General features: G+C 37.5%; 3 protein-coding genes and 1 long non-coding RNA gene across 15 annotated transcripts in view; 1 reads left to right on the top strand and 3 right to left on the bottom strand.

The window, feature by feature from the left end:
- Nucleotides 1-22,799: 22,799 nt before the first annotated feature.
- Nucleotides 22,800-28,911, bottom strand: LOC129724917 (uncharacterized). Of its 3 annotated transcripts, XR_008727982.1 has the most exons (4): nt 28,628-28,911; nt 25,090-26,437; nt 24,445-24,664; nt 22,800-24,060 (listed from the first exon to the last, which is right to left on the bottom strand). XR_008727982.1 is itself a non-coding variant. In XM_055680196.1 (3 exons), exons 1-3 carry the CDS (start codon nt 28,690-28,692, stop codon nt 23,866-23,868), a joined length of 480 nt encoding a protein of 159 aa, XP_055536171.1. In that variant the 5' UTR covers nt 28,693-28,891; the 3' UTR covers nt 22,800-23,865. The 3 variants fall into 3 exon arrangements, 1 of the variants encoding a protein (XP_055536171.1); XR_008727981.1 differs by lacking the exon at nt 28,628-28,911 and having other exon boundaries at nt 25,090-27,425; XM_055680196.1 differs by lacking the exon at nt 25,090-26,437 and having other exon boundaries at nt 28,628-28,891.
- Nucleotides 28,912-34,676: 5,765 nt separating this feature from the next.
- On the bottom strand, nt 34,677-102,567 carry LOC129721721 (fasciclin-3-like). Of its 10 annotated transcripts, XM_055674617.1 has the most exons (11): nt 102,510-102,567; nt 101,386-101,496; nt 58,004-58,118; nt 50,530-50,738; nt 50,329-50,454; nt 50,078-50,272; nt 49,835-50,013; nt 49,517-49,778; nt 40,773-40,818; nt 36,590-36,809; nt 34,677-36,205 (listed from the first exon to the last, which is right to left on the bottom strand). In XM_055674617.1, exons 1-11 carry the CDS (start codon nt 102,550-102,552, stop codon nt 36,011-36,013), a joined length of 1,701 nt encoding a protein of 566 aa, XP_055530592.1. In that variant the 5' UTR covers nt 102,553-102,567; the 3' UTR covers nt 34,677-36,010. The 10 variants fall into 10 exon arrangements, with proteins under 10 accessions (XP_055530592.1, XP_055530591.1, XP_055530597.1 ...); XM_055674616.1 differs by lacking the exons at nt 34,677-36,205; nt 36,590-36,809 and adding an exon at nt 37,612-38,582; XM_055674622.1 differs by lacking the exons at nt 34,677-36,205; nt 36,590-36,809; nt 102,510-102,567 and adding exons at nt 37,612-38,582; nt 102,170-102,371.
- Nucleotides 102,568-119,348: 16,781 nt separating this feature from the next.
- Nucleotides 119,349-144,179, bottom strand: part of LOC129723525 (fasciclin-3-like) — a 29,871-nt gene continuing 5,040 nt past the window's right edge. Inside the window, exons 2-6 of the mRNA XM_055677802.1 lie at nt 138,318-138,424; nt 121,151-121,271; nt 120,552-121,096; nt 120,298-120,467; nt 119,349-120,241 (exon numbers count right to left, since the gene is read on the bottom strand). Of these exons, the coding sequence (XP_055533777.1) occupies nt 120,023-120,241; nt 120,298-120,467; nt 120,552-121,096; nt 121,151-121,271; nt 138,318-138,387 (1,125 nt within the window). The 5' untranslated portion in view covers nt 138,388-138,424 and the 3' untranslated portion in view covers nt 119,349-120,022. The remainder of the gene's footprint in view (nt 120,242-120,297; nt 120,468-120,551; nt 121,097-121,150; nt 121,272-138,317; nt 138,425-144,179) is intronic.
- The window catches only part of LOC129723526 (uncharacterized), a 12,600-nt gene continuing 7,045 nt past the window's right edge, over nt 138,625-144,179 (top strand). Inside the window, exon 1 of the long non-coding RNA XR_008727771.1 lies at nt 138,625-138,850. This is a non-coding gene — a long non-coding RNA (uncharacterized LOC129723526). The remainder of the gene's footprint in view (nt 138,851-144,179) is intronic.

Raw genomic sequence — 144,179 nt, 5'->3', positions numbered from 1 at the left:
GAAGAGCTCAGAGCAAGCGATAGCATTGGCCTGTGCCAGATCCCTGACCACGACACGGAGCTTGTTAGGTCGGACCTTGGAAATTTCGGTCACGGCTTTGTACCCCTTCGTCAGGTCTTTTGAAATTTGCAGTATGTTTAATCGCTTTGAATTCACTCCTGCCTTTGGACGAAAATAAACAGTATAGCTGCCCTGTTGAGATCCGTCCGGGTAAAGCCTGGGGCGAGGGGGGACTGGAGAATGAACAGGGGAGGGGGTAACAGAAGGGTCAGGGTCAGGGGGGTTCGGGGATGGTGGCACGGGAGGCGAGGGATCTATATCCATCGCGTTAAATGTAGCGCACTAGCGAACTAGCGCCCACAAGAACACGTACCTCTTTACTTCTTCCTTCCAGCAGTGGTTGTCCGATCGTTCGAAGCTGCACCCAAAGCAGCCAGCAGCACCAGTACAGCAGCACCAATACAGCCACCAGCAGTGAGCCGGGTGTAAGATCACTCAGCACAGCGACACGGACTCGACTGTCAACTGATGGCCTTGAATAATACACTCTTTTGTTTGGCTATTCGTACACACGGACCGGATTGTAATAGAACGACCACTTTGCACGTCCGTTTAGCATTGGGCGATACGACGGAGAGTATCGATACTTCAGTATCGATACCCGAAGATCCAAAACTATCGAGATACTCAAAATATCGGTCAAAAAGTATCGATACCAGAAGTATCGATACTATAGCTGAGATCATTTTTTGAATTTTTGATAAATACATTTACTCAGGGAGGTTGTTTTGCTTTCGTCTCGATTAGACGCAAATTGTTTATCTCCGTTTGAGTTCGCAAAATAACAATACACGAGTTATCGTACGGGTGTTTTTTTGTCGATTAGTTCTCGTGCTGCGCAATAACAATAGACTGTTATATATCGGCAGAAACATCTGCACACTGGTAGGGGCAGGCTACCCCGCCAGTGATTCGATACGCAGCTGATATATCAGCAAGAATAATTCTCCCGCACCGCTGTTACCCCGCTAGCAGCACGGACCATCATACGATCGAGCGAGTGGAAGTCAACTACAAGTGGCATCTACAAGGTCGCGTGTAGGACACGGCCACTGTGTCTCAACACGAAGCTGGATCGTCATTGTTTGTTCTGCGGAGACGCTCGATTAATCCTACTATCAGCCGTGAGGTCGTGACTTAGACGTTCGGTGAAGTATTACCTTTAGAATTTTTACTATTATTATCAATATTATTACTATGTTATAATATTATTATTAATATTATTATTGATATTATTATTGTTATTATTAATACTATTACTATAATTATTATTATTATTATTATTATTATTACTATTGTTATTAGTATTAGTATTACTGTCTTTTTTTTTTATTTGATCCATTGTAGATTGAAAAATTGTTTTTAAAATTTAACATCAACTACTTGAACCCCCCCCCCATATTCGAATATTTATCGTTTGTGTGCGGTAGAGCGTAACGCTCCCGCAAAATGGACGACATGCAGGTGCAACTTTTCCTGGAGGTGGAAACAAACGGGGAAGAAATTGAAATTTCTCCCATCAGCACACCCCTACCTTCCCCTGTGCCCTCCCCTTTGCCAAGTCCTGTACCAAGAGTACCGGAAGTACGGGTAAAAGCTTACCCAGATGCCGCTGGCGGTCCCTACGTTGTTTTTTTCCGGCCCATAAAGAAGCCATTGAATATTATCCAAATTGGCAAAGACCTGGCAAAACATTTTTCGGCCGTAACCGAGATTACGAAGGTGAGGCCGAACAAACTGCGAGTTGTCGTGAGTAGCTTGAAGCAAGCAAACGAAATTGCTGGCTACGAGCTCTTCACGAGAGAGTATCGCGTGTACATCCCTGCCAAGGATGTAGAAATCGACGGTGTGGTTACCGAGGGGAATCTCACTGTCGATGACATTTTGCGTCATGGAGTTGGCTGCTTTAAAAACCCCTTGATGCAAAGTGTAAAGATACTGGATTGCAAGCAATTGCATTCAGTATCCATCGAAGAAGGGAAGAAGAAATTCCTCCCTTCGGATTCCTTCCGAGTAACATTCGCCGGATCCGCGCTGCCGAACTACGTCCGCTTGGACAGGGTTCGTCTACCTGTACGCCTGTTCGTACCGCGGGTCATGCATTGCCAAAACTGTAAGCAGTTAGGTCACACAGCCACCTACTGCTGCAACAAGGCACGCTGTAGCAAGTGCGGAGGCAATCATGCTGAGAACGCTTGCAGTGGGGATACTGAAAAGTGTCTTTATTGCGAGGGAACTCGGCATGACCTTCCGGCATGTCCCGCGTACAAACAGCGCGAGGAAAAAATTAAGCGTTCCCTTAAGGAACGATCAAAGCGCTCTTTTGCAGAAATGCTTAAGAGGGCTGAGCCACCCTCGACAGGAAACATCTTTTCCTTTTTGCCAACCGATGAGGGTACATCTGACGATCCCGTCGAAGGGTGTTCCTATGCCTTGCCAGAGGGATCTAGGAAGAGGAGAATGCTCAACTCTCCTAATCTTTCTCGTAAAGGTCGTAAGATAACCCCTAGCGGAATGACCAATAAGACAACACAAAAAGGAAGCGGTGAAGAAAAACCGAAGCAAGTACCCCCCGGTTTTAATTTCAAATCAAACCAGGAGTACCCACCGCTTCCTGGGGCACCAAAAACCCCTCGGGCACCCATTTCTCGATCAGAAGACATAAAAGAAACAGGGTTCATAAAATTCTCTGATATTGTGGACTGGATATTTAAAACATTCAACATACCAGATCCCCTTCAAAACATTCTTCTTGCCCTTCTCCCAACAGTGAAAACCTTTTTGAAGCAACTCACAGCAACTTGGCCCCTCATTTCAGCTATCGTATCTTTCGATGACTAATTCGTTGAAAGAGGTTAGGAATTTTGTCACTGTGTTACAGTGGAACTGCAGAAGTATCATCCCCAAATTTGATTTATTTTCACATTTGATAAACACATACAATTGTGATGCGTTCGCGCTTTGTGAAACTTTTCTCAATTCAAATGACCAACTTAATTTCCACGATTTTAACATCATTCGTCGAGATCGAGACTCACACGGTGGAGGGGTACTTTTAGGGATCAAAAAGTGCTATTCTTTTTTCAGAATTGACCTCCCCTCGATCTCGAATATTGAAGTTGTTGCCATTCAAACGAATATGAATGGAAAAGACCTTTGCCTTGTTTCGTTATATATTCCCCCATCCGCGCGGATTGAACAGAAGCAACTCCTTGATATAGCAGAATTGCTTCCCGCACCTTTTTTGATTTTGGGAGATTTTAACTCTCACTGTTCGCTATGGGGGTCGCTGTACGACGACAACCGATCTTCTTTAATCTGTAACTTGATCGACGACTTCAATATGACAGTTTTGAATACTGGGGAAGCGACACGCGTACCTAATCCTCCGGCACGTGAAAGCGTGCTTGACCTATCCCTCTGCTCGACATCACTAGCGTTAGATTGCCAGTGGAAAGTAATCAACGATCCCCACGGTAGTGATCATCTTCCAATCGTTATATCAATTGCTAATGGTTCAACTCCCCCGAACCCAATCAATATTTCCTACGACCTTACACGTAATATTGATTGGAAGCGTTATGAGTCTATTATAGCGGAATCTATCGAGACTCACGAGGAACTTCCTCCGGAGGAAGAATACGCGTTCTTAGCTGGCTTGATAATCGACGCCGCGACGCAAGCTCAGACGAAACCGATACCCGGGGTAACGATTAGACAACGCCCTCCCAACAAATGGTGGGACAAAGAGTGCTCTGAGCTGTACGCGCGAAGGTCCGCGGCGTATAAGGACTACCGGGAGTACGGCACTGTCAACCTACTACGAAAGTACGAGGCACTGGGCAGGCAGATGAAGAGCTTAGTAAAGGCGAAAAAACGCGGGTACTGGCGGCGGTTCGTAAACGCGTTGTCGAGGGAAACAGCGATGAGCACTCTTTGGGATACCGCCAGGCGCATGCGGAACCGTGACGTTTCGAATGAGAGTGAGGAGTATTCAGATCGCTGGATACTCGATTTTGCCAAAAAGGTCTGTCCGGACTCTGTACCGGAACAGAAAACCTTTCGCGACGCGTTTATAGTAACTACGGAAGAGCCTCCATTTTCGATGTTGGAATTTTCAATGGCTCTCCTGTCGTGCAACAATAAGGCTCCAGGGTTAGATAGAATAAAATTCAACCTGTTGAAGAATCTACCCGACTCTGCAAAAAGACGCTTGTTGGACTTGTTCAACAAGTTTCTTGAGCTAAATATTGTTCCGCATGACTGGAGGGAGGTAAAAGTCATTGCTATTCGGAAACCCGGGAAACCTGCCTCTGATCACAATTCATATAGGCCGATTGCAATGCTCTCTTGCCTCCGGAAATTAATGGAGAAAATGATCCTCTTACGGTTAGACAAATGGGTCGAAACAAACGGTTTACTTTCAGATACTCAATTTGGCTTTCGCCGGGGCAAAGGGACGAACGATTGCCTAGCGTTGCTTTCTACTGAAATTCAACTCGCATTTGCTCGAAAAGAGCAAATGGCTTCTGCGTTCTTGGATATTAAGGGGGCTTTTGACTCTGTCTCTGTAGAAGTTTTAAGCGCGAAACTTCATTCGCAGGGACTTTCACTAAATTTGAATAACTTTTTGCTCAATCTGTTGTCAGAAAAGCATATGTATTTCTCACATGGCGATTCGACAACTTCCCGAATTAGTTACATGGGCCTTCCCCAGGGCTCATGTTTAAGTCCTCTCTTATATAATTTTTACGTCAATGACATCGATGAATGTCTTGCAAATTCATGCACGCTAAGGCAACTTGCAGACGATAGCGTTGTATCCATTACTGGTAGCGAGGCTAGCGATCTGCAAGGACCATTGCAAGATACCTTAGACAATTTGTCTGAATGGGCTCTTAAGCTGGGTATCGAATTCTCTCCGGAGAAAACTGAGTTGGTCGTTTTTTCTAGGAAGCATAACCCAGCTCAGCTGCAGCTCCTACTAACGGGTAAAACGATCTCTCAGGTTTTAGTCGCTAAATATCTCGGGGTCTGGTTCGACTCTAAATGCACCTGGGCTTGTCATATTAGGTATCTGACACGAAAATGCCAACAGAGGATTAATTTTCTTCGTACGATTACCGGAACCTGGTGGGGAGCCCACCCAGGAGACCTTCTAAGGCTTTACCAAACAACGATATTGTCAGTTCTTGAGTACGGCTGTTTCTGCTTCCGCTCCGCCGCGAACACGCACATTATAAAATTAGAGAGAATACAATATCGTTGTTAGCGTATTGCCTTGGGTTGCATGCAGTCGACCCATACGATGAGTCTTGAAGTGTTAGCGGGTATTCTTCCGTTGAAACATCGTTTTTGGAATCTCTCTTACCGGTTGCTAATTCGATGCACAGTTAGGAACCCATTAGTAATTGAAAATTTCGAGAGGTTGGTCGACCTTCAATTTCAATCCAGATTTATGACTTTATATTTTGACTATATGGCTCAAGATATTAATCCTTCTTCATACGATTCCTCCAATGTCGCACTTTTAGATACTTCTAATAATGCTATATTTTTCGACACCACCATGAAACAAGACATTTCTGGTATCCCGGATCAATTGCGACCCCAAGAGATCCCTAAGATTTTTTCGAATAAGTTCAAACATGTTAGTTATGATAAAAGGTTTTACACTGACGGATCTAATCTAGATGAGTCCACTGGCTTCGGTGTTTTCCACGAAAATTTTACCGCCTCCTACAAACTCGATGCTCCTGCTTCCGTGTACGTCGCAGAACTTGCTGCTATTCAGTACTCTCTTGGAATCATCGAAACCCTACCCACAGACCACTACTTCATCTTCACAGACAGTCTCAGTGCCATTGAGGCTCTGCGATCGATGAAGCCTGTGAAGCACACCCCGTATTTCCTGGGGAAAATACGGTGGTTTTTAAGTGCTTTAACAGATAAAAATTACCGGGTTACCTTAGCGTGGGTCCCTTCTCATTGCTCGATTCCGGGTAACGAAAAGGCTGACTCTTTAGCTAAGGTGGGTGCTATTGATGGCGATATTTATGAAAGACCAATTGCTTATGATGAATTTTATAGCATTTTGCGTCAGAGAACACTCAACAGTTGGCAATCATCATGGAACTCAGATGAACTGGGACGGTGGCTACATTCCATTTTTCCTAAGGTATCGACGAAAGCATGGTTCAAGGGGTTGGATGTAGGTCGGGACTTCATTCGCGTGATGTCTAGACTTATGTCCAATCACTACACGTTAAACACGCATCTCTTTCGTATAGGGCTTGTAGACAGTAATCACTGCGTTTGTGGCGATGGCTACCATGACATCGAGCATGTTGTTTGGTCGTGTACCGAATACTGTGGTGTTAGGTCCGAGCTTATAGATTCCCTTCGGGCCCGAGGAAAACAACCGAACGTACCCGTTAGAGACATTCTGGGAAGCGGTGATCTCCAGTACATGACACAGTTATACTGCTTTCTGAAAAACGCTGACATTAAAATTTAAAATTTTCTTTGTCTATTTGTCAGATTAAGGATACAAATATGCTATGCTGAAGACACGGAAACGAAGAGCCCGCAACTATGCTTACACAAATATTTTGAACCCACAACAAACACAACAAGCAGCAAAAAAATTTTTTCATTCTGTGTTGGACCTTTTGACTACTTGATTTTGTTGGGGAAAGACGCCACCTTGAAGAGCTATTTGTTAAAGATTTCTCAGATTTTTTCTATATCAAAAACAAACAGTAGCTAAATTATTTTTTTTCAAATTGTTTATTCAGAGTGTCAGTTGAATTTATTTTACGGACCATGAGGAAATTTCTTATACATTACATTGACCCCAGCTCGAAAGTTTTAAAGTCCCAGGATCGAAGTTTTTCGAAAAAAAAATTGTTTTGAAATAACAGATCTCAACGTTTCATGCATTTTGCATAATGCATCTAGACAGTTTCATGTGCATTTTTTTCATTGGTCACTCTGAGGCTCTTCTTCCCAAAGTCCGCTTGAAGTTTTGCCTGAGGACATTTTTCTAGAAGACAAAAACTCTATGCTCCAACTCTTGAATTTATCCCACGCATTTCATTGGCATCCTGATACAGAAGCACTGCAAGCTCGAGAGAAGGTTGACAGAGAAAGATGCAGAAGGAAGCAAAAAAGCGCGAGAAGGCAAAGATTGTCAACGATTTGGAGATAAAGAGGGCGAAAATTGTGCAGCAGATCACCATGAAGGTACTTGCTAAAGTCGACAAACAGCTAAACACGATGAAGGAGGAATGTTTTTCATAGTTTTGTAACACTATTTTTGCAAGGCACAAATAAGCATGTGAAAATTGATTTTTTTCTCATATGTTTTAAAAATAAAACACCGGGAAATTTCACTAAATATCTTCGAGAAAACCGGGAAAAAACCGGGAAATTGAAAATTGATATTGAGTGGCCACCCTGAATTTACTAAAAACCAGTATTCGATTCAGTGGTTCGCGAAAATACAGCAAAACTATTTGCTGAACAGAAAACAGTAAATGAATGGTTGCTGGAATCCAGCAAAAGAATTGATATGTCAAAAAATTACGTCAAGCTGTCATTAGTAAAACGCGCCAAATCGCTGTGCAGCTGGTACGGGATCATCGCTAAGCTCCTGATAGCGAATATGGGACCATAGCTAAGTCCTTGTTGGGCTAGATGAACTTAAAAGTTGAAATGATAATCATACATCTCTAGTTCAACAGTAATTTGCCTATGATCCGATGGGCGGATGGAATCTGGTGCCTGACGGAAACATGGTTCCCTTGAATTAACTGGTTAACCAGCAAATTGATTTATGCTTTGCTGAATGAACAGCAAATTGTCATAGCTGACAACCAGCAAGTTGTATTTTGTTTTACCGAACATGCAGCAAACGACCTGTCACTTTTATGCAATTGAGCATTACTGAATAATTAGCAAATTTCATTTTGCTGAACAGATTGCTGGAAGCACAGCACACCAAAAATCAGCAAAATTTTGGTGGTTTCCAGCAATGAAAATTTGATGTGCTGACTTTTTGTTGTTTTTCTGGTATCTATCCGCATTCTCTAGAGCAGCATAAATCAAATGACTTCACAAACAAATACATACAGATAATGCAGAAATTCTGAGCTTTGGCAAACAAATGAATTAAACAACTTATATCTTCAAGATTTGTATTCACTGGCCCAATGGGCTGTGAAGCTCCCGTCTTATTTGTATAAATTATTGACACACTTCCATATTAATTGATGAGGAAGTTTATGACATGAAAAAGTTAGATATGTCAGCGAAAATAAGATAGTGAAGTCTACCGCTGAATTTTTCTAACTAATAAATATTGCAATTTTTTTTCCACTTGTACTCTAACTTGTGTCGACGGAAAGCATGAGTTAGTTTCCGCTTGCAAATATTCGATCTGAACAGTGTAACCAGAAAACTTATATTTGTTTTTAAAATACAGTCAAATTTCGCTCGTTGGGCTACGTTTTAGTTGGGCTTCCGCTCGTTGGGTTATAGCCCAACTAAATCGAAGCCAAACATCATTTCTGATAACGTTGAATTTCGTTTGAGGGGTTTGTGGATGCATTTTAACGCAGAAAGTAGAATTAATTGAAATAAAAACAAATGAAGCTGAGTATAAATGTAAACAAACAATATTTTAATCAATTGTCAGAGAAACAATATGAGTTTTGTGCCTTAATAATGCAACGTAGAGCTATGCCTATTTTTTAAAGGATTTGAGAACACGTTATTATTGAGCACTCCTTTTTGGCTTTAAATGTGTGGCTTATTTAAAACAAATTTCGAATTTGGCCCTATGCTGCGTTTGGCTCAGATTTTGACAGTTCGTTTGGCTCACAACATTCTCTCTATCTATTTCTCCATCTAAAGCCTGTAGTACACTCTTTGTCTAATGGTCAAATTTTTGACCTTCTGACATAATGGTCAAATTTGTTTGACATCATGGTTGTTGTTTGCCCGTGTTTGCCTCATGTTAAAATTGGAGAGTGACAAATAATTATCTTCGACCAAATTTTTATCTGTCAAAAAGTGCCAAAAATTTGACGCTTGGTCAAAGAGTGTAATACAGGCTTAAGTTTTGCTAGTGCAAATAGACTTGTGCGATACTTATACTGACAGTGGCAGCTTTTCAGTGGTTCCAGCTCGTATCAACTAGCTGGCATCTCCATCCGATTTGCTTTGCTTTATCGCAGCCAACATCGCAGCGGTTCTACGATGTGTGGGCTCCACTGACGCTGACAGACAGCATAACATAGCGTATCAAAAGTGGCGGTGATCTCGTGTACACATTGAGATGTCCGTATGCATAAAAGAATATCGATACAAATATCCCGGTTTTCAGTATCGATACGGTCGAGTATCGGACGCTTGTGTATCGATCCAAAAAATCGAAATATCGTCTCAAAAGTATCGATATTTCCGATACCGATACAATATCGCCCATTGCTACGTCCGTTTCTGTCGAGTGTTCGACGCGGAATGTACAACGAAAGTCTATTATCTTAAAGATTACATGACTTATTTGAACATAACTAGTGTTATACGAACGAGTCATCTCTCAAATTTACAAATAACAAACTTCATAATAATTTGATATGTGGCTCAAAAGTTATCCCGAGCAGGAGAGCATAACAAAACCATGACTCATCAATAACATATTTAGCTATGAGAACTCATCGTGTTATTCGAAAGCTATTCACGTTTCATACATGGATATAAAAACATTATAAAATTTTGATATCATATCTCGATATGCCTTTATTAAGATATTTGAGTTGCTTTTAAAATATCTCATTAAAGGAGGTTTTAAGTGAAAATTGTTCGTTATTGATTATTTATAATATATTCAGTTGTGCATTTAGTGTTCAATAACTTGAAAATATATCAGCCCGTCATTTTTGTGATTTTTAATGCAAATTATTGGTTTCTTATTGAAATATCAAGATTTGCTTTTCATATAGTCTTGAAGGAACAATATTTTGGTATTATTTTTTGTTATTTTACCAACTATGTAAACCATATTAAGATCAAAATGAGGTGTATTTCCAATATCTGGTTGTGATATTATAATGATATTTTCTCCTGCTCGGGATGGAAAGAAAAGAAATTTAAAGACTATTGAAAACTATACCTGCTTTGATCGATATATGTGGCCTCAACATAAATTAAATGTGGTATCGTACTATTTTAACGTTCCAAATTCATTGATTCCTTGCGATGTGTTTAAAGTCTGCAAATACACGACGAATCGGCCATAAGATATCAAAGTCAAATAACAAATCGTTTGAAATGATTGGTTTTGACGAAATGACAACATCCTCGACTATTGGCTTATGTACATCGCCTTAATTCTGAATATATTCATATTGGGTGGTATTCGATCATTTTCAGCAGGTTTACTGGCATCAATCTGACACCGGAAATACCCATTTTGGGAGGTATTTAGTTACAGTTGAAGCCGTCTATTACGACAACTTATATAGCGACATATCTCTCTATAGCGACTTTCTCAATGGTCCCTTCTGCTTCATATTAAGAAAAATTATTCGTTTTATTGCGACATTTCTCTATAACGACGGTCCCTTGCGATGTCGCTATACAGCGATTCGACTGTATTTTGGTTGTTTCCAGAAACTTAAAGTGGTCGTCTTCAAATTCAAAATGGTGTCCAGGGTCAATGTTTGGTTTCTTTGCATCATCTTGATTACGGAAATATCCATATTGAGTATTTTTCGGTCATTTTCGACTGTTTCCTAGAAGTTACTATTTAGCCATTCAAAACGGTGCCTGAGGTCAATTGTTAGCTCATTGCATCATTCTGGTTCCAGAGATACTTATATTATATGGTATTCGGTTATTTTAGGCTGTATTTCACGAACAGTAAATCGCCATCTTGGATTTCAAAATGGTATTTAAGATAATTTCTGGCCTCTGAGCGTCATTCTGGTTGAAGAAACACCCATATTGGGTGTTATTCGATCATTTTCGGTTGTTTCCCAGGAACCGGAAGTCGCCAACCTAGAATCTAAAATGGGGTCTGCGGTCGATTTCAGTTGCTGTGTATCATTCTGGATCCGGAGATACTCATTGTAGACGGAAATCGGTCATATTTGGCTGTTTTCCAGAAACCAGAAGTTGCCATCCTACAATTCATAATGGTGTCTGAGGTCAATTGTTAGCTTCTTGCAACATTCTGGCTCCGGAGATACTCATATTGGGTGGTATTTGGTCACTTTCTATCATCTGGGCGTAATTATGATTCCGAAAACATTCATATTGAATGGTATTTGGTCATTTCCGGCTGTTTGCCAGACACCGGAAGTCACCATCTTAAAATTCAAGATTGTGTCTGTGATCAATTTTCAGCTTCTGTGCTTCTTTCTGGTTCCGGAGATACTCATATTTATTGGGAATCGTCCATTTCAGGCTGTTTTCCAGAAGCCGGAAGTATCATTGCGATTCCGGAAATACCCATATTGGTTGGTATTTGGTCGTTTGCCGTTGTTTTTCCGAAACCGGAAGTCACCATTTTGAATTCCATAATGTCATTTGTAGACAATTTCTGGATTTTGAACGTCATACTGATTAAAGAAACACTCATATTGGGTGGTATTTGGTCATTTTCAGCTGTTTTTCAGAAATCGGAAGTCGCCATCTTAGAACTCAAAATGGTATCTGTGGTCGATTTTAGGTCCTGTGTATCATTCTTGATCCAGATATTATTATATTGAGTGGAAATCTGTCATTTTTGGCTGTTTTCCAGAAATCGGAAGTTGCCATCTTACAATCCAAAATGTTGCCTGAGGTTTATTATGGAACATATTTGTTTCCACTAAAACATTTACCTGCCCAATATGGTTCCATTTAGTTGATTAGTTCGCGATATGTGCAGAAATTTGTGCTAAAACATGTGCTTACAGAAGAATGAGGGGCGTCGAACCATTATGGACATATGTGTTACCTCTTAAAACATTCAAATACCAAATTTGTTTGTAATTTTTGGATAGGTTCTTGAGCTGTGCGAAATTTGTGTTTCATTTGTATGAGACCCTTTTCTTATAGAAGAGGGAGGGGTATCGAACAATTATGGATATATTTGTTACCCCTAAAAACATTCACATGCCAAATTTGATACCATTTACTCGGTTAGTTCTCGAGATGTGCAGAAATTTGTGTTTCATTTGTATGGCTCCCCTCCCTTCCAAAAGAAGAAGGAGTGTCAAAACATTATGGACAAATTTTCTACCACTAAAAACATTTACCTGCCAAATTTGGTTCCATTTAGTTGATTAGTTCTCGAGATGTACAGAAATTTATGTTTCATTTGTATGGAACCCCTTCCTTCCAGAAGAGGGAGGGGTCTCAAACTATCATAGGAACCTTTATCGGCACCAAAACCCCCACATACAAATTTTCACGTCGATCGGTTCGGTAGTTGTCGAGCCTATATGGATCAGACAGAAAGACAGACAGACCGGACTGCATTTTTATATGTAAAGATTACAACATCAATATTTTAGAACCTAAAGAGTGAATATACATTTATTGGATTGAAGCGTTCAGGTAAATCTATTTTTACAAATAAAAGTTTGAATGAGAAAGGCTGGGTCTGACCGCTAGGTTTTTCAAACAAACATAAGTATAATTTTTCAGATTTAAAAAATATACTATTTCAAGCATTTCCCAATAAAAAGCACGAAATCCATAAAATGTCGAATGTTACAATTATGCTATTACAGGCAGTGTAGAGAAGCTGGCTTTTTATGAGAAAACACCTACTTATAACAGAAATGTTGTTAATAAGGAAGAGGAGGAAGATAAGGAGGCTTGTGAAAATCAAATAAGATCTAGCCAACAACAACAACAACAACCACAACACCATCGGTAGTATCCAATATTGCCATTCAATGGAACGTTAATGGGTACGTACACAATCTGGCCGATATAGAACTACTGGTACTGCGGCAACAACAGCCACCGGCTGTACTGGCTCTGCAAGAGGTTCATCGTGCCGATCCAAAAGAAATGAACCGGACACTAACTTGGCCCCTCATTTCAGCTATCGTATCTTTCGATGACTAATACGTTGAAAGAGGTTAGGAATTTTGTCACTGTGTTACAGTGGAACTGCAGAAGTATCATCCCCAAATTTGATTTATTTTCACATTTGATAAACACATACAATTGTGATGCGTTCGCGCTTTGTGAAACTTTTCTCAATTCAAATGACCAACTTAATTTCCACGATTTTAACATCATTCGTCGAGATCGAGACTCACACGGTGGAGGGGTACTTTTAGGGATCAGAAAGTGCTATTCTTTTTTCAGAATCGACCTCCCCTCGATCTCGAATATTGAAGTTGTTGCCATTCAAACGAATATGAATGGAAAAGACCTTTGCCTTGTTTCGTTATATATTCCCCCATCCGCGCGGATTGAACAGAAGCAACTCCTTGATATAGCAGAATTGCTTCCCGCACCTTTTTTGATTTTGGGAGATTTTAACTCTCACTGTTCGCTATGGGGGTCGCTGTACGACGACAACCGATCTTTTTTAATTTGTAACTTGATCGACGACTTCAATATGACACTTTTGAATACTGGGAAGCGACACGTGTACCTAATCCTCCAGCACGTGAAAGCGTGCTTGACCTATCCCTCTGCTCGACATCACTTGCGTTAGATTGCCAGTGGAAAGTAATCAACGATCCCCACGGTAGTGATCATCTTCCAATCGTTATATCAATTGCTAATGGTTCAACTCCCCCGAACCCAATCAATATTTCCTACGACCTCACACGTAATATTGATTGGAAGCGTTATGAGTCTATTACAGCGGAATCTATCGAGACTCACGAGGAACTTCCTCCGGAGGAAGAATACGCGTTCTTAGCTGGCTTGATAATCGACGCCGCGACTCAAGCTCAGACGAAACCGATACCCGGGGTAACGATTAAACAGCGCCCTCCCAACAAATGGTGGGACAAAAAGTGCTCTGGGCTGTACGCGCGAAGGTCCGCGGCGTATAAGGACTACTGGGAGTACGGCACTGTCAACCTACTACGAAAGTACGAGGCACTGGGCAGGCAGATGAAGAGCTTAGTAAAGGCGAAAAAACGCGGGTACTGGCGGCGGTTCGTGAACGCGTTGTCGAGGGAAACAGCGATGAGCACTCTTTGGGATACCGCCAGGCGCATGCGGAACCGTGACGTTTCGAATGAGAGTGAGGAGTATTCAGATCGCTGGATACTCGATTTTGCCAAAAAGGTCTGTCCGGATTCTGTACCGGAACAGAAAACCTTTCGCGACGCGTTTATAGTAACTACGGAAGAGCCTCCATTTTCGATGTTGGAATTTTCAATGGCTCTCCTGTCGTGCAACAATAAGGCTCCAGGGTTAGATAGAATAAAATTCAACCTGTTGAAGAATCTACCCGACTCTGCAAAAAGACGCTTATTGGACTTGTTCAACAAGTTTCTTGAGCTAAATATTGTTCCGCATGACTGTAGGGAGGTAAAAGTCATTGCTATTCGGAAACCCGGGAAACCTGCCTCTGATCACAATTCATATAGGCCGATTGCGATGCTTTCTTGCCTCCGGAAATTAATGGAGAAAATGATCCTCTTACGGTTAGACAAATGGGTCGAAACAAACGGTTTACTTTCAGATACTCAATTTGGCTTTCGCCGGGGCAAAGGGACGAACGATTGCCTAGCGTTGCTTTCTACTGAAATTCAACTCGCATTTTCTCGAAAAGAGCAAATGGCTTCTGCGTTCTTGGATATTAAGGGGGCTTTTGACTTTTTGTAGAAGTTTTAAGCGCGAAACTTCATTCGCAGGGACTTTCACTAAATCTGAATAACTTTTTGCTCAATTTGTTGTCAGAAAAGCATATGTATTTCTCACATGGCGATTCGACAACTTCCCGAATTAGTTACATAGGCCTTCCCCAGGGCTTATGTTTAAGTCCTCTCTTATATAATTTTTGCGTCAATGACATCGATGAATGTCTTGCAAATTCATGCACGCTAAGGCAACTTGCAGACGATAGCGTTGTATCCATTACTGGTAGCGAGGCTAGCGATCTGCAAGGACCATTGCAAGATACCTTAGACAATTTGTCTGAATGGGCTCATAAGCTGGGTATCGAATTCTCTCCGGAGAAAACTGAGTTGGTCGTTTTTTCTAGGAAGCATAACCCAGCTCAGCTGCAGCTCCTACTAACGGGTAAAACGATCTCTCAGGTTTTAGTCGCTAAATATCTCGGGGTCTGGTTCGACTCTAAATGCACCTGGGCTTGTCATATTAGGTATCTGACACGAAAATGCCAACAGAGGATTAATTTTCTTCGTACGATTACCGGAACCTGGTGGGGAGCCCACCCAGGAGACCTTCTAAGGCTTTACCAAACAACGATATTGTCAGTTCTTGAGTACGGCTGTTTCTGCTTTCGCTCCGCCGCGAACACGCACATTATAAAATTAGAGAGAATACAATATCGTTGTTTGCGTATTGCCTTGGGTTGCATGCAGTCGACCCATACGATGAGTCTTGAAGTGTTAGCGGGTATTCTTCCGTTGAAACATCGTTTTTGGAATCTCTCTTACCGGTTGCTAATTCGATGCACAGTTATGAACCCATTAGTAATTGAAAATTTCGAGAGGTTGGTCGACCTTCAATCTCAATCCAGATTTATGACTTTATAATTTGACTATATGACTCAAGATATTAATCCTTCTTCATACGATTCCTCCAATGTCGCACTTTTAGATACTTTAAACATGTTAAACATGTTAGTTATTATAAAAGGTTTTACACTGACGGATCTAATCTAGATGAGTCCACTGGCTTCGGTGTTTTCCACGAAAATTTTACCGCCTCCTACAAACTCGATGCTCCTGCTTCCGTGTACGTCGCAGAACTTGCTGCTATTCAGTACTCTCTTGGAATCATCGAAACCCTACCCACAGACCACTACTTCATCTTCACAGATAGTCTCAGTGCCATTGAGGCTCTGCGATCGATGAAGCCTGTGAAGCAAACCCCGTATTTCCTGGGGAAAATACGGCGGTTTTTAAGTGCTTTAACAGATAAAAATTACCGGGTTACCTTAGCGTGGGTCCCTTCTCATTGCTCGATTCCGGGTAATGAAAAGGCTGACTCTTTTGCTAAGGTGGGTGCTATTGATGGCGATATTTATGAAAGACCAATTGCTTATGATGAATTTTATAGCATTTTGCGTCAGAGAACACTCAACAGTTGGCAATCATCATGGAACTCAGATGAACTGGGACGGTGGCTACATTCCATTTTTCCTAAGGTATCGACGAAAGCATGGTTCAAGGGGTTGGATGTAGGTCGGGACTTCATTCGCGTGATGTCCAGACTTAGGTCCAATCACTACACGTTAAACACGCATCTCTTTCGTATAGGGCTTGTAGACAGTAATCACTGCGTTTGTGGCGATGGCTACCATGACATCGAGCATGTTGTTTGGTCGTGTACCGAATACTGTGGTGTTAGGTCCGAGCTTATAGATTCCCTTCGGGCCCGAGGAAAACAACCGAACGTACCCGTTAGAGACATTCTGGGAAGCGGTGATCTCCAGTACATGACACAGCTATACTGCTTTCTGAAAAACGCTGACATTAAAATTTAAAATTTTCTTTGTCTATTTGTCAGATTAAGGATACAAATATGCTATGCTGGAGACACGGAAACGAAGAGCCCGCATCTATGCTTACACAAATATTTTGAACCCACAACAAACAAGAATACAATTGCTCTAACAGTTGAAAACAAAGTTCCAAAATAGTTATAAGTGAAAATTGTATCTCCCCTCCTCTCACCTTAAATCCCCACTAGCTCGTAGTCGGCCGCGAGAATAAAGAAAAGGCCTCCCTCTTTTCCCTGCTAACGTAGAATTAATACGAATTGTACTTGGCTCAGTAAAACAGAAAATGTATCGTGCCGTGTCAAATGAACTAATTTAAACCTACCAAAACCGGACACTAGAAGGACAGTACCGGTGGCTAACAAGAGTACTACCACCACAATCACCAGTACCATCATCATCATCAGTACCATCATCAGTACCAACATCAGTACCAACATCATCGGTACAGCAACCGTCTTCTCCTCCTCCTCCTCGTCGTCGTTGTCGTCGTCATCATCATCATCCGCATTGTCGTCGTCATAGTATGCATTGTCGTTGTTTTCTAAACACCCCCCTTTACCATGATGTTGCACTGGGGATACACGAGACCATTCCATACACGCAGGTTAAAATCAGCATGGACCTACCATTGGTAGCGGAAATCATTCATCTTCCTATCCCGATAACGGTTGCAAGCATATATCTACCGTGTGGTCCCATTCCCGGTCTGGCATAAAAATGTCTACATGCCATCGAACAATTAACACAAATACGCATTGATGTAGGAGTTGGAATGGTGGCTGACATGGAGGAGCTGGTGGAGGGACGAAGACAAAGAAACCAACAACGGGAACGAAGACAAAGAAACCAACAACGGGAACGAAGACAAAGAAACCAACAACAGGAACGAAGACAACGACAACAACGACATCTACTACCGGTATTAATTATGAGCGATATGAACGGACACCATCCAGCGTGGGGCAGCCCACTAGCTAACAGCCGGGGAAATATGATCATGAACGTGTTGGAGGCAAACGGACTAGCTGTACTGGATGATGGTTCGCCAACCTTCACCCGTGGCAATAGTAGGACGGCAATCGATGTTACCATTGCAAGTGCACAACAATCGATGAAGACCCCGCTGGGAGTGACCATAGTCCGATCCATATACGAAATGGTTACGCAAACAACAACAACAACCATAGACGACAACAGAGACCCCGCTGGCTATACGAGCAAGCCGATTGGGATCAGTATAGGGAAGATTTCACGACCGCTCTCAAAAGAATAGCTGCAGACGACAATGCGGATGCGATGCGTGGCTCTATTGATGTTACAACATTCACAAATATGATCATTGAAGCAGCAACAAAATCTATTCCTCGGACTAGCTCCCAGCCGGGACGAAGAGCCCTCCGGTGGTGGTCACCTGTAGTGAAGGCAGCGGTAAAAGTACGACGAAAAGCGCCCATCAAAGAATACCGGCCGAAATGACAGTACTGAAGGGAGCTGCCAAGGAACGTTACCAGCTTGCTCGCCAACAATGTCGACGGGTCATTCGAAAAGTAAAACAAAAAACCTGGCTCGACATGATGGAAGATAAACACCCGGAACAAACTGCACAACAACTGTGGCAAAAAATCAACACCATCAATGGTCGGCGAAGAGCTACTGGGTATGCCGTGCAAATACCATCACCAACAGCATCATCATCAACAACATCTTCACCAACAGCAGTAGTAGACGAAAACGTATTAACGGTAGAGGATGGCGCTATGGTGGTAGAGGAAGAAGAAGAACAATGGGAAGGAAGAAGAATGCTGTCGCCGGTGGTGATAGATGAAACGGAACCGGAACTGGAAGTAGAACCGATGTTGGAGGGAATGCAAAATGGATGGTTGGTAGCGGAGGATGTTTATACCAACAGCAGAGGGACGTATCAGAGGTAGAGGTAGAGATGGAGGTCGATGGGAAAATGATGGTAGAGGTAATGCCGGAAGTAGAAAACGAAGAGGAAGAAAAACGATGGCCATATAAAAATGAACCGGGACGAAACCAACAACAACAACAGCAACACTTTACTCGAAACCCACAAACGTTAGCTACTAACGTATTGGCAGCACACTTTGCTAAACAAACCTCATTTGACGCGTATCCAGCCGAATTTCGGCGTCGAGTAGGAATTGAACGGGACACGCTAGAAAAAAATGATACCACCACCATCTGTTGCTATTGCTGCTGCTGTAGATACTGCTTCTGCTTCCACTACTGCTGCTGTTGATGATATACCATTACAACAACAATACAACAAACCATTCACGATGGAAGAGCTGCACTGGGCATTACACCAATCAACTGGACACGCAGCCGGACCGGACGTAATTGGATACCCTTTACTGGCAAACTTGCCACTCGCAGGAAAGGTACAGCTGCTTCGAATATTGAATAATCTGTGAAGCACCGATTCCATACCGGCTGCGTGGAAAGAAACACTAATCATCCCGATACCGAAAAACAACACCACCACCATCGGTTACAATAACAACTACCGACCGATCGCGCTTACATCGTGCATGGCTAAAACGTTGGAACGGCTCGCTAATCGTCGACTCGTCAACCATCTACAGCAGATGGGAGTGCTAAAAACTCGACAGCATGCCTTCCTGCCGAGACGTGGTACGGCTAGGTACTTTGCCACCCTTGGGCAGATACTGGGAGATCTAAGGCAGCGGGGCATGTACGTCGAACTGGCGGCACTCTACATAGAAAAGGCATACGACAGGGCTTGGAGCCCGAAGGCACTGCAACGGCTAAGCGAATGGGGCATCGGGGGCCACATGTGGCACCTAGCAGGGAATCTACTCAGTGGACGAAGCTTCCGGGTAGCAATAGGCAACAACTACTCCAAACCATTCCCCCAGGAAACCGGCATACCGCAGGGATTGGTCCTGCCAGTTACACTGTTCCTGATTTTGATAAACGACATCACCAGCGACAGTAGTAAACTGCCGATCAGACGACATCTTGCTTATAGTCCCGGGACGAAGTCAGGCCAATTTACGCCGCAAACTGCAGGCAGCCATTCGGGCCATCGTATGGTGGGCCACGGGATGTGGCTTTACTATCTCGCCCAGTAAAAGCAGCATAACGAACGTATGCGACCATCGACACAACGTACTAACAACTGCGGTTACCTCAGGGGAAGCCAGAACAAGAACAAATCGGTATGCGGTAACGCTTGGACCGTTGTCATCATCATCATCGTCGTCGTCGTCGTCGTCGTCGTCGTCATCATCATTGCCGTCATCATCATTGCCATCGTCATCATCATTGCCATCGTCATCATCATTGCCATCGTCATCATTGCCATCATCGTCCGGACCGTCAGCAACAACAACAACAACAACAACAACAACAATCACAATACCATCGTCGTCACCACCACTGTCATCTTCTGCAACTATATCTGCAGCATCATCGTTATCGTTAGCGATACCATTAAGAAAAATACTCACAGTACTGGGTGTTACCATCGATCGGAGGCTAACATTCGAACCCCACTTCGGACAAGTTAAGGCCAAGTGTGCCACTCGACTGCGAGCGCTCAACGTACTGACAGGGAAGAGAAAAACCAACCAGCGTAAGCTGCTAGAACGTGTTGCCCAGGCCACCATCGATTGCCAGCTATTTTATGGTATTGAGCTGATTACCAGCTGCGCTGCACTGCCGAACATGATCAGGAGCCTCGGACCGATATACAACGAAGCTAGAAGGTTGATAGCAGGACTGCTACCGACCACACCGGCACACTCGGTACATGCGGAAGCTGGGGGCAAATCGTTACCGTTCGAGTATACTGTGACCGTAGCGGTAGCAAAACACACCTTCCGACATCTAGAATCCACTACCGGGCAGCAGACGGACGACATACACATTGTCCGGGAAACAAACCGTCAGCGGATGGCCACCACAAACCACAGGCTCCCCCCCCAGTCCACACAAATGACATGTTGGTGACCTTTAAGAGAAGATTCTATTTCGTATGATGAATATGTTCTGTAAATGGTCAGGAATGCTGAAAAAGCGTCGAAAAGGCGGGGCTTAGAGCCTTATACAAACTTTTGGCAATTGTCACAAAGTGGTTTGTTAGAAATATTCTACATTTAAATATTTTCAACTTGGTGATATTTATAGGAGAAACCAGAAACGTTTCTATTTTTCTAAATTGTCACCGCGAGTGGTGTTTTTATGAATAAATTCATCAATATTTTCCGTGACAAAGTTCCAAAATAAAATAATTTATTCGTGACTCCCGAACATTGCACTTGTATTTTTTTATTTCACCGATGGAATAATCAACTGTGTAGGTACATATAAACAATAACATAAAACAAGTTGAAATTGCGATAAGCGCCAAGAGCTATTTTCACATGCAATCCCATTTTCGTTGTGAAAGTGAATCGCCTACCCCTTAAAATTTTCATGCGCCCACAGAAAAATAATGTTTTAGAAAGCATTTGTAAAATTTTGAATATATTAGGAACACGAAAAATAAATTTGTTGCTCTTTTTGCGCAAATGTCTGTTCATATGTGAGTCTTGCTATAATCTAGTTACAAAATATATGGACATTTTAGATGAAAACGTTTAAATCATATTATGGATCAATTTTATAATATACATTTTTACCGATTTTAGCAATCATCGTCTCCATTTTAGTGAGCCATTGAACTCTAGGTGTTCGTAACCAATTATTCTTGGTGACTTCCGTAAAAAATCATGCATTCTTCTTGATTACGATTATAGATCCTATCTGCATTCGTCAAAAAATCAATTCATTCTAGGTCTCTTGTGAAAAAATAGTAATCGAACGTTAGTTTAAGAAAATAGATATGTGACTTTATTAAAATGAAGTGATCCTTCCCTTGTTACTGGATTGAAAAGGGATGATTACTGAATTTTGAAAAAGATCGCATATGGTGACCGATGAAGCTCGATGTTTACTTTTACTGATATTTGTTTAAACCAAAAAAGACGACTACCAAAATCACTGTGACAATGTTAATAACTTATAATTTCTTTAAAAGGCCGCATATTCTTTTAAACAAAACTTCTGACATATATTTTCTTATGAGAGTTACAGTGACTAATTAAGGAAACTATTGCTATGAAAAGTCACCATGAATTTACCAGAGAAATTTACCCGTACCTCTTAATGACTTAGTGACTATTCTAAGACAAAATGCCACTCATACTTTAAATTATCACCGTGACTACTCTGTGGGGAGAATACTTTTGTTTCTAAAAAAAACAAATTTCGTCTGTGACTCTTCAGAGAAAAATAAATATATTGTAGTTCAATTATCACAGAGACAAAAAAAAAATGAAATTTTGTTTTTAAATCATTGCTTTCGTGTCTTTCGTGAGAAAATTTGCACAACATTTTTCCAGAAAAAGTAATAGTAACTCGATTACAAAAACTGTTTCCATATTATTTTAAAAACATTCAGGTGGCAATTGTAACAAAAAAGCACTTTTTCATTTGTGATTATCGTGCGGATAACTGAAAAAGGAGAAATTTTCACCTCATAGAGGCGAACCAGCATATGAACTCAGCTGAAAGCCTCTCCCAAAAAGACATTCATTCTTTCAGGGTTAATGCAACATTTTCATGTAATAAAATTTATCCTATGGTTCTCACGTTAGCCCAAATCCCTCAATTCACAGGAGAATGGTTAGTGCTTAAAAATCGTTTCAAATAAAACCATTGTTCCAAAAAGACTTTTTATTCGATATTTTTTTCTTATTTGGTGACCTAAGCTTAAATCGTACAAATATATTAAGTTTCGCATACGTTTTTTGTAAATACTTTCATAAAATGGACGGATATACTCTACTGGTTTCTTTCACGTTTCAACTATATTTATTCAAACTTTGAAGCAAAAAATACACTATTTAATAGAATTACTAAAATCCTGAAAAGCATATGGTTTACGCAATTGGTGTTGTTTTTCAGTGTAAGTAGTCTCGATGAATTGTTTATTATTCAATCCACGTTTTTAAAATTTATCACTATGTGATATATCATGTCTGTAATAATGAATCAGACTTTTTATTATTAGATATTAAACCGAGAATATTCGTACCCGCTTTTCAGCAAAGTGTGTCTGTTCCTAACAGGGTATGTTTAAAAACGCCGCTTGACATGTGATTTTTTTGTATTTTAAGTTTTTTAAAGAGTTTGAGCAAAAGTAGTCATTAATATTATAAGCATAAAATGTATTTGTTAGGAATATTTAAATACCATAAATAGTGACCTGTGAAATCTAGTGTTTTTTGCAGCTAGCTGGCATCTCTATCTTATTTACTTTGTTTCATCGCAGCTAACATCGCTGCGGATCCGCGATTTTCGGGCCCCATTGACAGATGCTATGTTATGCGTATGAAAAGTGGCGGTGATATGCTTTCTCGTTTACACACACGCTGAGATGTTAGTCCTCGAAACATGGCGGGATGCCAGCTAGCTGGTTTTTTTTACACTGGTGCGTTTCAGGCTTCAATTTTAACTAGTTTATGTTTTTTTTTTGTCGTAGACCCTAAGATGCAGACACAAACATAGAACGGTTCAATATTACGTCTAAAAACTGTAAAAGGTAGCAAACAATCAGGCAATGATAAAAAACTGGGTAAGGAGAGTGTTTGTTCTATGTTTAACATAGAGAGGTCAGAGCCGTAGCTACTCTGTTTTGCGTGGTGGGGCACAGAAATTTCACTGAAGTTTTATTGTTAAATAAGTAATTTAAAAGAAATACATTCGGCCTAAATATACAAAATCTAATCTAGAATATGTGAATAGTTGAAGTATTTGCTTTTTTATATGAATTAGAAAAAAAATCGCTAGGGGCAATACAAACGCGTGGGGGGGGCTAAGCCCCCTCTAGCCCATTAGGTAGCTACGGGCCTGAGAGAGGTGTTTCATGATAATGGAAAATCATCTGTCGTCTCTTAGAAAACAATCTGGCTCTGTGTGATCAGGAGGAGTCTATTTCTCTTTAACCTCTACACTTGGTTTTCTTTTGGGCCTGCATACGTTACTGATTTTTATTCACTAGACTGTTCAGCTGTCGATGCTCCAGTAAGCGTTTTCGTTTTTTTCGCATTTACATTTTCAAGGCCAGCATCCGCCTTTTGGACGTAGAGGATTTCTGCGTATTCAGTCGCTTCTGGCTTGGCATGGAAATTGTACTCTGCCGGCTTGAGTTCCAATTCAGCATAAACAAGTGTTGGCACGTCGGCCTATGGTTGAGGGTGTCAACAAATGAGAGTAAAAATGTATTAATGTAATATTGACCAAGTTATATAGTTTATAATTTATCATCGTCATCGTTTTACAATTAACAAGTTTATTTTGTGATGTAGGTATGTTATAAATGAAAAGTTATTGCATTGAAGAAAAATTTGGATTATTTCGAACTAGTTATTATTTATTTTTATTAATATTTCTAACACTCTAAGGATAGTTCTGATTTGTGCAGAATAAGAAATCCTGATTGAAAAAATTGGATTTTATTTAGATGGACAGTAAAATATATGAGTAACTTTTATTCATTTTGTCTTTCAAATGCATAGAATATAGAAAAATACTGTATAGTAAAATAAAAAAAGCTATACTAAACAAACCTTGGAAGTAGTTGACTCATGAAGTTTTGCCTCGTTTCCAGGATTGCTCCTTTGTTGTTCCACAGAATGAGCTGGCTCAGCTAAAGTTGGAGTGGGGGTGGTTAGGTCTTTATCGACCAATTGATCGTCTTTTGATGTAGTGCGCTTCTTCCTGAATAAAACTTTCAAACGTTGAGTCTTGGTGATTGGCTGCTTCAGATCGGTACTTTCGGTATCGCTTCTATTGTTGAAGATAATTATAGGCAAAAATAGTTGGAGTTAAAAAGCTGTTGTCAATAGTTTATCAAGCTTATATTCTGTGTAAATCCATGAGTAAGGCCTACTTTTAGGTTTACTTTCTCTCTGAATAATTCCTAAGATATTTAAACATTTTTAATGCTACTATTATCGTAATAAGCTTGGCAAACCCAGTGCCTTTCAGGAAATAAAGGAAAAAATGCTACTATTTTCGTAATACGCTCGGCAATATTATAAGCTTTCGATTCGTGGCAATAAATGGTTGAAAACTCTTATTAAGACGCTGTATTCAACGAAACAGAGTGAGAGAGATGCTACTATTTGCAAAATAGGCTAAGCCAGAAATCATTGAAAACTCCTATAACGACGCTGTATTCAACGAAACAGAGTGAGAGAGCAGTTACTTACAGTTACAGTTACAGTAGGTACTGTTACTTGGGGTCTTTTAAAAAGTTATGCAAGAACTACTTCCAGAGAACACTTTATTAGCGATTAGCGTGAATGGCCAGTCATCGCATATTTTAATTTGGTTCAAAACCACAATTGTCACAGCTTACTGCGAAGGCTACGTCAGACGAAAAGAATATCATTTTTCTAGGCTGCTTGTCGTAGTAAAAAAAGCAGTTACTTAGTGAGGTTCTTTTTTTTCAACTATGCTATGCTATTCGGATATGATTCTTAATAAGTCTCTTTATAGTAGGACTAACCATGAAATAAAACAGTATTCGTAGTCATGAGTCAGTTACTCGGCATTTCGTTTTGAAATGATTGAAGTTTACTGCAGGTTTGTTTTGTAAAATCATTTATTCACCCTAACGAGGCCATTAACTTCTCTAGATACGTGTAATAATCCAGTAACTATTATTGAATTGCACTGATTTACAAAAGTACAAGGAAACAAGCTTCGAAAATGTCGCAAACGAACATTTTACAACTAATTCTAATAAATGCGTAAATTGTAATTGTAAGTCCGCAGCCTTGGTATCTTATTTTACTGCGATGCAATTGTAGAATCTCTCAGCTTTGGTATTTTATATTCCGTCGTGTTAAAACATCGTTTTGACTCTGACGAATTCGTTGTGTTGTTTAGACAACTATCAGCTAACTTCTCATACAGTTGTACTTTATTATCAGCATGAGGAAACTCAATATTAGCAATGGTGCAAACCAGAATTCTTCTATAACATCTCATGTACTTGGCAGATGAAAAAAAAAATTAAATAATGTTTTCCTCGTCTGTGAAATCTAGTCCTAAATGGACTTTTAAAAATTGTCTCCATCAACTTTTCTAGTAGCTATTTCGAATCAACCATTGATTTAGAAAATTTCTGTTTCTCTTTTCCGCCTGATATTTGCTCCTGCTACAAGTAGGTTTGCCTGTCGTTCTAATAGGTCTCGCTGTTGTAATGGAATCCAGCGGTTTCTATTGCTTGGTGGTAGTCCAATTTGATCCGGATCACCACCACCGGACTCAGTGGAATAAATACTGCTACCATCATAGATGCTACTATGGATTGATATTTGTGGATCCCGCTCGAAAGTAGACTGCAGTAGATCCGGATTGCGAAAGTTTTTCGGACGCAGCATCACAGGTATCGTAGTATTTTTGTTTTTACAATCACTATCGCTGTAGATACCCGACTCGGGTGAAAATGAAGCTGGAGATGTATTTACAAAGATAAGCGTTGCTGAAGGTGTGTCGACAGTGGTAGTTGATAGTAATTGTTCTCCAGCACCGCTGTTGTCGGTTCGATCACTGTTGTTAGTTTAGAAATATTTAAAGATTATTTTCAACATTTTTCGTAGAAACCGGAAGACACCGGCAAAGTGATCAATGATTGAAAAACATTTAATTCTAGACATATAAGACAAACAAGTTTCAATTAGATATATGTACGGGGAATTGTCGTTTTTAGCGTATAACAAAACCTGAAAGCTATTTTTCGCTATCTGAACGTGACTTTTTGTTAATACAAGACGCAGAATTTGCCTGTCTTGTTACACCAGTATCGTTCTTTGAAACCAACTGGAAGTGGTTTTAAATATACAATCATGTTGAGTTTTGAGATTAATTGAGCCGTTTGGGAACAGAGAGGTCTATGTGCCATTGGGAAAATTTTTCAGAAGAAGCAATTTTCGAAAAATAAATTCTACACAGTACCAAAAAATGAAATTTACAACTAATACAAATGAAAGCACATAACGGTTTCTAGCACATAAAGTGAAAAACATATACAATTTCACACCGTTAATGATGCAAAATACAGAGTCGTTTTAAGCCATGTAAATTTGTACGTTAATTGATATAAACTTAAAGCTTCGAATATAAATATGCATGCAAATTCACAATATATTCATTTACATTGCATGTGAATATAATGCCAGACGGAATATTACATGGTTTCCAATGCTCCATTTATGTGCATTTAAAGTAATGTAAATTTTTTTTACTGTGTATTCAACGGATTCATTCAATCAAAATGTTCTTATATAAAGATTATGAAGTGGTTTAACATGAGAGTACATAAAAGTCACAGTTTTTCTGCGAAATAAGTTATTTTTTCAGATATGTTTCACTGGAATCCTTGAATCGTTTCGGAACAGAGTGATCTATGTACACAAGATTAGTAAAAGACAAAGAAAATGGCGGTAACTCGTATAAAATGGCTCACATTGTTGAAAGACATAGCATGTCAGATGTAACATATCTCGTGTACCACATTTACATGTACAACAACATGTTACATATTACATAATATTTCACATGTTACATTGTTCGTGTTACATTATGTGTAACATGTTACAAATCACGTGTGACATGTTACAGGACAAATGACAACAAGCAATTTTCAACCAACAAGAAGTAAAATACCGATGTGGAGAACGCAATGTTTGTATCTACTAGCTGGTTCTATTCAGGTTTCGCTAATGTGAATCTAGAAACAAAATGTTTTAAAAATAGACCACCATTAAAGATGGCCTAATGGAAAAGGCACCGAGGAAAAACAAACGGAAGTTTTTTTTAAATTCTTTCATGAGGGGGTTGTTAGTAATTTAAGTATTTATGATAAATATTAGTAAATAATGAGTATGTGTGTCCAATCACAAATGGTGACTTCTCAACACTGTTAGAAAAATTGTAATTTTAATTGTTAGGATTTGTTTGCTTTCGCAATTAGGACTTATCATTCGTAGGGATTTAAACCTACTTGTCAATAAAGGAAAGTAAACTAACAATTAATTTAATTGCTAACTTATTGGCTATAATGAGAGCTTATCGTAGCAATTGAGGATTTCAACGATTTTTGTCGAAAATTGTAAGTAATTTTATTTGGCATAGCTTCTAATGTTTCAACACCAGTAAGTCTGTGTAATTCGAGTGTACCAAACCAAGAAAGACGCTTCAAAATCATTTTCAGAATTTTATTATAAATCTTTTGAAGCGTTTTTTTCTTTGTTGAACTACAACTTGACCAGATCGGTACAGCATAAAGCATTGCTGGTCGAAAAATCAAAAGTTTATTCTTTAAACAAAGTATGGATTTTCTATTAATGAGAGGATATAAACATCTCGTATACACTTTGCTTGTATACTTTCAATGTGCTCTTTGAACAAACGGAAGATAAGATATCGTGTTACTAGTTCGTGTTTTACAGAAAGCACGGCACAGACCCAGAATCTCATTTGAAATTCTTTAACCAGGTTTATCCTTTTTTAACATAGACAAAGCGCAGCAGGTTAGGGGGATGGGAAAGATATACAAACAGTAAACGTTGGTGCGAATTTTTGATCTTTGCATCTTAACCGTTGATCCAATCTTTACACAAACTTTGGCAGAAATTTCCAAAACAAGCAGATATTTCATTTACTGTATCATATTATGTTTTCATTATGGTTTAATGGTGTGAAATTGTGAAGAAAAAAATGAATGTAAATATTACTTACGTTTCTCCTATTCTTGCGTTACTCGCAGATGTAGATATGGATTTTCCTTGAATAAAAAAAAACATCTGTTTAGATTGATATATAAGCGGGTGATGATGTGTATCTAATTTTTGTTGAACTTTTTCATCATATCTTGAAATCGTTGTATTTTGTAGTAGCACACATTCGAATCAACTATCAAATAACTTAATATTATAAAAAAGGGAAAAACTACCGGTCGATTTCAATTTAAAGTAGAGTTATTATTCTGTTAAGGGAATGTGAGGAACATTCAACAGAATTATAATAAAAGATTAAAAAAAAAACAAATTTTTAATAAATCGAACGAGTTTATTGTTGTCGTGCACGAATAAAAATAATTGGAGACTTAAGATTGTTTATTCATGTTTTTTGCTAAATTTATTTAAAAAAACATATTTACACTTCATTTGTGTATAGAAATATTTATGCTGATATAAAAATACATTTTGTTAAAAAAACTGCTTCTTCGCTAAAATGTGTTTTTTTTCTCCTAATAACTAATTTATTACTGGAACTTAATTTTCATCTGGACGGTCTAGCCTAAGAAATAATACTTTGAGTGCGTTGAAATAGTTTTAACATTGTTTTGTGGCTGATTTGATATATGTCACTTATGCTATTTGAATTCGCATCATGAAACCCGGGTCGCTTTTCAATAGAGCTTGTTATTTTTGTTTTTTTTTTTATCAAGAGGTTATATACGTTTGCGATAGTCAAAAATCACAAAACCCATTACTGATATGTAAAGTACGTAGGTTGTACCTAAAAAAAATAGATAATATAGTGTATTCACGAGCTAGCAGATGGTCCTTGAGTTGTCGTGTACACCACAAACGATATATATGTAAATGGTTTGCGGTTTGGGTTAAGGAATATTTCAGAAAAAATTGATATACCTACTAAATTTCATTTTATGATGTACGGTTTATGGGTCGTTATTTTGAAGCAGGTGATGATTGAGTGAATAAGGAACATTTATTTAATTTTGTTTTTTAATCATGGTTATAGGTCTGTTGTTACTATTTTTTTTACGTTTATTTTCACGATGTTCTGAGATTATAGCTCAAATTCATTATGCGAATTTACCTAAGTTCAAATAAATACTAAAATGTTGTTTTCATACAATGGAATGCAGCATCAGGAATGAAATGAAAACAATGTTCTAGAAATCACAAAACACGGAAATTTGATGGAAAGCGTTCGTATATAATACCTCTGACTGTATTCTAATTATTTTCGTATTTATATATATATATATATATATATATATATATATATATATATATATATATATATATATATATATATATATATATATATATATATATATATATATATATATATATATATATATATATATATATATATATATATATATATATATATATATATATATATATATATTCACCGTAACGGCCTAGTTTTTAAAAGTGTAAAAGTGTTTGTAGTAGATATTCTTAGCTTTCTATCGTATATGGACACTTTGTGCATATGATTTGTTATTTTCGCGTTACTATAGCTAACTTTTTTGATACTTACATTATTGTTGAGGATAGCGATAAAAAACTACTACGTGGGGAATGAAGGTTATCTATTGTTTATCTTACAGCAAATACAAAATTAATAAATAACAATAATTCCAGCAAACCGCTACAAATTATAACAAAACGAGAAAATACTTGTATTCACTTGTTATTCGATGATATTAAGGTAAAATTGTGTTGAAGCCATCACTTCGAATTTTCAAAAGCACGAGACTCGGAAATAGTTAGTGTATTCCCTGTTAAAACGCTATTTTGTGTTTGCTGTGGTGGCTTCACCACAGCAAACATGAAATAGCATGTTCACGGGTGACGCAATTACTATTACCGGATCTTGTCCCCCTAACCCTGGAAAGATAGTCTGTGTCAATTTAACTCCTCGCTTTCAGCAATACTGCACTCATTTCGTCTAACAATGCGTCAGTTTGTTCTTGTCTTTTTTCTTAATCAATGAAGAAATATTAAAACTTGTTTTTGTTATTTATCGATGTGTTAACACCATAATGATCAATCATCGATAATTTATAAAGAAAAAGTTGCATTTTCAATCATTTGAAAGTCGAGATTCAATTTGACGCATCCTTTTACGCATATAAAAATATATGTACAGGGTTAAAACATCGCAGTATTGGTTTGATATTGGTCATTCGTGGTTTCAACACCATTTCACCTTAACACCTAAGTACTTTTTTCTTGAGTAATACTAAAAAAATTTTGAGTCTACTTGACATTTCATTGTTACTGTAAAAACATAGTACCGTTAAACGTTGTGAGATTCCTTTTTTAAGGTGACCATGCATTGGTCTGAACCATATTTTGAATTTTTTTTATATTCTTCTAATAAGAGACTGGTCATGCTTCTTTTACTATTTGAGCTCAACAAACTTATCTCATAGTAAACACAAAATGCATAAATAACAATAATTTTGATAAACCATTATAATTTTTCATAAAACGAGAAAGATCTTATTTTCGCTTGTTAGCCGATGCTATTATTACCTAAGTACGTTGTTCTTGACTAACTCTAAATAAAATTTTGAGTCTATTTGATATTTCATTGTTACTGCAGAAACATTATTCCACCAGACCACATTTTGAAAAATATTTTCTTATTATTGTTTTAATAATGGACCGTTAATGCTTTATTAAGGCTTTCTTAGTTGAACATAGTCTACATTTCTTTAGACTTTTAACATCTATTTATAGTTGGTCCAACTGCGCACCAAAAAAAATCTATTTTCTATTACACCATCGGTTACAATAACAACTACCGACCGATCGCGCTTACATCGTGCATGGCTAAAACGTTGGAACGGCTCGCTAATCGTCGACTCGTCAACCATCTACAGCAGATGGGAGTGCTAAAAACTCGACAGCATGCCTTCCTGCCGAGACGTGGTACGGCTAGGTACTTTGCCACCCTTGGGCAGATACTGGGAGATCTAAGGCAGCGGGGCATGTACGTCGAACTGGCGGCACTCTACATAGAAAAGGCATACGACAGGGCTTGGAGCCCGAAGGCACTGCAACGGCTAAGCGAATGGGGCATCGGGGGCCACATGTGGCACCTAGCAGGGAATCTACTCAGTGGACGAAGCTTCCGGGTAGCAATAGGCAACAACTACTCCAAACCATTCCCCCAGGAAACCGGCATACCGCAGGGATTGGTCCTGCCAGTTACACTGTTCCTGATTTTGATAAACGACATCACCAGCGACAGTAGTAAACTGCCGATCAGACGACATCTTGCTTATAGTCCCGGGACGAAGTCAGGCCAATTTACGCCGCAAACTGCAGGCAGCCATTCGGGCCATCGTATGGTGGGCCACGGGATGTGGCTTTACTATCTCGCCCAGTAAAAGCAGCATAACGAACGTATGCGACCATCGACACAACGTACTAACAACTGCGGTTACCTCAGGGGAAGCCAGAACAAGAACAAATCGGTATGCGGTAACGCTTGGACCGTTGTCATCATCATCATCGTCGTCGTCGTCGTCGTCGTCGTCGTCATCATCATTGCCGTCATCATCATTGCCATCGTCATCATCATTGCCATCGTCATCATCATTGCCATCGTCATCATTGCCATCATCGTCCGGACCGTCAGCAACAACAACAACAACAACAACAACAACAATCACAATACCATCGTCGTCACCACCACTGTCATCTTCTGCAACTATATCTGCAGCATCATCGTTATCGTTAGCGATACCATTAAGAAAAATACTCACAGTACTGGGTGTTACCATCGATCGGAGGCTAACATTCGAACCCCACTTCGGACAAGTTAAGGCCAAGTGTGCCACTCGACTGCGAGCGCTCAACGTACTGACAGGGAAGAGAAAAACCAACCAGCGTAAGCTGCTAGAACGTGTTGCCCAGGCCACCATCGATTGCCAGCTATTTTATGGTATTGAGCTGATTACCAGCTGCGCTGCACTGCCGAACATGATCAGGAGCCTCGGACCGATATACAACGAAGCTAGAAGGTTGATAGCAGGACTGCTACCGACCACACCGGCACACTCGGTACATGCGGAAGCTGGGGGCAAATCGTTACCGTTCGAGTATACTGTGACCGTAGCGGTAGCAAAACACACCTTCCGACATCTAGAATCCACTACCGGGCAGCAGACGGACGACATACACATTGTCCGGGAAACAAACCGTCAGCGGATGGCCACCACAAACCACAGGCTCCCCCCCCAGTCCACACAAATGACATGTTGGTGACCTTTAAGAGAAGATTCTATTTCGTATGATGAATATGTTCTGTAAATGGTCAGGAATGCTGAAAAAGCGTCGAAAAGGCGGGGCTTAGAGCCTTATACAAACTTTTGGCAATTGTCACAAAGTGGTTTGTTAGAAATATTCTACATTTAAATATTTTCAACTTGGTGATATTTATAGGAGAAACCAGAAACGTTTCTATTTTTCTAAATTGTCACCGCGAGTGGTGTTTTTATGAATAAATTCATCAATATTTTCCGTGACAAAGTTCCAAAATAAAATAATTTATTCGTGACTCCCGAACATTGCACTTGTATTTTTTTATTTCACCGATGGAATAATCAACTGTGTAGGTACATATAAACAATAACATAAAACAAGTTGAAATTGCGATAAGCGCCAAGAGCTATTTTCACATGCAATCCCATTTTCGTTGTGAAAGTGAATCGCCTACCCCTTAAAATTTTCATGCGCCCACAGAAAAATAATGTTTTAGAAAGCATTTGTAAAATTTTGAATATATTAGGAACACGAAAAATAAATTTGTTGCTCTTTTTGCGCAAATGTCTGTTCATATGTGAGTCTTGCTATAATCTAGTTACAAAATATATGGACATTTTAGATGAAAACGTTTAAATCATATTATGGATCAATTTTATAATATACATTTTTACCGATTTTAGCAATCATCGTCTCCATTTTAGTGAGCCATTGAACTCTAGGTGTTCGTAACCAATTATTCTTGGTGACTTCCGTAAAAAATCATGCATTCTTCTTGATTACGATTATAGATCCTATCTGCATTCGTCAAAAAATCAATTCATTCTAGGTCTCTTGTGAAAAAATAGTAATCGAACGTTAGTTTAAGAAAATAGATATGTGACTTTATTAAAATGAAGTGATCCTTCCCTTGTTACTGGATTGAAAAGGGATGATTACTGAATTTTGAAAAAGATCGCATATGGTGACCGATGAAGCTCGATGTTTACTTTTACTGATATTTGTTTAAACCAAAAAAGACGACTACCAAAATCACTGTGACAATGTTAATAACTTATAATTTCTTTAAAAGGCCGCATATTCTTTTAAACAAAACTTCTGACATATATTTTCTTATGAGAGTTACAGTGACTAATTAAGGAAACTATTGCTATGAAAAGTCACCATGAATTTACCAGAGAAATTTACCCGTACCTCTTAATGACTTAGTGACTATTCTAAGACAAAATGCCACTCATACTTTAAATTATCACCGTGACTACTCTGTGGGGAGAATACTTTTGTTTCTAAAAAAAACAAATTTCGTCTGTGACTCTTCAGAGAAAAATAAATATATTGTAGTTCAATTATCACAGAGACAAAAAAAAATGAAATTTTGTTTTTAAATCATTGCTTTCGTGTCTTTCGTGAGAAAATTTGCACAACATTTTTCCAGAAAAAGTAATAGTAACTCGATTACAAAAACTGTTTCCATATTATTTTAAAAACATTCAGGTGGCAATTGTAACAAAAAAGCACTTTTTCATTTGTGATTATCGTGCGGATAACTGAAAAAGGAGAAATTTTCACCTCATAGAGGCGAACCAGCATATGAACTCAGCTGAAAGCCTCTCCCAAAAAGACATTCATTCTTTCAGGGTTAATGCAACATTTTCATGTAATAAAATTTATCCTATGGTTCTCACGTTAGCCCAAATCCCTCAATTCACAGGAGAATGGTTAGTGCTTAAAAATCGTTTCAAATAAAACCATTGTTCCAAAAAGACTTTTTATTCGATATTTTTTTCTTATTTGGTGACCTAAGCTTAAATCGTACAAATATATTAAGTTTCGCATACGTTTTTTGTAAATACTTTCATAAAATGGACGGATATACTCTACTGGTTTCTTTCACGTTTCAACTATATTTATTCAAACTTTGAAGCAAAAAATACACTATTTAATAGAATTACTAAAATCCTGAAAAGCATATGGTTTACGCAATTGGTGTTGTTTTTCAGTGTAAGTAGTCTCGATGAATTGTTTATTATTCAATCCACGTTTTTAAAATTTATCACTATGTGATATATCATGTCTGTAATAATGAATCAGACTTTTTATTATTAGATATTAAACCGAGAATATTCGTACCCGCTTTTCAGCAAAGTGTGTCTGTTCCTAACAGGGTATGTTTAAAAACGCCGCTTGACATGTGATTTTTTTGTATTTTAAGTTTTTTAAAGAGTTTGAGCAAAAGTAGTCATTAATATTATAAGCATAAAATGTATTTGTTAGGAATATTTAAATACCATAAATAGTGACCTGTGAAATCTAGTGTTTTTTGCAGCTAGCTGGCATCTCTATCTTATTTACTTTGTTTCATCGCAGCTAACATCGCTGCGGATCCGCGATTTTCGGGCCCCATTGACAGATGCTATGTTATGCGTATGAAAAGTGGCGGTGATATGCTTTCTCGTTTACACACACGCTGAGATGTTAGTCCTCGAAACATGGCGGGATGCCAGCTAGCTGGTTTTTTTTACACTGGTGCGTTTCAGGCTTCAATTTTAACTAGTTTATGTTTTTTTTTTGTCGTAGACCCTAAGATGCAGACACAAACATAGAACGGTTCAATATTACGTCTAAAAACTGTAAAAGGTAGCAAACAATCAGGCAATGATAAAAAACTGGGTAAGGAGAGTGTTTGTTCTATGTTTAACATAGAGAGGTCAGAGCCGTAGCTACTCTGTTTTGCGTGGTGGGGCACAGAAATTTCACTGAAGTTTTATTGTTAAATAAGTAATTTAAAAGAAATACATTCGGCCTAAATATACAAAATCTAATCTAGAATATGTGAATAGTTGAAGTATTTGCTTTTTTATATGAATTAGAAAAAAAATCGCTAGGGGCAATACAAACGCGTGGGGGGGGCTAAGCCCCCTCTAGCCCATTAGGTAGCTACGGGCCTGAGAGAGGTGTTTCATGATAATGGAAAATCATCTGTCGTCTCTTAGAAAACAATCTGGCTCTATGTGATCAGGAGGAGTCTATTTCTCTTTAACCTCTACACTTGGTTTTCTTTTGGGCCTGCATACGTTACTGATTTTTATTCACTAGACTGTTCAGCTGTCGATGCTCCAGTAAGCGTTTTCGTTTTTTTCGCATTTACATTTTCAAGGCCAGCATCCGCCTTTTGGACGTAGAGGATTTCTGCGTATTCAGTCGCTTCTGGCTTGGCATGGAAATTGTACTCTGCCGGCTTGAGTTCCAATTCAGCATAAACAAGTGTTGGCACGTCGGCCTATGGTTGAGGGTGTCAACAAATGAGAGTAAAAATGTATTAATGTAATATTGACCAAGTTATATAGTTTATAATTTATCATCGTCATCGTTTTACAATTAACAAGTTTATTTTGTGATGTAGGTATGTTATAAATGAAAAGTTATTGCATTGAAGAAAAATTTGGATTATTTCGAACTAGTTATTATTTATTTTTATTAATATTTCTAACACTCTAAGGATAGTTCTGATTTGTGCAGAATAAGAAATCCTGATTGAAAAAATTGGATTTTATTTAGATGGACAGTAAAATATATGAGTAACTTTTATTCATTTTGTCTTTCAAATGCATAGAATATAGAAAAATACTGTATAGTAAAATAAAAAAAGCTATACTAAACAAACCTTGGAAGTAGTTGACTCATGAAGTTTTGCCTCGTTTCCAGGATTGCTCCTTTGTTGTTCCACAGAATGAGCTGGCTCAGCTAAAGTTGGAGTGGGGGTGGTTAGGTCTTTATCGACCAATTGATCGTCTTTTGATGTAGTGCGCTTCTTCCTGAATAAAACTTTCAAACGTTGAGTCTTGGTGATTGGCTGCTTCAGATCGGTACTTTCGGTATCGCTTCTATTGTTGAAGATAATTATAGGCAAAAATAGTTGGAGTTAAAAAGCTGTTGTCAATAGTTTATCAAGCTTATATTCTGTGTAAATCCATGAGTAAGGCCTACTTTTAGGTTTACTTTCTCTCTGAATAATTCCTAAGATATTTAAACATTTTTAATGCTACTATTATCGTAATAAGCTTGGCAAACCCAGTGCCTTTCAGGAAATAAAGGAAAAAATGCTACTATTTTCGTAATACGCTCGGCAATATTATAAGCTTTCGATTCGTGGCAATAAATGGTTGAAAACTCTTATTAAGACGCTGTATTCAACGAAACAGAGTGAGAGAGATGCTACTATTTGCAAAATAGGCTAAGCCAGAAATCATTGAAAACTCCTATAACGACGCTGTATTCAACGAAACAGAGTGAGAGAGCAGTTACTTACAGTTACAGTTACAGTAGGTACTGTTACTTGGGGTCTTTTAAAAAGTTATGCAAGAACTACTTCCAGAGAACACTTTATTAGCGATTAGCGTGAATGGCCAGTCATCGCATATTTTAATTTGGTTCAAAACCACAATTGTCACAGCTTACTGCGAAGGCTACGTCAGACGAAAAGAATATCATTTTTCTAGGCTGCTTGTCGTAGTAAAAAAAGCAGTTACTTAGTGAGGTTCTTTTTTTTCAACTATGCTATGCTATTCGGATATGATTCTTAATAAGTCTCTTTATAGTAGGACTAACCATGAAATAAAACAGTATTCGTAGTCATGAGTCAGTTACTCGGCATTTCGTTTTGAAATGATTGAAGTTTACTGCAGGTTTGTTTTGTAAAATCATTTATTCACCCTAACGAGGCCATTAACTTCTCTAGATACGTGTAATAATCCAGTAACTATTATTGAATTGCACTGATTTACAAAAGTACAAGGAAACAAGCTTCGAAAATGTCGCAAACGAACATTTTACAACTAATTCTAATAAATGCGTAAATTGTAATTGTAAGTCCGCAGCCTTGGTATCTTATTTTACTGCGATGCAATTGTAGAATCTCTCAGCTTTGGTATTTTATATTCCGTCGTGTTAAAACATCGTTTTGACTCTGACGAATTCGTTGTGTTGTTTAGACAACTATCAGCTAACTTCTCATACAGTTGTACTTTATTATCAGCATGAGGAAACTCAATATTAGCAATGGTGCAAACCAGAATTCTTCTATAACATCTCATGTACTTGGCAGATGAAAAAAAAAATTAAATAATGTTTTCCTCGTCTGTGAAATCTAGTCCTAAATGGACTTTTAAAAATTGTCTCCATCAACTTTTCTAGTAGCTATTTCGAATCAACCATTGATTTAGAAAATTTCTGTTTCTCTTTTCCGCCTGATATTTGCTCCTGCTACAAGTAGGTTTGCCTGTCGTTCTAATAGGTCTCGCTGTTGTAATGGAATCCAGCGGTTTCTATTGCTTGGTGGTAGTCCAATTTGATCCGGATCACCACCACCGGACTCAGTGGAATAAATACTGCTACCATCATAGATGCTACTATGGATTGATATTTGTGGATCCCGCTCGAAAGTAGACTGCAGTAGATCCGGATTGCGAAAGTTTTTCGGACGCAGCATCACAGGTATCGTAGTATTTTTGTTTTTACAATCACTATCGCTGTAGATACCCGACTCGGGTGAAAATGAAGCTGGAGATGTATTTACAAAGATAAGCGTTGCTGAAGGTGTGTCGACAGTGGTAGTTGATAGTAATTGTTCTCCAGCACCGCTGTTGTCGGTTCGATCACTGTTGTTAGTTTAGAAATATTTAAAGATTATTTTCAACATTTTTCGTAGAAACCGGAAGACACCGGCAAAGTGATCAATGATTGAAAAACATTTAATTCTAGACATATAAGACAAACAAGTTTCAATTAGATATATGTACGGGGAATTGTCGTTTTTAGCGTATAACAAAACCTGAAAGCTATTTTTCGCTATCTGAACGTGACTTTTTGTTAATACAAGACGCAGAATTTGCCTGTCTTGTTACACCAGTATCGTTCTTTGAAACCAACTGGAAGTGGTTTTAAATATACAATCATGTTGAGTTTTGAGATTAATTGAGCCGTTTGGGAACAAAGAGGTCTATGTGCCATTGGGAAAATTTTTCAGAAGAAGCAATTTTCGAAAAATAAATTCTACACAGTACCAAAAAATGAAATTTACAACTAATACAAATGAAAGCACATAACGGTTTCTAGCACATAAAGTGAAAAACATATACAATTTCACACCGTTAATGATGCAAAATACAGAGTCGTTTTAAGCCATGTAAATTTGTACGTTAATTGATATAAACTTAAAGCTTCGAATATAAATATGCATGCAAATTCACAATATATTCATTTACATTGCATGTGAATATAATGCCAGACGGAATATTACATGGTTTCCAATGCTCCATTTATGTGCATTTAAAGTAATGTAAATTTTTTTTACTGTGTATTCAACGGATTCATTCAATCAAAATGTTCTTATATAAAGATTATGAAGTGGTTTAACATGAGAGTACATAAAAGTCACAGTTTTTCTGCGAAATAAGTTATTTTTTCAGATATGTTTCACTGGAATCCTTGAATCGTTTCGGAACAGAGTGATCTATGTACACAAGATTAGTAAAAGACAAAGAAAATGGCGGTAACTCGTATAAAATGGCTCACATTGTTGAAAGACATAGCATGTCAGATGTAACATATCTCGTGTACCACATTTACATGTACAACAACATGTTACATATTACATAATATTTCACATGTTACATTGTTCGTGTTACATTACGTGTAACATGTTACAAATCACGTGTGACATGTTACAGGACAAATGACAACAAGCAATTTTCAACCAACAAGAAGTAAAATACCGATGTGGAGAACGCAATGTTTGTATCTACTAGCTGGTTCTATTCAGGTTTCGCTAATGTGAATCTAGAAACAAAATGTTTTAAAAATAGACCACCATTAAAGATGGCCTAATGGAAAAGGCACCGAGGAAAAACAAACGGAAGTTTTTTTTAAATTCTTTCATGAGGGGGTTGTTAGTAATTTAAGTATTTATGATAAATATTAGTAAATAATGAGTATGTGTGTCCAATCACAAATGGTGACTTCTCAACACTGTTAGAAAAATTGTAATTTTAATTGTTAGGATTTGTTTGCTTTCGCAATTAGGACTTATCATTCGTAGGGATTTAAACCTACTTGTCAATAAAGGAAAGTAAACTAACAATTAATTTAATTGCTAACTTATTGGCTATAATGAGAGCTTATCGTAGCAATTGAGGATTTCAACGATTTTTGTCGAAAATTGTAAGTAATTTTATTTGGCATAGCTTCTAATGTTTCAACACCAGTAAGTCTGTGTAATTCGAGTGTACCAAACCAAGAAAGACGCTTCAAAATCATTTTCAGAATTTTATTATAAATCTTTTGAAGCGTTTTTTTCTTTGTTGAACTACAACTTGACCAGATCGGTACAGCATAAAGCATTGCTGGTCGAAAAATCAAAAGTTTATTCTTTAAACAAAGTATGGATTTTCTATTAATGAGAGGATATAAACATCTCGTATACACTTTGCTTGTATACTTTCAATGTGCTCTTTGAACAAACGGAAGATAAGATATCGTGTTACTAGTTCGTGTTTTACAGAAAGCACGGCACAGACCCAGAATCTCATTTGAAATTCTTTAACCAGGTTTATCCTTTTTTAACATAGACAAAGCGCAGCAGGTTAGGGGGATGGGAAAGATATACAAACAGTAAACGTTGGTGCGAATTTTTGATCTTTGCATCTTAACCGTTGATCCAATCTTTACACAAACTTTGGCAGAAATTTCCAAAACAAGCAGATATTTCATTTACTGTATCATATTATGTTTTCATTATGGTTTAATGGTGTGAAATTGTGAAGAAAAAAATGAATGTAAATATTACTTACGTTTCTCCTATTCTTGCGTTACTCGCAGATGTAGATATGGATTTTCCTTGAATAAAAAAAAACATCTGTTTAGATTGATATATAAGCGGGTGATGATGTGTATCTAATTTTTGTTGAACTTTTTCATCATATCTTGAAATCGTTGTATTTTGTAGTAGCACACATTCGAATCAACTATCAAATAACTTAATATTATAAAAAAGGGAAAAACTACCGGTCGATTTCAATTTAAAGTAGAGTTATTATTCTGTTAAGGGAATGTGAGGAACATTCAACAGAATTATAATAAAAGATTAAAAAAAAAAACAAATTTTTAATAAATCGAACGAGTTTATTGTTGTCGTGCACGAATAAAAATAATTGGAGACTTAAGATTGTTTATTCATGTTTTTTGCTAAATTTATTTAAAAAAACATATTTACACTTCATTTGTGTATAGAAATATTTATGCTGATATAAAAATACATTTTGTTAAAAAAACTGCTTCTTCGCTAAAATGTGTTTTTTTTCTCCTAATAACTAATTTATTACTGGAACTTAATTTTCATCTGGACGGTCTAGCCTAAGAAATAATACTTTGAGTGCGTTGAAATAGTTTTAACATTGTTTTGTGGCTGATTTGATATATGTCACTTATGCTATTTGAGTTCGCATCATGAAACCCGGGTCGCTTTTCAATAGAGCTTGTTATTTTTGTTTTTTTTTTTTATCAAGAGGTTATATACGTTTGCGATAGTCAAAAATCACAAAACCCATTACTGATATGTAAAGTACGTAGGTTGTACCTAAAAAAAATAGATAATATAGTGTATTCACGAGCTAGCAGATGGTCCTTGAGTTGTCGTGTACACCACAAACGATATATATGTAAATGGTTTGCGGTTTGGGTTAAGGAATATTTCAGAAAAAATTGATATACCTACTAAATTTCATTTTATGATGTACGGTTTATGGGTCGTTATTTTGAAGCAGGTGATGATTGAGTGAATAAGGAACATTTATTTAATTTTGTTTTTTAATCATGGTTATAGGTCTGTTGTTACTATTTTTTTTACGTTTATTTTCACGATGTTCTGAGATTATAGCTCAAATTCATTATGCGAATTTACCTAAGTTCAAATAAATACTAAAATGTTGTTTTCATACAATGGAATGCAGCATCAGGAATGAAATGAAAACAATGTTCTAGAAATCACAAAACACGGAAATTTGATGGAAAGCGTTCGTATATAATACCTCTGACTGTATTCTAATTATTTTCGTATTTATATATATATATATATATATATATATATATATATATATATATATATATATATATATATATATATATATATATATATATATATATATATATATATATATATATATATATATATATATATATATATATATATATATATATATATATATATATATATATATATATATATATATATATATATATATATATATATATATATATTCACCGTAACGGCCTAGTTTTTAAAAGTGTAAAAGTGTTTGTAGTAGATATTCTTAGCTTTCTATCGTATATGGACACTTTGTGCATATGATTTGTTATTTTCGCGTTACTATAGCTAACTTTTTTGATACTTACATTATTGTTGAGGATAGCGATAAAAAACTACTACGTGGGGAATGAAGGTTATCTATTGTTTATCTTACAGCAAATACAAAATTAATAAATAACAATAATTCCAGCAAACCGCTACAAATTATAACAAAACGAGAAAATACTTGTATTCACTTGTTATTCGATGATATTAAGGTAAAATTGTGTTGAAGCCATCACTTCGAATTTTCAAAAGCACGAGACTCGGAAATAGTTAGTGTATTCCCTGTTAAAACGCTATTTTGTGTTTGCTGTGGTGGCTTCACCACAGCAAACATGAAATAGCATGTTCACGGGTGACGCAATTACTATTACCGGATCTTGTCCCCCTAACCCTGGAAAGATAGTCTGTGTCAATTTAACTCCTCGCTTTCAGCAATACTGCACTCATTTCGTCTAACAATGCGTCAGTTTGTTCTTGTCTTTTTTCTTAATCAATGAAGAAATATTAAAACTTGTTTTTGTTATTTATCGATGTGTTAACACCATAATGATCAATCATCGATAATTTATAAAGAAAAAGTTGCATTTTCAATCATTTGAAAGTCGAGATTCAATTTGACGCATCCTTTTACGCATATAAAAATATATGTACAGGGTTAAAACATCGCAGTATTGGTTTGATATTGGTCATTCGTGGTTTCAACACCATTTCACCTTAACACCTAAGTACTTTTTTCTTGAGTAATACTAAAAAAATTTTGAGTCTACTTGACATTTCATTGTTACTGTAAAAACATAGTACCGTTAAACGTTGTGAGATTCCTTTTTTAAGGTGACCATGCATTGGTCTGAACCATATTTTGAATTTTTTTTATATTCTTCTAATAAGAGACTGGTCATGCTTCTTTTACTATTTGAGCTCAACAAACTTATCTCATAGTAAACACAAAATGCATAAATAACAATAATTTTGATAAACCATTATAATTTTTCATAAAACGAGAAAGATCTTATTTTCGCTTGTTAGCCGATGCTATTATTACCTAAGTACGTTGTTCTTGACTAACTCTAAATAAAATTTTGAGTCTATTTGATATTTCATTGTTACTGCAGAAACATTATTCCACCAGACCACATTTTGAAAAATATTTTCTTATTATTGTTTTAATAATGGACCGTTAATGCTTTATTAAGGCTTTCTTAGTTGAACATAGTCTACATTTCTTTAGACTTTTAACATCTATTTATAGTTGGTCCAACTGCGCACCAAAAAAAATCTATTTTCTATTATTTATTTCTTTGTGCTAGCTTGAAAATAAACAAAGATTACTTTCGTAACCAGAATAACAAATAAGTGGGTAAGTGACCCAGAACTATAAGAGCTAAGCATCGTAAAACCATAAAATTAGGAAATACAAAGCTTTATGTTTGCATGTATGTTTAGTAGGGTGGGGAATCGTTATATGAAAAAAACGAAACTTGATAGCAGAAAGCCAGAACCAAATTTTTGTTGTTGTATTTGGAGCCCCAAATAATCCTAAATTTATCGGAAGTCGATTAGTTTTGTCTTCGCTTGGCGCATTGCATTTCAAATTTATATTGAGATTTGTCTGGAAAACCCAATGTTTTTGCATGTTCCATTCTAAAGAGCTCAAAGTGGCTCAAACCATAGGTTTCATGACTTCAAATGGTAGGTTTTTTGATGCCTAACAACTTGGCCGAAGACATTAAAGAGCTAGGGTGTCTTAAAAAAATACTGGAGCTGTTCAAAGTTGAGTATGTCGGAATTTATGTTGCAAATCATTTTTTCTGCCAACACTGGCAGTGGTACCGGCGTTAGTCAGTTAGTCAGAAACACGTTGTAGATTCTACCTATGCCTAGAATATTGACCTAAATTTGTTTGCTCGATCCAGCTGAGTGTTTAAACTCGTAACAACAGGTTACTTCTGATGTAAATCCTACTGACGCCGGTACATTGGTAATGTTGGCAGAAAACAAGATTTCCTGCTTTTAAATCGACATACTCAACTTTGAACAGCTATAGCTATAGCTCTTCTTATGGACATCCTAGCTCTTCAGTGCCTTCTGCAAAGTTGTTAGGCATCTAAAATACTATACTTTAACATAATGTAGTGCATTGTTAGATCATTATTAACACATTATTAACATTAACATAATGTAGTGCATTGTTAGATCATTATTGAGCTCTCTAGATAGGTAAATGCAAAAAAGTAGGTTTTCCCATAGAAATTTTCATACAAATTTGAAATGCAATGCGCCAAGCGGAGACAAAACCAATCGACTTTCGATAAGTTTAGGGTTGTTTGGGGCCTCAAAAGGAACCAAAAAAGCTTGGTTTTGGTAAATCGATCACTTTTCCCCACCCTAATGTTTAGCCATTTGAGTCCCTCAAATTAGAGTCCAAAGTAAAATCAAATTAAAGTCCAAAGTAACCACAATCACAAGTAAGTTGGTAAGTGACCCAGAACTATAAGAGCTAAGCATCGTAAATCCATAAAATTAGGAAATACAAAGCTTTTATATTTTTTCTCCAAAATCAAGTATAAGCTAGTATGTTTAGCCATTTTAGTTCCTCAAATTAGAGTCCAGGTTAATGATTATAAAAATTATTGACACTGTGAAAATTTGTATATTGTAAATACTTTTCAAAGTATCGAATACTGATTGAAAAATCTTTGTACGAAAATAAAAAATATACCTGCGTTTGATGGGTAACGTTTGGGTTGCATATAGAATGAGTTTTGCATCGAAATTTGGTAGATCGTGTTTTAGAAATATTTACCGCTTTAACCGTTATGTACTCGGCAGTTTTAACTCACGTAAGTACTCGGTAGGGTACCCGGGTACCCACCGAAATGAAATGCTTCTTACTTCTTCAATTCTTGACCGATTTTCGATCTTGACCCGACAAAAGATTGGAAAATTTGTCTATTTTTAGAATACGGGACCTTAAGAGCTATTGGTCCCCAAAACGGTTTCCGTATACCGGATCTTCGGGACCATGTTCAAGATCGGGAATCTGCTCCGAAATGGCTATTTTGGACAACTTATCAGATGGACTCCAAATAACTAAAAATCAACTCCTGGAGTGATTTAATGAATTTTGATACCAATGTTGATCGATTTTGTTGACAATTATACTAATTTGTCTCACCGGAACATGCTCCCGACAATCCGGATTCACAGGAACCAGATGTGGTCCCGGATTCTAAAAGTAGACAGATTTTCCAATCTCTTGGCCAAGATCGAAAATCGGTCAAGAAATGAAAAAGCAAGAAGCATTTCATGCTGTCGGTACCCGGGTACCCTGTCGATTCATGGGGTAAAAAAAATCGAAGCCTCCCCCTCCGATCCCCCCTGCTGCTATGCTTATGATTGAGAATGGTTTATTTCCACTAGTTAGGGGCATTCCATAAGTTTCAACTGACTTAGTTGAGGTTATACTTGTTTTCTGAAGCAATAAAGTCAGAAAAGGTACCCGGGTACCCTGTCGAGTACATAACGATTAATTACATGAGAACATGAGAATCAGTCTCTGGGTAAAATGCAAGAACATGTGTATAAATTATATGATAGAACATTCATCTTTTAATCAGATCTTATTTTCAAGTGCGAACAGGCAGTAAAAGTTTCAAAGAGGTCAATTCCAGAAAAATTATGTTCAACTGCTCATGGTCCGATAATTCTTTCTACTAAACTAAACAGAAGTGTTAGACTTGTTATCGTTTTTCCCATTTTCATGCCTCTTGCCAGTGTTTACGAATGTTGTTGTTTGTTGTTTCCCATTTTCACACATTCCGGTTTTTTGGGATGGTTCGCAATCCGTGTCGGGTTCAATAACCGGTGCCTTCACATCTGACTCATAGTTGGCAGCCGGATTTTGCTGTTGTAGCTTCTCATCATTCAGGTCCTCCTCGTGTGAGTGAGGTGTTATCTGAGCTTCCGAGTCTGGATTGATATCGGCGTTAAGCGAAGCGCCTGTAACGAGAGACCGAGTAACGTAATCGAGAATAGAATCAGGCAAAAATTATTTAGTACTAATGAATTGACAATATAATAATTATTAACGTGTGATTTATTTATATACTGCTCGTGGATTGAGCAGCGAATAAAAGTTACAAATAATTGTGAGCAAACCGTGAACATTCCATAGTGGTTCGATTGGTGTTGGTGTTGCGTGGGCAATCTGCATTTATAATACATTGGGATGAACATTTTTGTTTATCTGCGGTTTGCGTAAACTATGAGAAAATTTTCCTGCTATTACTTGCCAAAAGATAAACTAAAATATCATTGAATAACGTTCATAACTAAACCAAACATCGCACATAAGATCAAAATTCAAAAGATGCCCAATCTTAGTTTTTTCTTAAAATTGTCTCAATGAACCTGATTTTTTTTTGTTGCATCACATCAAAGCATGGAAAACAGTAGAAAAATGTTATCATTTAAATTAATTTGAAAGCTCATGAAATCTCTTTATTTATGTATCAATGTATTTAAACCTTTCTTATACATATTCATATTTTATTCGTTTTTCTTTTTGCATGTTTTGTCGTAAGGTTCTGTTTTTTTCGCATTGAAATCCCTCAGGTCGATAGTTTCGTGTTTCAAGTGAACAAATAACGTTATATCAAGGTAGAAGTTATGTAACATCGAGCTACGTAGTATCAAAATCACGTTATATCGAGGTGTGACTATATACAACGTAATGCAAAAAATGACAGACATAGTGCTTACTACAGAAGCGTCACCAGCTGGTACAACACTGATATTCCGAAAATGATATTTGGCTGGGGAGAGAACCTTTTTATTTTGACTAATATTGTAAACTTTTTTCAATTTATCAAGCGTTAGTGAAACCAAGCAAATATGCACAATTTCTACATTTTTAATTGCTTCTTTTTCACTTGCGAAACGGATCAGAAAATCAACAAAATAAGAACCAAAGCGGAAGGAATTGAAGCTACATCTGATAATTTTACTTACAACTCTATTCCATTCTATATTCATGATATCTTTCAGAAAATCATTTTTGAGTAAAAAAAAGTTAAATAAGATAATAAAAAATTCGCCACTCGCAGAAAGCACTCAGTTTGCTAAGGCAAATATGTGTACATTTCATTGAAATCGTAGCCACTCGAATTTGAACGTCTGGTCTTTAAAAACCATCCATTGTAGTTAACAAACCTTTAGCTGTATAGAAACATTATCTTAAATCAAGTTGAAAAAACTTTGGTAAAACCAAATAAACGGGTTCGATACGGCAACAGTTTGATACGGCAAGAGGCACTGTGACTTTATACTTACTGACTAGTTAGGTAAGCACCAATATTACTTATTTAGATGACAATGCCTATAAAAATGATAATTTTGTTCTGTAAAATTTATCATTTATCGATTGTTTCATGTAATCTATTTTTTGTCTCATATGGTCGGCGTGCGACCAGACCGAACCAAGCGCCTAAAACATTATTTCGAGTAATCGGCGTTCAAAGTTTAACCACCCCGTATGTTTTCTGCAAGTTGCTACTGAGAATTTATGTTTCGTTTTTTCATGAAAGATGGTTTATCAATTTGAACATTCACTGGTGTTGAAAAACAATTGAAAAAAAAGGGCGTTTGGTTCAGTTTGTAGTATACGTAGTGCTTGTTTAAATAACTTGGCATGACTGTGTTTAATGCGTTTAATTATGAAAATAAAATATTGTTATACAATGTTAAAAAATGTGCGAATTAATGCCTTTGAGAGTCGAATGAATTGTAAAAAAGCTATTAGTTACAAATACTGCCGACTAACCAGAGTGCAAAAAAATATTAGAAAAAATAACTTAAAGGGTGTAAATCATAGCATTTGTGTACAAACCTGTCGTATGTACGATGAAAATTGTTTGCGCATTTCATAGCTTCATACTAAATCACTGATATCAATTCTATTCTCGATTATGTTAAATGCGGTTTCTTCGACTGAAGATGGTGATTAGTTTCTCGGCGGTCCAGATTCGTGCGTATTATATCATTCCTTAATCTAGTTAGTGTATAGTTTCTACAGTGGTAGTAGTATTATACAGGCTGAATAGTTAGTGCGACACTTTCGAAATCGTAACGAAAATCTTCATCATTCCATGCTTTTTTTATATTCAACGGATGAGCATACATGCACTTGTAAACAAACTTTTTTTAGCAACATATTCATTTTTTCGTTTTGTATAGTTGTATAGCTTCACAAATTCAGCCATAGTAGATTTATTCATAAAAATAAGTTTTCGACCTTGTTGGAAACATATTACTGCTGATTTTTTCCTACTGACATTTTCAATTTTTTGTACAGACATGAGTTGTTAAAGTGGGCAAAACTTTACAGCGGAGATCAGAGATAAACATATATATATATATATATATATATATATATATATATATATATATATATATATATATATATATATATATATATATATATATATATATATATATATATATATATATATATATATATATATATATATATATATATATATATATATATATATATATATATATATATATATATATATATATATATATATATATATATATATATATATATGTGTGTGTGTGTGTGTGTGTGTGTGTGTGTGTGTTTGTCCTTAAAGTTTTCACTTATAATCATAAGTACTTAATTTAAGTATTCGAGGAGAACTAAAAGAGTTATATGATTTGATGATTTGAGCTTACATTCGATGTGTGTTTGTTATAAACATGTATTAAATTTAATCACTTCATGGATTTGACATTCTGAACACATTCTGTTTTTTGCATCGTGAATATTTTGGGTCGCGAATTGTTATGTTCTTAAGTATATAAGCTTACTGAAAAAAAGTAGAGCGATAAAAGAGAAAGAGAGAAGAAAACCGAAAGTAAGTTCTGGTTAAATTTAGTAAGTTCTGGTTAAATTTAGCAGAATGAAAATCTGTTTATGTAAAATAGAAACAAAAATTTTGATTATCGAGTTCAGCTTGGTTTGGAAGACATTGAATAATTTTTGTTTTTGTTTTTGAAATTTTTGCGAAACATTTCAGCTGATTTTTAATGGAGAAGCAAATATTATAATTCAGCTAGTTCACACTTAAAATTACCAATCGACCTTAACTTAAAAATAAATAATACAACACTAAGGTTGCTTACCTCGGAAGCACCATCTACCGGTAGCTCGGGCTACAATAATCAGTGCCACGGCTGTTAGGATTATAAGTGCTGCCAGTACAATGCCTATGATTCCTCCAATTCCGACACCACCAGATTCATCGACTTCAGCCTCCATTGAGCTCAACATAATAGTGTAATCCTGCGTTCCCACTTGGTTAACGGCTCGTAGAAAATAGGTTTTTGATAGGTCTTCCAAAGTGAGACCAGCAATTGTAAGGGTCATATTATAAGAATCATTACCCTGAAAATCAATTTCTGTTGAAGCGAACGACAACATATAAATCTAAATAATCATACCAACGGTTCCGGAATGCGAGCTGACAAACGACCACTTTCCATGCCTTGTTCGATTTCCACACCGTCCACCGACCAATAGGCATGTGGCAATGGATTTGAGCGAATAGTGATAGTGACATCTACAGTACGCCCTAACGTCAGCCCGTGAACAGTAGTTTCTGGGAGAGCTTGTGGTGCAACTAAAATATTAAATAAGAACATGGTAATATCACTGAGATTTCGATAGAACAATTGTGAACTCACAGTTAACTGTTATTTGTCGAGAAGTCTTTGAAACTCTTTCCGGATATGCGATGTGCTTGGCTTCACAGATTAATCGTTTACCACTATCACTGGCCTGAATTGATCGTTCTAAAGTAAGAATATTTGTGACACCAGGTTGGTCCGCCTCTTGGGTTTCCTGTGGTCTTCCAACACCCTGAAACAAGGGTTCATCCTCTATAAAAAAAAGGTGAATTAACTTTTTTCCGACGTTTAATCAAAATAAATTTTACCCAAATACCAAGCTAAAACTGCTCCTGGGTTACCATTTTCGGTAATACATTTGGCCATTAATTTTGAATCTACCTCAAACGACACCCGTTCAGGATACGTCTCGATTTTGGGGTTTGTAGGAGCCACTGTGAATTTCGTGATAAAACCATGCTTTCAAACAGTTCGAGTTAACTTAGTCACATGTAATCGAAAATACAAACCTGCCACCACCACATCGATATAGCTTTCCGCACTAACACCGTCTATGAATAGTGAACATTTCAGCTGACCGTTGTGTGCTGTCGATATTCGATCAATTGTTACGCCACATACTCCGGCATTGAAACCTGGTCCGAAGTATTGTAGACCATCTCTGGGTGGAGCGTTTGGATCTAACAACACCTGTTGATCTCGATTTGGCAGGGTTACTCTGTGGCATAAAATAAAATAAAATCATTGTGAAAATAGTTCAATAGTCGCATTAAATGAACATTGCGTGTCCTGAGACTTTTGCGTGTGGTTTCTGCGAGAACTTATTATCCACCGCAAAGACAAAACAATGCGTGGTAAGTTTTTGTTTTGATACAGTAACTGTTCGCTCACTGGGCACGCTTCAACCGGGCGCTCGCTAACTGGGATGATTCCCAGTTAAAAAGACAACAATCGTCGATCGGGAACATTAAAGGGTCATGCTGATCCTTGTTGGTTTCGCGGTTAACTTTCTAGTTTAACCTTCTAGTTTGCGATCTAATAGCAACATAAACAGTGACAACACGAATAGAACTTTCTGCCTGACGATTAACGCAGCACTAGACTGCTGTTCATCGAAATCCCCCTCGTGGTTTATTGACGTTTGAAATGACCCCAGTTAGGGATGGGAAACCTATCGATAATTATCGATAGTATCGAAAGCTGCCGGTTATAGATAGAATCGTTTAGTGTTATCGATAGTTAATGATATTCGATAATATTTGATGATATATGATAATAAATTGGCCTTGCCATTGTTGAAAGAGACTTCGATGCTTGTTCGCTCTCACACGAAATCCTCTTTAAAATTGTTAGAAATTTGAGAGATAATAATTTTCGCTCACTATAACTTGTATGGACAGCGACGAGATTTCGCATAAGTGCCGAAACTTCGATTTCTGAATAAAAAAAATTGAAAATAGGCCATTCCATACGAAGGCCCACGAATAAGCACAAACTTGGACATGACCACCACATATTTTGTTCAAACTTGGGAGAATTATTCATCTAGTGTCACTTCGGAGAAATTCCAATTTTGGTGCCGAATGATATATAACCCCCCCCCCCTCCCACACTCTGTGGGATCCTCTCAGATTTTGAATTCTGATAGACAACCTGCAGAGCTCGATCAGTAAGATAATTTTTTAAAATTTTAATAGGAAAGTTGTAAAATTAAAAGCTTGCAATTTCGCAATCAAATCTTTATGCCAAACACTTTAAAATGCTTTTTCTATGTCTAAAAGAGCAGCTTCAGAGGAATAACCTTAATATTTGTTAGCTCGTATCATATTAGTAACTCTGAGCAATTGATGAGTTGTGGAATGCCCATGGCGATATCCAAATTGTTCATCTGCGAAAATTGAATTTTCGTCAATGTGTGACATCATCCTGTTAAGAATAATTCTCTCAAAGAGTTTAGTTATTGAAGAAAGCAAACTGATTGGTCGATAACTTGAATCCGGCTTTAAAATTGGAGTTTTTTGCATTTTTGCATAATTTGAGAAAATATGCAGTTTTGAAGCAGCAATTGAAAATTTTTACTAAAAATTCCATTGTCCTCTCAGGGAATGTTTGATTAATATGTTAAAGATTCCATCGTCACCAGGTGCTTTCATATTTTTAAAATTTTTATTAATTGATTTAATCTCATTCAGCTCCGGAGCACCGTAGCCGCAAGGTTACAGAGTCCGCTTCGGTAAGCGGGTGGTCGTGGATTCGAATCTTAGTAGAATCAGGCCATTTGGTTGTCAAAGGACTTTTAAGCATGGGTTTATTCTCAGGCTCCCCACCAAGTACCCTTCCTTCAATCTGGATTCTACAGTACCCTTGCTGACTCTCCCTCTAACAAAAATAAGTCCCTATTATAATAAAACTGGTGTGAGAAACATATGAAAGTTCTCTCCAGGGAATTGTTACTAGGCGATATTGTTAGGATGGACAGAGGCTCGGTATAGTAGAGCAGTAAGCTTGAAACGAAAAGGTAATTACACACAAGCACTGATATGAATGATAAGCGTATCACTTACTCCAATAGTGTTTCTGCTAATAATATGAAAAGCGGAGTACAGAAAACACCTGGGCAATATCACAATAGATCTAAGCACTGGTCGCAGTGTTGTTTGTTCATTGGATACAAGAAAACGTTCACCACCTTTTAAAACTGGAATATGGTTTGAAAGTTTCTTAAGAATTAACTTTAGTCTAAAAATTTTGATTTTCAGAAGAGTAAATGTATGTTTAATCTCTTTCTGTGAATCTTTATAAATAATTTTAAAAATAAGGTCACGAGAACGTTGATATTGACGTCTGCGGACATTTTTTCAAACGAATTAGAAGTTGAACATTTTCGTCAATTATTGGTGAATCAAATTTCACTTGAGCCTTTGGAACAGAATAATTCCTCAATAATTGCACATTTAAATGCTTCCAAAGCGGAATCAATATTCACTTCGTTTTGCAAATCCAGCTCATTATTGAAATTACTCTCAATACGAGTTTTATATCTTTCCCTATTAGCCTTGTTATAGTTAAAAACAGAGCTCATAGGGTTTAAAAGTGGTTCATGTGATATAGAAAAAGTTATTGGAAGATGGTCAGAATCAAAACCAGCATGTGTGATCAATTCACTACATACATGACTTTGATCTGTTAGTACCAAATCGATTATTGATGGATTTCTTACAATAGGAAAACATGTAGGACTATTCGGATACAAAATAGAATAGTATCCTGAGGAACAATCATTGAATAAAATTTTGCCATTGGAGTTACTTTGAGAATTATTCCATGATCGATGTTTAGCGTTAAAATCGCCGATTATAAAAAAAATTTGAACGATTTCTGGTGAGTTTTTGTTAATTACGTTTAAAATAATTTTTGTACTCGCGTGTGCATTGGAATGGTTAATATGCTGCAGCAATAAATAAAATCCCAAGTTCAGTTTGCACTTCAATTCCCAAAGTTTCAATAACTTTCGTCTCAAGATGGGAAAGAGCACGATGTTTGATTCGGCGATGGATAATAATTACTACTCCACCACCGAAATCCTGAATTCTATCATATCTATGAACCACGTAATTGGGATCATATCTAAAATTCAAATGCTTCAAAAATGTTTCAGTAATGATCGCAATATGCACATTATTTACTGTTGAAAAATTAAAAAGCTTATCCTCATTGGCTTTCAGTGAGCGACCATTCCAGTTTAAAATTTTGATTTTTTTATTTAAAATCATTGCTAAATTTTACATCAGAAGCAATTTCAAGTAAAATTTATTCTAATTTGAATTGCTTCGAACATTAAATTTGCCTGCAATATGGCGCTCATAAGATCGAACATTGCCTGTTGCAGGAAAGAAAGTTTACCTGCCGTAATAGGTCCCAGGCAGTTGACATTAGCAAAAATATTTTCGGTAGCAATTAGCTAGGGTAAACAATGTATTTTTATTTTCTACCGGTTTTTGTTTACCCCCCATGTTCGTTCATTTTCGAATTAGATGATTAGATGAAATATGTTACCTGCATTAGACTGGGACACGGTTATATGAAAAAAAAAGCGATGGTGTTCCTTATGGGTCCTACAACAACTGCATAAATTTTCAGATCGATCGGTGAAACTATATTTTTGCGCCCGATTTTCAAAGTTTCCATACGATTTTATATTGGAAAATCCGCTTTGTTAAGACTAGAGATGTCCAGTTGGCTCCTAAAAATATTTCAATACATGATATTTGTAGGAAATTCCTGGGAAACAGTCTTCTGAAGACTTTCTGATAAAATTAAGGCGCTACGATGCTTGTTGAAAAAGTTATTTTCCTCAAACTGATGGAATATCTGACGAATGGCTCACCATTGAATTTTTCTAGAAATAATATGTTCCTTATGGGTCCTACAACAACTGCGTAAATTTTCAGATTGATTGGTGAAACATACGATTTTACATGGGAAAATCCACTTTGTTAAAACTAGAGATGGCCAGTTGGCTCTTAAAAATATTTCAATACATGATATTTGTAGGTACTTCCTAGGAAACAATCTTCTGAAGACCGGAAGGCGCTACGATGCTTGTAGAAATAGTTATTTTCCTCAAACTGATGGAATATATGACGAACAGCTCACCATTGAATTTTTCTAGCAATAATATAAGCCAATCTCGAGATATAACATTTTTACGAAAATATTCGTGATTAACTTTTCGTAGAAATGATATATCTCGAGATTAGCTCATATTCCATAAGTCTTTCTTCGGTTTTGTTGAAGACAATGGAAAAAGTGCTGAATGATTTTATTCATACATCTTACATGCAAACAAAACCGCTTTCAAAGTTTCAGTTTGCCTATCAAAGTGGAAAAGCCACTATCACAGCGCTTCATACGCTGGTCATGAAAATTGAAATGCCTCTTTCAGCTAAAGAAATTGCTCTGTGCTCTTTCTTCGATATTGAAGGTGCTTTTGATAATGCGTCCTATTCTTCAATGTCTAGTGCAATGAAGAACAAAAGATTTCACACGAGTATTGTTAACTGGATTCATACCATGCTTGCAAAAAGAGAAATCACTTCTGAGTTTGGAGGTTCGTCTATTACGGTAAGGGCAACGAAAGGATGTCCGTAAGGAGGTGTTCTTTCGCCACTTATGTGGTCTTTGGTGGTGGACGATCTTCTCAAAAGCTTAGAAGCAAAAGGTTTCGAAGTTGTGGGTTTTGCAGATGACATAGTCAACTTGGTAAGAAGACAGTTCGACAACATAGTTTCGGAAAGAATGCAGGAGGCTCTGAAGTGTACCCAGTCTTGGTGTATTAAGGAGGGTCTCAGCATTAATCCGACAAAAGCTATAATCGTATCTTTCACTAGAAAGAGGAAATTCAATCTGAAAACTCTCAAGCTTGGAGATGTAGAAATTCCATTCAGTGAACAGGTTAAATACTTAGGCGATATCCTTGATGCCAAGCTAAACTGGAATGCACATCTTGACTATGCAATCGACAAGGCGGTCAGTGCATTATGATTGTGCTCCAAAACCGTTGGGAGAAAGTGGGGCATGAGACCGAAAATGGTGATGTGGATATTCACATCTATTATACGTCCAAAACTGACCTACGCTGCGTTAGTGTCCTTGATGCCAAGCTAAACTGGAATGCACATCTTGACTATGCAATCGACAAGGCGGTCAGTGCATTATGATTGTGCTCCAAAACCGTTGGGAGAAAGTGGGGCATGAGACCGAAAATGGTGATGTGGATATTCACATCTATTATACGTCCAAAACTGACCTACGCTGCGTTAGTGTCCTTGATGCCAAGCTAAACTGGAATGCACATCTTGACTATGCAATCGACAAGGCGGTCAGTGCATTATGATTGTGCTCCAAACCCGTTGGGAGAAAGTAGGGCATGAGACCGAAAATGGTGATGTGGATATTCACATCTATTATACGTCCAAAACTGACCTACGCTGCGTTAGTGTGGTGGCCAGAAACCAAAGAGTCCACCGCTAGAACAAAGCTAGATAAAGTTCAACGACTTGCGTGCATTGCTATAACAGGAGCAATGAAAAGCACCCCGTCAAAAGCTCTTGATGCAATTCTTCATCTGCTGTCGTTGTACGAATACGAGCAACTAGAAGCAGAAAAGAGTGCCTTGAGGCTCAAAGGAACAAAAACTATCTGGTCAGGTGATTTTGTGGGTCACCTGACTATACTGAACTTTTTTAAAAGAGGGCCAGTGATGAGTATGAATGGAAACTGGATGGCACCTCAGGACAATATATTCCCTACAAGGTATGCGAAACGTCGCGTACAGCCTGGGAAGTCGAAGTTCCTGATGTCCGTCCCGGTTCAACGATATTTTTCACAGATGGCTCAAAAATAGGTACCAAAACTGGTGCAGGAATCTTCGGCCCTGGAATTTATGTTTCAGTGGCAATGAGACACTGGCCAACAGTGTTTCAAGCAGAGATTTTTGCAAACCTTGAATGTGCGAATGTGTGCCTGACTAGGAAATACAAACATGCAAATATTTGTATATTCTCTGACAGTCAAACAGAGCTGAAAGCACTTGATGCTTATAAATGTACATCCAAGATTGCCTGGGAATGTATTCTCACATTGCGACAGCTATGTCAAACAAACTCAGTAAATTTGTATTGGGTTCCAGGACATTGTGGCATTGGTGGGAATGAAAAGGCAGACGAACTTGCAAAACAAGGATCTAACTCACAGTTTATCGGCCCAGAACCTTTCTGCGGTATATCAAACTGTGCAGTCAAAATGGAGCTTAAACGCTGGGAGGAACAAAAGGTGATAACCAATTGGTTGGATGTCAAAAAGTGTTCCTAATCTGAAAGATTTATAACACCAAACGAGAATCATTCGAAAAAGCTCCTAGAGCTCAACAAAAAAGCTCTTTGTGCATACGTCGGCCTAGTAACGGGGCAATGTCCGAGTAGATATCATTTAAAGAACATTGGCCGGGTTCAGGATGATATCTGTCGCTTTTGTAATATGGAAAGCGAGACATCGGAACATCTGCTGTGCAGTTGTGGTGCATTATTTAAACGCAGATCAAGGTTTCTTGGCAGTGGCTGTTTACAGCCCAAAGAGATTTGGTCTTTGAATCCTGGGAAGGTGATTGGCTTCATAAACCATATTTCACCTGACTGGGAGCGTGCCGGTGCAGGTACCTGATCACTCAACAATAGTAGTCATTGTATTTTGCAAGGGGACACATACAGCAATTGACTGGGATATATTACAAAAGTTCACATCAATGGACAACGTAATTCTGATTCCCTAACAAAAAAAGCTCATATTACCCCGGGGTGATAAGCGTTTCTTACGTGAAGTTTTGCTAGTAATACGATGAAACTATCAATTAATTGACTTAATTTTTACTTAAAGTAGCTCGAATCTTGAATTCATGCGACGCGAAAAATATTGAAAATATATTTTCGTTGTATTCTTTTATAATAATACTACTGTACCTCTCAAGTTTTTTTTCCAAAACACACTTCCCCTTATTCGAAGTGTAAGTTTATAAAGAAATGAACTATTCCCATAATTGTTTCAATAAGGTTTTGTACATGAAGATCTATTTGCTTAAAATTAAAATGTTTCCGTTACTTCTTGTACAGATGTACACTATCCCTAAGCCCGCAATTGAATACATCAGGAAGTTCTAGTGTTTTACTGAAAAAAAAAGAACTCTTGCACGTTGCAACGCCACCCGGTGAATTTTTAGAATGATTTATTTGAAGCAAGTATAATCAACTTGTTTCGTTCTAATCGGAAAATATTATTCTTGACAGCGCTGCAATAATATTGAGAAGTTTATAGGCAATTTTACGAGTTGAACTAACTTTACCACAAAAATAAATGTCAAAGCATTGCAATGTTGTGATGGAACGTGTCAATTTCACTTTCATTGAATGTTTTCTATCTTTTACTTACGTGCAAATCTGGATAGGACGGCCGACCCGACACATGAGACTGACGTTTCTTTGATTTTCTATGACGACAACTCTTGCTGGATCCGTGTTTACTTGAATGTGTTGTCCGTTAATGGCTGAAATTTATTGATACAGATAAATTAATTACGCTGACACGGATAAAAGACAATGAATTATATATCCTTTAAAACTGAAATGTGCAGAAACATGTAACGCTTACGATTTGCAACGGTGGATTATAGCTATAAGCAGAGTCTCACTCCGATATAATAGTAGAATCAAACTATAAAGAATGTCAATGCTGTTAGGCGACATGCATAAAGTACGTCACGCAAATTTTGATTCAATTTTACTCCCCCTCTCCCCCTTGTCACATTTTGTCACACATTGACGAACCCCCCTGAAGATGTACGTCACGTTACAGCAACTCTCCTCCCCTATTATAAAATTTGAACCGTGAGTGTCCTGCCTCAAAGTGTCTGCCAGTAGGTCTCGAGGTTCGATACCGACCTAACAAGTCAATCAATGTAAGTTGAAATCCCAGCTTGGGGGAAACTTTGAGTGTCAGTAGGATGGTAGTGCTAGCCCCCCAATTGTATTGTACATTAGAATAGTTGGCTGCGAAGTTTGTATCTAATGAACATTTTGTCAAATTACAAATCGGAGTACCTAATATACCAAGAAAAATTCACAAAAAAAAAAAAATGGTTAATAAATTCCACGGATTCTAGAAATGGTCTCCGATTACTGTAATCGGATATGTTTTATTAGCGTTAGATATTACAAATCGGAGTACCTAATATACCAAGAAAAAATCACAAAAAAAAGAAAATGGTTAATAAATTCCACGGATTTTAGAAATGGTCTCTGATTACTGTAATCGGATATGTTTTATCAGCGTTAGATATGTAAATGGGAGCTTTTTTCATATCCATGTATTTTTTATGCATTAACTCAAGCTCGTCAGACCATTGTAGCCAGATTTTTGTGAAAAAGTACAGACAAGTACAGATTTTTCAAATTGCTAGAGAATATTAGACTTAACTTTGAAACAGACATAGTGACGATACAATGAACGCGATCTCGTAATCTAAAGTTTCATTGACAAGCGAGCTAGTAGTACAGAACTAATATTAACAGAGTCAATGCAGTCACAGTTTTCTCAAAACAGTGAACGAACGTCGTTGAAATTGTTTTATCACAGGTTTACAAAATAAACAACTATATTCCAATGGAACAAAGTTTTGACGGAAATACGAATGAAGCGGATTTATGCAGCTTCCAGTACAGATAAAAATGTGGCAATACTGCGTCAGACACATTTGATGAATCAGGGGTGGCATTGTGCAGCTCGATTCGAACGATTTTCGCTATTTTCGAGCACGTCACATACTGCCAGTTTTGCTTTAAGCTCAAAAGGAGCTGTCATTGTCATTTGTCCGTCGGCTCATCCAACCCGCAAAGTCGAAAAAATACGAAAAACGAAACATAACGCCCACCAGCGATCATTTAGTTTTGGTCGAGTTACTCGAAATAAAATGCGCAATGTCACTCCAGGACTTTCGCTGATGCTTTAGAGTAACTAGTTTCGGCAGAATTTTCTATGCTGTTATTGTGTGTGTCGAATTAGCTTCAGTTTAAATATTAACCAAAAGTTTGTGAATATAGAGGAGGTAAACTAAATTATTTTTCCACTCAATTTTTTATTTTTAAATATTTTTCATATTACGTCACACAACGTTATACCCCCCCACTCTCCTCTACGTCACTAATCGTCACGATTTACTCAACTCCCCTCCCCCCTACATGCATGAAGTACTTTATGGTGTTCGCCTTATGGATTCATTTTGATTTTTACGATGAAGATTCTGCTCAAAACTATATCACAATTCACAATACGTGTTATGTAGAATTATCAACCAACTACTATTAATCGAAAGATCGGCAGAATATCCGATAGAAAATCTGTGTAGAGCATTTGAATCCCCTGTTGCCTTCAGACAGTACAATATGTGCAGTAAAATGAAATAAGCGACGGGTTTTGAGTGAAACCCGCATCAATTCAAAACTAAATTTACAATCTAAATGTAAATTAACAATCTGAACAAAACAAAAAAATTAAATTGGTAGAAATCTGTGATTTTGCTGTATTTTCCAAAAATTTGTTATCGTAAAAATCTGTAAAACACAGATTTCCGTGCCCTTGATAGCCATCTAATTGGTTATCATCTGTTATTTTATCCCGCATTTAGATTAAATTTTATTTCTACAGTTTCATATACCGCAAAAGTAGTGACGTTTTAGAAACACTACCAATTGTGCAATTCGATAAAAACGGGGAATCATTCAATCGACCATTTTTAATTTTGGATTTAACCGTTTGATCTTTTTAAAATTTCATGTATTGTTGTGTTTTTTTTGTTAGGGAATTAGGATTACGTTGTCCATTGATGTGAACTTTTGTAATATAATTGTTGTGTTAAACTGTAATCAAAGTTTAGGTGATATTTAATACGGTTTCATCCGTGGAGAATGAGCAAAACTGCAAATGTATTAGATTATAGGGTTGAAAAAATCATACTTTCATTTGAGACAACGTTAGTTGATGACAACCGAACGTAGTTGATGACAACCGAAAGTTTGATTGCACTTGTTCAGAGTGAAAATTGAATTGTTTTCGCGAAAAGTAAGGGTACTGGTGGAATATACAAACAAGTTTAAAAACTAAACCTATTCGATTATGTCATACTGTTTTACGATGTGTATTGCGTAAAAGTGTACACGAAGGTCGCTTTTTATGCGTTTTTTTACACGGATTCCGGAATTTACACGGTTTTTTACGCGGATTCCGGAATTTACGCGTTTTTTACGCGGATTCCGGAATTAACGCGGTATTTTTTTTTGCGCGGATTTCGGTTTCCGTGGAATACAGAATTAACGCTGGTTTTTTTGCGCGGATTCCGGAATTAACGCGTTTTTTTACGCGGACTCCGGAGTTTACGCGGTTTTTTACGCGGATTCCGGAGTTTACGCGTTTTTTTACGCGAATTCCGGAATTCACGCGGATTTCGAAATTTACGAGGCGGCACGTATCCCCCGCGTAAAAAGCGACTTTAGTGTATTCTTAAATTTCTAGAGCATGAGTGGAGAATATGTGTAAAGTTGAGACTATGCGAGAATTTGTGTACGAATGAGATCTTTTGTACCAGCACTTATAAAGAAATAATGAATAATTACGTTAGTATAGCAAGAAAATATTAAAGTCAACTTTTGATCCGGTTTATGCGAAAACAATCATAAAAATATGCATTATTCTCGAGTAATTTTAGAAACACTAGGGATATTTATGTAGCGTTGGTTTACAGTTACTCAAGCGTGAAAATACTTTACTAGTGAGTAGACCTCCTCGAGGACTGCTACAAATATTAAAGTCATAAAATCTTTGAGCTCATGAATTTTCGTACATAATATTGAAATTAAAGTTCGATCATAACGATAGTCAAAAGCGATCAATGGCGACTGGACCTTCCATTTGGCACTAAGATTGTAAATATCGGTTCAGTCATCTGTCAGAAAATTAGTGAGATTGGAAAGCGCATACAGAAAAGGGTATTCGTAGGCTGTCCAAAAAAAAAATCGATGTTGAAAAAGTCAAGGTGCTCAGCCCTAAATTGAAACATAATGTTATTTATAGCATTTTTGTAGAACATTTCGACTTTCCAAAAAATTGTTTTCAGGTTGCCCAAACGTGATTTATGAAAAAATGACTTTTTCAAGCTACAAAACCACTCTTTTGCACTTTTTTAAAATCTATTCGATTCCTTCATTTTTCCATATATTTTTGTATTTTTGTGGGACTGTTTTTGAATATTTTGCATGGTTTAGTTCAGCAATGCTTTCAAATATTTAACTTACATAGCCCATTGAACATCACAGAAAAGTGAATTTTTCTCATAATTTTTAGATGAAACCCTTCAAAACACATATAAAAAATTATTTTGATAAAGAACTGAAATTTTTACTACAAAGCGGGATTCAAAACAAAAATTTACATGAAAAAATAAATTGATATCTTATCGGGGAGCTGAGATATTGGCGTTTTTTCATGTGATGGAAAACTATGCATTATCACAAAACTGACTTTTTCAACATCGGTTTCTTTTGGACACCCTAGAATCAGTCCTTTGAACTACTTTTATACCTTTCTTTCTACCACAAAAGATCAAAATAATGGTCGCAGTGGTCCAAATCATACAAAAAAATACCTTTCTTTCCAAGGAAAAGGCAAAAATCATCTTTGTTTTATTTAATTACACGGTGACGAAAAAGTCCGGTCACACATTTTTGGGGTCGCCTGTAGCCTACACGTTGCATCTCTCTGGTGCCATCTATATGTCAAATGAAAGGGTTAACTTTGCCGCTCAAAGTGGCAGAGATTCGTTTCTGTGCAGTGTGTTTACATTGAGTTGAGAGGCATGGCAGAGTTAAGAGCAGCTGTTATCGCTGAATGTGTGAAAGGGTACAAACCCGGACACATATTCAAACACCTAAAACCGCTCGGAATCAACCGGAAATTCGTGTAACGGACCATAAATCGGTACCTAGAGATCGGAGGCACTGAGGACAAGGCACGATCTGGACGACCAAGGTCTGTGAGAACACCAAGGCTGAAAAAGATTATACGAGACCGGATTCGCCGGAATCCCGCCCAATCCGCACGGAAGCTGGCCAGGAACCTTCAAATGAACCGAGAATCAATCCGCCTGCTTCTGCGCAAGGATTTAAAACTTACACCGTACAAAAAACACGTGGTTCATGGGGTTACCAAAGCTACAAAGGACAAGAGGTACCAACGGTCGCGGGAGTTGCTCGGTTGGCGCGCAGATGACGAGATTATTTTTTCGGACGAGAAGCTGTTCGTTTTGGAGCAAACAGTCAATCGCCAAAATGATCGAGTTTGGAGTGTGAGCCTCCGGCAAGCTCCTGCGGACAAGCTGAACGTTTCCCGGTTCCAAAATAAGACGTCAGTGATGGTTTTGGGAGTCATTTGCAAGAGAGGTAAACTGCCTTTTATTTTTATCGATAAATGGGTCAAATTCAACGCAGCCTACTACCTGGACACGGTTTCGAATGAAAAAGTTCTGCCTCAAGCTGAACTATTGCTTAAAGCGATTACTACTGCTTCCAGCAAGATGGCGCACCATCCCACATCGCAAAGGTTGTTCAGGCGTGGTGTGAGGAAAACTTGACCGATTTCATTTCGAAGAATGAATGGCCTCCGTCGTCTCCGGATCTGAATCCACTGGATTATTTCGTGTGGGGATACATGATGTCGAAGCTGAACGACTATAAAATAACAAATTTGGAGCAATTCAAGCGAGTTATCACGAAAATCTGGGACGAGATGCCGATGGAGCACGTGCGCGCCGCTTGCGACGACTTTCCGAGACGTCTGAAACTGGTTCGTTCAGAGAAAGGTAGTGTAATTTCGATATATCGTCTGTGAAGTATCTTTATGGGTTACTGAATAAAGCTATGAAAGCCAGATTCAGATTTTCTTCTTATTCTTTGAAATATTGAGATTTTCCTGTGTGACCGGACTTTTTTGTCACCCTGTAGACCTAATATTCTTTATGTGCTACCTCTTTTTCCAGAGAAAAGTACGATAAATGTGATCATAATGTATTCGGCAATCGTCGATTTGCTGAAAGTCAAATAAAAGAGCCGCATGCGGCTTTAACGTTCCTCACCCACACTGAATGATGAGATGAAAAGAAAGAGGTAAGTTTATGTGGTAAGAGTCTTTATTCTCTGGGTCGTGTTCACAGGTAAGAGAAGGCTATGACGAAATACATACTGAGCATAAAAACGTTGCAATTACGACGAATAACACAGATACACTGATATTGTTGGAATGCCTTTAGATATTTACTTATTTAATCGTAGACACCTTTTCATCATTTACCTGACAAAAAGAAAGGAAGGAAGAGAAGGTAAAAAATAAACAAAAGAAAAAAAATAAATAAAAAAAATATAATAATAACAAATAAATAAGGCAATAACAATAAAAACATGACATATCGTTGTCCTAGGAATTATCAACAACGCACATTTTTTAGAAACTCATTACCAACCATGATGTTCGTCTTCCTAGTCCTAGTCCTAGTAAAATCCTTAAAATGCGCTATAGTTCATTCCCGCAACTGAGAATGAACTTGAGAATATGTTTCAAATCAAGAGAGCTGTAATCAGACTCATTTACGAGATGACGACCGAAAATTCTGCAAGTCTGGGACAATTACACACTAGATGGAAAGATGACCCATAATCACCCTCACAAAGGTCACAGGCAAAAATACTTGAGCGTTGCATGCTTGCTAAATGATAATTTAGACTACTATTTCCAGTTAACACTCTCACAAGCACACTGAAGTTCTTTTTTGAAAGGTTCAAAAGAAAATTGCTAACTTTACGTGACAAGTTTGGCAAATACAGTATTGTTTGTCGACAGGAATCAAGATTTGTTCACAACCTGTTATGCTCAAATGAAGCCCAAGACCAGATCTTTTGCTTTATCCAGGACTCAGGAATAGAAATCGCGGGTTCAGGACCCACAAAATCAATTGATGCTCCATTTCGGGCAAGCTTGTCTGCCCATTCGCTTCCAGTTATGTTTGAATGTCCAGTAGGGTGTCCCAAAAAAAAATCGATGTTGAAAAAGTGAAAGTGCTCAGTGCTATGCGAGAATTTGTGTACGAATGAGATCTTTTGTACCAGCACTTATAAAGAAATAATGAATAATTACGTTAGTATAGCAAGAAAATATTAAAGTCAACTTTTGATCCGGTTTATGCGAAAACAATCATAAAAATATGCATTATTCTCGAGTAATTTTAGAAACACTAGGGATATTTATGTAGCGTTGGTTTACAGTTACTCAAGCGTGAAAATACTTTACTAGTGAGTAGACCTCCTCGAGAACTGCTACAAATATTAAAGTCATAAAATCTTTGAGCTCATGAATTTTCGTACATAATATTGAAATTAAAGTTCGATCATAACGATAGTCAAAAGCGATCAATGGCGACTGGACCTTCCATTTGGCACTAAGATTGTAAATATCGGTTCAGTCATCTGTCAGAAAATTAGTGAGATTGGAAAGCGCATACAGAAAAGGGTATTCGTAGGCTGTCCAAAAAAAAAATCGATGTTGAAAAAGTCAAGGTGCTCAGCCCTAAATTGAAACATAATGTTATTTATAGCATTTTTGTAGAACATTTCGACTTTCCAAAAAATTGTTTTCAGGTTGCCCAAACGTGATTTATGAAAAAATGACTTTTTCAAGCTACAAAACCACTCTTTTGCACTTTTTTAAACAACATAACAATAACAATAAAAACATGACATATCGTTGTCCTAGGAATTATCAACAACGCACATTTTTTAGAAACTCATTACCAACCATGATGTTCGTCTTCCTAGTCCTAGTCCTAGTAAAATCCTTAAAATGCGCTATAGTTCATTCCCGCAACTGAGAATGAACTTGAGAATATGTTTCAAATCAAGAGAGCTGTAATCAGACTCATTTACGAGATGACGACCGAAAATTCTGCAAGTCTGGGACAATTACACACTAGATGGAAAGATGACCCATAATCACCCTCACAAAGGTCACAGGCAAAAATACTTGAGCGTTGCATGCTTGCTAAATGATAATTTAGACTACTATTTCCAGTTAACACTCTCACAAGCACACTGAAGTTCTTTTTTGAAAGGTTCAAAAGAAAATTGCTAACTTTACGTGACAAGTTTGGCAAATACAGTATTGTTTGTCGACAGGAATCAAGATTTGTTCACACCCTGTTATGCTCAAATGAAGCCCAAGACCAGATCTTTTGCTTTATCCAGGACTCAGGAATAGAAATCGCGGGTTCAGGACCCACAAAATCAATTGATGCTCCATTTCGGGCAAGCTTGTCTGCCCATTCGCTTCCAGTTATGTTTGAATGTCCAGTAGGGTGTCCCAAAAAAAAATCGATGTTGAAAAAGTGAAAGTGCTCAGTGCTATGCGAGAATTTGTGTACGAATGAGATCTTTTGTACCAGCACTTATAAAGAAATAATGAATAATTACGTTAGTATAGCAAGAAAATATTAAAGTCAACTTTTGATCCGGTTTATGCGAAAACAATCATAAAAATATGCATTATTCTCGAGTAATTTTAGAAACACTAGGGATATTTATGTAGCGTTGGTTTACAGTTACTCAAGCGTGAAAATACTTTACTAGTGAGTAGACCTCCTCGAGAACTGCTACAAATATTAAAGTCATAAAATCTTTGAGCTCATGAATTTTCGTACATAATATTGAAATTAAAGTTCGATCATAACGATAGTCAAAAGCGATCAATGGCGACTGGACCTTCCATTTGGCACTAAGATTGTAAATATCGGTTCAGTCATCTGTCAGAAAATTAGTGAGATTGGAAAGCGCATACAGAAAAGGGTATTCGTAGGCTGTCCAAAAAAAAAATCGATGTTGAAAAAGTCAAGGTGCTCAGCCCTAAATTGAAACATAATGTTATTTATAGCATTTTTGTAGAACATTTCGACTTTCCAAAAAATTGTTTTCAGGTTGCCCAAACGTGATTTATGAAAAAATGACTTTTTCAAGCTACAAAACCACTCTTTTGCACTTTTTTAAAATCTATTCGATTCCTTCATTTTTCCATATATTTTTGTATTTTTGTGGGACTGTTTTTGAATATTTTGCATGGTTTAGTTCAGCAATGCTTTCAAATATTTAACTTACATAGCCCATTGAACATCACAGAAAAGTGAATTTTTCTCATAATTTTTAGATGAAACCCTTCAAAACACATATAAAAAATTATTTTGATAAAGAACTGAAATTTTTACTACAAAGCGGGATTCAAAACAAAAATTTACATGAAAAAATAAATTGATATCTTATCGGGGAGCTGAGATATTGGCGTTTTTTCATGTGATGGAAAACTATGCATTATCACAAAACTGACTTTTTCAACATCGGTTTCTTTTGGACACCCTAGAATCAGTCCTTTGAACTACTTTTATACCTTTCTTTCTACCACAAAAGATCAAAATAATGGTCGCAGTGGTCCAAATCATACAAAAAATTCCTTTCTTTCCAAGGAAAAGGCAAAAATCATCTTTGTTTTATTTAATTACACGGTGACGAAAAAGTCCGGTCACACATTTTTGGGGTCGCCTGTAGCCTACACGTTGCATCTCTCTGGTGCCATCTATATGTCAAATGAAAGGGTTAACTTTGCCGCTCAAAGTGGCAGAGATTCGTTTCTGTGCAGTGTGTTTACATTGAGTTGAGAGGCATGGCAGAGTTAAGAGCAGCTGTTATCGCTGAATGTGTGAAAGGGTACAAACCCGGACACATATTCAAACACCTAAAACCGCTCGGAATCAACCGGAAATTCGTGTAACGGACCATAAATCGGTACCTAGAGATCGGAGGCACTGAGGACAAGGCACGATCTGGACGACCAAGGTCTGTGAGAACACCAAGGCTGAAAAAGATTATACGAGACCGGATTCGCCGGAATCCCGCCCAATCCGCACGGAAGCTGGCCAGGAACCTTCAAATGAACCGAGAATCAATCCGCCTGCTTCTGCGCAAGGATTTAAAACTTACACCGTACAAAAAACAGGTGGTTCATGGGGTTACCAAAGCTACAAAGGACAAGAGGTACCAACGGTCGCGGGAGTTGCTCGGTTGGCGCGCAGATGACGAGATTATTTTTTCGGACGAGAAGCTGTTCGTTTTGGAGCAAACAGTCAATCGCCAAAATGATCGAGTTTGGAGTGTGAGCCTCCGGCAAGCTCCTGCGGACAAGCTGAACGTTTCCCGGTTCCAAAATAAGACGTCAGTGATGGTTTTGGGAGTCATTTGCAAGAGAGGTAAACTGCCTTTTATTTTTATCGATAAATGGGTCAAATTCAACGCAGCGTACTACCTGGACACGGTTTCGAATAAAAATGTTCTGCCTCAAGCTGAACTATTGCTTAAAGCGATTACTACTGCTTCCAGCAAGATGGCGCACCATCCCACACCGCAAAGGTTGTTCAGGCGTGGTGTGAGGAAAACTTGACCGATTTCATTTCGAAGAATGAATGGCCTCCGTCGTCTCCGGATCTGAATCCACTGGATTATTTCGTGTGGGGATACATGATGTCGAAGCTGAACGACTATAAAATAACAAATTTGGAGCAATTCAAGCGAGTTATCACGAAAATCTGGGACGAGATGCCGATGGAGCACGTGCGCGCCGCTTGCGACGACTTTCCGAGACGTCTGAAACTGGTTCGTTCAGAGAAAGGTAGTGTAATTTCGATATATCGTCTGTGAAGTATCTTTATGGGTTACTGAATAAAGCTATGAAAGCCAGATTCAGATTTTCTTCTTATTCTTTGAAATATTGAGATTTTCCTGTATGACCGGACTTTTTTGTCACCCTGTAGACCTAATATTCTTTATGTGCTACCTCTTTTTCCAGAGAAAAGTACGATAAATGTGATCATAATGTATTCGGCAATCGTCGATTTGCTGAAAGTCAAATAAAAGAGCCGCATGCGGCTTTAACGTTCCTCACCCACACTGAATGATGAGATGAAAAGAAAGAGGTAAGTTTATGTGGTAAGAGTCTTTATTCTCTGGGTCGTGTTCACAGGTAAGAGAAGGCTATGACGAAATACATACTGAGCATAAAAACGTTGCAATTACGACGAATAACACAGATACACTGATATTGTTGGAATGCCTTTAGATATTTACTTATTTAATCGTAGACACCTTTTCATCATTTACCTGACAAAAAGAAAGGAAGGAAGAGAAGGTAAAAAATAAACAAAAGAAAAAAAATAAATAAAAAAAATATAATAATAACAAATAAATAAGGCAATAACAATAAAAACATGACATATCGTTGTCCTAGGAATTATCAACAACGCACATTTTTTAGAAACTCATTACCAACCATGATGTTCGTCTTCCTAGTCCTAGTCCTAGTAAAATCCTTAAAATGCGCTATAGTTCATTCCCGCAACTGAGAATGAACTTGAGAATATGTTTCAAATCAAGAGAGCTGTAATCAGACTCATTTACGAGATGACGACCGAAAATTCTGCAAGTCTGGGACAATTACACACTAGATGGAAAGATGACCCATAATCACCCTCACAAAGGTCACAGGCAAAAATACTTGAGCGTTGCATGCTTGCTAAATGATAATTTAGACTACTATTTCCAGTAAACACTCTCACAAGCACACTGAAGTTCTTTTTTGAAAGGTTCAAAAGAAAATTGCTAACTTTACGTGACAAGTTTGGCAAATACAGTATTGTTTGTCGACAGGAATCAAGATTTGTTCACAACCTGTTATGCTCAAATGAAGCCCAAGACCAGATCTTTTGCTTTATCCAGGACTCAGGAATAGAAATCGCGGGTTCAGGACCCACAAAATCAATTGATGCTCCATTTCGGGCAAGCTTGTCTGCCCATTCGCTTCCAGTTATGTTTGAATGTCCAGTAGGGTGTCCCAAAAAAAATCGATGTTGAAAAAGTGAAAGTGCTCAGCCCTAAATAGAAAGATAATGTTATGTATATCATTTTTGTAGACCATATTGACTTTCTGAAAATCGTTTTCAGGTTGCCCCAACGTGATTTATATAAAAAAGACTTTTTCAAGCTACAAAACCACCCTCTTGCACTTTTTTCAAATCTGTTCGACTCCTACATTTTTCCATATAATTTTTTTTTGTGGGGTTGTTTTTGAATACTTTGCATGGTTTGGTTCAGCATCGCACTCAATTATTTGACTCACAGAGACCATTGAACATCACAAAAGAGTGATTTTTTCTCATAATTTTCGGATAAAACCTTTCAAAACACATATAAAACAAATTTTTGATCAAGAACTGAAATTTTCATTGCAAAGCGGGATTCAAGACGAAAATTTACATGAAAAAAGATCCTTGATATCTTATCGGTGGGCTGAGATATTGGCGTTTTCACATATGATGGAAAACTATGCATTTTCTCAAAAATGCCACTAGACCTCAATATCTCCATTACACAGTGTTTTAATTTGCCGTTTGTGCGCATAATTTCCTAAATAGTGATTCAAATGTTGATTATAGCCATAAGGTATGTTCAGAGAAGTTTCAGGATATTCAAAAATGCATCTTAGAATGTAGAAAGATGGGTGATCAATCCACCAATGAGTGAGATAAGAAAATTACTTTTTAATCACGAATAATGCTAACTAAATGTTCCTTCTTATGACGGGTTGGTTTAGCAATTCAGGTAGTTGTACCATGCACTGCAACCCGATAAATTTTGTAACGCGACACCATCGCTGAATTTCGCTTTTTCAACCTTCGATGGTATTCGTTCAGATATCTGCTCTGCTGTAAGTTCTTGAACCCTGGTTTCTTCTAAACATTTGTTCCGGAGACAAAATCCAACAAAATGACATATTACAACATCGAAAACACTGAATTTTTAAAGAAATGTTCCCAAAAACATTTCAGTGTGTCAATGGTGTCACGTTACGCAAAACAGTCTCCTGCAAATGGTGTCGCGTTGCGAAAATGCGGGCTTTGTAAATGTGGGCATCATGATTAGTTATTAGTCATACTATCTTAGGAAAAGTTGTTGTTTAGGTTAATACCAATAAGTTTATGCTATGACATTGACATTCAGTTCAAAGTACGCCGATGGGGGCGTTTCAGATTTATATTATTCTACCATTAATCGTACTGAGTATGGTTTTCTTTATAAAACCCAAATTTATCCACCTAGCGGTGAGACCCAGCCTTATACTTATTATAGGTTAAAATAGATTTACACGATTAAAAAGAAAAAATAATCCTTGAAAATTTCTGCTAGTTTCATTTTTCACTCTAAATAAGGAATTTCTGATAGCCAACAGCACAACTATACCGAACATTCAAAACCTAACATTCACACACATATGAGCATACATTAAAACATATATATGCACATACCATGAAATAAATGTTTCAAATACATCACGTGAAAAATCCAGATGACTACTTCTGGTTGCCGAAATACATTCTAAAATGGCAAAATGTTGCCGAATCCGGGTATTTCGATGGCGAAGATGCCGACTTTCAGTTTCTGTAAAACAACTTTAGATGACCAAATATCTTCCATTATGAGTATTGCGGAAGCGTTACACCCAGAGGCCAGAAATCAACTTGAGACGCCATTTTAAATTGCTAGATACATAGTAACTTCCGATTTTTGGAAAACAACCTTAAAGGGACAATCATTACCCAATGTTTTTCAGGAACATTATCCCGAGTTCGCAAGCCGGGAGTAAACTCCATATTTCACTTCGAAACCCGATTTTGCAGCTTCCGGTTTCTGGAAAACATCCCTAAATTGTCAAATACAATACAATGAAGGTATGTCCACTCTTTGGGTAGGTACTAGAATATTGATGTTATATATAAAGTAATAGTTTAGGTAAAGTATATGATATTTGACGTAATATTTGTGCTAAAGGAAAAGTGAAATGATAGAAATGACTTTTAAATTCAACTTCAATCCCGAGCAAGGTCGCAAACATTGAAATAGTACAATATCAAATTTAAATGATGTTATATTTTGATCGTAGCTATAGTTTTAAACAGTCCCCGGGTTACGTTTCTTTCTTTAACTTTCAAACCACATGTTCAAACATTATGAAATTCATTGTTTAAAGGTTCAAAAGCCCATTAATTTGAATTCAACTATGTTCATAGCTTCTGAGATATGAAAGCGATTTTTACATTTTGACGCTGCGCCAAAACTAAAAGTTTGATTACAATGAAATTCAATAGCAACCTAAACGGCAAATAGACCCTTCATTTGAAACCAGGGTAGAAAGAATCGGTCAGACCTTCACTGAGAAAAGTGAGAAAAGTGAGTGCGAAAAAAAGGTGCACACACTCACACACAAACACACATACATACATACACACACACACATACACACACATACATACACACACGCACACACACATACATACACGCACACACACATACACACACACACACACACACACACACACACACACACACACACACACATATATATATATATATATATATATATATATATATATATATATATATATATATATATATATATATATATATATATACCTATACATGCATACATGCAGAAAATGCTCAATTCGTTGAACTGATCGAGTAGTATATGACATTCGACCATTTGGATCACTTTTCTGCCTTTTAATTACCCAGTAATCGTTAGGAGAAAGTCAATATGCTTACTTCCATTATGTGATTTCACGTTTTTATGACCAACGGACAAAGTTACAATCAGATTACAATGAAATTCAATAGCAACCTATTAGCAGTGGTGGGCACCGATAATCGAAAATTGAGCGACGCTAATCGCTAAGCCGCTAACCGGAAAATTTACTTCGATAATCGCTAAACGCTAAACGCTAAACCCACATTAGCGGAGCTTTCGCTAATCGCTATTTGCTAACTTTTCAATATGTAAATAGTCATATCGCTATATTTATTGCTCGTGTTTTGTAAGATTTGGAACACTTTGATCTTTTTTGGTTAAACAAACGAAAACAATCACTTTTTAAAGCTAAGAATTTACAATAAGAGGTTCACGAAACGGTGTTCATATTTGATTTTGTAAAAACAAGAATAACAAAAGTTATTTGGCTTGCATTGAAAATAGATACTCTTAGCAATGATTTCATAAAAATTCAATTATTATCTGAATCGAAAAAGTAGAACCAAAGTTGTCATAATTTCAAGCGCATTGCAATTCACCAAAGTTCTTGGTGTGCCGAAAATTTAATCTAGACCTTGTGCTTGTTCTTCAAAATGCTCCTGTGGCTTGTACGATAACTGGAACTCCATTCTAGGGTAAAAAAACTGACAAAAGTAACATTCGCAGTAAAGTATGTTCATCTTTCGAATCAGTTTACGTACGCCATCAGCAATTCACAGTTTTTCTAAATATTTCTATTGTCGTTTCTCTACAAAATTTAGCGAATTAACGATCTGCGTTTCGAAGGCCAAAATTTTAGCGACGCTAACAGTTTCGCTAACCAGCACAAAAATTAGCAAAATCGCTAAATCGCTAACTGAATTTTAGCGTCGCTAATTAGCGAATTAGCGGAATGGTGCCCACCACTGCCTATTAGACATTTCATTTGAGACTAATTTTGTGAAAATCGGTTCAGCCATCTCTGAGAAAAATGAGTGAGTTTAAACAACCTCAGGATAACTTTTCTTTACATAACTTTTGAACCATATGTTCAATCATTACGAAATTTAAAAGTTAAAGGTTCTGGAAACAGCCCGATCATTTAAAACCAGTTTTATTGAAATCGGTTTTGTAGTTTCTGAGATATTTATGTTTCGTGATTTTTACATTTTGAAACATAACCTCTAAATTAAAAATCCGATTACAATGAAATTCAATAGCAACCTGTAGCGCAGTTTCCAGTGATTGCTATACCTTTCTAGGAGATAGGCAAAAAACTATATCTCATTCAGATTTTAACCATTTTTGATACAGTTTTCCTTGAAGTCAAGGGGAAACAAGTAGTTTATGCTAAGTTATCACTCCGCACCCTCCACATTTCGACTGGCAAACAAAAATAATTGTATCTTTATGAAACATTAGGCCCTTGTACTGAAGCCTCGGCGAGCAACTCGTCTCGTTAGGATTTTTTTGCTACAATCTTACTCAAAATTGCACTCAAATTGCAAATTTGTTGAGGTTTCCAAGAAGAAAATATCAAAATATACTTGAAGTAAGAAAAGATATGTGAAAAACACGAATGAATCTATTTTTTGGGGTTTTTTGTGGCTTGTGTGTTGGAATATTAGGTAGTGTCTCAACCATCAGGTATTGAGTGAGTTTGGTAGGAATATTGTTAATTTATAATGTACCGTGGAATGGGGTGTAATTGATCACCTGAAAATTCGTGATAAAAAATACTAATCAAAACATTAGAAAAACCCTTCTAACTCAGTTAAAACTCAACCAAATTTAATCAAACAAATTTCCAAATAACAAAAAAAAGTATTGAACTTACTTAAAGTAATCTTAGTTGAGGGTAAATTACGATAAATTTGGAGAAGTGAGTAAAGTTTGATAAAAGCCTAAAAAATATAATTTCCAAGAATGATTATTCCATACCCTCAATGTAATACTGATAATTTTGCAGGGTATTACAAATATTTTAATTCCATAGCTTGTTTTTGACCTTTTGCAACAAACCGAATTGAAATAGGTCTAACGATGATAAAATGAGAGCAAATTTAGTAAATTTAATCTAGTGAATCAAAATAAATAGAGTTTAACCTGAATTTTTGTTGTTGTTGTTCCCAAACTAGCTGTGATTAATAATTTTCAGTTCAGAAGTCATCATTAATCTTGGATTTATCGAATAATAGTACATTTGCAACAGAATGTACGGAATTTAAGGGTGATCAATTTCACCCCTATTTATCTCATAGTACCTTACAACATTCTCGAATTTATTTCATAAGCAAACGATAAAAATTTCACCAATAGCTATAGTGGTTTCCTTGAGCACATACCAGTATTCGTTTTAAACATATACTATTTTGGAAAAAATATAGATGAAGCGAGTTAATTGGAAAATATTATTGAAATTGATCAATTTCACCCCGTTCCATGGTACCTAGAGTTTGATGAGTTTGAATGAATGTTGTAAAGTTTTTTTTTATTGCTCTATTAAGGAGGCTGTCAGCAGCAGGCTGGTTCGCCACCGTGTGTTGAAACCTTAGTGTATATCGTTTGGGTATGATACGTTTTTACTTGAAGTAAAAACATTACCAGAGTATATGTAGTGTAACGTGAGGTTTCTGATTTATTCTCTGTCATGTGGCAATGATTATTGCTGATGTGTTTTTCGTAAATAACATGGTTGGTTAAAGCAGTATTTACGCCAAAAAGCAAAGATAAACTGGACACAAAACCTAGCAATTGAATCAATTGCTTAAGAAACAGCATAAGCAAAATCACTGTTATACATTATCTTTAAAATATATTCGCGTTTCCATAATTTATTTTAATTTTCAAGCACAAAGATATTTTTACATTTTTATTGTTATCTGAAAACCATTTTAGTAATTTCCCATGGGTTTCCATTGGCATTGGCAAACTCGTTTTTGGTAACTTTATAAAAACACATAAAATTTTCGTAACGCGACACCATAACTTTGACCCTATTGTAACTTTGAGTAGAATGCACCAATTTCACGTACCAGCATATGCTAACAAAGGTCTCATCGAGTACTAAGAAAATCCTGAATACTACTTTTCTACAGTTTGCAACATTTGCACAATACGAAAAAAGCCACTATTTTTGAAACGCGACACCATCATAAAGGACCTGTTTTTCAATGACCTACCAATTGAACCTACAAAATAGCAGCAACAACTTCGTTTAGGCCATGACGTCCATAAAAACCCTTTACTTTCTGATGTATCACATGCCCATAGCTTCAAAATGGTATCATTGAGGCATATTTTTTAAAAATAGTGTCAAAACTATGATTTTATTAATCTTTCATGAGTGCTTTAATTCAATCATTTAGTCAAGTTTTGCATGTAAATTAAAATGAAACAAACGTTTTCCGTGAAGTTCAATTTATCCTTTTTCACATACACAACAGTTCTGGGTCAAATATGCTGTTTGAAATTTTGATGTCTTGGCGTAGAAGAGCTGGGAATGTGTCATATAATCAGATATTTCTCTCTCTATACGGTCTGATATCCAATCATTACATACAGGGAAAGAAGTACCGAAATCACCATAAGGAAAACTCACAGGAAGAGTCAAAACACTTGGAGCAAGTATGAGTGTATCCCAAGAGATCATTTGTCCACAAACGTGAGTGAGAGATGTTGTTGTTAATATCATGGTGCCACAGTTCATTTGTTTGTAATCGGTATGCACATGAGTAGGCTTCCTGTTTCAAGAAAATTTGCAACGGCTTCATGCCGAAAAGAGCTTCTAAAGCAGCAGTGGATGTTGTAGAGAATGCACCAGACATTAGACCCTTCCACCGAAGATGACTTAGCTTTGTCTGAGTGATGCTCAACTCTCCCTTTTGCCACCATACGAGACATCCGTAGGCTAAGATTGGTCTAACAATTGCAGTATAGATCCAGTAAATGCATTTAGGTTTACGACCCCAGCTTTTGCCCATTGTTTGTCGACATTGCCTTTTTGATTCTAAAGTCGATATGAGCAGACCAGTTATGTTTAGAGTCTAAGATTACTCCAAGGTGTTTAACCTGGTCTTTCAAATAGACCTCAGAACCAAACAGTCGAAGTGGGTGAGTTCCAGTGGTTCTTCTTTTTTTAGTGAATAATACAAGCGATGGACGAGTTCAAAAAACAATTTCTAAGCATCTCATGTATCCACGTAGCGATAACTGAAGGTATCTCATGAGAGAGCCGCATCAATTATGACATTGAATGGAACACTGTCAAAAGCTCCCTCAATATCCAAGAAAGCTTTTAGATAAGATTGTTTCTGTGAATAGGTTTTTTCTATATCATGAACGACACGATGTAAAGAGTCCGAAAAGAGCTTCTAAGGCAGCAGTGGATGTTGTAGAGAATGCACCAGACATAAGACCCTTCCACCGAAGATGACTTAGCTTTGTCTGAGTGATGCTCAACTCTCCCTTTTGCCACCATACGAGACATCCGTAGGCTAAGATTGGTCTAACAATTGCAGTATAGATCCAGTAAATGCATTTAGGTTTACGACCCCAGCTTTTGCCCATTGTTTGTCGACATTGCCTTTTTGATTCTAAAGTCGATATGAGCAGACCAGTTATGTTTAGAGTCTAAGATTACTCCTAGGTGTTTAACCTGGTCTTTCAAATAGACCTCAGAACCAAACAGTCGAAGTGGGTGAGTTCCAGTGGTTCTTCTTTTTTTAGTGAATAATACAAGCGATGGACGAGTTCAAAAAACAATTTCTAAGCATCTCATGTATCCACGTAGCGATAACTGAAGGTATCTCATGAGAGAGCCGCATCAATTATGACATTGAATGGAACACTGTCAAAAGCTCCCTCAATATCCAAGAAAGCTTTTAGATAAGATTGTTTCTGTGAAAAGGTTTTTTCTATATCATGAACGACACGATGTAAAGAGTTGTTGTGAATTTTCCTCTTTGATAAGCATACAAAGTTTCATTACAGATATTATAATCGATAATTTTCTCTAAACATTTGAGGAGGAACGAGTTAAAGCTGATTGTCCTAAAGCTTTTTGCCTTTGGAATAAATTTTACTTTTATTCCTCTCCAGGATTTTGGGATGAATCCTGTAGCGAGGCTGCAAGTAAAAATCTTTTTTAAAATATTTTTCATATGATCGAACACGCTAGATTTTAGCGCGAATTACTATTTGTTAGTGGAGTTATTTGCGCTATGTTCAATGTGTGTACAAAAATAATAATGATTCAGTAACTGTCATATTGATTTCACTGAAGTTTTTGGATCGTTCTGGATGATTCCTGTAAATGATGATCTTATTACGGGCCGTTTACATTCCACGTGGACAAAAATTTGTCATTTAAGAGCACCCCCCTCCCCTCCTGTCCTCTCTTGTAGACATTGATAAAACCCTCTCTCCCTTCTCTTTGACCACGTGGACATATTATTTTATAAAAAAAAATTGAAAAACGTTTGAAAATTAAAATGTCTGTGGTTTATTTCGTGAATAAACATAAAACAAAAGGATTGCCAGCAAAAAAAATAACAAAAATAATCTCAGTTTCAGCTTTAAACCCCTTAGACCCGAAAAGCCTTAAATAAGAAGAATTCCATAAAAAATCCTTTTAGTCTGAGAAACGCACCAAAGATCAGAAAAGGGAAAAGAAGAAAATGATTCTTAGTTTTGCTGTAAATGTTTCCGTTGGATGAGAATCAAAACCAAAATAATTTACAATATTACTGAGAAAAAAGAACTGAAATGATTATTCTATATTGGTTGAGGCGAACAAATCAATAACTTGTCTTCAAACCAGCAAAGAAATCCAAACTCTTGAAACGCTTTAACACTCTAGATGAAACCAAAAGAAATATAATCACAAGTTATGCTTTGAATGATTGGAAACACTTCTTAATGCAAGAAATCAACTCAAGAATCTTCTCTTAAATGACTTCTAGCAAAACAAAATTAGAGGCCAAACAGAAATTAGTCAAAACATAGCTCTAAATTCATGAAATTTGTCAAAGCAAAAATGAATTTCTAATAAAATTGCAAACCGCTCGAATAAATCAAATAAGAGATTAGAAACAAAAAGGATACAACAGTTAGTTAAATATGGCCGAAAGTTTCTTTAGAGGATGAAAAATAAAAACTTAACTACAAGTTAAAAACTAAGAATCACACCAATTTTTACTTAAAATGCATGAAAACGCTCTGAGGAATAAACCATTATAAACGTAAAGTGAAAAAAAATACTACAATTTTACTTTTAAATTTTTTTTTAAAAACAATTAAAAGTGAACATGAAAATAATCTTAAATTTGGTTCAAATTAATAAAGCAGGTAATTCTAACGAGTGGAATAGGCCAAAAAAAAAAGATTTAGATTCAGCTCAATGGTTGAAGGATGCTTCTAAATGAAAGAAAAGGCCAAAGCAGAAATTGATCCCAAATTAAGCTAAAAGTGGTTTCAAAGATGAATGAGACTAATGGCAAAACTTAATTCAAATTATCTCACAGCCTAGTTGAAAGTACCTCTGCTAACAAACGAATATAAAAAAATATATTGTATTTCACCGGAAATTCTTGAAAGATTTTCGACATGTGCATTAATATAGCATATCAACTATAGCTGACAACGACTCTACAAACCAGAGAATTAGCCCAAATCTACGGAAAAGAACTCAGCACCATAGCTTATGTTTCTTGCCAAAGAACAATAATAGCTACTATAACAGTTTCATCTTACATTCTCACGCGTTCCTCATGTTCACTGTCTTACTTGGTTGTGAAAACACAATCAGATATTGTTTGTCATATGTGTGAATGAGTCGATTGAGTTGCTTGCAATGCTTTGACATTAGGAAAAGACAAAGACCTGCGGCAGTTGCTACAATCCACGTAGAAAATTGACCTTCTGTTTATTCTGCATAGACTTTGCAGCCAACCGTTAGTAGTGCACGTGAACTTGCAGGGATAGTGCTACGATTCTACTGACTATAATGGTCTCTTCCAGTCGAGATTGTTGGACATTAATGTTTATTTACATATTGTGTAAAACTCTGACAAATGGACAAATGGAGAAACTAATTAATGTCAAAATTGTCCTATTTTGTTTATGCAAATATTTAAAAAAAAAATACTGAAAGTGATGATATTATTTTCTGTTACGGAATGCGGTGGCATAATTGGTTTGTCTCGGGAAAGTTTTATAAATTAAGAAAACGTGTTACTATAACAATATCGCTTGTTTCCAGAGAAGATTGAGATTCAATTTCAATATGTAGTGATCTTTTCTCTAGACGAAAGTACATATGTAGACAGTAATTAATAGGTGAACTAATTGAAAGAGAGAAATGAAGCTGGAAACTGAGGGAGTGGAACGTGGAGTCGGTTTGGATCGGAAAACTTAGTTGCGGCAAATTAGAAAAAATAATATGGATCAGCTAGATATATATATATATATATATATATATATATATATATATATATATATATATATATATATATATATATATATATATATATATATATATATATATATATATATATATATATATATATATATTATATATGTATACATACATATATATATATATATATATATATATATATATATATATATATATATATATATATATATATATATATATATATATATATATATATTTATATTTCAGTTCGTCGCATCAGTTTCGTAGTCTAATGGTTGGCTTTGAAGTTTGTGTCGAGAAAACAGAAGGTCAAGTTCGGAACCGGAATGCGAAACCTATGCGTTTCTTTGCTTCAGTTGCCGTTCGCAGAAATTCTCCGATATCCAGAAACAGGTCGATTGCTTTTACAGATGCGTAGTATTTGCTTTATTAAATTATTCAATAGCTACTAACTACATTTCTAGGAGCAAGCTTCTTTTTGTTCGTACAAGTATACATTTTGTAAGGAAATTGCAACCGTTGGGTTTTATCTCTCACTGGAAGGTAAATACGTGTTCTTAAAAAATGATAGAGAGCTGGTTGTCGGCCAAACTAACATTTCAATAAATGAACAATATTTCCGGTGAGTATTGTTCCTGCTTTGTCATTTATCTTTCTTGATGCATCTTCGATTGTGGTGTCTGTAATAGAAATTTGAAAGGCTCATTTTAACTACGATATCCAGTTTCCCCTGAGTTGCGTCATGTTTAAAGTCATGGTTAGTCTGCTGCTATGTAATCTGTTCATAAAAGGAAACGCAGTAAGGTATATTCGGTTTCGGAATCATCCGCTAGTATCTCTTTTGTCCGTTTAGTTATATTGGCCTTTTATGGTTATAATATAGTATTACTTGGTATTGCTTGTGATTAAGTGACTAGTGTCCACACCTCGGCTGTGTTAGTGTTGTCATTGTCTGCTATGGTCCTGTTACAATCTTTCGTCTATAGGTGCCCTTGTTCATTTCGGTGATGTTTCAACTTGCGCAAAACGTCGACGAATATATGGGAATGCGGGACAAAAATCAAAGCAACTATTCTATTTCTAACTAACTAACTATTCCATAAGCGTATCACACGAAAAACTAATAGTACTGATGAAAGCTTTTATTAGTATAAATGTTATATACGTAACCGCAATATTTCACATGGATGGCTTGTAATGCATATATATATATATATATATAAATATATATATATATATATATATATATATATATATATATATATATATATATATATATATATATATATATATATATATATATATATATATATATATATATATATATATATATATATATATATATATATATATATATATATATATATATATACGAACCGAAAAACTAAACGGCTGTCGCATATGGTAACACCGCACAAAAACAGTTCAAATTCGCACAAGAAAACGTTGCACAAAAACAGGTTTGATTGTACTTTATGTTTGCATTTTTTTTATGATAGACGCTTTATTTTAAGGAACATTCGCGTCTTATTTCATGTTTGCTTTACCTTTGAAGTAGTGTTCTGGTTAGCGACACATCCAGTATTACCGAGTCCTATGTACTTGAAAACTCAAAGTCGATAATTTGTCGATCTTACTATACACCACCCAGAAATTATGGATACAAAAATAATGATTTTTCAACTGCAAAGGAAAAATTCTTTATTAACGAGATTTTAGCGAAATTCTTGAAAATAATTTTGCCATTTATCTAGGTAAAAGCATTTGTTACAAAACATATTAACCCAGATTTAATATTCTTTACGCGAATCAAGATCGATCAAGAAACTATTTTCGTCAATCAGACAATCAAGAAACTATTTCGCTGGGTATCGTGTTAGTTTGTGCGGTTTAATTACATACGGTAGTTATTGTTCATTTCTATGTACGAAGCACCGCGTAATAGAAAATCAAAGTGTACTTGTCTCTTCAAGGGAGTGGTTTGCACGGGACGTATACGGTATTCCGTTTCTAAAACTTTGTGAGCTAATGTGTACGTAATGATTGTGCAGCTTGGTTGATTGGTGTCAATTGAATGGAGGAGAACACTAACGGGATCTAAAACCTGTATATTTTAGTGACTATGATCAATGGACATAGCAATAAAACTATTTGTCACGATTTATCAGTTAGGGGCCATCCACATACCACGTGGACAGATTTTTAACGATTTATCTACTTACAAATTCTGTTAGTCTATATTTTAGTATCTAGTTTTGTTTCTTCAATAAATTTAATCAAGTTTTCATTACCTGTGAGATTGTCTCCTAAGCTCAAACTATTAATACCGAACTTTTGTCTGGCTTGTGTATATAGAGTGCAGTCATCTAGAATATGCTTTACTGAAAGATCTGGCTTACAATTTTCACATCGTGGGCATGAAGATTTATCGAAAAGGTAACTATGAGTCATTAAGGTATGGCCAATCCTCATTCTCGTTAGGAGTATTGTTTCTTTTCACGAGTTTCGGTGTGAAGTGGGTCACTCGAAGGGTGTTGTATTTATAATACGTAATTTTTTTTCAGTTGTTTCAGCCACTACGTCATCCGCAAAAATCAGTTTTCTAATAGGGGAAGGGATGTATCTCTTAATAGAATTCATTGCGACCAGAAATAATTTTACACTTAACACTGCTCTTCGGGGAACTTCATTTTCTTGGTTACGTACAGTAGAGGTCGTGTTTCCAACACTTACACGGAAGCGCCGTTCTCGTAAGAAATTTTCTACAAAACTAAGCATATTTCCTCGGATTTCGTAATCAGAGAGTAGGTTAACAATCATGTAGTTCCATGCAGTATCGTACGCTTTTTCCAGGTCAAAAAAGATGCACACTAAGTGCTCCTTGTTGGCAAAAGCCTCTTGAATTGCTGATTCAAAGTAATCAAATTATCCATCGTGTTTCGAAATTTAAAAAACCCTGATTGGTCCGAATCTTATATTCCGTTGGATTCCAAATACCATGTTAATCGTTGATTAACTATTTTTACCATTATTTTACACAAGCAGCATGTGAGATATCGGTCGGTAGCTTAATGGGTTCAAAGAGCTTTTGTTAGGTTCCTGTATGGCTATGATAATTGATTCTCATGTACTTGTTGAACTTCTTCAATGACTTCCTTCTCGCAAAAATGCATTTGGACATATTGTTTCCACCATGGGGGTTTCCATCTTTTGATTTTGCTAGAAGTCATCGGAATGGTGTGTTTGGCAGCGTCTATGAGACAAGCAGAAAAATGTTCTATTTTTTGCAACACATCGCCAGGCTGACATAACAACATTTAGGGAAACTTAATGTTGATGGTTCGGCCAGTCAGCCGCTTGCGTGATCCAACGAGGGCGTCTCGTAATGTCGAGATTTCGTTGGAGGGGTTTAAAAATAATAGGAAAGTGATCACTCGAGCAAAGGTCTGAATGCACTTGCCAGGAAAAATGGGAAAGGAGCCAAGGAGAACCAAATGACAAATCAATGGCTGAGTATGAGTTATTGGCCACACTACAATGGGTGGATGTGCCATCATTAAAAATATTTAAATCATGTTGTTCGATTACATTTTCGATAAATCTTCCTCTTGAACTTATACTAGTACTACCCCAAATAGTGTTATGTGCATTGCAATTAGTTGTAACTAGTAAGGCACTGGAAGTTGTTTCAAGCGATCATTGAGTTCATTATCAGTTCGTTTACAGTTTTGTTTGGTGGTAGATAAAGATTACAAATAGTCATATGAATCGGAAAAGTAATCATAACTGCTACAGCTTGAAGTTCTGTATGCAAGTCAATTTCACCTGAGAAAAAAGTCTTTTGTTGGTGTTACATCTTGTGATACTGTTTCACAAGGGGTTGAATTGTTGTGTTGAACGCTATTGTTTTCACTCATTTCATTTAAACTATTTGTCTTCTCGTATATTAGTGGTGTTAGTTTACTTTCGGTTGCTTCTGTTTTCGAGTTACGAGTTTGTTTTACTGCACTTTTTTTCCTTGTGCAGAATGGGTTGTCGGTTAAAAGTATTAGCAGCAAAGCTTTTCGTTAGACGTGGTGGAGATGGATTCGGGGTCCAAAAACGTCGTTTAAGGGTGGCTTCTCGTATGGAGATCTTCTCAGTTACTCTCAGTTTTTGGATCTTACATTCATCTTCGTAAATTGGGCATTTCTTCGAAAGAGCATGGTGTTCTTGACGACAGTTCACACATACTACTGATGTTGAACAGCTTCCTTCGTGGTAGAGATTCGCGTAATTAACACAGATCCGATTTCTTCTGCAACGTTCTTTACTGTGGCCAAATTGAAGGCAGCTTAACATCTCAAGGGAGACGGAACGTACTGTTCCACTCTGCAGTTGTAGAAACCGATGTTTATAGTTGTTGACAATGATGTACAATTTTGTGATTCTCTAGTTGTCATTATCGCTTCATTGTTAAACAGTTAAAATTTCATAAAACTTTCAAGGTCGAATTTTCACGAACAATGTATCAATCACATGCGAGCATGCCTGGCACAAACTCATGAGTAGTCACCAACTGCCTGCTGTGATATCCTGTATAGCAGTGGCAAAAAAAATTGACAGAATGTCCCCGTCCCAATTGGTCAATTAATGTTTGCTACTTTCAGTGCGTCTTGAACTGTCCTACAGATCAGACGTTTTTGTGGTTGCTTGTGGACTGGTCTTTGACTGCCTATAGCTTCAAAGTTTGTGTTTTGTCAGTGTGTCTTTTAAAGACTACCTGAAAGTTATTTCCCATCAGTCTTTCTCAAGACTACCAACTTTTGAATTTAACATTTGTTTTTAACTTTTTTCGTATCACCTGAAATGGCTGGACGGAAAAAGAAACCTCGCATCGCTGCGGGGAGGAAAAGAGAGGCATCTCTTTCTGACACTTCGAGTGTCTGTAGTGACAATCCTTTTGATATTTTGCTTTAGCATGAAGCTGGTGAAATGGAAGTTACCAATAATGAAACTATACAAAATATAAAATCTTTAAAAAAGGAGAAAGTTCCACCTATTGTGGTAACTATTTCTTCTGAATTTAATATATTCAAAAAGGAACTTTCAACGTTTGTTTCTGACGTTAAAGTTACCTATCAAATTGGCCGTAGAGGTGAATGTCGCTTATTAGCCGACTCAGTAAAGGGTCGTGATCGTCTTGTTCAGTATTTAACTGACAAGATGTACAATTTTTTTACATATGACACCAAGAACGCCAAGCCGTTCAAGGTTGTCTTGAAAGGTCTCACCAACGATCAAACCGTTGATGAGATCAAACTTACTTTAACAAATAACTTGGCATAGCCCCTACCCAAGTAATTCTAATGAAACAAAAATCACGAGGCGAAAACAGTCAGAGAACTGGAATTTCCCTTGTTAATTATTTAATTCATTTTAACCGCAATGAGGTTAACAACTTAAAATTTTTTGAAAAAGCACATGCTTTGTATAATGTGCGTGTAAAGTGGGAAATTTATAGGAAGTATGGCGGAGGTGAAAAGCATATCACCCAATGCCGTACTTGCCAACGTTATGGCCATGGTTCCAAATTCTGTAACATGGACCAAAAATGTCTTAATTGTGGAGACTCTTCTCACAAAAAGGACACATGTCCTGTGAAAGAGAGTAAAAATTTTCGCTGTGCGAATTGTAACGGCAACCATATGTCAAATTTTTATCAATGCCCAGTCCGTTTAGCAATTGGTAAACAAAATTCAATTTCTCAATTAAAACCAACTTCAAAACAAAATTCTCCAAGCGTACCAGTGACGCATACCTACTCCTTCGCATACCCGTTTAACTTATGCACAGGTTACAGGTAGTTCGAACATTATACCGCCTAGTGTTGGTAGTTCGAAAATGACCGTTAATATGGGTAAGCAAAACACGCTAGAAAATAATTGTACACCTATTTTTTTTTTTTGTAAGATTTGGACCACTGCGACCATTATTTTGATCTTTTGTGGTATACCTCTTCTTTAGTCTAGGTACTCGTGGCAGACATATCACTATTGATGGAAGTGATCGTCGTTGTCCTATCGCACCCTTTCTCCCAATTAGGCACTGTATTTCGTATGAAATGTATAACCTCATTAGGATTCGCAGACCAGACCTCAAAAGGCTCCAAAGTTCCTTTTCCAAAGGCTCTTATTCTGCGCTGTATTAGTGCACTGCAGTGGCAGAGCAAATGTTCTGCGGTTTCACATTCCCGCAGAGACGACAAATTTCGTCATCTGACTGACCAATTTGTTTCAGGTGATGCTTACTTGGACAGTGTCCTATAAACAGTCCGGTAATTGTCCTTAGTCCCTTTTTATTTAAACTAAGCAATTACTGGCTTTTCTTGACGCTTGGTTTTATAAAGCGTTTAGACTGGCGTAGCCCTACTGAGCATCTCCAGTTCTCTTGTATTGTCCTATGTTCCCAGGTTTTCAATTCTGCTTTCAAGGCGCTTGATGACACCCCACAGAACGGTTCTGGGCCAATGAAATCGGTACATGACCCCTGTCTAGCTCGTATCGGCTTTTTCATTGCCTTCCACTCCGTAGTGACCAGGAACTCAGTATAAACATACTTGGTTCCTTTCTGCCAGTTGTTTCAGTGAAAGGATGCACTCCCATACTAGCTTAGAGGTACATGTGAAGGCTTTTAGTGCTTTAAGTGCTGCTTGGCTATCAGAAAAAATGCATATGTTAGCATGCCTATATTTCCTAGCCAAACAGACTTGTGCACATTCATAAATTGCAAATATTTCGGCCTGGAACACTGTAGGCCAACGGCCCATTGGTATCGAGATACTTATCCCAGGACCATTTATACCTGCTCCGGTTGAATCATTCATTTTTGAGCCATCTGTGTAAAAGACGACAGAGCCTTGTCGGATGTTTGGGCCACCTTGTTCCCAAACTTCCCGTTCGGTCTCTATGATTTTGAAAGGTATTTCGAAGTTTGCTTCTGTATTCATCCAATCTTCGATACCTGGTTAATGTTTGCTCAGCTGAAAATGTTTGAGGATTGCCAGCTGGCCTGTCTGATCTCCATCAGGTACTTTTTTAAGGCGTGTTAGTCTCAATGCACTTTTTCCGCCTCTAGTTGTATTACCTGGTGGAGTGGTAATAGATGCAGAATTGCATCTAAGGCTTTCGACGGAGCACTTTTCATTACTCCTGTAATTGCATTACAAATTAGCCTTTGCAACTTGCCAGTACACCTATTACTCCAGCTAATATTGCTGCCGAAAATATTTTTTCTAATGTCAACTGCCTGGGGCCTATTACGGCAGGTAAACTTTCTTTTTTGCAACAGGCAATGTTCGATCTTATGAACGCCATGTTGCAGGCAAAATCAATGTTTGAAGCCATTCAAATAGGCACAAATTTTACTATTAAAATTGTTTCTAATTTAAAATTTAGCAATGATTTTAAATAAAACAATTAAAATATTAAATTGGAATGCTCGCTCATTGAAGGCCAATGAGAATGAGCTTTTTAATTTTTTAACAGTAAATAATGTGCATATTGCAATTATTACTGAAACATTTTTGAAACCTAACATAAAATTAAAATATGATCCCAATTACGTGGTTCATAGATATGATAGGATTCAGGGTTCCGGCGGTGGAATTGCAATTTTTATTCATCGCCGAATCAAACATCTCCATCTTGAACTCCCATCTTGAGACGAAAGTTATTGAAACTTTGGGAATTGAAGTTCAAACTGAACTCGGGATTTTATTTATTGCCGCAGCATATTTACCATTTCAATGCACACGCGAGCTCAAAACTTATTTTAAAGGTGATTTACAAAAACTCACCAGAAATCGTTCGAAATTTTTCATAATCGGCGATTTTAACGCTAAACATCGTTCATGGAATAATTCTCAAAGTAATTCCAATGGCAAAATTTTATTCAATGATTGTTCTTCAGGATACTATTCTATTTTGTCTCCGAATAGTCCTACATGCTTTTCTTCTGTAAGAAACCCTTCAACAATTGATTTGGTGCTAACAGATCAAAGTCATGTATGTAGTGATTTGATCACACATGCTGACTTTGATTCTGACCATCTTCCAATAACTTTTTCTTTATCACATGAATCAGTTTTAAACCCTATGAGCTCTGTTTTTAATTATAACAAGGCTAATTGGGAAAGATACAAAACTCATATTGAGAGAAATTTCAATAATGAGCTTGATTTGCAAAACGAAGTGAATATTGATTCCGCTTTGGAAGCATTAAAATGTGCAATTGTTGATGCCAGGAATTATTCTGTTCCAAAGGCTCAAGTGAAATTTGATTCATCAATAATTGACGAAAATCTTAAACTTCTAATTCGTTTGAAAAATGTCCGCAAACGTCAATATCAACGTTCTCGTGACCCTGTTTTTAAAACTATTTATAAAGATTTACAGAAAGAGATTAAACATAGATTTACTCTTCTGAGAAATCAAAATTTTGAGACTAAAGTTGAAAAATTGAAACCATATTCAAAACCATTTTGGAAGCTGTCGAAGATTCTTAAGAAACCTTCAAAGCCTATTCCAGTTTTAAAAGATGGTGAACGTTTTCTTGTATCCAATGAACAAAAGGCTCAAAGACTTGCTCAGCAGTTTGAGAATGTTAATAACTCAAATTTGAATTTTGTGAGTCCAATTGAAAATGAAGTCACACGTCAATTGGATTTAATTTCTTCCCAGAATTTTTTACCTGCAGAAATAATTGAAACTAACTTGAATGAGATTGAATCAATTATTAAAAATTTCAAAAATATGAAAGCACCTGGTGACGATGGAATCTTTAATATACTAATCAAACATCTCCCTGAGAGCACAATGGAATTTTTAGTGAAAATTTTCAATTGCTGCTTCAAAATTGCATATTTTCCCAAATTATGGAAAAATGCAAAAATTACTCCCATTTTAAAACCGGATAAGAACCCAGCTGAAGTTTCAAGTTATCGACCAATCAGTTTGCTTTCTTCAATAAGTAAACTGTTTGAGAGAATTATTTTTAACAGAATGATGTCACACATCAACGAAAATTCAATTTTTGCAAATGAACAGTTTGGATTTCGCCATGGGCATTCCACAACTCATCAATTGCTCAGAGTTACTAATATGATACGAGCTAACAAATCTGAAGGTTATTCCACTGGAGCTGCTCTTTTAGACATAGAAAAAGCATTCGACAGTGTTTGGCATAAAGGTTTGATTGCGAAATTGCAAACTTTTAATTTTCCAATTTTCCTAATCAAAATTTTAAATAATTATCTTACTGATCGAACTCTGCAGGTTGTCTATCAGAATTCAAAATCTGATAGATTTCCTGTCAGAGCAGGTGTACCTCAAGGTTCAGTCTTGGGTCCAGTCCTGTACAACATATTCACTTCAGATCTTCCTGATTTGCCTCCAGGATGCACAAAGACATTGTTCTGCGATGACACAAGCATTTCCGTAAAAGGAAAAAGTCTTCGTGTCATATGCAGTCGATTGCAGAAAAGTTTAGATATTTTTTCTTCCTACTTGCAAAAGTGGAAAATCTCTCCCAATGCTTCTAAAACTCAAATGATAATTTTTCCGCATAAGCCTAGGGCTTCTTTCCTCAAGCCAAACAATAATCACGTTGTCAAGATGAATGGGGTTATTTTAAGTTGTTCCGACAAGGTTAAGTACTTGGGACTAATTTATGATAAAAAACTTATTTTCAAAGAGCACATTGAGAGTATACAAGCCAAGTGCATCAAATATACGAGATGTTTATATCCTCTCATTAACAGGAATTCTAAACTTTGTTTAAAGAACAAACTTTTGATTTACAAACAAATTTTTAGACCAGCAAAGCTTTATGCTGTACCGATCTGGTCAAGTTGCTGTTCAACAAGGAAGAAAACGCTCCAAAGGATTCAGAATAAAATTCTGAAAATGATTTTGAAGCGTCCTCCTTGGTTTGGTACACTCGAATTACATAGACTTACTGGTGTTGAACCATTAGAAGCTATGTCAAATAAAATTATTAACAATTTTCGACAAAAATCGTTGCAATCCTCAATTGCTACGATAAGCTCTCTTTATAGCCAATAAGTTAGCAATTAAGTTAGTTGTAAGTTTACTTCCCCTTTTCTGACAAGTAGGTTTAAATCCCTACGAATGATAAGTCCTAATTGCGAAAGCAAACAAATCCTAACAATTAAAATTACAATTTTTCTAACAGTGTTGAGAAGTCACCATTTGTGATTGGACACACATACTCATTATTTACTAATATTTATCATAAATACTTAAGCTACTCACAAATCCCCCCTTAAAAAAAAAATGTTTGCTACTTAGCTTCTATGAGCCTAGACTATTTTGATGTCTTGAAGGTGAAGCTTTTTCGGAAAGTTCGTAACCACCTTCACTATTAGACAGTTTTACGTTCTGCTGTTAGAATGTTATTAAAAATCTTTGAACAGGTGAATGAATGAATTCAATATGACAATCCTTGTTGCATCCCGATGTGACGGTATAAAGGAAAACCAAATTCATTTCATCTTGATATAAGAGTTCCCACATTTGTATTTATATTTTTCAATTAATTTTCTTTTACATTACAATCTTCAACATAATATTACTTTACAAAACATTACTTCCAATTCCTATCTTTCACAAGACAAATACAAATAGATATAAGTTTAATTCCTACTTAATCGTACTCAATTTAGATTTTTTCCTCTAAAATAGAGTGCTTTCCTCTATATTTTTTTTCCTCTAAAATAGAGTGCTGCAAATTAATAAGGGGCCATCCACATACCACGTGGACAGCTTTCGGGGGGAGGGGTTGGCTAATGTCCACGGTCCATACAATTTTTTTAGAATTTATATGGGCAGTTGTCCACGGAGGGGGAGGGGGGGTCAAAATCGTTAAAAATCTGTCCACGTTGTATGTGGATGGCCCCTAATCAAAATACAGACCCCGCCCAATTTCGGCAACACGTCAGAATTCCTGTTGCCAAAATCGAACAATGCCAAAAATGAACGGTTCTCTTTTCATGACTTATTTTTACTTTCATGACTTATCGCATACCTTAGTAGCATAAATCCACCATAGAGTACGCAACCGCCACAATCACAGTTTTTAAAATTTTTTTAAAATTTAAACACCGAAATAGTAAAAAACTTTAAACCTAAGCTAAAAATGACACATTTAAAATAATAATTTTCCAAATTTAGCCAATCCACCAATGTCACTATCGAACGATACAGAACACACAGTTATACGTTTTCAAAAACCGTAGGACGCGAAACAAAGCTAGAACTTGTAAGTAGGCAATGTATGTACAAATGAAAATTGTTAAAATAGTTGACTTATTTAAATACAGTTTCCCCGAGGAAGATACCAACCGGTGTCGAAACGTAGGACAAAATTGAATAGCTGTTTTCAAATAACAAGACCACTGAGCCGAAGAAAAAAAAACCCCGATATCAATACACGGTCGACTCCAAATACATATGTTATTAGTATTAGTATTACTGCCTTTTTTTATTTTGATCCATTGTAGTTTGGAAAATTGTTTTTAAAATTTATTAGCAACTACTTGACACCCCCCCACATTCGAATATTTATCGTTTGTGTGCGGAAGAGCGTAACGCTCCCGCAAAATGGACGACATGCAGGTGCAACTATTCCTGGATGAGGAAACAAATGTGGAAGAGATTGAGATCTCCCCCATCAATTCCCCTCTACCATCCCCGCTACCTAGCCCCGTACCAAGGGTACCGGCAACACGGGTGAAAGCTTACCCAGATGCTTCGAAAGGTCCGTTCGTAGTTCACTTCAGGCCCATAAAGAAGCCTCTAAATATTATTCAAATCGGCAAGGACCTGGCAAAACAGTTTTCGGACGTAACCGAAATTACAAAGGTTAGACCGAACAAACTGCGAGTTGTTGTGAGTAGCTTGAAGCAAGCAAACGCAATTGCTAGCTACGAGCTCTTCACGAGAGAGTACCGCGTGTACATCCCTGCCAAGGACGTGGAGATCGACGGTGTGGTTACCAAAGGAAGCCTCACGGTCGATGACATTTTGCGTCACGGGGTTGGCTGCTTCAAGAACCCCCTGATTCAAGATGTAAAGATACTGGATGTCAAGCAATTGCATTCAGTATCCATCGAAATTCTTCCCTTCGGATTCCTTCCGTGTAACATTCGCCGGATCCGCACTGCCGGACTACATCTCTTTGGACAGGGTTCGTCTGCCTGTACGCCTGTTCGTACCGCGGGTCATGCATTGCCAAAACTGCAAGCAGTTAGGTCATACAGCCACCTACTGCTGCAACAAGGCACGCTGCAGCAAGTGCGGAGGCAATCATGCTGAGACCGCTTGCAGAGAGAATACTGAAAAGTGTCTTTACTGCGAGGGAACTCGGCATGACCTTTCGGCGTGTCCCGCGTACAAACAGCGCGAGGAAAAAATCAAGCGTTCCCTCAAGGAACGATCAAAGCGCTCTTTCGCAGAAATGCTGAAGAGTGCTGAGCCACCCTCGACAGGAAACATCTTTTCCTTTTTGCCAACCGATGAGGGTACTTCTGACGATCCCGTCGAAGGGTGTTCTTATGCCATGCCAGAAGGATCTAGGAAGAGGAGAATGATCAACTCTCCTAATCTTTCTCGCAAAGGTCGCAAGATGACGGAACGACCAATAAGCCAACACAAAAAGGAAGCGGTGAAAAAAAACCGAAGCAAGTACCTCCCGGTTTTAATTTTAAATCAAACCAGGAGTACCCACCGCTTCCTGGGGCACCAAAAACCCCTCGTGCACCCATTTCTCGATCAGAAGATAAAAAAGAAACAGGGTTCATAAAATTTTCTGATTTTGTGGACTGGATATTTAAAACATTCAACATACCAGATCCCCTACAAAATATTCTTCTTGCCCTTCTTCCTACAGTGAAAACCTTTTTGAAGCAACTAGCAGCAACTTGGCCACTCATTTCAGCTATCATATCTTTCGATGACTAATACGGCGAAAGAGGTTAGGAATTTTATCACTGTATTACAGTGGAATTGCAGAAGTATCATCCCCAAATTCGATCTATTTTCTCATTTAATAAATACATACAATTGTGACGCATTTGCGCTCTGTGAAACCTCTCTCAATTCAAACGATCAACTCAATTTCCACGATTTTAACATTATTCGTCGAGATCGAGACTCACACGGTGGAGGGGTACTTTTAGGGATTAAAAAGTGCTATTCCTTCTTCCGAATCGACCTCCCCTCTATCTCGAATATTGAAATCGTTGCCGTTCAAACGAATATGAATGGAAAAGACCTATGCCTTGTTTCGTTATATATCCCTCCATCCGCGCGGATTGAACAGAGGCATCTCACTGATATAGCAGAGTTGCTTCCCGCGCCTTTTTTGATATTGGGAGATTTTAATTCTCACTGTTAGATATGGGGGTCGCTGTACGACGACAACCGATCTTCTTTAATCTGTAACTTAATCGACGACTTCAATATGACACTTTTGAATACTGGGGAAGCGACATGTGTACCTAATCCTCCAGCACGCGAAAGCGTGCTTGACCTATCCCTTTGCTCGACATCGCTAGCGTTAGATTGCCTGGGAACCTAATCAATGATCCCCACGGTAGTGATCACCTACCAATCGTTATCTCTAATGCTAATGGGTCAACTCCAACGGATCCAATCAATATTGCGTATGACCTCACACGTAACATTGATTGGAAGTCCTATGAGACCATAATATCGCAAAGAATCGAGTCCCACGTGGAACTTCCTCCGGAGGAAGAATACGCGTTCCTTTCTGGCTTGATCATCGACGCCGCGACTCAAGCTCAGACGAAACCGATACCCGGGGTAACGATTAGACGGCGCCCTCCCTCCAAGTGGTGGGACAAAGAGTGCTCAGACCTGTACGCGCGGAGGTCCTCGGTGTATTTGGCCTTCCGAGAACAAGGCACTATCGATTTGCTCCGAAAGTACGATGTACTGGATAGACAAATGAAGAGCTCGATAAAAGCAAAAAAAAACGCGGATACTGGCGGCGGTTTGTGAACGCGTTGTCGAGGGAAACAGCGATGAGCACTCTTTGGTATACCGCCAGGCGCATGCGGAATCGTCACGTTTCGAATGAGTCCGAGGAGTATTCAGATCGCTGGATACTCGATTCCACCAAAAAGGTCCGTCCGGACTCTGTCCCCGAACAGAAGACCTTTTGCGACGCGTTTTTAGTAGCTACGGAAGAGCCTCCATTTTCGATGTTGGAATTTTCAATGGCTCTCCTCTCGTGCAACAATAAAGCTCCAGGGTTGGATAGAATTAAATTCAACTTGTTGAAGAATCTACCCGACTCTGCAAAAAGACGCTTGTTGAACTTGTTCAACAAGTTCCTTGAGCTAAACATTGTTCCGCACGACTGGGGGGAGGTAAAAGTCATTGCTATTCAAAAACCCTGAAAACCCGCCTCTGATCACAATTCTTATAGGTCGATTGCAATGCTCTCTTGCCTCCGGAAATTAATGGAGAAAATGATTCTCTTACGGTTAGACAAATGGGTCGAAACAAATGGTTTACTTTCAGATACTCAATTTGGCTTTCGCCGGGGCAAAGGAGCGAACGATTGCCTAGCGTTGCTTTCTACCGAAATTCAACTCGCCTTTGCTCGAAAAGAGCAAATGGCTTCTGCATTCTTGGACATTAAGGGGGCTTTTGACTCTGTCTCTGTTGAAGTTTTAACCGAGAAACTTCATTCGCAATTTTTTGCTCAATTTGTTGTCAGAAAAGCATATGTATTTCTCACATGGTGATTCGACAACTTCCCGAATTAGTTACATGGGTCTTCCCCAGGGCTCATGTTTAAGCCCTCTCTTATATAATTTTTACGTCAATGACATCGATAAATGTCTTGCAAATTCATGCACGCTACGGCAACTTGCAGACGATAGCGTTGTATCCATTACTGGAAGCGAGGCTAACGATCTGCAAATACCATTGCAAGATACCTTAGACAATTTGTCTGAATGGGCTCTTAAGCTGGGTATCGAATTCTCTCCGGAGAAAACTGAGCTGGTCGTTTTTTCTAGGAAGCATAATCCAGCTCAGCTGCAGCTCCTACTAACGGGTAAAACAATCACTCAGGTTTTAGTCGCTAAATATCTCGGGGTCTGGTTCGACTCTAAATGCACCTGGGCTTGCCATATTAGGTATCTGACACGAAAATGCCAACAGAAGATTATTTTCTTCGTACGATTACCGGAACCTGGTGGGGAGCCCACCCAGGAGACCTTCTAAGGCTTTACCAAACAACGATATTGTCTGTAATTGAGTACGGGCGTTTCTGCTTCCGCTCCGCAGCAAACACACATTAGATCAAAAGTGGAACGAATACAATATCGTTGTTTGCGTATTGCCTTAGGTTGCATGCAGTCGACCCATACGATGGGTCTTGAAGTGCTAGCGGGTATTCTTCCGTTGAAACATCGTTTTTGGAATCTCTCTTACCGGTTGATAATTCGATGCACAGTTATGAACCCATTAGTAATTGAAAATTTCGAGAGGTTGGTCGACCTTCAATCTCAATCCAGATTTATGACTTTATATTTTGACTATATGGCTCAAGATATTAATCCTTCTTCATACGATTCCTCCAATGTCGCACTTTAAGATACTTCTAATAATGCTATATTATTCGACACCACCATGAAACAAGACATTTCTGGTGTCCCGGATCAATTGCGACCCCAAGAGATCCCTAAAAATTTTTCCAATAAGTTTAAACATGTTAGTTATGATAAAAAGTTTTACACTGACGGATCTAATCTAGATGAGTCCACTGGCTTCGGTGTTTTCCACGAAAATTTTACCGCCTCCTACAAACTCGATGCTCCTTCTTCCGTGTACGTCGCAGAACTTGCTGCCATTCAGTACTCTCTTGGGATCATCGAAACCCTGCCCATAGACCACTACTACATCTTCACAGACAGTCTCAGTTCCATTGAGGCTCTGCGATCGATGAAGACTGTGAAGCACACCCCGTATTTCCTGGGGAAAATACGGCGGTTTTTAAGTGCTTCAACAGATAAAAATTACCGGGTTACCTTAGCGTGGGTCTCTTCTCATTGTTCCATTCCGGGCAATGAAAAGGCTGACGCTTTAGCTAAGGTGGGTGCTATTGATGGTGATATTTATGTAAGACCAATTGCTTATGATGAATTTTATAGCATTTTGCGTCAGAGAACACTCAACAGTTGGCAATCATCATGGAACTCAGATGAACTGGGACGGTGGCTACATTCCATTTTTCCTAAGGTATCGACGAAAGCATGGTTCAAGGGGTTGGATGTAGGTCGGGACTTCATTCGCGTGATGTCCAATCACTATACGTTAAACACGCATCTCTTTCGTATAGGGCTTGTAGACAGTAATCACTGCGTTTGTGGCGATGGCTACCATGACATCGAGCATGTTGTTTGGTCGTGTACCGAATACTGTGGTGTTAGGTTTGAGCTTATAGATTCTCTTCGGGCCCGAGGAAAACAACCGAACGTACCCGTTAGAGACATTCTGGGAAGCGGTGATCTCCAGTACATGACACAGCTATACGGGTTTATAAAAAATGCTGGCATTAAAATTTGATTTCTTTTATCTATTTGCTAGAATAGAATTTCTGTGACAAACTGAAAGAGAACGATACACCCGGCTGGAGACACTAAAACGAAGACTCGGCATCTCTATGTTTACGCAGACACCTAAGACCAAAACTGCTCAAATAGAACATCACTGGTTAGCCACGTACAAATGAATACATTCTGTAATATAAAATAGTTAAAAACAAAATTGTAACACCCCTCCTCTCACCTTAAATCCCCACTAGCTCTTAGTCGGCCGCGAGAATAAAAAAAAGGCCTCCCTCTTTTCCCTGCTAATTTAGAATTTAAAAAAAAATGTACCTGGCTCATTTAAACATAAATTGTATCGTGCCGTGTCAATTAAACTATTACATTCTAATTCTAATTGTATTCGTTAAGAAATAAATCTGTGAAAAGATAGTAGGTCACATCATGTGACATTATCGTTATTTAAAACCATCATGAAATATGCAATTGGAACCAGGTTGCAGAACACTGGTCACTGAGCAATCCCTATTGTTGAACACCGAGAATGGAACATGTGAATAACGAAGTGTTGCTCAATTCTTTTAAATTTCATTAGTGTCATAAAAAATCCTGCAACCGTGAAAAGTTTTAAAACAAGAATTTCATAAAAGGTGCTATCTGGAATGCTAGAATGTAGTCTTTAGTTTGTTTGACACCTATGCATCCCTACAAAGACCTCGGGTAGGAGTTTTTGATAGTAGGATGTGTTTTTGATCAGAGTTTACTTTGATAAGTGATATGACAATGATTTTATTGGATTTTTATCAGTATAAGTATGATAATGTACATATATAATCTATTGAAATTAAAAATGATTCATGAATTTCCTTACTTTCGGAACAATGTAAGGTCAATTCTTGGAAAAACATTGATGTATTTGACTCTTATTTGTTTCTTGTTAAATATCTTCTCGAAAATAATACTTGGTTTGAATAAACGTCAGTATTACATTTAATTATACAGTTGATAGCAACAAGAACTGTAGACATGTTAACACATATGTAGTAGGTAACTTGTCCGCCAAGCTACCTTTCCCCGTGTCGGTGATAAGCACAATAGAAACGGTAACTCCGTCGACGACGACGACGAAAATTAAGCCAAATGAAAACACACATCATCACAATGTTTATTCTGAAACATAATCTAAGTATGAAAAACCGCTGTTAGCTCAACTTACGATGTGTCTGTGTTTGAAGCAGCCATCGCTGATAGTTAAGTTTGTTAACCATTGGAAAGCACTAATATTACTTGTGTTCAATTACTGGTAGGTAAAATAAAATTTTAATAATTTTAGTAAAAGTTCCGGCTTGCCTATCGGTTTGGAAAATTTACTGTTACACTGGGACTTTATACACTGTTTATTAAAGTTGATAAGTTTCACTTAAAGAAATTGGACACTGAAGTTGACTTAAGACATCATTTCCGATTGTATTATGCATACAATCGAACATTCGAATTGATTTGAACGAAAATAGGAATGCTGATTTTCGATGCTTCCATACGAATGTTAAACGTACAAAAACAAAAATAAAGTCTAATAAATTTTTCGCGTTTCTCTGCAATTTAGCAACAGTGTCTCTACAATTTAGCATTTTATATATACAAGTAAATTACTTTCAACACGAACTTTCAATTATGATAATCCTGGTAGTGTTTGCAAGGTATTTCTCGAAATTTTTGAATATTTTTAACAGTATAATTTCATTTTTATATTCTTTTATATATTCTGAATAATAACAGAGTACCTTTTTCCCACTTTTTCATATAAAATGTTCAAACTGAATAAGAGCAATCTAGGCACTTAGATTGAAAACGGTCTATTCATTGTTGAGAAGAGTGAGTAAGATTGGAGAGCGTTACATATACACACCCATTAAAAAAACGCGTAATATGCCATTTGGGCCAGTGGGCTAATTCAGAATTTCGGTTTTTCAAAATCTCTTTTTCAATAATCATCACAACATCGATTGAGAGCCATGCTGGTATGTATATACAACTGGTGATAGCTTAGAAAATTTATAATATGTATTACGATAAAGAAAGATATGCCATAACTATAATTACCTGAAAAAGTTGAGCACACCACGAAGTATGCAAAGAAAGTGTGTTGCTTATCTACCATTTTGTTTAATGTTTTATCGTTATATTAATTCGGGTTAACTTCAACTCACTTATAGTGTGATGGGAAAGAATAACTAGACAATTTTTTGAGCTTTCCCTCTTCTTCGGACTCACAAGCAAACAATTAATGGTACATTAATGGTACATATATATTCACCACCTAACCGGCATAAGGTTGTCACAGGTTTATTTTTTTATAAACTTTTCAATAATTGGCACGGCGTCGTTATTCTGCTTTGTTATTCTTACTTTCGCTACATTCTGTTTCGAAACTTTTTTCGCGTCGTACGGAAAACATTTTCAACACAAGTTGTATACTGTGGAGTGGTTCACACTGGAGAGATGGTGCCAATATGTGGCACCTGTTAAGTTGCACTGTTTTTGCTCCTGTCAATACGAATTTGACCCCACAGTCAATTTATCCAACCAGCCACTGTTCTATTACGCGCTCGAACGTATACTACGTATACGCGATTAGTTTATGCTCAAATAAAAACACTGCCTCGCACTAGAAAGGTAACTCTAGAATACAGCGACAACACTTTGGGAACGCAGGAACACACAACAACCATGGAACGAAATGATTATTCGAAGCGCACCGATTATTATGACGAGCTGACTGCACACCATGTGCAACGCCTAGTGAACTGACTGCCACAATGCGCAATATGTTGCACACCTCGGTGTCATGCAACAGAATGTCCAAGACTCGAAAAACTCTTGTAGTGGTTTTATGGCGCTATGAACTCTTAGATGTCCTAATCCGGCACTCTTTTATCACTTTATTGCAATTTAAACATAATGCTTAACAACAAATAAGATAGATGAGGAAAAAAAAACAACAAATAAGAGATTAACGCCAATACGTGGACAAAAAAAAAACATAAAAAACCACTAGAGCACTCGTTGATTTGCAAAGTTTTAAAGATCTTGACTGATCTGGATTTGACCACACGTTTATTCAGCAAGCCTCTTTTCACTCGCGCGTTCGAATTCATACTAGCGTATGCGTGCCTAAAACGACTACTTGCTGCTCAAACTAAGTTACACCCTCACGCTGGAAAGGTAACTCACACAATACGAACTGGTACTGGTATTTGGAAAGCAAAAATACACAACACACTATGGAACGAAATGATTAATCGTAGCGCTGTTTATTTTGAAGAGTTGTCCGTTCACCACGTGCAACACTAAGTATACTAGCTGTCACAGTGTGCAATATGTTGCTTATCTCTATGCCTACCTAATATCTGTAAAATCTTTCTAGCGATTACGACATATCAGGTAAATCAGGTGTCCTAGTACGGTACCAATAATATTCAATCGCCATATAGTTCGTAACTTCTACGACTAATACACGTGGAATTTGTAAAAATGTTCACTGTGAGCAGTACAGGTAGGTCTGTTTACTTGAACCTTTGAAGAGTGCAACTGTCGCAACCAAACCCATTAACCAAAACGGATAAATTACTTAATAGCACGTTCTATGAGCCACCATTTCTACAGTGGTCAGTTCGTCACTACAGGTTGTCAAACTCTCGGAGAAATGCTAATTTTCTACCTTCTATAAACTTCATTCGCGTCTCCTCTGTATGCATGATCCCATTCTGCTGGTTTTACTCACAGTAATGTTTCACCTCACATACAGCCTTATCGGGTTGAATCATAAAGGTGTAGTTCAGTGTCTTTGAAAACGTTTCACCGATCATACAAACTTATTTCTGGTGTTCGAGATGTTTCACAAAGAGAAACTAACACAAATGACTTCGCGCCCACCTGCCTTTTTATTATTAGCGGCTTTTCATTATTCTCTTTTTACTATATCTGACCACTCTGTGTCGTTTTGTAGATTTTTTCCAGGGGAGTGACAACATGCTATCTCTTCCTATGTTGAATGAGTGAAAAGTTTTCCCGACTAAAGTGATAAGTATATAAATTTTCTGCTGGGCATCTGCCTCAGGGCTAGGGATCATTCAAATAATACATAACGCTCTAGGGGGTGGGGGGGTATTCAGCGGAGCGTTATATTGCATGTGGCAAACATGTAAAATTGCGTTACATGGGGGTGGGTGGGTATTGAAAATTGCCAAATTCCGCGTTATGTAATATTTGAATGGTTCCCTATATTTTAAATATAGCCCCGATATGTTTGCCTACTGTCAAACGTGTAGAGTTAAAAAGGACTGCCATCCCCTTGATTTTTTCATTTTGCTTTGGTAGCCAGGCACCAACACTATCAGAGATCAGACAGAAGTGAAGTGAGAAGTTTCATGCAAGATAGTTTATGTTTTCACTGTGGTCATCTAAAAAATATTGGTACACACTTTCCATTCAGTAGAGTTTAGGCCATTACATAAAAAAATACTTCTTTGAATAACTAATATCAATAAAATATGTCGTCCGAGATGTAAAACATTTTCTCAAGGATGATCTTTTTTTTAGTTATGCCACTCAGAGCATACAAAACTCATTTTTTTTGGGAATGTTGCTTGAGAATCTTGAACTGACATCATATTTTTAAACAATTTTCCGATCATTGTTCACTTGTAGAATTTTTTTATTATTTACATTCAAGTTGCTTTTCTACTAGAGGATAGAACATAATTTCGTTCATGAATTGATACACGAATTCAATAATTATTGACAATCAAGTACGAATGAATTTTTGTTGTATAACAAGAGGGCGTGTACTAGAGACCATACTCTCACTGCCATCACTGTAATGCGTTTCTGTCGGTTTTGGCCTTCAACACGCACGTAAGATTTAAGAAACAAGCTTCATTATTATTAGTATTACAAGAAAAATATCGTAACGATAATTACCTGAAAGGGTTAAGCATACCACGAAGTATGTCAAAAAAGTTCGTTGCTTGTCTACCATCTTGTTCAACTTTGTTTCGTTACGCTTATTTCGGGTGAATACCAGTTCGTTTTCTACGTATCGGAAGAAATACTTGGGTAAAAGTTTTGACTCTATTTTTTTTTGTTTTTCACTAAAAAACAGCTATGAACACATTAAGTGCTAATAAATTTTCTCCTGCGTAACAATAGAGTAATTAAATTGTAACAGTCTCACAATTTTCTCGTCTGAACAATAACTAGCGTTCTATCACGGTTCTGTTTCGTAAGGCTAGCAATGGCAACTATAAAGTTGATAAGTTTGAGAGCTCTCTTATCTAAAGTTAAAAAAATCTGTTTCGAGTTACGCGCAACATACTTTGCTATGATTCACATCAAATTAGTTTTTTGATTCAGATTAAATAGGATATAACAAAAGATCGGATCTGATGTATTCTGATTCTGAAAAAATTGCTAAAACCACTATAACAACTTGGTGCTTTGTAATGTTTCCAGCTCCTGCAGATCTCGATTCGTCCGCACTGTCGATTTAATCACCCAGTCACTTTTCTCTTACGCGCTCAAATGTATACTAGCGTATGCGTACTAAAACCGACTACTCGATGCCCGAACTAAGCCACAGGCAAACACACACAACACAATGACTACCATACAACGAAATAATTGATCTGTACGCGCGGTTACCTTGAAGAACTGACCACTCACTACGTGCAACACTCAATCAACTAGCTAACACAGTGCTGCATACCTGGGTGTGAAGCAAAAACAACAGCGTAACTCGCTGTCAAATGAACTTATACTCGAACGGTAAATAATCACTTTAATTACTCTTAACTCGACTGATATCAACGTGCTTCATTAATATATTCACTGTTGCTTCTCACAGATTTTGAAACTACTGAAACCAAAATCAATAACGGGCTATTGCTCAATGGCACGTATGATGAGTATGACCCACCTCTTTCAAGCACAACACAAATTATAGTACAGGTAGCACAAAATTGGTCAACGATAGCTAGTTCTTTAGGTTGTCGCACACCCTCAGAGCACAGTTTCATGGCATGCGTCGGAGAATGATAAATGTATACCTTCATAAACACTATTCGTGCCATTCCCGTATACACGAGCCATTATGCTGGTTGTACTCGTAATGATGTTTCACCTCACATACATGCAAACTTACACTTCAGGTTGGATTATAGAGGTACAATTCAGAGGCTTTCAATGCGTTGTACTGATCATGCAAACTAGTTTCTGGTGTCCGAGACGCTTCACAAAGAGCAGTACAACCAATACAAATAACACCGCGCCCACCTGCCTTCGTCATTATTAGCGGTTTTATTACTCTATCTTATTGCTATACCATGCCGCTCTATGTTGATTTGTATATTTTACTCTGCTAGTCAGGTACACACACTACGAAAGATCAGATAAAAGTGAATTGAGAAATTTTCATGTGTAGTTAAATTATGTTTTCTTGTTGATTCATGGTAGTCTCAAAAATATTGGTACGCACTTGTACTTAAACCGAATACTCCATACCCGAACTAAGCCACAGACAAACGCTAGAAAGGTAACTTACACAGTACAATAACAACCACACAACGAAATGTTTGATTAAGTTTGATATTAAAATAAGTTTTTTTCTAAATAATAAATAGTATTGATAAGTCGTTCTGACATTTAATAAGGAACATTTATAGTGAATTTTTTAATTCCACTGGGTCAGTGCCATCCTACCCAGGAATTAAAAAACGATATTGCGATTTACGATGCAAGTAAAAAAGAGATGCCAGATAGTTGTTTACAAACTGAACCCTTCGTTGATTTACTTAAACTGACAAAAATCACGGTGCTCTTTGGAAGTGCTACCAGTTCAATACTAGGCTAAAATCAAGCGGATGAAGACAGATTTTGACAGCAGTTAGGTTGCAACTGGGATTGGCATTGGGAATGAACAACTTTTTCTTTTTTTTCTTTCTTCACCTATCGTTTATTTGACACGGCACAAATACAATTTAATGTTTAACGGCGCCAATAATATCTGATGACTTAAAATCTTTAAGCAAATTTTTTATCCTCGCTGCCGACTACGAGCTGAAATTAAGTCTATCTTAAAACTAGCATATATTTTTCAATTAATGTTTTGTAGTTGAATGGTCGTCTGATGATCGTCGAATGGCCATGAATATGCAGCATGTATGGATTTGTTCTGCTAAGCCACGATGTTATGAGCTGGGACAGGGGCTTGTAATCCTCGGGTCCTGGAAGTATTGTGCGGGGTTCAGTTGCTGGTTATGGTTCGTTGTTGTTGTTCGCTGTTGTTCAAGCCAAGATATCACGAAAGGCCTCGGGTTCTCAGGTCCTGGCGGATTCGTGTGGGGTTCAGCTGCCGATTCCAAAATCGAGGTCTATGACGTGTTCTTGCCGTTTTGTTGAATGTGGATGGAAAGGAATGTGACTAGACTGGGGCGTGGATGGATTTCAGGAAAATGTATATAAGGGACATGTAGGGTAGGTCACGACTCGCCAAGACATCACGAACAGGAACAGCTGGTCCTCTACCCTCGGCCCGGAGGGAAGTTATTAATTTAGACCTGGCGTCACGGTGTACAGGGCATGACCAAACAACGTGCTCTATGTCGTGATAACCTTCACCACAGGCACAGATACCACTTTCCCCGAGCCCAATACGACGGAGATGCGTATCAAATCAATAGTGATTGGACATAGGCCGCGACATCACGCAAATGAAATCTCGACCTACATCCAACCCCTTGAACCACGGGCTCGTCGATACCTTGGGGATAATGGAATGTAACCACCTTCCCAGTTCCCCTCTAGTCCAAGAATTTTGCCAACTGATGATCGTACTCTGACGTACAAATGCGAAAAACTCAATAAAAGCAATTGGTCTTTCATAAATTACACCGTTTGTTGCGCCCACCTTAGCCAAAGAGTCCGCTTTCTCATTACCCGGTATCGAGCAGTGAGAAGGGACCCACGCTAAGGTAATCTTATACGATTTTTCGGATAAAGCACTCAGATGTTCCCGTATTTTCCCCAGGAAATACGGAGAGTGCCTAACATCTTTCATCGATCGGAGAGCCTCAATGGAACTGAGACTGTCCGTAAAGATGAAATAATGGTCCGTGGGCATTTTTTCGATAATCCCTAGGGTGTACTGAATTGCAGCTAATTCTGCGACGTAAACAGAAGCAGGATTATCGAGCTTATGGGAGACGGTTAAATTGTTATTGAAGATACCGAAGCCAGTGGACCCATCGAGAAGTGATCCGTCAGTGAAGAACATATTGTCGCAGTTGATATTTCGATATTTATTAGAAAAAATTTTGGGGATCTGCTGCACGCGTAAATGATCCGGGATTCCACGAGTTTTTTTTATCATGGATGTATCGAAAAACACAGTAGAATCGGAAGTATTTGATAAGTTGACACGATTTGGAATATTCGAAGAAGAGTTAATATTTTGGGACATGTGATTGAAATACAATGTCATAAAACGGGTTTGAGAATTAAGTTCGATTAACCGTTCAAAATTTTCAATCACAGGACGGTTCAAAACCTCACATTTGATTAGAATACGAGTAGACAGGCTCCAGAAACGGTTTTTCAATGGTAGTACTCCAGCTAAGACCTCCAAACTCATCGTATGGGTCGATTTCACGCAACCCAAGGCGATACGCAAACATGCGACATGCGACAACTTCGATGCCTGGAATCGGGGGAAAATGCATCACATTTGTTTTTATTTATCAGAACTTTAAATGAATCCATTTTTTGTAAAATACTTCTACAATTCCACTGTAAGACAGAGATAGAATCCTTCATATACGCAGTTGAATTAGGCATCGAAGGATACAATTGCTGCAAGGAGGGGCACCAGTCAACTGCTTCAAAAATGTTCTAACTGTTTGGAGAAATGCTGTGAGAAAAATTTTAATTGGATCGGGTATATTGAAAGTTTTAAAAAATCCAGTCCACAATGTCAGAAAAATTGACCAGTCCAGCATTTGATTTATCAACTGGATGTGCAAAAGGAACAACTGGGGTTTTAGATGTTCCAGGAAGTGCAGGGAACTCCTTCTGAGACTTTAAATTTGCGAGCCCAGAAGGAGTTTGCTTCGGCTTTTCCGCAGCACTTTTAGATTTGTTCGTATTATTTATTCCATCTTGAGAAACCTTAGGGCCTTTCCTGGGAAGCTTAGGAAAGGAAATATTTTTCCTCTTTCTAGATTCTCCAGGATTGGCGTAGGACGTTTCTGCTGGTGGATCGTCAGAGTCCGTTTCATCCGAAGACAGTAGATCAAAGGGGTTCGATGTTATGGTAGAAGTGGTCACGGTCTTCTAAAGAATTTCAGCGTAAGAACGCTTTGAGCGCTCCTTAAGAGACCGTTTAATTTTATCTCTGCGTTGTATGTACCCGGGCATGTGGAAAGCTCATGCAGATTTTCCCCGCAGCGACTACACTTTTCAGCGTTTACGCTGCAAGAATCTTCCGCATGAGTCTCCCCACACTTGCCACACCGTGTCTTATTGCAGCAGTAGGCAGCTGTATGACCTAACTGCTTGCAATTGGTGCAATTCATAACACGGGGCCTTTTGATATTTCAGTCACGGCCTTGTATCGTGACGTCAGATCCTTCGCGATTTGCAACGTGTTAAGCGATTTACCTCCTGGTTTGGGCCTCATGTAAAGGACCAGTGGACCCGTTGATCCGTCTGGGTAAAGCCTGGGACGGGGATTGATTGAAGCAGGGACAGACGGAGACTGAACAGGAAGGACAGGGTCGGGTGGGTTCGGAGACGGGGGATCGGGGGCTAAGGGATCCACATCCATTGCGCTCAAACTAGCGCAACAGTACAGTGGCAAAGAAACACGTACCTCTTCTTCTTTGTTGTCTTCAATAGAACAATCACCGAGTCTTTCGGTGCTGGAACGGGCAGCTGCGCAGCGACACCACTTAAGCACAATAGCAGGATGACCTTCACTGCGGATTATCAGATTATCTTCACACCGCACTTCGCACTCTTTGAAACGCGACCGGGTAAGCAATGCCTTTTTCGATTTTTTCTACACAATATCGGTTTTATAGCGAGACAACCACTTAATGCGTCCGTTATTGCCGAGCGTTCGGGATGGAATGAATGAATAACTTCGCTATAAGTTGTTTAGTTAATTGTTCAATCATGAAAATCAATAAAATGTTCGATGAAAATCTTCCCAATAAATACCCTCTTTGAATTGCGTTGCAAGAGTGTGTTATAAAGATGATCCATTTCGATAATTTCATATTAGTGATCCAAACCGTTTAACTGAGAAAGTCTAAGCTAAGAAACAAAGGGTAAAATCGAATTTCCTAAATTAGTCAATCGCAGTTATCAAAACTTGAAATGAATCCATTTTTTGTAAAATACTTCTACAATTCCACTGTAAGACAGAGATAGAATCCTTCATATACGCAGTTGAATTAGGCATCGAAGGATACAATTGCTGCAAGGAGGGGCCATTGGGCAGTCAACTGCTCCAAAAATGTTCTAACTGTTGGGAGAAATGCTGTGAGAAAAATTTTAATTGGATCGGGTATATTGAAAGTTTTAAAAAATCCAGTCCACAATGTCAGAAAAATTGACCAGTCCAGCATTTGATTTATCAACTGGATGTGCAAAAGGAACAACTGGGGTTTTAGATGTTCTAGGAAGTGCTGGGAACTCCTTCTGAGACTTTAAATTTGCGAGCCCAGAAGGAGTTTGCTTCGGCTTTTCCGCAGCACTTTTAGATTTGTTCGTATTATTTATTCCATCTTGAGAAACCTTAGGGCCTTTCCTGGGAAGCTTAGGAAAGGAAATATTTTTCCTCTTTCTAGATTCTCCAGGATTGGCGTAGGACGTTTCTGCTGGTGGATCGTCAGAGTCCGTTTCATCCGAAGACAGCAGATCAAAGGGGTTCGATGTTATGGTAGAAGTGGTCACGGTCTTCTAAAGAATTTCAGCGTAAGAACGCTTTGAGCGCTCCCTAAGAGACCGTTTAATTTTATCTCTGCGTTGTATGTACACCGGGCATGTGGAAAGCTCATGCAGATTTTCCCCGCAGCGAATACACTTTTCAGCGTTTACGCTGCAAGATTCTTCCGCATGAGTCTCCCCACACTTGCCACACCGTGCATTATTGCAGCAGTAGGCAGCTGTATGACCTAACTGCTTGCAATTGGTGCAATTCATAACACGGGGCCTTTTGATATTTCAGTCACGGCCTTGTATCGTGACGTCAGATCCTTCGCGATTTGCAACGTGTTAAGCGATTTACCTCCTGGTTTGGGCCTCATGTAAAGGACCAGTGGACCCGTTGATCCGTCTGGGTAAAGCCTGGGACGAGGATTGATTGAAGCAGGGACAGACGGAGACTGAACAGGAAGGACAGGGTCGGGTGGGTTCGGAGACGGGGGATCGGTAACAGTACAGTGGCAAAAAAACACGTACCTCTTCTTCTTTGTTGTCTTCAATAGAACGGGCAGCTGCGCAGCGACACCACTTAAGCACAATAGCAGGATGACCTCCACTGCGGATTATCAGATTATCTTCACACCGCACTTCGCACTCTTTGAAACGCGACCGGGTAAGCAATGCCTTTTTCGATTTTTTCTACACAATATCGGTTTTATAGCGAGACAACCACTTAATGCGTCCGTTATTGCCGAGCGTTCGGGTTGTTTAGTTAATTGTTCAATCATGAAAATCAATAAAATGTTCAATGAAAATCTTCCCAATAAATACCCTCTTTGAATTGCGTTGCAAGAGTGTGTTATAAAGATGATCCATTTCGATAATTTCATATTAGTGATCCAAACCGTTTAACTGAGAAAGTCTAAGCTAAGAAACAAAGGGTAAAATCGAATTTCCTAAATTAGTCAATCGCAGTTTGGTGACTTAATTTTTTAATTATAGGATTGTCTTATACATAGTTTATTTGAAAAAAAAAAAAAAAACTCGTAAGTTTACAATTTAATTCAATGTTTCATAATTTACTAATTGTACTGTTTTTAAGATATTAATTACATAACAATTTCGGGGAGTCGCGCAACGTTGTCATTTCTAATGTTTATTTTTAAAGAATATGTTTATAATTGTTGATTGGCGGCATTTATAATGTGCGTCACTCATATGGGGAGAGACGGGGTTGAAAAAATCGTGACAACCTGACAAACAATTTTGTTGAAAAACGGCTTGTTAGGCTATAGTTCAGTCGATATCTATTGAATAATAGCTTATTAGGCCGCAAATCAACAAAATTGTTTGTTGGGAATTTGTGACGTAGGGGGAGAGAAAGGAGAGTGTGTTGAACTAAAGTGCGTGACATCACGTGGAGAATGTTAATATTAACTTCTGTAAGTGTATTCGTATGTGTGATGGTATATGTGTGCAGTACATGTGGGTTCTTATATGTGTGCATGTACTCACATACTCACATACTTGAGTAGCAGTATTTATAAACCTTCCTTATGCCCTTTTAGGACAATTTTCGTAAGCAAACATAAGCAGTCACAAAACGGTAAAGAGAAAGTTGAAGTTTATGAGACACGACCAAGGTCAACGTAGAATTACGACAGCCTGTCTTTTGTCAAGGTATTTTTTTTGTAATATGTATGGGTATACACTCGATGGTGTGAAGCGGTGAATATCAGTGATAATTTTCTTTTAACTTTCTTTTTTAATAATTGATTGGTAATCTTGAAGTGAAGCGTTGATTGATAGCCTTGAAGATCAGCGTTGGTTTTGGATTGCCATTTACCGATGACAAGATGATTCTAGGTCTCTTGTAATTCTCCACTCTGCACACACTGCAAGGATGTTATCAAGACATAATGAAAAACACTACCGGCAAACTTACAGCTATTAGCAGCGGCTGGAAACATGTGCAACGCTTCGATCGAATGAGTCGCCTGTTTATCCTTGCTGCGGTAAAATTAGCTGGTGCTCTACCGGTTCAACACAATAATCGGTTTTGGAATTAGTACTTCTATATATGAATATTGAGAAAAGGTTACGTTTCCATTTAATAAACTATTCTCAATATTCAATTCCATTCTACTAAGACGCTCAAAAAGAAATTTATTTGACCTCTATATATGTTACCGTAAGACGTAATTCTACGTTAAAATGATCCACGTGACCATTTTACGGTGCTTATTGGTTTCAAAACAACGTTTATAATTGCTGTGCTTCAAATTTAGAACATATAAAGAGTTATAGCAATATAACGAGGTTGCGCTTATATCGAGGTATGATTGTATTCAGTGATTGGATTTAGTAAACTCATCGGACACTCCACATGAACTTTCGTAAAAAACATGCCGCGTAAAATGCGATTTTTTAGAAAAATCCCGTAGAAGAAACCACATAGATAAAAATAAATAACGTGAAAAAACACTTCAGTGCATATTAAATTCAAATGAGAATGTGCGTCTTGTACGTAATAAACTACCTAGTTTTATCATACAACAGAGCCATCTGGATTTCGTAACGCAGCATACATTTATGTCCAGTTGAGCTTTCATTGCAGTCAGCAAATCATAGTCGAAGATTTTGCGATTATTTCTTGCATAAATATAGGAGAATTTCAAACTATACAATTGAACTTTATACCTTTATATTTTTTGCCTTGTTGAAAGAGATTGGACGAATTTACCCGCTTGAGGACCAAGGAAAGCGGGTTTCCCAAATTTTGAATTGGTGACAGGGGACCGGTGTGGCTATCAAGCTGCTCATAATTTTCATCTGCCACTCATCAATTCTAGTACCAGCTCTTCTGGTACTCCCTTCTTGGTGCAAGCATTTCAAATGAAATTTTGACCATGATGAATTCATGATTGAAAGCCAAAATTTTGATGTTCACACTCACTTGATTGAGGGTTTTCTTATCTTACTTTAATGTTTTGGGTAATTTTTATTTTAAATGTTAAAAAAGAACGTATATTTATTTGTTTATTTACATTCATCGGACATTATTGTCTACATGAACACTTAATTGCTAAGAACGATTAAAAATTATAATTAGTCACACGGTCGTAAAATACTCTAATACTAATATTGAAATCAAACAAATGGTAACACAGATTAAACAGTAAACACATACATCTTATCGGTTCATGGTGTGCATAGTCTGTCCGATGGCGTTGAAGCCGGAGGAAGCTTCGCTGTCGTAGTGGTCGTGGGAGGATGTTTAAATCGACCTGAGCGAGAATCCAGGGCGCATTCATGTCCCCTACAAGCACCTTAGCCAGAAACACAGTACTCATTACCTTTCGTCTTTTCTGAAGCGTGTCCATACCCCCACTTCACTTCGAAAAATTCAGCTGTCTGCGATCGACAACGTCTTTAAAAATTATTCTGGCCTGACATTTCAAAGTAGTGAGAATTGGGGGGTGCAATGGATCAATTGGTACTAAAGCATCATTCGTCTCAACGAGAGTACACATCGGTAGTGAGTCTTCATTCACAAACAGCAAGTCAAGAGTACGGTTTAGGCTGTTCCTCGTTACGTTTAATTGTTTTAGATTAAGCAAGGATATACCATCAATGAATGCAACGCTAGCGGAAGTTGATTCAGAGGGTTCAAGCAGGCATAGCCTGTACTTGTATTACGCCAACATAGATCGGGCAAGTTGAAATCGCCAAACAAAAGATGGGCACAGCGAGAGTCATTCGACGTTACAACATCAGAGATAGAGGTAATAATATTCTCTATGATTGAAATGTTTCTGGATTGATCCGGAGGTATGTAAATGACACCGAAGCAGATTGATTGACTGTCGCATTCAACGCTTACCCAAAGTTGCTCAGAGTCGAAGCCACCCGAATTCGCGCATAGTGAAGAACTGAATGTGTTTTTTAATGCTATGAGTACTCCTCCCCCTTGGCTTTTTCCCGTAATGTCCGGGTTTCCCGTTCGTAGTCGTCGAGCTGGGTAATAATATCCCTCGTCGAAGGTGATCTGAACGTTGCGCTGTCAGTGAGGAACGAGGATGATTGCTAGCTCGAAAAGTCGATCCTTTGTTACGCTTTGGCCAGGCGTTTCTGGTAAATTGGACAGTCGTAGCTCCAAGCAGCATGTGCAACATCTCGCAGTTCATCGGTAATACCGGCACGTTTCTCATTTTCTATTTGGCAATTGATACACTTTTCGAAGTCAGCATCGCAATCCACTGCCTTGTGATTGCCAGCACCTTTCGGACAGCAGACTGGTTTCGTACAAACTTCTGCCTTGTGTCGAAACTCTGAACAGTTGAAGCAACGGAGAGCATCGGTCGCATCAAGTATTCTACATCTTTCCCAGCCAAGGTTGACACGCTGAAGCTTCATCAGGATATCGAAACCGCGAGCATCTGTCTCGATGACAGCCGACATCTGGTTGAACGTTCGTTTTTCATTTTTCATCAGCCGAATGACTTTCAAATCACACGCCTCAGTCAAATTGTTCTGCTTTTTAAGATTGGTTAGCAAACAGTTTTCATCCATATTATCCGAAAAGCCAACAATTTTAATCCTAGGCTTCAGCGGTTTTTGTATTTCTATATTATGTTTTTCAGATAACGCTTTAGTGGCTGTATCAAAAAGATTTAGAGCCAGCTCTTTTGATTCGCATCTTACCGCAACTTCACCGAGCTGCCTGAGCTGCACTTCCTTTACCGCAAAAACGATTGGGTCGAACCTAGCACAAATATCGCTTTTTGTCTTTCCCGATGGTTGATATGATATTGGCACATATTGCACATAACTACGTCATGGGTATAGTAAAAAAATGATTGAGCTGTCAAGCTATTGAGAATATAGGATGTACAATAAGGCTGTGCGAGATTTCGAATGATTTCGTATAATTTCGCAAAACTCGAATTTCCCGAAATTTCGGTTTCGCGAAATTACCGAAAAGTTTCGTTGAATTTCGTTAAACTCCGCCTAAAATTTTGCGAAATTAAACTCCCAATTTCGACGATTACGAAATTTCGCGAAATTTCGGACCAAATTTCCGATGCACATTATTCCATTATTTTCTGGTTTGTGCTCGTTGCGACTATAAATTTAATTGAATAAATCTCAACAGATATTTGGTTTACTAATAAAAGTCAGACATAGAAGACGGAAAGACCACGTGGTCTTTTTTCTGACTTATGATTTTTTATTGCCACCAAGAATAAAGCTTTCGCATTTTTTTTTTTGATTAATAAATTTACTTGACACGGCTTGATAATTCATAAGTGTCACGGAAAGTTTGCGATTTGTCAGCAATTAGCTGTGATCAAATTTTTGAAACATATTTCAAATTTACCCGAACGAAGAAAATATTTGTTCGGTTTTAAACAGGCTTTGCCTTATATGGCATTTACTTCCACAGAATAATAATACTATTTTGCAATGCGTCGGGATTTGTGACATTTTTCTGAAAGTATATTTCAATACTCAATGACCGGTGAAAAAATCAACGCCTTGGTCTTGGAAACAATATATAAGACCTGGATGCTCGTGAACAGATAGAAGAAAGAAAGATGTTTATATTTTGTTCAACATTCAAAAAAATTGTAAAATTTATCGTAGGTGATCAAACTGTTTAAATAAATTTTATTTATTTTTATACTGACAACAAATTGTATTGAAAATCTTTCTGAATATACTCAACAGAATAGCGTATTTTAATTACTTTCAGGTAATGAAATCATTATAGGGTATCGAACGTCTTCGTCAGTGGTTTTCTTCGGCAGTTTTTCTTCAGCAATCTTATGCAAAATGGGGCCGAAGAAAACCACTGACGAAGACGTTCGATACCCTATTTGTTAAAGATAATGAAATATTATTAAAAATTAAACAACCATTATCTATTTGTTATTTTAGTTTTTGAGAAAATGATATTACCGAAAATTCTATTTACAATTTGCGCAATGACTAATAATCTGTTTTCGTTAACATTCTTTTTTAATAAACTTTACATACTTTATTATACATATATTTGCAGAATAAGATCATAAATCAATTCTTTTATGAAAATCAAAATGAGTAACATTTTGCTCTTCGAGGTTTCTGATTGTTTTTAATTAGATGTGGCGTTTTCTTTTACTTTATTTATCTTTATTTGTTCTGGAAAATTCAGGATAACGGGCCTATCCACAATTAGTATTAAAATACAATAAAAATAAAAACAACGAGATTTTAAGAATATTTAATTATTCAGTTACGGTAATGAAATAGTGCATTTTTGAAAGGCCCGTTCGTCATACATTCTAGGCAAAAAAATATTAATTCAAGCCCAAGGCAAAATCATTGTTAGTGTAGAATCAGCTAACATACAACCAAAGTTTCACTCGCATCGAGTTTGTCACACAAATATTGTCGTCTTCACTTAATCAATTATTCAATTTTTATCGGTATTGCGAACAGGAACAGTCTGATTAGAATTGCTTTTTCAAAATTTTACCACACATGTATGTTCAGAGTATTTTTCGTTAGGGCACTTGGCAAATAAAAACACCACCTGGTTAAAGTTGGAGGGGGACTGGAGGGAGGGGGCTTACCAAACGACCACGGGGGGGTTAGTAGGAATGAAAGGGATCAAAATATGACCACGTAGTTTAGGAATGGCCCCAAATGCATTTTATTATTTTTGGTATCGCTGAAACTCACAGGGCATATTTTTTTAGGACAAAATTTTTTTCTACAACTTTACCAGAGACACTAGTTATGCAAGTCAAACAAATCGATTTAGCTGTAAAAAATATTTTTAATCTCCAATAGAGCACACTTATACAATTAAAATATTTTTACAACCGAAACAGTTTGTTTGATTGGCATAGTGTCTCTGGCAAAGTTGTAGAGAAAAATATTGTCCTTCCAAAAATAAACACGCTGTGAAAAAAATTTTTTTTTGAACATATATAACTTTTTTTCTTGATATCTTCATCGTTCCGGTATTTTTCTTGTAATTTTTATACAAAAAAAAGTGCGCACAAATATTGACAACTTCAAAGTTTACAGAATAGTTAACTTGAAGTTTATTTTCCTCGAATAGATGAAGATGTCACTTGGTCTAATCTGACTAAACGGTGTTAAAAAAAAATTCAATAACACTGGTCGACAAAAGCGAAAAAAAGTTTCCCTAAAGCTCAAAATGGTTGCCCTTAAAAGGTGTTACAGCTTTTTAACCATTCCTGTGAATTTTGCTGCTTTTAGAGAATACAGAAATGCATCAAAAGGCACCGAGTAATTGCTTATCGGATTCGTCGCTTCTACGTTTGCCTAGGTAAAAGTTATCTTTGCTAGGGACACCAAAACTCACAGGAATGGTTGAAAACCTACCTACCATCTCTCATGTTTTCCAGTTTGAGCTCTAGGACAAAACTTGGCTTCTGAATAATGAAAGTGCTATTAAGAAGGATTACAATTTTAAACATAGTTTCATTCAATCCAAAAGAATCAGTTCAGAAGTTTATTAAATTATTATTTACAAAGATATTTCAAGTGTGAACTTTAAATCATTTGTATCTATCGCGCTTTTATTACCTGCAATATAATTGATATAAATGGATAGGTATATCCTTCAAGATAATAGTTTTCCATTTTTGATATTCTTGTCATTGTCGGTTTTTCGATATCTGATACCTACGTTACTCTTCGTCAACCAGGTGAGCACCTTGTGATTCAAATCATTGTAATGCTATGTTTCAGAAACATTTTTTAAATTTTTCGAAATTTCGCGAAATTTCGCGAAATTTGGAGACCAATTTCGTTTCGACTAATTTGGCGAAGCCGAAATTAAGGGTTAATTTCGTTTCGTTTCGACACCAGAAAAGCCAGTTTCGCAAACCCTTAATGTACAATTTACATCTTTGCTCTACCATCATTAGAAATTGCTTAACTGAATATCAAAATTAACAAATAATTCATTATTTTTGTTAATTCGTTTGTTTGTTGGTATAATTTTTATTTATTCGTTTGTTTGTTGGGTTAACGAAATGACCACGTGGTCTTTTTTCCTGACTTATAGTTCATTGTAGAGTACACTGAAAGTTAAATAATAGAAATGTAAAAAATTAAAGCGAATTTTTGGCACTTGACAAATGAAAGGACCATGTGGTTAAAGTCGCAAGGGGGGTTGGCCAAAACACCACGAAGGGGGGTGGGGCGTACGGGGGGTATAAAAAGTGATCAAAATATGACCACGTGGTTTAGAAACGGCCCCTAACTGACCTTCACTTCACTGTCCGTTTACCGGGAAAGCTCAGTAGCAAGAGACTCTGTGACTATGGTCCCAGGATTGGCTTACTACTGGATAATCTGCGGGGCTTCACGATCAACTTGGCAGGATACTTTCACCTTACTCTTCGGGCTATTGTATTTAAAATGCACTAATTGCGTAAAAGAAACTATTTTTTTGCAACTATTTTTGGCGTGAATATTAGGTAATCCATTAATCTTTTCTATTATGAGTGTGTCCCAAGCAGCACTTGTAACATCTTCTTGAAAAAATCAATAAAAATTAATGTTGCATGGTGATCTCACTTAGGGTTTGCAATATTCCTGACAATAGATTTCCCGGGAAACGGGAATGAAAAATCTCATTTCCTGGGAATTCCCGGGAACCTGGAAAGGAAAAAATCCTAAGCAAAAATGAGATTTCAAATAATGTTTATCAATAAAAAGTTTCAAACAATCGTTTACAATTTAATTATCAATTGAAGAACAAAATTTATTCAAGTTCACTCCAGAAATTCATGAACAATCGTCTATCAATCGCCTTAGTTCCGCTGACAATTTCTCGTTAAGCCCAAATAATGTAGTTCCTTTCTGTAAAACTTTGCTTAAGATCGCTGAATCACGACTGGCTTGTTAGGCCAGCATCGTACTAGAGATGGTCGGGTTTCGAGTTTTCGAACCCGAAACCCGAACCCGACCCGTACCCAAAGGGTTGGGGTTTGAAAATTTTTGAAAGTGTCGGGTACGGGTCGGGTTCGGGTTTGGTGAAAAAAAAAACTTTCGGGTTTGGGTTTGAAAATGTCGGGTTTAGGGCTGGTTTAGATATGAAAACCCGAAACCCGATTATATCTATGAAAACTCGGGTTCGGGTTTCACAATTTCGGGTTCGGGTTTCATGGAAATAAAATTTTCGGGTTCGGGTCGGGTTCGGGCTTGAACGAAAAAAAAGTTTCAGGTTCGGGTCGGGCTCGGGTTTCGACCGAAAATAAAAATCGGGTTCGGTTCGGGTACGGGTTTGAAAAACACCTAACCCGACCATTTCTACATCGTACCTCAAGACCAGCTGGAGAGGCGACCTCTATACTTAAAATTTCAAACACGATAACGATCATAGGTAACTTCTACTAGTTTACAAAGCCTCGAAATTTAAAAAACACGAGCATCGCCAAAATAAACGAAAAATATTATTTTGGCGCATAAAAGTTGTTCGGTAAAAAATGATTTAAACGAACTTTGAGTTTTGATTAGTACGATGCAGACTTTGATTCTAGGATAGTTTTAGCATGATTTAAGACTATAAAAAAATATCAAAAAAAAATTATTTTTTGGATATTACCTCTTTATTTTAAGAGTTCACGTATACTGAATTCTTTGGGTACTTACAAATGTCCAAAAATTCAAAGGTAAAATTAAATCGTCCGAGAAACATGATAGATGAATAACTAATCGAGTAGTTTTTTGAAGTAGGAATTACATACCACGAGTTCAATTTGTAAACAATTAATTACCTTCAACCAGGTATTTATACGGCCTAGTATAGAAACTGTAGATAAATACATATTTAAGATAAATTAAAAAAACCCAAATTAATTCACCTAGCGGTGAGACCCAGCCTTTCTCATTCAAACTTTTTATTTGCTAAAATCGATTCACACGAACACTTCAATTTTCAGAAAAAAACACTGATAACATTTGCTGGATTTATTTTTCATCCTGAAACAAATTTTTGATAGCCAACAGTGAAAACAAATGTTAGGTATACATTCAAAACATAGGTATACATTTGAAACATAACATTCAAACACATATGTATGTTACATTAACATATACAAATAACATGAAATAAATATGTTTCAAATATATGTCGCGAAATTTGTGTTTGGTCGTGGTAAAATCGAAACGTCACTATACTCATATTTAGGTTGGACTCGATTATATATCGTTCGATTGAATATCATATTAGATTTGATTATTTATAGTAGGATTTTTCTTCTCTTTCAAACATGCCATTCTTTATACAACTTTTGAACCACATGTTCTATCATCATATGAGCCGTTGCGGAACAGAGTGGTCTATGTGCCATCAAGCAAATAGTTCAGGAGAAGCAATTTTCGAAAAATCTCTGAATAAAATTCTGTTCAACGGATTCTTTCAAACAAAATGTTCTAATATAAAAGTTATGAAGTGGTTCAACATGGGGATACATAAAATTAACAGTTTCTTTGCGAAATCGGTGATTTTATCTCACCAATGTACAAAGACCACTCTGACTTCATATATATATTCACTGGAATCCTCAAATCGTTTCAGAACAGAGTGGTCTATGTACACAAACCTGGTAAATGACAAAGAAAATGACGGTAACCCGTATAAAATGGCTAGTGTCACATGTTATATGGTACATATAGCATGTCATATGTAAGATGTCACGTGTAACATTACATGTAACACAAAATGTTACATATTACATAATATTTTACATGTTACATTTTTCGTGTTACATTACGTGTAACATGTTACATATTACGTGTGACATGTACAGAACAAGTGACATGTTACTTATCACATGTAATATGCTACATGTTACGTGTAACATGATAGTATTACACCGATTTATGTACATAGACCACCCTGTTCCGAAAAAGAATGGCCATTCTGTTTCGGACGAAATTTCAACACGGTATAAATCAGCTTTTAAGTTCAATTTTTCGAAATTGTCTTAATCTCCCAACACCAGTTTCTTGAGTAGATGCGGTTTATGCAAAAAACTCATTTTCGAAAAACATGGCCTTTAGACCATGTTTTTCGAAAATCATCCGCAACGGCTCATATTTCATCAGTTATTCTTTAACTAGCCCGTTCATTTGATACCAATGTTGTTCAAATCGGTTGTGTAGTTTCTAATATAATGAAGTTTCGTGATTTTCACATTTTGATACATTACACATTACATTGAAAAAAAAATCAATAGGGTCTCATGGGGCAACTAGACCTTCCATATGACACTGATTTTGTGAAAATCGGTCCACCTATCTCCGAGAAACATGAGTGAGATTAAACACTCTCCAGAACATGTTTCTGTAAATAACTTTTGAACCACATGTCTAATCTCTATGAAATTCAGAAGTTAAGGTAGCTCGTTCATTTAAAACCAATTTTGTCAAATCGGCTAAGGAGTTTCTGAGATAATAATATTTCGTGATTTTCACATTTTCAAACATAAACTCGAAACTAAAAATCCGATTACAATTCATTTGCAATCAATTTCATGAAGATCGGTCCGGCCATCTCTGAGAAAATCGAGTGGGATTGGGAGAGCGTTACACACACACATACAGAAAATGCTCAGCTCGTCGAACTGAGTCGAGTGATATGCGACATTCGGCCCTTTTGAGCACTTCTATACCTTTAGTTTTTGCAGAGATTGCTATACCTTTCTAGAAGAAAGGCAATAATATTTATTATTTTTATTAGTATCGCAACTCAGTTTAAAGTTTTATTTTACTAATATGAGAAATATTTGGCGAAATAGATTGCATTAGGGTACTTCTAATAGATAGATTCGAAGAGCCATGTAATTCGATGTTCTTTTTTAGTTTACCTGTTGAAAATACATACTATTAAAGTATGCACAAAAAAAAACTTTATAACTCATTAATCAAAACAATTCACATGTTCAACTGAAACGTTTAAAACGTTTATTTGTACCTTTCTCATGAAACGTCAACGAATCTTCTGCGTTTGTTGTTGTTAAATATTTCTTAAATGACACTACCGTATATCTAAATAAATGCAGTTTCGATGAATAAATAGGCACTTAAACTTCAAAGTCGGCTTTACATCGTGTGTCCATGATAGTACATAGTTTTAATCATGTGCATAGCCATCCTGTAATGATCACCAGTTTCTAATTATTTCTTTATCAAACGAATCAACGAAAAAGAATTTTCAAGCCTCTAGTTATTCTAATTGTGAAGGAATACTGTTTACATAGGATCATTCAATACAGAAATCATATTTTCCCCTTGACTTTATTAGTCACAGGACACAATTTAGGTACTGAATGGTCCATTTTATCGGAATAACAAATTTAAGGCTAATAGTTTAGTTCAAACATTTGAAATATTCCGTAATGTACAAGTAACTACTGCATAGATGGAGTCCGAATGCTAATTAGCCAAAAGGCGAGCCTTTAGTTATTCTAATTGTGAAGCAATACTGTTTTACAAAGGGTCATTTAATAAAGATATTTCCGATGGATTTCCATTCGTCATATGACTCAATTTAGGTACTGAATGATCCCATTTAGTAGAATAACAACGTTAAGGCGTAAAGTTCAGTTTAAATAATTGAGATGTTTTGTAACACACAAGTCACTATCATAGAGCTGAAGAAAGTCCAAATGCTAATTAGCCAAAATGAGGTGCCATTTTCCTGGTACTCGCTTCCTTTAATCATGTAGGTTTGTGAACCGAGATCATTGCTTGCGTTTAGTTCGATCAGCTCTGTTTGCTTCGCTGGTTCGTTGATTTTTAACAGGATTGAATAATCACCGTGGTCCTGAAGTATAAGAACGAAGATGGTATCTTAAAATAATTGGTTGATTACAATTTTACCATATCTTTGGGTATGTAGGCCTGATATGGTCCAACTGTGAAACCTTCGTCAATTGTGACACCATTGACTTTCCAGCTAGTTTTTGGTCGTGGATTAGATTTGATTGTAACATTTACTATCGCATAAGAGCCGTTCTCAATGTATATGTGAGGTTTTGGCTGAGGAGGAACTGAAAAAATCATCAACATTTTTATCATTTTAATAATGATAATAATTATTTTTATTTATTTAGGTTATTAATGTTGTGACTTACTTCGAATATTGAGGGGTAAAAAGGCTCGGTAGTAACCTTTGTTTATAGCGAAGTGTTCCGCCTTGCAAATAATTTTCTTTCCGCAGTCCGCAGCAGTTATAAAATATTTTAGCTCTTGTTGCACTGTCGTTAATTTTCTTCCTTTTTTGTCAACCGTTATACTTGTTTCTAAGGGCGCCAGCAAACTGGTATTCATTGGACGGTCATCAAGGAACCAAGTTAGATTGGCCTGCGGAATGGCATCCTGCGAAATGCATTTTACCGCCAGAGTTTGATTGGGAGCCAATCCTCCCTGCTTAATCTCTGTATTGCGTCCCAATTCAATTTCGGTTGGCTCTGGAGTTATCGGTATAACAATATCGATTGTTGCTATAAATAGCTCTTCTCCAATAGTCATATTGCAAAAGAATTTTCCTTCGTTAGTTGATTTGAAAGTCACTATTTCGATACCACAATCTCCTCGAGGTAAGCTTTCCCCATAGTAGTTGACTCCATCGGGTAGTTTGTGGATGTCATGAGTGCCAATGAATCCGGGAATTTTGATACTACAAAAGTCACGTAGATTATTTAAATGGATGATTTAAATACTTGCGACTTACCTGCAAGAGTCGATTGGTTTGTCACTCCGGCATAGCAGTTTAACATTTTTTGAAAGTGACTTTACATAAGCAGTTGTTGGGATGGTTTGAATGCCTTGCGATTTTGCGAGCGTGATGAATGCTGATGATTAGAAAAAAATATTGGAATTATAGTAAATAAAAAAATGCTTAGAGAAACCTTTTGATTTGAAGTAACGACCAGTTTTAATTGATCGTTAGCAGTATTGAACAATACCTATTGGAAGATAGGATGAGATCGTTTGGTAGCTTTAGCTGAAATTCAAGTACCGACTAAAGAAATATCGGATTCTGACAACGTTACAAAATCTATGTAAAATGAAAGACCGTATAAAAACAGTCAGGAATTTAGTGTTTCTCAATTTATGGCTGTCATAGACAAATAGCAGCAGAAGGAAAAAAACTATCAAGACAAGAGGGAAAACTTGTTGAGCATGTTCAGGAGGAGACATTCTTCCAAAATAAATCGCGTTATACTTGTATAAAACAAATTTTTGGAATCCTATCGTATAATTGTTTTGAACCGGAAAATAAAAACAGTGTAATTGTAAAACCACAGACTAGCAGACATAACACTGTGACATTTTTTCAGCTAAAATCATCGTTTGGAATATTTAATACTTTTCGCAAGTGACACTAGCACCATCTATTGCCGTATCACCGCCGCATCTTCTATTACTAGCGTACGAGCATGTATTAAATCGGGAACCACAAAAATGCATAAGGTGGCGTAACAGAGCCCGATATGGTGTTGTCGTGCGATGACTGTTTTTTTTCTTCATCTATAGTTTATTTGACACGGCACAAATACAATTCAATGTTTAACGGCGCCAATCATATCTGGTAGCTAACTTTCTAAAGTATCTTAATAACTAAAAGCAAATTTTTCATCCTCGCTGCCGACTACGAGCTGAAACTAAATCTAACTTAAAGCTAGAATATTTTGCATAAAAGCACAGGTTTGCTGTTTGATGGTTTTCATTGCCATAGGTAAGCAGCATACATGGGCGCAAGTAAGGAAAATTTCTAGGGGGGGCTAGTTTTCATGTATGTCATTTTAAAAAAGAGAAAAAAGAGTTTGTATATGCTTATTTAATAACGCTTAAAATAGTATCGTAAAAGCAGAAACAAATCACGTAGGGATAGAATCTCCGAAGATGTACTGAATATCTTGAACATACCGTCAACGCCAAGCTCTTTCAGCAACACTGATTCGTTATTGAGGAGAGCCAGATTTGGTAAACGGCTGGGCAGTGTTTTTTAACAGTTAACCCGTACTAGTTAGATTAAAATAGAGCCCAGTGTGGTTCAAGGCATAATGCCCTATTCCTACCTCCACGTGGTACCGACTGGTATACGAGCAACCAAGGAAAAACCGGTGAACCGGTGGGAACTTGGTCGTATGCTGACAGGAAGGGGTAGTTGTTCTCCTTAGAGAGCAGCTTGTCTGCGCGTCTACCCCACAGGCTAGGGGCGGCTCAAACAGCGACTGATCCGGACCGGACGGTTGAACTATGAAATGCGGTGTCTCGCCAGCTACATCTATGGCGGCAGCTCCGTTGCGAGACTAGGCATCGCAGCCCTAGTAAGGCAGCATACTAAAATCAACATACTACGGAGAATCAAGAATTCAAAACCCAGCCGACGAAATAAAGCAGGCATTAGACGAAGCAAATATTTGCTATTTTTCAATACAGAATTTATTTTGTGCAAATAAAAATCGTACCAAAAATAGCAAATATTTGCGTCGTCCAATACCTGCTTAAGGACGACGATTAGAAGCTCAGTACATGTAACAGTAGATCGCTTAACGACTCGGATCCCGGATCGTTGCGCTCCAGGAGCTTTGACGGAAAGGAGAGAAGGTACGGTGGATTTATGGCCGCAAGGCACGATAGCTGCTCGCGTAGGTACATCAAGATCGTCGTTGGGGACATGAACGGAAGGAAAGACTTATATAAGCCGGTTATCGCCCCGCACAGCCTGCTATGCACCAACTTCGCAGCTTCCCGCGAATTAGCAGTCCAAAGTCCTTTCTTTCCTCGACCAACGTGCAGCAAAACAAATTGACCACGTTCTCAACGACGGCCCGTTCTTCTCAGACATTAAGAACGTACGCACTTATCACGGTGATGATCGGACATGGCCACTTCGATACAAAAAACTACAAAACCCTGATATAACCGGTAGTCCTCTACGGAAGTCCTTTTGGTGTTTTCGAACGGAAGGTGCCTATCGGCGAACAGAAGGTGACTATCTACGGTGGAGCACAAGCGGACGACGGATAATGGCGACAGCGCATGAACCATGAGCTACAAGCGCTGCTTGGAGAGAACCCCATTGCACACCTGGCGAAAGACAACAGGTTGCGGTGGGCCGGTCACATCGTAAGAATGCCGGACGACAACCCTGTGAAATCACTTCTCTTCAGCAACCCTACCGGCACAAGAAATTAAAGGGCGCAGCGTGCATGATGGCTCGACCAGATCGGAAGAGACTTGCGAGTGATGAGACGTCTGGGGAACGGGTGAAACACAGCCCAAAACCAAGTAAAATGGCGACTTCTTGATACATCACGAGTTATTACAGCTCTCGTCTGACTGGTAAGGTGAGTAAGAGAGCAAGGGTTGAGAATCGATTCTGGGTGCAGAACTAGTTCTTAGCCAATGAATGACGACATCTCAATTTGTGTTGATTTTGATGCTCTGATAAGTAATATGGAATGTAGATATATTGAATACAATCATTCTCTGGGAAATTCTAGGGGGGGGCTAAACACTTTTAGGGGGGGCTTCAGCTACTACGGGGGGGGAGTTGCGCCCATGGCAGCATATTAAATTTGTTCCGCTGCTGGGCCAAGATATTACGGACTGGCATATTGGGATGTTTCCATCGGGCCTTGAGAGTATCGTGCGGGTCTGATTGCTGTTTCCGGATCCGGGGTCTTAACGTGTTCTTGTCGTTTGGTTGGATGTAGGCGGAAGGGGATAGGACTAAACTGTGGCGTGGATGGATTTCAGGAAAACGTATATAAGGGACATGTAGGATAGGTCACGGCTCGCCAAGACATCTCGAACAGGAACAGCCGGCTGCCTACCTTCGGCCTGCAAGGAAGCTATTAATCTAGACCTGGCGTCACGGTGTACAGAGCATGACCAAACAACGTGCTCTTTGTCGTAATAACCTTCACCACAGGCACAGATACCACTCTCCCCGAGCCCAACACGATTGAGATGCGCGTCAAATCTATAGTGATTGGACATAAGCTGGGACATCACGCAAATGAAATCCCGACCTACATCCAACCCCTTGAACCACGGGTTCGTCGATACCTTGGGGATTATGGAATGTAGCCACCTTCCCAGTTCCCCCTTGGTCCAAGAATTTTGCCAACTGATGATCGTATTCTGACGTACAAATGCGAAAAATTCATTAAAGGCAATTGGTCTTTCATTAATATTACCGTTTGTTGCGCCCACCTTAGCCAAAGAGTCCGCTATCTCATTACCCGGTATCGAGCAAAGAGAAGGGACTCACGCTAAGGTAATCTGAGTAGATTTTTCGGATAAAGCACGCAGATGTTCCCGTATTTCCCCCAGGAAATACGGAGAGTGCTTAACATCTTTCATCGATCGGAGAGCCTCAATGGAACTGAGACTGTCCGTAAAGATGAAATAATGGTCCGTGGGCATTTTTTCGATAATCCCTAGGGTGTACTGAATTGCAGCTAATTCTGCGACGTAAACAGAAGCAGGATTATCGAGCTTATGGGAGACGGTTAAATTGTTATTGAAGATACCGAAGCCAGTGGACCCATCAAGAAGTGATCCGTCAGTGTAGTACATATTGTCGCAGTTGATGTTTCGATATTTATTGGAAAAAACTTTAGGGATCTGCTGCACGCGTAAATGATCCGGGATTCCACGAGTTTCTTCTATCATGGATGTATCGAAAAACACAGTAGAATCAGAAGTATTTGATAAGTCGACACGATTTCGAATATTCGAAGAAGGGTTAATATTTTGGGACATGTGTTTGAAATACAATGTCATAAAACGGGTTTGAGAATTAAGTTCGATTAACCTTAAAAAAATTTTAATCACGGGACGGTTCAAGACCTCACATTTGATTAGAATACGAGAAGACAGGCTCCAGAAGCGGTTTTTCAATGGTAGTACTCCAGCTAAGATCTCCAAACTCATCGTATGGGTCGATTGCATGCAACCCAAGGCGATACGCAAACAACGATATTGTATTCGCTCCAGTTTGATCAAATGTGTGTTTGCTGTGGAGCGGAAGCAGAAACACCCGTACACAATAACAGACAGTATCGTTGTTTGGTAAAGCCTTATAAGGTCTCCTGGGTGGGCTCCCCACCATTGTCCGGTTATTGTACGAAGAAAATTCACTCTTTGTTGACATTTTTTCATCTGATACCTCACGTGACAACCCCAGTTGCCTTTAGAGTCGAACCAGACACCAAGATATTTGTGTTCCAAAACCTGAGAAATCGTTTTACCCATTAATTGTGTTTGAAGCTGAGCAGGTTCATGCTTCCTAGAAAAAACTACTATCTCAGTCTTCTCCGGAGAGAATTCGATACCTAGCTGTAAAGCCCAAGCAGACAAATTGTCCAAGGTATCTTGCAATGGTCCTTGCAAATCGGCAGCTTTGGCTCCTGTAACTGAGATTACACTGTCGTCTGCAAGTTGTCTTATCGTGCATGAATTTGCCAGACATTCGTCGATGTCATTTACATAAAAGTTGTAAAGAAGGGGGCTTAAACATGAGCCCTGGGGAAGACCCATGTAGCTAATGCGAAAAGTTGCCAAATCGCCGTGCGTAAAATGCATGTGCTTTTCGGACAACAAATTGTGCAAAAAATTGTTCAAAATTGGAGAAAATCCTTGTCGGTGAAGTTTACCCGAAAGAATGTCAATAGAAACGGAATCAAAAGCCCCCTTAATGTCCAAGAACGCAGACGCCATTTGTTCTTTGCGAGCATACGCCAGCTGAATATCTGTTGAAAGCAACGCAAGACAATCATTCGTCCCTTTGGCACGGCGGAAGCCAAATTGAGTATCTGATAGTAGACCATTTGATTCGACCCAATGGTCTAAACGACGGAGTATCATTTTTTCCATCAATTTCCGGATACAGGATAGCATTGCAATCGGCCTATAAGAGTTGTGATCAGAAGCTGGTTTCCCTGGTTTTTGGATGGCGATCACCTTCACTTGCCTCCAATCCTGCGGTACAATGTTTTGCTCCAGGAACTTATTGAACAAGTTCAACAAGCGCCTCTTGGCATTGCCGGGTAGATTCTTCAACAAGTTGAATTTGATTCTATCTAACCCAGGCGCGTTTTTGTTACAGGACAGGAGGGCAACCGAAAATTCTGCCATCGTAAAAGGTGATTTTATCGCGTCGTGGCCCGGAGACGCATCGCGAACAATGTTTTGCTCAGGAACAGAGTCCGGACATACTTTCCTGGCAAAATCAAATATCCACCGACTTGAAGACTCCTCGCTTTCGTTGACCGTTACGCGATTCCGCATTCTTCGGGCTGTGTTCCAAAGAGTGCTCATCGATGTCTCCCTCGACGTCTCGTTCACGAACCGACGCCAATATCCACGTTTCTTTGCTTTAGCCAAACTTTTAAGCTTGGTATCAAGCTCCGAATACCGCGATCCTGCGGTACAATTGACCAGTTGACCCGTTTGTAATTGAAATAAGAATAGGCAGATGGTCGCTACCGTGAGGATCGAGGATTACCTTCCATATGCAATCCAACCGTAGCGACGTCGAACATAAGGATAGATCCAAAGCGCTTGGGCGCGCTGGAGGTTTCGGGGTACGTGTCATTTCATGTTTAAAATTCATGTTTAAAATAGTCATGTCGAAGTCATCGCAAAGGTTATAGATTAAAGAGGAGCGGTTATCATTGTAAGGGGAATCCCAAGTCACACCATGAGAGTTGAAGTCTCCCAAAATCAAACGTGGCGAGGGAAGAAGTTCTATTAAATCAAAGAGCAACCGTTGCCCAACCTGTGCTCTGGGAGGAATATATATTGAGGCAATACAAAGCTCTTTACCTTGTATTGTCATTTGACATGCGACAACTTCGATGCCTGGAATCGAGGGGAGGTTAATACGATAGAAAGAATAGCACTTTTTAATCCCTAAAAGTACTCCTCCATATGGGGTGTCTCGATCAAGGCGAATAATATTAAAATCATGGAAGTTGAGATCAATATTTGAAGTAAGCCAAGTTTCACAAAGGAAAAATGCATCGCATTTGTTTTTATTTATCAAAACTTTAAACGAATCAATTTTTGGTAAAATACTTCTACAATTCCACTGTAAGACAGAGATAGAATCCTTCATATACGCAGTTGAATTAGGTATCGAAGGATACAATCGCCGCCAGGAGGGGCCATTGGGCAGTCAACTGCTTCAAAAATGATCTAACTGTTGGGAGGAATGCTGTAAAAAAAATTTTATTTGGATCGGGTACATTGAAATTTTCAAAAATCCAGTCCACAATGTCAGAAAATTTCACTAATCCAGAGTTTGTTTCATCAACTGGATGTGCAAAAGGAACAACTGGGGTTTTAGATGTTCCTGGCAGTGCTGGGAACTCCTTCTGGGACTTTAAATTTGCAAGCCCAGGGAGAGTTTGCTTCGGTTTTTCCGCAGCACTGTTTGGTTTGTTCGTACTTTTCATTACACTTTGGGAAATCTTAGGACCTTTACGGGGAAGTTTAGGAGAAGAAACATTTCTCCTCTTCCTAGACTCCCCAGGATTGGCATAAGATGTTCCCGCTGATGAATCGTCAGAATCGGTTTCATCAGAGGACAACAGATCAAAGGGGCTCGATGTTATGGTAGAAGTGGTCACGGTCTTCTTCAGCATCTCAGCATAAGAACGCTTTGAACGCTCCTTAAGCGACCGCTTGATTTTATCTCTGCGCTGCATGTACACCGGGCATGTGGAGAGCTCATGCTGGTTTTCCCCACAGTGAATACATTTTTCAGCATTAACACTGCAAGAATCTTCCGCATGAGTCTCCCCACACTTGCTACATCGTGCCTTATTGCAGCAGTAGGCGGCTGTGTGGCCTAGCTGCTTGCAATTGGTGCAATTCATAACACGATGTACATCCCGGTCGATCGAGACGTGGCTAGGGAGTGCAGATCCGGCAAACGTAACGCGAAACGAGTCTGACGGAGTGTAAACTTTTTTACCGCCGACGAGAGACATGGACCGCAATTGCTTACAATCCAAAATCTTCGCCTATGTTTCAGTATTTTTGAAGCAACCGGTTGCGCTTTTTAGGATACACTCGACAGACAGACTCGAATCGGTTATGACACCGTCGATCTCCACGTCTCGTGCGGGTATGTAAACGCGATACTCGCGTGTGAAGAGCTCAGATAGCATTGGCCTGTGCCAGATCACTGACCACGACACGGAGTTTGTTAGGTCGGACCTTGGAAATTTCGGTCACGGCCTTGTACCCCTTCATCAGGTCTTTAGAAATTTGCAGTATGTTTAATCGCTTTGAATTCACTCCTGCCTTTGGACGAAAATAAACAGTATAGCTGCCCTGTTGAGATCCGTCCGGGTAAAGCCTGGGGCGAGGGGGACTGGAGAATGAACAGGGGAAGGGGTAACAGAAGGGTCAGGGTCAGGAGGGTTCGGGGATGGTGGCACGGGAGGCGAGGGATCTATATCCATCGCGCTAAATGTAGCGCACTAGCGCCGACAAGAACACGTACCTCTTTACTTCTTCCTTTCAGCAGTGGTTGTCCGATCGTTCGAAGCTGCACCCAAAGCAGCCAGCAGCACCAGTACAGCAGCACCAATACAGCCACCAGCAGTAAGCCGGGTGTGAGATCACTCAGCACAGCGACACGACTCGACTGTCACTCGAAAGATCTATTCACTGTGCACAGATCAAAACTGCAGCTGGTATTTTGCAACAATACAGCCAAAGTTGCGAGCCGGGTACAGAACGTAACGACACAACTTACAATCTAGTTGGCCTTTAGCGCGAATAATACACTCTTTTGTTTGGCTATTCGTACACACGGACCGGATTGTAATAGAACGACCACTTTGCACGTCCGTTTCTGTCGAGTGTTCGACGCGGAATGCGATGACTGTTGTTTGGCTGGAAATATATATTTTGCATGAGCTAGAAGCCGAAGATGTTGAAATATGAGATATCTCCATTGAAAAAATTACAAATAAAAGCGTATCTTTTGAAACGAAACAGCTCTGTCTATTGTGTCGATTTTATCTTTCGACTTCGATATTTTTGAAAGTAAACATCCGACGTTTATTTATGATGATAATTGCAATGGAATATGTAAAGGTACGCAGATGATTTGAACCGCAGGTTTAAAGGGGTTTTTTGTTAATAGTGATGACGTAGAACTCCAAAAAAAAAATTGTGGAAAAACAATGTTCGGTAGATTTTTTCACAAGTTTTGAAAGTTTTGAGACGAAAATGCCTTCCTGTTCTATTGAACAATGCGGAATAAAAACACGTGTTATGGGCCTATTTTTATCTAGTAATACAGACAAACGTCTTTTTCTTCCTCACCTCTATATATTTCATTGATCGAATTGGTCGTATAGAGATAAGTGACTTTTCACCTACGCACACTAGGAAACGCGTAAACCCGTGTAAGTTGCTTTTGTTTCCTCCAAACTGTAAATCATCGCATCTCGTTGCTTCGACTTTTCTCACTTTTTAACATTCTTGGTCGATTATGTTCAGCAGCTTCTTCCGATTTCTGATCACGAATTAAAAAATTCATACAGAAACAAGTTTGAAACATATAATGAGTGTTGAACTGAATATTTGTCCACCTGCTAAAACCATAGCATTGCAAACAAAACAGCTATTTGTAAATATTTTCCTCAACTATTGGCACTAACACATTCGTACGTAAAAAGGTCTATAAGCTATGGCCTTGGTCAAATCAATCAAAGAGGTATTCTGGAATGACCACTGCCTTAGTAGTAGCGAGACTATGAAGTGTTAGATTTGCAATTTGCATGGACTTTTATAGAAAACTTGACTGGATGTATTTTGAAGTAAGTTTCCTTTTCATAATTTAACATGCATAATTAATTGATTAGTTTTGTGCGCTGCCGCCGACGATGATTTCGAGTCGGAGCGCCGCCAAGGAGAAATTTGACTCTAAAATCATAAACTGGTGACAGAGTGATGAAAAGTGTAATAAATATCACTAAAGTCGAAAAGAGAAGTACAACATCGAAAATGATTGCAATGGTAAATATAGGTTTTGCCCTAGAGCTCTAACTAGAAAAAAGCTTATCACTTTTCAACAATTCCTATAAATTTTGGTGCCCCTATTAATGATAATAAATATCACTAAAGTCGAAAAGAGAAGTACAACATCGAAAATGATTGCAATGGTAAATATAGGTTTTGCCCTAGAGCTCTAACTAGAAAAAAGCTTATTACTTTTTAACAATTCCTATAAATTTTGGTGCCCCTATTAGTGATAACTCTTTCAGAAACATAAATGAGTTTTCCCGTAAGCAAATGTAGGAGCGAAGAGCAATGGGTGCAATTACTTTGCGGCTTTTTGAATTTCGGCCTTTTCTTAAAAAAAACTCACCGAAATAGTTAAAAAGCTATAATCTTTTCAGGACAACTTTTTTGCGCTTTGTTATTTATAATTTATTAGCTTAAACAGCATGTCGCGCAAAGATTTGAACCAAATTTTTGTGAATGAACTCTCCTACAACGATACTGAAGTCAATTAGAAGACTCTATGCATGAGGATTTATATAACTGTTGTTATGGAATCATTCAGAGAAAGTTACGAAATAGTGTGAAGTCGAAAAGGCGAAGCTTTGTAAAACATTATCCCACAGAGCTTTCGTAGCCAACATTTATAAATTTCGTATTTCAGTGACTATTTCAGTCAGGATTCGAGTATATATACATATGGATTGCTCAATGAACCAACTTCACGACTCGAACACAGGAAGGCAACGAATTTTTCCGTCCTTTATTGTACCTGATTGCAACAGCTCCCGAAGTATTGTTACCTTTCTTGTTCGTTTGGCTCAGATTTTGATAGTTCGTTTGGTTAACAACATTCTCTTCGCATATTGCATAGTTAGAATAAGATGTACAGAAGGCAACTGATAGCCGTTTTCCTGGCCAATGAACAAAATACTTGGAGAAAATTGGATATTAATACCACTTTGGAACAGCGTCATCTCTTGCTATTGAACTTTTTTTTGGGTGTCCCATTCGGAAGCTGTCAAAAATTTACAAAATACTTTCAAAACCTATTCCAGTAAATTAAATATTGTGATTATTTGCTGATAACCGATGAACAAGAAACTCAAAGACTTGCCTATTGAATAGTATAATAGTAATAGTATAGAGTGTGTACACCCAACGCAAACGGGGAACATTTTATTACTTTAGGGCAATTTTTTATTACTAATTGTGTCTTATGACTGCGCATTATACACAAAGAGTAACAAACAAAAAGTAATAAAAAGTATGACGGCCACACGCTTGTATGTGTTTCTGGAGGAGAACATACAGCCAAGGACCGCAATGCATGTGTTAGTAAGACTTCACTCGCTGCATTTGTATTGATGCAACGATCAGGTTTATTTTTGTCCCCTTCATCCACACATAATCAGAATCTCAACCGTCAACCTTATATGTCTAATTAGAAACACTTTCGTTTCGTCCCCCAGTGTTTACTTGAAATGGAAATATGTACTGACTGACCAGAGTTGCCGAAGTTGCGAATATTGTCTGATTAGGCACGAGTATTGTATTTTCAAACAGGTGCAAATGAGTTTCCATGAACCAATGAGTATGTGTTTTAGATATCTTGCAGGAAAGCTAATGTTTTTGTTTTTCTCTAATGCAGTTTACAGATCGTGATGTCATTTCAAGACGCATTTCAAGTCTTTGAAATCATCAACGTTTGCATACTCTATGACGGGGAAAATGCTGCTTGGCAGTTCTTGTCATATTTTTTCTCTACTCCGTGACACGCACACCGGATGAATTGGAGATTGAAGAAACTTGTAACATGTGCACCATATGCGACGGTGTGTGATTTTTTTTCGCTTGAGATGGAAAGGGAGCAGTTTTCTACAGAAAAAATCTTGCATGTGCTTGAAACGAGCATTAATAGATAGTCGTACTCCCGTAACACGTGCTAAATATATGGCAGTATGTGTTGTTACTGGACTGGGGAAGTATTTTATTACCTTTAAAGTAATAGGTTTGTTACCCAAAACGCAATTTCGCGCTATTGCTTCTAAAGTAATAAGAAAAAGTTTTGCGTGTAGTATATTAATCTCATTTACATTTTGTAACTCTAGTTCAATAATAAGTCATTTCTCAATATAATGAAATTTCTATTGAGGAATTTTCAAGTGAGATTAGATCAATTATTGAAAAATTCAAACATAATTAACTAACTCTCTAAGCGCACAAGGCTTTTTTTAGTAAATTTCTTCAATAGTGTGTGAAAAAAGTCCCAAATTATGTAAAAATGTGAAGTATGCTCCAATTTGAAAACTGGATAAGAATACAGCAAAGGCCTCGAGTTATTGACCAATCAGTTTGCTTTCTTTGATTAGTACAGGTTTTGAAAAGTCACACGCAAAATAATCAGCTGATAATTCATTGTTAAACACTTGAACTGCGAACACAACCCCTTATTTAAAACTTATAGTGATATTGAATGGCTACTTAGAATAAAACCTATAATGTTCATAATAACTAGTGATGACTTGTATATCACAACTTGCAATGATCCTCAAAGAAAATCGTTCGTTATCCAGCCTTTCACGTGCGGTTATGGCGGACAGTGCACGCAGCCCACGTTTCTGTAGGTCGGGTAATTTTCAATTGCAATAATGGAGTGAAAAACATAAAAAATTTGCAATGTAGCATAGCAATTTTAACAACTTTAAACAGTCCGGGCATGCGCACGACGAAAATTAAACAACAAACCGCCCATTGTTTGGTGAAGTTGCTATGCTACGTTACGACGTTGTTATATTTTCTACTTCATTACTGCGATTGGAAATTCCCTGATGGGCTGCATGCACTCTCCGCCATTGCCGCTCGTGGAAAGCTGGATATTAATTGGAATGTCAGATAACATATTTTGAAAAAAAAAAAAAAAATCAGGTACCTCGAAAACTAAAAATTTAGTTTTGTACATCACACTTAATTAAAAAGTTTAAACAAAAAATTAAAAATTAAAAAGTATAAGGATTGGTACCACAGCCCGTTTTGCTCGAAGGCAAATAATATTTTCAACAACTGTAATAAAAAAATATTTTCACCAAATTTGCTTTACCCGTTCAAATACAAATGCTTATTAGTCAGGCAACCAATATCCATGAAAAATACGGTCTTAGCATATTTCAAAGTAGTAACAGCCTTGGTTCGACGGCGGAACTACGTCAGATTGATGAACATATGAGTGAATTTATTTTTAATACTAATAAATACTAATAAATACTTTTAATACTTAATGAATACAGACCCTGTTTGATTTTGCAACGGTCCGATATTTAATCGGTGTTTAAATGATACGAATAAACAAAACCGGTAACGTTTTGTTTAATCGCATCATTTAGTTTTCTCGACTTTCTTTCAACTAATTCAAGCACAAACACTGCCAAAAAAAGGATATTAAGGTCTTTTATGTTTTCGAGGCAGATGGCCGGATTCTGTCAACCGGTTCTACTCCGGAACGTGCTCCGGCAATATAATGGTTATGATCAAAGTACAGTTATGATTCGCTCGTTGGATGTTCGTTAGTTGGGTGTTCGCTAGTTGGGCTGTCACCCAACTAAAAAGCACTCTAATGTCAGAATTCAACGTCATTCAAATGCATTTCAGGGGTCCGAAAAGTGAAAAAAATATTACTAAAATAAAATTTGTAAACATGTTTATTACGCTTAATCTATTCAGCACTAATAAGTTTATAATAAGATAATAATAACTAATAATAAGATCATCTGGCATAATCGATCGCGTAATTTGAAAAGTACATGTTATAAATTTACAACATTTTGTGTGTAATTTAGAGGTTTACTGTTCGGTTGTTTGTTCTTTTATTTCTTTAACGCCGTCACTGGAAAAATCCAGCGTAGCGATCCTTCATTTTTTAGGCAAGAAGCAGAATGATGTGCTTGCCCTTTATCATTTTGCTTCTCATTGGATTTTTTGTATGAAAAATTATTGACCAAATACATAAAATATCTACTACAGCAGCAAGACAGATGAGCAAAGTTCATTTTCTTTGACATAGTTTTACCGCAATGAAATTAGGAAATTTTCCAAAGCAGGAAAAAAACAAACAATCGGTGCTCCCCTTTGAAAAATTTGCCCAGTTGTCAGTTCATTCAACTAACGAACACGATTCGCTAGTTGGGTGGCAGTTGTGTTCCAACCAACGAATTTCGGCTGTAGAACATACTTAGAACCGTACCATGCATCTAATTACTCGGGTGGTCATATCAAGTGTCTAAGTCCTGGTTGTGTTCCGAATGATCCTAGATTATCGAGCCAAAATCTATCAAGCGACACCTCTAACGACCTGGAAAACCAAAACTATCTACTGTTCTACCGTATCTACTGTTTAGGTTGTGATAGGCCACATAAAAAAATCATGAACAAATCGTTCATTTTTGGCATGGTTCGATTTTGGCAACAGAAAAAAATCATAATCAAAAATGATCTGTATGTAATTGTTGTTCTCATGCATATATCACAGAATTATCAGGGGCCGTACAATAATTACGTAAGCAAGTAGGAGGGGGAGGCGGGGTGTGTAATTTCCTTACGCTGTCTTACAGGGGAGAGGGAGGGGGGTGAATAGATTTTCTTACGTAAGTAAAACATTGTTAATGCAGCTGTTCAAATAACCATGTTCTTGAAAGTGTGGACGGTAAAATTCATAAAAAGAAAATTACGGAAGGACGATTAACTCGAATTAAAACGAAGTATTGTGCTTGCTTCAGGATGATAAAACTATAATAAAAATCTATATATATATAATATATATATAGTAAGATCCTACTAGGGGGAGGGGGGGGGTATCAAAAAATTATACGATATCTTACAAGGGGGGAGGGGGTTTGGAAAAGTGGAAAAATATGCTTACGTAATCATTGAACGGCCCCTATCAATGTTACGTTGGTGCATGACTAGTTGAAAAAGTTAGTGATGTGGGTGATTGGTGATAATTGAGAAGAAGCCTGAAATACTCTCCCCCCTGGCTAATTTAAATTCTATGCCTGTTTGCAAACAATTTGTACTGGTAGTTAATGAATTATTCAAATTTCTGATCAATCTTATTTTATCCTAATATTTTGCGATTCCGCAATTCTATGCGTCAAGTAAAAGTAGTTAGTGAGTTAATGCAAAAAATCCTCACTAACATTTATGTACCATCCAAATTCCTCCAATTCTTCATTGTTTACCTATATATCGAAATCGGAGTACGTAGTGTTCTATTTATAACCAATGTGTAGCTGCAAAAACATTTATTCTGAAGGACAAATTCCGTTACCGTCTATCGTTTTACTTATCTTGCTATCGTTATACTTATCTTGCAGGAAAGCTAATGTTTTTGTTTTTCTCTAATGCAGTTTACAGATCGTGATGTCATTTCAAGACGCATTTCAAGTCTTTGAAATCATCAACGTTTGCATACTCTATGACGGGGAAAATGCTGCTTGGCAGTTCTTGTCATATTTTTTCTCTACTCCGTGACACGCACACCGGATGAATTGGAGATTGAAGAAACTTGTAACATGTGCACCATATGCGACGGTGTGTGATTTTTTTTCGCTTGAGATGGAAAGGGAGCAGTTTTCTACAGAAAAAATCTTGCATGTGCTTGAAACGAGCATTAATAGATAGTCGTACTCCCGTAACACGTGCTAAATATATGGCAGTATGTGTTGTTACTGGACTGGGGAAGTATTTTATTGCCTTTAAAGTAATAGGTTTGTTACCCAAAACGCAATTTCGCGCTATTGCTTCTAAAGTAATAAGAAAAAGTTTTGCGTGTAGTATATTAATCTCATTTACATTTTGTAACTCTAGTTCAATAATAAGTCATTTCTCAATATAATGAAATTTCTATTGAGGAATTTTCAAGTGAGATTAGATCAATTATTGAAAAATTCAAACATAATTAACTAACTCTCTAAGCGCACAAGGCTTTTTTTAGTAAATTTCTTCAATAGTGTGTGAAAAAAGTCCCAAATTATGTAAAAATGTGAAGTATGCTCCAATTTGAAAACTGGATAAGAATACAGCAAAGGCCTCGAGTTATTGACCAATCAGTTTGCTTTCTTTGATTAGTACAGGTTTTGAAAAGTCACACGCAAAATAATCAGCTGATAATTCATTGTTAAACACAAACATTTTGTGTGTAATTTAGTGGTTTACTGTTCGGTTGTTTGTTCTTTTATTTCTTTAACGCCGTCACTGGAAAAATCCAGCGTAGCGATCCTTCATTTTTTAGGCAAGAAGCAGAATGATGTGCTTGCCCTTTATCATTTTGCTTCTCATTGGATTTTTTGTATGAAAAAGTATTGACCAAATACATAAAATATCTACTACAGCAGCAAGACAGATGAGCAAAGTTCATTTTCTTTGACATAGTTTTACCGCAATGAAATTAGGAAATTTTCCAAAGCAGGAAAAAAACAAACAATCGGTGCTACCCTTTGAAAAATTTGCCCAGTTGTCAGTTCATTCAACTAACGAACACGATTCGCTAGTTGGGTGGCAGTTGTGTTCCAACCAACGAATTTCGGCTGTAGAACATACTTAGAACCGTACCATGCATCTAATTACTCGGGTGGTCATATCAAGTGTCTAAGTCCTGGTTGTGTTCCGAATGATCCTAGATTATCGAGCCAAAATCTATCAAGCGACACCTCTAACGACCTGGAAAACTAAAACTATCTACTGTTCTACCGTATCTACTGTTTAGGTTGTGATAGGCCACATAAAAAAATCATGAACAAATCGTTCATTTTTGGCATGGTTCGATTTTGGCAACAGAAAAAAATCATAATCAAAAATGATCTGTATGTAATTGTTGTTCTCATGCATATATCACAGAATTATCAGGGGCCGTTCAATAATTACGTAAGCAAGTAGAAGGGGGAGGCGGGGTGTGTAATTTCCTTACGCTGTCTTACAGGGGAGAGGGAGGGGGGTGAATAGATTTTCTTACGTAAGTAAAACATTGTTAATGCAGCTGTTCAAATAACCATGTTCTTGAAAGTGTGGACGGTAAAATTCATAAAAAGAAAATTACGGAAGGACGATTAACTCGAATTAAAACGAAGTATTGTGCTTGCTTCAGGATGATAAAACTATAATAAAAATCTATATATATAATATATATATAGTAAGATCCTACTAGGGGGAGGGGGGGGGGGGGGTATCAAAAAATTATACGATATCTTACAAGGGGGGAGGGGGTTTGGAAAAGTGGAAAAATATGCTTACGTAATCATTGAACGGCCCCTATCAATGTTACGTTGGTGCATGACTAGTTGAAAAAGTTAGTGATGTGGGTGATTGGTGATAATTGAGAAGAAGCCTGAAATACTCTCCCCCCTGGCTAATTTAAATTCTATGCCTGTTTGCAAACAATTTGTACTGGTAGTTAATGAATTATTCAAATTTCTGATCAATCTTATTTTATCCTAATATTTTGCGATTCCGCAATTCTATGCGTCAAGTAAAAGTAGTTAGTGAGTTAATGCAAAAAATCCTCACTAACATTTATGTACCATCCAAATTCCTCCAATTCTTCATTGTTTACCTATATATCGAAATCGGAGTACGTAGTGTTCTATTTATAACCAATGTGTAGCTGCAAAAACATTTATTCTGAAGGACAAATTCCGTTACCGTCTATCGTTTTACTTACCAGCAAACCATAAAAATAGTTTGGTTTTCTATTTAAACAGTACACTGTTATCATATCTTGCAATATCGCAATCAGTTTGTGCTATGTACAGCTTTACTGACGATTCGAACATTGAATTATTTCTTTTTTGATGAAGTTCACTCACCAATACATAGAGCTGAAACTATCCAAGTTGTCACTGAGGTGAACGGCTGTGGCCGCAAAGACCAGATCATTGCTAGTAGTTTGACCAATGTTCAACACGCGTCTTAACTTTGACACAATTGAAACCGACAGATGAGCTTTTTTTCACGCGTGTGAAAAAGTCTATAGCAGTGGCTCACAAGTAAATATGTATTATAGATATATAAACATATATAAAATATTCTCTGCGATTTTAATTTTCTCTTTGCAACAAAACCCACGCAGACGTTACATCGTCTGAGCTAATACTTTTTATTCTGTTCAAGACCACCGTGTCGAAGCGACTGAAAGCGAAAGCAACATCAAGAGCACCCTCTTCAAAACAATGTGCCGGTTTATATCTCGCATACTCAGTACCGCCAGGCAGTTTACCCGAACACTGTATTAAAACCAGATCGGCGATGTTCTCTCGTTGAAATAGGCCTCACTAGACAGGACGTGATTCACTCTCTGTCAACTTATGGCTGTGTTACACTGCGCAGTGGTTAACTATACGTGAGTAAATTTACCAATTTGTTCAGTTTTTAACGTGATGTCATTAATCGTTTGGTTTCGTGAAGATTAAAGCGGAAAAGATAAGTTTGTCCGCTGCTTGTCGATACACCGTGCGCACACCTTAGGAAACAATCTGTTGATTTAACTAATTGCTTAATGATATTTTATGGCACGTTGATTCGCGTGAGCAGATTCAGCGTGTCGTGATATTATTTATTATGCACGCAGCAGCAGTTAGCAGTTAGTTGTATAGATCATGACTAACATTTCGCCTCCAGACATTGATTTTATTGGTATTACATTCAACAGCGCGCTAATATATTAAGTGTTATTGCCAATCGTGAACGAACATGTGTTGTTATATTTCATTTTTAAGTTGGTCTCGAGGTACTATGCTGGACTAACAAGCCAGTCGTCGTAGGTCTCCGCTAGGAAGAGACTGTTAGGCCGATGACATAGTGAATGCGAATAGCGGTGCGATGCGATTCGCCTTGCCCAGCTTAAATGTACAGCTCTTCTTACGGCAATACATTACCCTGGGCAAGGCAAAGCTTGCGCGCTCACTATGTCATCAGCCTTAGTGTCAGTAGGAACGCAATTGTCCTGTAAAGTAAATAGTTGGCTGCGGAGTATAATAAACGAATTGCAATGAAGCACCGAAGCTTTGCTTTGCTTTTGATCAAACATGTACCAACTTATAAACAGTCATAAATGGGATACAATGTCATATGTCATATAACTACCATTGTAAATGGATGACACCCCGTTAAGCATACAGACGGGAGGCATAGTACGCTAGGCATAATGGACGGCAGGCATATGGACGCGAGGCCGAATTGACGCGAAGCCGAATTGACGCGAGGCCGAATGGACGCGAGGCCGAATGAACGCGAGGCCGAATGGACGCGAGGCCGAATGGACGCAAGGCCGAATGGACGCAAGGCCGAATGGACGCAAGGCCGAATGGACACAAGGCCGAATGGACACAAGGCCGAGGGGAAGTGAGCCGGAATACGGTATTATCGTATCCTCATCACAGCCCTCTTTTAATAACATATATTTCGCTTCAAAGTGACATTAGGAAAGCAATACACTCGCGGCCTTCGGCCAACTCGCTGTTCGAGCGAATGCTGTCCTTACTCGCTACCGCTCGTTAGGACTTAACCAAGGGAAAGAATCTTTGTTTGAGTAGACCTAGCAAACCAGTAGATCAGTCGTTTGTGTGCGAGAGGCCGCCACTTCCGATGGTGTATGTGTGTGTGTATGTGCAGATTTTTTTTCTCACTCACTTTTCTCAGAGATGGCTGGACCGATTTCATGAAATTAATTGCAAATAAAAGGTCTTGTTGTCCCATAAGACCCTATTAAATTTCATTGTAATCGGATTTTTAGTTTGGAGGTTATGTTTCAAAATGTAAAATTCATGAAACATCATTACCTCGAAAACTACGCAACCGATTTGAACAAAATTGATTTCAAATGAACGGGCTACCTAAAATACCCTTAAATTTTGAATTTCATAAAGGTTGAACTTGTGGTTCAAAAGTTATGACAAGAATCGTGTTTTGAAGACTACTTAATCTCACTCATGTTTCTCAGAGATGGCTGAGCCGATTTCAATAAAATCAGTGTCAAATGGAAGGTCTAGTTGCCCCATAAGATTTTATTGATTTGTTTTGCAATCGGAATATAACTTTGCCTGTTATCTTTAAAAATGTGAAATCCAGCAATGAAAAGGAACATATTCCGAAGACTACTTGGACTCACTCACTTTTCTCAGAGATGGCTGACCCGATTTCCACAAAACTAGTGTCCAGTAATAAGTCTAGCCGCCTCGTAACACCCTATCGAATTTTACTGTAATCGGACTGTAACTTCGTCTATAAAGTACCAAAATGTGGAAATCACGAAACTTCATCATTTCAGAAACTACACAACCGATTTGATCAATATTATTATCAGATGAGCGGGCTTTAACTGATGAATTATTATTGAGCACGTGGTTTCAAAGTTTGGCTGCCCTATACGTTCCCATTTCATTTGATTATAATTGAACTTAAGCCACCTTTATGTATTAAATTGTCAATAAAACAACGAAAGTCTATTATCTCAAAGATCACATAACTTATTTAAACATAACTAGTGTCATACGAACGTGTCATCTCTAAAACTTACAAATAACAAACTTCATAAAAATTTGATATGTGGCTGAAATGTTATGGAAAGAAAAGAAATTCATAGGCTATTTAAAACTACACCTGCTTTGATTGATATATGTGGTCTCCACATAATTTAAATGTGGTTTTGTACTGTATGAACGTTCCAAATTCATTGATTCTTTGCGATGTGTTTAAAGTCGGCAAATGCACGACGAATCGGCCAGAGGATATGATCAAAGTCAAAAGACAAATCGTTTGATATGATTTGTTTTATCGAAATGACAACATCCTCGACTTTTGGCTTCTGTACATCGCCCTAATTTGTACGTGACGTGAGTACGTGAGTAAATTAACCAATCTGTTCAGTTTTTAACGTGATGTCATTAATCGTTTGGTTTCGTGAAGATTAAAGCGGAAAAGATAAGTTTGTCCGCTGCTTGTCGATACACCGTGCGCACACCTTAGGAAACAATCTGTTGATTTAACTAATTGCTTAATGATATTTTATGGCACGTTGATTCGCGTGAGCAGATTCAGCGTGTCGTGATATTATTTATTATGCACGCAGCAGCAGTTAGCAGTTAGTTGTATAGATCATGACTAACATTTCGCCTCCAGACATTGATTTTATTGGTATTACATTCAACAGCGCGCTAATATATTAAGTGTTATTGCCAATCGTGAACGAACATGTGTTGTTATATTTCATTTTTAAGTTGGTCTCGAGGTACTATGCTGGACTAACAAGCCAGTCGTCGTAGGTCTCCGCTAGGAAGAGACTGTTAGGCCGATGACATAGTGAATGCGAATAGCGGTGCGATGCGATTCGCCTTGCCCAGCTTAAATGTACAGCTCTTCTTACGGCAATACATTACCCTGGGCAAGGCAAAGCTTGCGCGCTCACTATGTCATCAACCTTAGTGTCAGTAGGAACGCAATTGTCCTGTAAAGTAAATAGTTGGCTGCGGAGTCTGTGTATAATAAACGAATTGCAATGAAGCACCGAAGCTTTGCTTTGCTTTTGATCAAACATGTACCAACTTATAAACAGTCATGAATGGTATACAATGTCATATGTCATATAACTACCATTGTAAATGGATCGCTACCGCTCGTTGGGACTTAACTAAGGGAAAGAAGCTCTGTTTGAGTAGACCTAGCAAACCAGTAGATCAGTCGTTTGTGTGCGAGAGGCCGCCGCTTCCGATGGTGTATGTGTGTGTATGTGCAAATTTTTTTTCTCACTCACTTTTCTCAGAGATGGCTGGACCGATTTTCATGAAATTAATTGCAAATAAAAGGTCTTGTTGTCCCATAAGACCCTATTAAATTTCATTGTAATCGGATTTTTAGTTTGGAGGTTTGTTTCAAAATGTAAAATTCATGAAACATCATTACCTCGAAAACTACGCAACCGATTTGAACAAAATTGATTTCAAATGAACGGGCTACCTAAAATACCCTTAAATTTTGAATTTCATAAAGGTTGAACTTGTGGTTCAAAAGTTATGACAAGAGACGTGTTTTGAAGACTACTTAATCTCACTCATGTTTCTCAGAGATGGCTGAGCCGATTTCAATAAAATCAGTGTCAAATGGAAGGTCTAGTTGCCCCATAAGATTTTATTGATTTGTTTTGCAATCGGAATATAACTTTGTCTGTTATGTTTAAAAATGTGAAATCCAGCTATGAAAAGGAACATATTCCGAAGACTACTTGGACTCACTCACTTTTCTCAGAGATGGCTGACCCGATTCCCACAAAATTAGTGTCAAGCTACCTCGTAACACCCTATTGAATTTTACTGTAATCGGACTGTAACTTCGTCTATAAAGTACCAAAATGTGGAAATCACGAAACTTCATCATTTCAGAAACTACACAACCGATTTGATCAATATTATTATCAGATGAGCGGGCTTTAACTGATGAATTATTATTGAGCACGTGGTTTCAAAGTTTGGCTGCCCTATACGTTCCCATTTCATTTGATTATAATTGAACTTAAGCCACCTTTATGTATTAAATTGTCAATAAAACAACGAAAGTCTATTATCTCAAAGATTACATAGCTTATTTAAACATAACTAGTGTCATACGAACGTGTCATCTCTCAAACTTACAAATAACAAACTTCATAACAATTTGATATGTGGCTGAAATGTTATGGAAAGAAAAGAAATTCATAGGCTATTTAAAACTACACCTGCTTTGATTGATATATGTGGTCTCCACATAATTTAAATGTGGTTTTGTACTGTATGAACGTTCCAAATTCATTAATTCTTTGCGATGTGTTTAAAGTCTGCAAATGCACGACGAATCGGCCAAAGGATATGATCAAAGTCAAAAGACAAATCGTTTGAAATGATTGGTTTTATCGAAATGACAACATCCTCGACTTTTGGCTTCTGTACATCGCCCTAATTCTGAATATATTCATATTGGGTGGTACTCGGTCATTTTCAGCAAATTTTCTGGCATCAATCTGACACCGGAAATACTCATATTGGGAGGTATTTAGTTATTTTGGTTGTTTTCCAGAAACTAAAAGTGGTCGTCTTTAAATTCAAAATGGTGTCAAGGGTCAATGGTTGGTTTCTATGCATCATCTCGATTACGGAAGTATCCGTGTTGAGTATTATTCGGTCATTTTCGACTGTTCCCTATAAGTTGCGATTCAAAATGGCGCCTGAGGTCAATTGTTAGCACATTGCATCTTTCTGGTTCCAGAGATACTCATATTGGATGGTATTTGGTAATTTTAGGCTGTTTTTCACAAACCGGAAGTCGCCATCTTGGATTTCAAAATGGTATTTAAGATAATTTCTGGCCTCTGAGCGTCATTCTGGTTGAAGAAACACCCATATTGGGTGTTATTCGATCATTTTCGGCTGTTTCCCAGGAACCGGAAGTCGCCAACCTTTGTGGTTCCAGTGCATCATTACGGTTCCGAAAATACCCATATTGGGTGGTATTTGGTCGTTTGCTGCTGTTTTTCCGAAACCGGAAGTCGCCATCTTAGAATTCAAAATAGTATCTGTGGTCTAATTTAGCTTCTGTGTATCTTTCTTTATCCGGATATTATTATATTGGGTGGAAATCGTCCATTTTTGGCTGTTTTCCAGAAACCGGAAGTTGCTATCTTATAATCCAAAATGTTGCCTGAG

The sequence above is a fragment of the Wyeomyia smithii genome, chromosome 2 (genome assembly GCF_029784165.1).
Source record: "Wyeomyia smithii strain HCP4-BCI-WySm-NY-G18 chromosome 2, ASM2978416v1, whole genome shotgun sequence".
In the NCBI taxonomy this organism is placed as follows: domain Eukaryota; kingdom Metazoa; phylum Arthropoda; class Insecta; order Diptera; family Culicidae; genus Wyeomyia; species Wyeomyia smithii.
Note: the sequence above shows the minus strand (reverse complement) of the source record. Positions and strands in the feature narration are given on the sequence as shown.

What these genes read in the sequence shown, in the direction of transcription:
- LOC129724917 (XM_055680196.1), bottom strand. Translation starts at nt 28,692, where the DNA reads ATGTTTTTTTTTATTCAAGGAAAATCCATATCTACATCTGCGAGTAAC. An exon ending in AACGCAAGAATAGGAGAAAC is followed by an intron (nt 24,665 to 28,627) that starts GTAAGTAATATT and finishes CTTCAACAATAG; the next exon opens with AAGCGATACCGAAAGTACCG. An exon ending in ATGAGTCAACTACTTCCAAG is followed by an intron (nt 24,061 to 24,444) that starts GTTTGTTTAGTA and finishes CCTCAACCATAG; the next exon opens with GCCGACGTGCCAACACTTGT.
- LOC129721721 (XM_055674616.1), bottom strand. Translation starts at nt 102,552, where the DNA reads ATGGCTCGTGTATACGGGAATGGCACGAATAGTGTTTATGAAG. An exon ending in TCGACAAATAACAGTTAACT is followed by an intron (nt 50,014 to 50,077) that starts GTGAGTTCACAA and finishes TTAATATTTTAG; the next exon opens with TTGCACCACAAGCTCTCCCA. An exon ending in CGGTAGATGGTGCTTCCGAG is followed by an intron (nt 40,819 to 49,516) that starts GTAAGCAACCTT and finishes TTTTTATTCAAG; the next exon opens with GAAAATCCATATCTACATCT.